The sequence below is a fragment of the Chroicocephalus ridibundus genome, chromosome 4, assembly GCF_963924245.1.
Source record: "Chroicocephalus ridibundus chromosome 4, bChrRid1.1, whole genome shotgun sequence".
In the NCBI taxonomy this organism is placed as follows: domain Eukaryota; kingdom Metazoa; phylum Chordata; class Aves; order Charadriiformes; family Laridae; genus Chroicocephalus; species Chroicocephalus ridibundus.
In genome coordinates, this window is record NC_086287.1 from 4,547,092 (window position 1) to 4,665,542 (window position 118,451).

The 118,451-nt window shown below is 39.9% G+C and overlaps 4 protein-coding genes and 1 long non-coding RNA gene across 10 annotated transcripts; 2 read left to right on the forward strand and 3 right to left on the reverse strand.

The window, feature by feature from the left end:
• Positions 1-7,511: 7,511 nt before the first annotated feature.
• SMIM38 (small integral membrane protein 38) lies at positions 7,512-31,540 on the reverse strand. Of its 2 annotated transcripts, none has more exons than XM_063333838.1 (4): positions 31,392-31,540; positions 31,042-31,187; positions 19,062-19,164; positions 7,512-8,652 (listed from the first exon to the last, which is right to left on the reverse strand). In XM_063333838.1, the coding sequence occupies exon 4, from the start codon at positions 8,079-8,081 to the stop codon at positions 7,950-7,952; it is 132 nt and encodes a 43-aa protein (XP_063189908.1). In that variant the 5' UTR covers positions 8,082-8,652; positions 19,062-19,164; positions 31,042-31,187; positions 31,392-31,540; the 3' UTR covers positions 7,512-7,949. The 2 variants fall into 2 exon arrangements, 1 of the variants encoding a protein (XP_063189908.1); XR_010070897.1 differs by lacking the exon at positions 7,512-8,652 and adding an exon at positions 17,668-18,386.
• Positions 31,541-49,468: 17,928 nt separating this feature from the next.
• On the reverse strand, positions 49,469-80,419 carry TPCN2 (two pore segment channel 2). Of its 3 annotated transcripts, XR_010070854.1 has the most exons (27): positions 80,258-80,419; positions 78,059-78,123; positions 76,597-76,673; positions 75,757-75,934; positions 74,942-75,058; positions 73,046-73,152; positions 72,036-72,108; positions 71,321-71,389; positions 69,010-69,109; positions 68,640-68,705; positions 68,153-68,217; positions 65,059-65,156; positions 64,664-64,745; positions 63,177-63,263; positions 62,408-62,527; positions 62,043-62,102; positions 61,826-61,954; positions 61,252-61,301; positions 59,538-59,637; positions 58,487-58,558; positions 56,293-56,366; positions 55,848-55,938; positions 55,654-55,736; positions 54,468-54,549; positions 53,932-54,002; positions 52,850-52,935; positions 52,082-52,133 (listed from the first exon to the last, which is right to left on the reverse strand). XR_010070854.1 is itself a non-coding variant. In XM_063333557.1 (26 exons), the coding sequence occupies exons 1-26, from the start codon at positions 80,361-80,363 to the stop codon at positions 52,055-52,057; spliced, it is 2,316 nt and encodes a 771-aa protein (XP_063189627.1). In that variant the 5' UTR covers positions 80,364-80,419; the 3' UTR covers positions 49,469-52,054. The 3 variants fall into 3 exon arrangements, 2 of the variants coding, with proteins under 2 accessions (XP_063189627.1, XP_063189628.1); XM_063333557.1 differs by lacking the exon at positions 53,932-54,002 and having other exon boundaries at positions 49,469-52,133; XM_063333558.1 differs by lacking the exons at positions 53,932-54,002; positions 71,321-71,389 and having other exon boundaries at positions 49,469-52,133.
• Positions 80,420-80,519: 100 nt separating this feature from the next.
• Positions 80,520-99,745, forward strand: LOC134514917 (uncharacterized). Its single transcript, XR_010070836.1, has 3 exons — positions 80,520-80,622; positions 81,803-81,999; positions 99,602-99,745. It is a non-coding gene; the product is annotated as an uncharacterized LOC134514917 (long non-coding RNA).
• NADSYN1 (NAD synthetase 1) lies at positions 82,786-102,650 on the reverse strand. 2 transcript variants are annotated; one of them, XM_063333306.1, is made up of 21 exons: positions 102,357-102,650; positions 102,141-102,201; positions 101,585-101,701; positions 100,662-100,715; positions 100,180-100,269; positions 99,224-99,275; positions 98,416-98,504; positions 96,800-96,917; positions 95,798-95,929; positions 94,950-95,024; positions 94,651-94,775; positions 94,424-94,472; positions 93,659-93,761; positions 92,818-92,986; positions 92,356-92,491; positions 90,759-90,865; positions 89,843-89,974; positions 89,297-89,366; positions 87,399-87,527; positions 86,509-86,685; positions 82,786-83,654 (listed from the first exon to the last, which is right to left on the reverse strand). In XM_063333306.1, exons 1-21 carry the CDS (start codon positions 102,439-102,441, stop codon positions 83,601-83,603), a joined length of 2,124 nt encoding a protein of 707 aa, XP_063189376.1. In that variant the 5' UTR covers positions 102,442-102,650; the 3' UTR covers positions 82,786-83,600. The 2 variants fall into 2 exon arrangements, 1 of the variants encoding a protein (XP_063189376.1); XR_010070835.1 differs by lacking the exon at positions 82,786-83,654 and having other exon boundaries at positions 86,550-86,685; positions 89,286-89,366.
• Positions 102,651-102,806: 156 nt separating this feature from the next.
• On the forward strand, positions 102,807-114,039 carry DHCR7 (7-dehydrocholesterol reductase). 2 transcript variants are annotated; one of them, XM_063333865.1, is made up of 8 exons: positions 102,807-103,018; positions 106,533-106,636; positions 107,505-107,727; positions 108,444-108,534; positions 109,100-109,313; positions 109,801-110,005; positions 112,059-112,190; positions 112,810-114,039. In XM_063333865.1, exons 2-8 carry the CDS (start codon positions 106,539-106,541, stop codon positions 113,272-113,274), a joined length of 1,428 nt encoding a protein of 475 aa, XP_063189935.1. In that variant the 5' UTR covers positions 102,807-103,018; positions 106,533-106,538; the 3' UTR covers positions 113,275-114,039. The 2 variants fall into 2 exon arrangements, with proteins under 2 accessions (XP_063189935.1, XP_063189934.1); XM_063333864.1 differs by having other exon boundaries at positions 102,807-102,963.
• The last annotated feature ends 4,412 nt before the right edge of the window (positions 114,040-118,451 follow it).

The window sequence follows — 118,451 nt, forward strand, 5'->3', positions numbered from 1 at the left end:
GCGGTGTAAGACCGTATCATAATACTCGGGGAGCAGAACAAAAATCGCACATAAAGTCTTATTTCTATCACTGTCTTAATCTCAGCGCTCGGTTTTGCTGCATCCTATTGGGGCAGAGTGGCTTGAAAGCAGCTCGACAGAAAAGGACTTGGGAGTGTTGGTTGACAGCCGGCTGAATATGAGCCAGCAGTGTGCCCAGGTGGCCAAGAAGGCCAACAGCATCCTAGCCTGTATCAGGAATAGTGTGGTGAGCCGGACTAGGGAAGTGATCATCCCCCTGTACTCGGCACTGGTGAGGCCCCACCTCGAGTACTGCGTTCAGTTTTGGGCCCCTCGCTACAAGAGGGACATTGAGGTGTTGGAGCGTGTCCAGAGAAGGGCTACAAAGCTGGTGAGGGGTCTGGAGGACAAACCTTATGAAGAACGACTGAGGGAGCTGGGGTTGTTTAGCCTGGAGAAGAGGAGGCTGAGGGGAGACCTCATGGCCCTCTACAACCACCTGAAAGGAGGTTGTAGAGAGATGGGGGCTGACCTCTTCTCCCTGGTGACAAGTGATAGGACAAGGGGAAACGGGTTCAAGTTACGTCAGGGGAGGTTTAGATTAGATATTAGGAGACATTTTTTCACTGAAAGGGTTATGAAACATTGGAATAGGCTGCCCAGGGCGGTGATGGATTCACCATCCCTGGAGGTGTTTAAAAAAAGGGTAGATGGGGCACTGAGGGACGTGGTTTAGAAGTGGCTCTTGTCAGGGTAGGCTAAAGGTTGGACTCGATGATCTTAAAGGTCCCTTCCAACCTCAACAATTCTATGATTCTATGATTCTATGATTCTATTAATATGGCCCCGCAGATGCTCAGGATACAATGCTGCACTGACACTTCTGTGTTTCACCAACAAAACCGGAGCATGCAGATCCGGAGCACTTTATGCTGGAGGATGAGTGGTAGATGGAACAGAGGAATTTTTGACACTAAGTTTCACAGAAATTTGCTGATAAACAAAAAACAGTGAAGGTTGAGTCCCAGGATTTGTATGAATATTTTAAAGGGAGGGTGACCCAGCAGACATTTTATCCAGCTCATTCCTTTGAGAGTTCCCTGGACTTCTTGTTTCAGGTCAAATCACTTTGCTCAATAAGTCTTAGCCTCCCAATTTCAGCCTTAGCATGTATTTCAGACCCCCCTTTTGTCCTGTCTGCTAGCCCTAACTATCCTAATTTCATCCAGTCTGTCTCCTACCTCAGCCTGGTGTTCAGTCAACCACTTGCCCAGTTCTACACAGGTTTTGCTTTCAGTCCCTATATCCAGCCACAGTGTCCATGTCTTCACTAGCTGTTCTTGTTTCAGCATCATTCTCTGCCTCTTTCCAGCTCTCCCTACTATACTCTTCCTTATCCGATCTCTACACACAGCCTTCCTCAGTTCCATCCTAGTATCCCATTATTTTTCTGCCCCAGTCCCTTTGGCCGAACAGTCCTGGGTACTCACCACCAACCCAGCAGCTCCTGTCCACCCTCTTTACTTCCTTCCACTGCTCACTCAGAGTGCCAGTCTTCCCACACGGTGCAGTCCCACTTGCCTTTCATCAACTATGCACAGTCCACTTTTCCTCTCTACCTAAAACCTCATTATAGTTTCTTTTTTTCCTGCCAATTTCCTTATCCTCCCTTCCACACATCAGATCTGGTCCTGTCCCCCTTGAATTTGAAGTCAGTAGATACGTAATTTCCTTCATGTGAACAAGAATTACATATTCCTGACGGGAGGAGGGGGAAGGCACGGAAATCATCTCCCAGAATAGGACAACTACATCTTTTCAGAGAAAAACATGGCCAATATTTTTTTCAGCATGGGTAAAAACAATGTATTTTGCACTAATCTTGTTCTTGGAAGACGTTAAACTGTTCTGGCTGAAACTTTCTGAAGAGAATTCAGCCTGAGGCAGACACCCAATGCAACATGGAAAAATTTAGTTTGAAAAGCTACTTTGACAAAGTTGTGAACAGCTAAAAATAGGCCTTTAGGACTGGAAGTGCCTGGCAGCCTTAGTAATAGATGCTGTTACTAGCCCTGCCTGTGGTGAGAGTCAAAAGGCCACCCTATAAAGGTCACCCACTTTGGTGACAATCAAGCATAAACCAACTGCATTTTATGCAGTAACTCTGGGTTCCTGCTAACATAACCAGGACAAGACTTCTGCCACTTAAGTGTCCAACAATATGATGCCTACATGAGTCCCGATAGAGAGATTGTAATGATACTTTTCTGTTCCCTGGGGCTGTGCCATGGAACACGAATGCGGGCAGCAGCGCTGGTTACAAGATTTCCCCCGAGCCTCGGTTTATGATGTGGCAGGTCATCGTAAACAGTTGGCGGACGAGCCACGGGGCCCCCAGCTGTTCAGATTCCTTCTGCGAGAGTCAATATAACCGTAGCCCTACTTGTGTCTTCAGCTTCTCCACTCTGAATTTTGCTGTAATGGACCTACCTAAAGTAATTAGACCACCTGTTGCATCGCCAGATCCATTTAAGGGAGTCCTTCTGCAGTTTGGTTTACATGGTTTGACAGTAATTGTTTAAGTGGATGCCATTGTAATGGCACTGCAAAATAAAATTGTGTAATTATATTTATCGATTAAAATAATTCTATGCGCATCAGACCATGAGCTTATCTGTAATTAGTTCTCCATACCATAATGCAGTCCGTAATGCCAACTTTTTGCACGTTACAGGATGTCAGACAGAAATGACATTTGCAGAGGACAGGATATTTATAACCAACTGAGCTTTTACGGCTCAGAAAGATTTTGAGCCCTGGCAAAAAAAAAGAAAAAAGTATCAATTGTGGCACTTGAAAAATGGCTATCTGGTTTGGGAGCAGATTTGGTTATACTGGTACCAGGAAAACAGTCACCCTAAATTAACACAATCCTAACATGCACCAAAGCAAATGACATTTTGCAACGTCAGTTACTTCTGCAGCTAAATCTGTAATTTTTCTTTCAGAACTACACATGATTGAGTAGCTTGAAGTGGGAAGGGCTGTTACTATAAGATATTCAAATATTAACATTTCTATATGAAAATATATGTGCACACACATGGCTATACACACATCCACACACACATCTGTACGCGCTTACTGCCAAGTGTGTATAGCCGGAGCTCATAAACTCTCTACAACATTTACCAACTGGCCCTAATATCACAAATCTTCTTTATAACCCTGATCTTACGGAGGAGGAAATTGAGACATGGGAGTTACGATAACCTTCCTAAGGTAGTCACAAAATAAGAGATAGTACTTTTACATACTGACTTCTATACTTTTGTTCAAATCTCTGGCTAAAACCAACACAAAGCATAATCCTATAAAAGTAAGAAGCATTCAGTTCCAATATCACAGTAACATTTCTACATCCGTACATCACACAGTTCAATTTTTGTTCGATATATAATACATTTCTATTTATACATATATATATACACACTACTAGATAAGAAAAAAGAAAAGTCTCAAGAAATCATTTCACACAAAGCAAAAATTTTATGAGTAACAGTAGAATATTAGAGATTTTTTTTTTTTTAACTGCATTACAAGTGGCTTATAAACTTCTGTAATTACACCTGCTTTTAGGAGTGCCTCAATAGGTCAATGTTAGATGTTGGTTACAGTGGTACTGTGGTACCAAACTCAGTGCGAGACAAAATCTGTAGTTAAGACTGTTGGCAGAGTTTCCAAAAATAAACCAGAACAGCATCTAACCACATCTTCGAGGTTCTTCAGGATAATGTCTAAAAACAAGAAGTGGGTTTTCTTCCCAATAGATTTCATGCTTACTTTAGTCACTGTTTTCATTTTAATGATGTAAAATAATAAATACATACAGAATATAATTATATGTAGTGCATTTTAATCTATGCATATAAAGTAAAATTAATTTTACATCAATAAGGATTTTAATATCATCACAGTATTTAGCTATTATTTTTCTATTTTTTTACATATACCTTTGTTTCACGTCTTGAAAGGGGGCTCCACACTGCAATCTTCACCTGTCCAAAGCTCAAAATTGCCATTAAACACATATTTATTTTTAAATGCATCCTTAAACACAAACAAAATCGGTGGAGCGTAGGTATCTTAAATACCTAATGAAATTGAATCAATTTTAAAAGACTCTAAAGTTATTTCCAGTCAAGCCCACTCAAATCCCATCAAAATACGAACTTCAAGATGGATCTTAAATAAACTACCACTATTTGACTTCAAGCAGTTATTCTCCAAAATTCTTTCTTCTGCTGCCCTCCGTCCAGTAAAAAGAAAGTAACTCATAAGCACAGGCACAATTTAACTTTTACATTTGAAAAAAAAATATTTGCAATTTAAAAATATTATCTTTATATTATACTTTCCTGAAGGAAAAATAAATATGGTTAAATCAGAGTTTAACAGAATTAAACCAACCCATCTGTGACAAAATTTCTAATAAGCATAAAGACACCATAAGCTTTCGGATGCCAGAAGAGTTCCTTGAGGATACTTCAGGAAGCACAAAGCAGGGCCAAATGCACCATTTGTTGTGAAAAATAACTTCAGCCTTCATTGTGGCTCCTTCAGGCAGAAGGTGGGTCAGAAGCTGGCTCCAGGTGAGCTCCCTCCAAGTCAACAGAACAATTCTGGTTTGAATTCTGACTTCCCACACCAACTCCTGGGAATAACAGGATGCTGCCTATCAGCGCCAGAGGATTCCCACACTCCATATGAGTTGGCCTAAAGTTTTTAGGGGGCAGAGAGAAGCCCCCTCCAACTGGTACAGAGCCTCAAGGAATGCTCCCCAAACCACCTCTAGTCTTTGCTACGTGAGAGCGGGGCCAGGCGTACCCCAGGGATGTGGTTGCTCAGTGCAGCAGCCGCATACACAACCTACAATGACTAGAGGGCAATGCCAACCAAACCATGGCCAGCCCAGCTGGTTTATCGCCATGGCACAGACCAGCAGAGACACGGCTTTGGGCCCAAGACTAGTCAAGACACATTAACGCAGACTACAGCGAGCGGAGCCATATTTCTTTCAGCTCTAGAGCTAGCTTTCTCTCTCTTTGTTCAGGCACCTTGGCACAGTGCTCCATAGGATCACACCAAGAAATATTAATAGACACTTTCACATCATACCAGACCGACATTCAGAGGGACTAGATTTTTATTATCTCTATGAAAAGAGAAAGGGAAAATGCCTATGGGAATAAACAGGAAGATCCTCCTTTCCTTTATACTTCACACTCTTCAAAGTGTGACAGCCCTAAATCTGTAATGACAGCATAAACAGGGCGTCCTCCCATGTTGAGAAGGTCCTGCAGCAGTGCATAAAACCAACATGAATCCACAGGAATTAACCAAGATGCTATTAAAATTACTTCGAATGCATAAGAAGTTTAATACGTAACAAGATCCCAGTGAATTCTTTAGTCAAAACATATTTTTTATTTAAATTGGCTGCAAAACTTCGACATTCTAATAAACACCTTAGGGTTCCAGCCACTTCTACCTGTAGAGGATGCAGAGCACTATTACGCCAAACCATTCTTATGATCAGAGTGAGGTGCAAATCAAATGATCTAAATAGACAAATACCAGCCCACCGACAGACTGTTCCCTGTATCTGGCCAGTGCCCAGTTTTGGGACAGGGGCTGTCTACAGGATAGTTACCCACCATTCACTGAGTCTACCAAACAGTAAGTTCACCCAGTACCAGCCCTCTTTTTCCCCATAGTCAATAAGGGGAATGGCAATGACAGCTCAGGTATAACAACGTTCTGATGATTCCCTCCCACCAGCCTTACCAACCATTGCCATGGTGGGCAATGAAAATTAGGCCTGTGTAAGAGTGTGTTCCATAACAAGACCATGCTCTCTGGTTTACATGGAAAATTTAAGGTGCTGCTCTGCAGGGATAAAGGAATCAAAGCGTAAGTTCCATATATCACCAACTGTTAAAGGCATTAACACACAACTTCACCCGTACCCGTTCTCATTACATCCATATTTTTAAACACTAATTTGAATATGACACTGTCAAACACGATTTCACTATAAAGGATCAGATGACTCGTTTCTTAAAGGCACTACCAATTTATCTACAAGCTTTGTTTTGCATACAACAGCTAAGAATAGCAATGATTAACTAAAAGAAGAAAAATGGATCACTGCGCCTATTTTTCCAGTTACTTATTATCAAAGTTATGTCTGCACATCAAGTAGACAATATTTCACTTTCCCTTTGTGGTCTACTAGTGTCGGGAACAAAAAAAAAGAGCACAGAATCATCATTAAAGTTAAGAACCACAGAAATGGACAAGGAGGTTAGTTACATCTACATTTAATTTATTGTCATCTGGCTAGATTTCAAGTCAATGACATGCATCTTCAGGCGTTGCAAGCGGTTTTGTAGCTTGGTCATCCACCATAAATAAAATCTGAGGCTGAAATCAATTGACCTGACATTTACCCTGTTCCACAGCATAAACACATACCAGCTCTCATGTCTGAACTTTAGGAGGCTTCAAAAGACAAAGTGATAAGGGCTGATTAACAGCTACTAATGAGACAAGCCTGTAGGAGTGTGTAAGTCAGGAATGGTCCAGAAACTCTTTATGGGAACGCTGTGGGGCTTTACCTAGGTTGAACTCTGATATCATCATGTGAGCTACCAAGAGGTATAGAAGACAGTTTATAAAGTGGCAACCTTCACTTTTACGTGACATAGAAATTTATCAATCCAAAAAGGATGCGGTTTGGGGTTTTTGTTTGTTTGATTGATTGTTTTTTTGGTGTTTGTTTGGTTTTTGTTTGTTTTGTTTTTTAAAAGGTGACAGGGCCAAGGATATGGCATTTCCAGTCAAGGCAATACAATTTTCCTACTTTTACTGTAGAAAGATTCAGTTCTGAAGAGCAGATGTTAAACTGAGTTGTATATGCAGCAAGATTTTGGGATGTTTGTCTTAGTAAAACATTGACTTGAATCAGACAGTTCACTTGGAACAACATTTCAATTTGCAAGATGAGTTAACCAAGAAATCCTAAATCTCTGTGGCCTTCGGCAAGTAGCCAAATCCTTCGGTGTCCACACAAGCTCCTTATTAAAGGCTAGAAATTAAGGTACCTTGTAGGGCTTTGCAGCCAAAACTCAACTGCATACCATGCTGTCGTGTGTCCCCCATCCCTCCTTCCTGCTGAAGCACAGCTAGAGTCAGATCACCTCTGCAGCAACGATCTGTTTTTCATGGAACAGATTATTCCAGTGGTATCCAGCTCATTCTGGTACTCAGATACAGCACTTGCTAAGAAATGTGAATATTCAGCAGGTTATAGTCATTCAAAAACATTCAATCAGTTTCAGATCTGAATGACCAGGAAGAACCACGAGGAATTTGGTAACAAACCAGCCAATCCGGTAAAAATCCACTCCTGCAAGTCCACAGCAGGACACGTGGATACTGAACTCAGCTTCATTCAGGCACCGTCAGTTGTTGCGTCCAGGCAGGCTGTGCAGCTGACATCTTAACGTACAGACCAGCAGTTAGTCCAGCAGGCAGCACGCCATCACATTTCACATATCGAGACTGGGTCGCTGGCAGTCTTGGACTGCCCAGCAATAGGATTCCTTCCAGCTTGTCCAGATCATTTAATTGGCACAAGTCCAAAAGTCTGTTCCCAACAACAAATTAATGCCTGCGTTTGACAGGAAGTCATTTGACTCAATCAGTTGTCATTTTTTTTCCCCCTCTGTCAGCATGAGGCTTTCTGAAGAATCTTCACTCGGTTGCAGTCTCAACAGGTCATTTCTCTCTCATCAGATCCCAAGGTAAAATCTGCTCTAGCTCCATTTACCTTATCCAGTTCTCTCCATTGTCATTTCAAACCTGAACAAGCCTTTTGAAGTCTCTTAGTCTTCTTTTCTTGTGTCAGGAAACCTTCGGGACAGTTTATAATCTATATAAGCACTAAGACAGGACCACAAAATGAATCGTATTAATATAATTACAACTAGTAAAATCATCAAAAGGACTGATTCCATATTTAAGCTAGAATAATGAGGTAATGCGAAAAAAATACTCTGGGAGATCTAATTATATAATGCAGTATTCAGTTCTGCGCGGCCAGCCCAGCAATTCCTGTAACATTCCAATCAAAGTGATCTCACTAGCATGTGAGAGAAGAGTCCAGCTGACAGATTTGGGACATGTAACGTACTATTTAGTCAAGAGGCCCCATGTGCTATTCATAAAGAATTAACAACTCTTATATCGACAATGACAGTATTGTCAGAAGACCTTTGGAAAGGGGAAAAAAACCTCCATAAACTCCGTCTCTGTGAAGTTGGACTTTTTTTTTTTTTTGCCCCTTTTTTCCAATGCTGATGTAATCTCCAAACATCTCCAGCAGCAGCTGCTCAGCGAAACCAGGCACCTTCTCCCTAGTCCCTTTCAGCAGCACACGCAGCACTTTCCAGCTCCCTCAAGACAATCAGGGCCTTTCTTTCACCAATTAGCTATCACTTCAAGAGCCCTGCGCTGTCCAACGAGCTCTTAAGAATGGTCTTTGCAGGAAACAACACTGGAGAAGCTTTTTGTTTTTTTCTTTTCCCCCTAGACAAATTAAAAGGGGAAGAAAGGAGGGAGGGGGAGAGAAAAAAAAAGCACAACAAAGCAAATCAGAACACAGAAGCTGTCCAAAATGCATCGCTCATTTAGTACATCGACAAATGCAGAAATGTCCTCAAGAGCCAATGCTAGAGCAAGACACACACAAAAAATGCTCCTACTTTCTTTAGGAGATAGTTTGTTTAGTTGAATATGTTAAACAGGTTTCATAGAAAGAAGGGCTCTTGTTACAGCAAGTCTCTGAGTTATACGAACTAAAAGGAAAAGAAACTCCTGGACGATTATGTTGTATTTCCTCAATTGGCTCTCCAAATGTAAAGCAGCATTATTTGAAGTAGACATTATAGGAAAGAACTCGGTTTAGCTCACTTTAAATATAGATGGATTGATGAAATGAGTAATTACTGGAACTGCTAAGATCTTTTTGAACTTACTCAACTAGCAAGCTCCTTTCCCCAGAAACCACACGTTCCATCTAAAAAGAAAATAAAGCCCGATTCAGAGACATAAAGCTCTCTGAATTTTACATTCTTTTTCCTTTAAAATCAGGCAATAGGTACAGTAATACCTTGAGGTCCCTGTTAGTGCCAAGTACCCATTAGAACAAGTACAAACTCTAGGACCTAGTTCAAGAAGAAAACAAGAAACTTTTATAGATGTTTGAGTAATACCTTGTCTGGGCCTAGACTTCAGTGATTGGACCTGGACAACTGGAGTTGTGAAGGCAAAAACATGAAGGATCAGCAGTAAGTGAAATGACTTGGACAAGGTCTAAGCAATAGGCACAGCATCAGGATTGCTTCCCTGATTTTCAAATCTCTGCATCAAACCAAATGGCATACCAAAATCCTGAGTGTCATTACTCTCTTACAGACCATTTCATGGTCAAATTTGTCCTGATTGGGGTAACCTCGTGAGAGTCAACACATTGCCTTCTACAAGGACAACACAAATACATTTACATTATAATACATATAAAAAAATAGTCTATTCCCTTTTATTGACTGTGTATCATGAGCAAAGCTCCAGTCTTTGTAAATGATCAAATGGCATGGCAAAGCAAATACTTTCAGGGGTTTCAGGAGTTTGTTCCCATTAATGGGTGCTCTTAACTACTACAGGGATTTTTTAATGGAGTTGGAAAGTGTCAGAACTGATCAGATTGCTTAAAAGGAAAGGAAGTCTGATGCATTACTTTATGTGCATTTATGAAGGAATGTGAATCAACTCAAATTCCTCTGCACAGGAAGGCTCAGCCAAGGGATGAGTACACACAATCAGGATTAAGAAGGAATCTTTGTGGAGGTGCTCCAAACAATGAGTGTCTTTTTATACCTACAGACTTCAAAAGATGCTGAGTTTAAAGGGACTACTCCTTTCAACTAGCAAAGATTTTGCTGAAAAAATGCAGCAGGCTGAAGTGAACAAATATATGTACAGGTATATGTTACTAGGGTGATCTCCAGTTATAGGAAAAAGGATGAAAGGGCCCCAAAAGGTCTATCAGCTTGCCCTAAAGCAAGATCAACTATGCCATTCCTGACAGCTGTCTCTCTAACCTGGTTTTTTTAAGAGACCTACATCCACACAGATGAGGAGAAAGGAAATCTTCATCTCATCTGAAAGGGATTTAAGCAGGAAAAACAGTATGACAAATTGTTCAGTGGCCCTATCTGCTACAATATGACCACTGTAAGCCCACAACCAAGGGCTCTACGTTACATACTCGCTTGGGCAACTCGCTTATTTTGTAGCTGTAAAGTAATGTATTGGTCAAGGCAATGATATCTGCCCTTTTTTCAGAAAAGCACATATTTGTCTCCTCTGGATGGATGTGATTGCCGTACCTGAAAGATTACCTTTTGTGACAACTATCTTCCTTTACCCTGGTGCAATCCTGCAGTCCATACTCTAGCAGGATCGCTGAAAACCACCAGCAGGATTTTACCAATTTCAATATTAGCTAATGGGACTGTCATGTAATACCGCACATGCTACGCCTTGGCCATCAACCCCAGTTCAATCTGTTAGCAGCGAGAAGCCCACTGGTTATTTAAGGGCACACGAGGAACGAATTGGTGGTTTATTCCAGTGCCAAGTGAACAGGTGCCTCCTCCCCGGGCTCACAAGTGGTTCTCAGCTATGCCGTCTCCAGAGCTCCCCAAGAGGTGTCAAAGCCAGAACAGAACCCGCACAACCCTCACGCCTGGCGCTGGGATCTGCTTGGGACAGGCTGACACAAAGCCGGGTAAGCTTCCACGACGGCTGCCTGGTCAATAGCAGTTCTATGGCTCCACATGCCACGGCTGTCAACTTGGCAGCCTTCACAGGTACTATGTTTATTCACACAAAGGAATGCTGCATTTCAGTTGCTGAAGATGGAAGGATAGTGCCTTCCTGCTTAGATTTCACTTCTTAGGACAGATTTCCTCCCACAGAAAATTCACGGCACAGCATAAGCAAGGCGAATCTACGTGCCAGATGAAAACACTGTGTGGCTACATTTTAGGAAATGCAGTTTAATAAGGATAGCTGTTCTTCCCTCCTTTGTAAAGTATTTTGAGACTGAGTGAGGAAAAGCACTATGCAAAGCCTATCTATTGATAATTATTATTTGGATTTTCACAAATGTACTTTCTCACACAACAGATGTTCCTAATGCCTGGCACCATTTTTAATGATTTGCCCTTCCAAAGAATGTGTGCTGTATCACACATAAAAGCATCCTCTCCGTTCAGAGTTTATTTTGTTAAAATCATTTTTCAACTAATCATCTCTCTAGAGAACAATGGCATGATGGAACAGTATTCCTGATGGGTGATATTTTATTACTAACATATGTTCTCATCACATAACCAACATTATTACCCTATTCTCCTTTAAATATTTATTAAGATACTCTACTTTGAAATTATTTCCAAGACAAATTCCATATTTTGCTTTTAAATTATCACGATTAGTTGTCCTGGTAATCAGTACCCATTGAAGGGTAGTTTAGCAAAAAAACCCAGAAGTATGTATTACGCATTCTTGTTGACCTTTAACTCGTAAGGCAACAGATTTCCCATCTAACTTTCCAGTTCCAACTACAAAGCAGTCTATCCCCTAAAATACCACTACATTTCTAAAATTTTAAAATACCAAGTGAATTTAGAAGCAACAAAGCAGACAATACAACAGTAATAATAAAAATCCACTGTTATTATCAGTTTGAAATATATACCAAAACATAATAAATTAGAAATAAAAAATAGGATATTAGACTTACTGTATTTACCACACATTCAAAGTCAGGATATTTACAAAAGAAAACAGCAGAGTTGCATGTGTCGGCACAGCTAACGAGAAGTTCCCAGCTCATTGTTAAGAAAAAAAGAAAAACTCAAGACCAGAACTTATGTCTCAGAATCACGTGCCTTCTGTAGTTATCAGAGTCAAAAAGGCACCTTGCTCCAGTTTACATACGGGAAATCTCCTGAACAGGCATTCTACACAGCACTGAAAACAAAATGCCACTTACAAAGGGGCAGATCAAGGTATTCAAAGCTTTAGAGGACAAAATTTGACATTCAAAGTCAATTCCTGCTTCAAATAACTTGTGATAACAAATGCACATATCAAGATCATTCAATGTTGCATTGAGTCAAAGGAAAGCAAACACCCGCCCCACTGGTTTTCTACTGGAAAATCCCCAGCAAACATACTCCCACTACAATCGGTTCAATATGCCCATTTCCATGATCAAGAAAAACAAGGACAGAAATAAGATACTTTGTTTATTACATATTTCTTCCCTTAAGAATAACTTCAGTGTCCATAAAACCAGAAGTGTTTGTAGAACTCTAGCTCATCCTCAAAGACCCCACAGTCAAAAGGGAGATTTAAAAGCAAAGAAAGAGCACAGATCATAGGAAAAACAATAATAAAAGTGAGGGAAGAGGTTTAGGAGGAAATGAAACAAAAACTTACAAATCAGTCTTAGAAGTGATTACCTGAAGAGGTCTGTATTTTAAAAAAAAAGACTCGATGAGACCTTTGCAGTTACGGAGCTGTCACTCCATTGTCACCTCCGTACGCTGCTGTGTGCTGCAATGCCCAGCAGTAGACATTTCCCTTTCATTTACAGGAACTTCTTGTTAGGAGTGGGATCAGAACATGATCTAGAAGTAGCAAGTAGTGCCATGATATTTAATCACAACCATCATTTAAAAGATCAGTAATATCCAGAATGGATATGGGTATCACCTAACGGTGAACGAACATAAAAATACAAAAATATTTAGTTACCCAAAGGAAAAAAGCCTCGCATAAATATTTAGAATTTATGTTACAACATTTGGAATAGCTTGTTATCAAGCAATTATGAAGTCCCTTTCTCTCTTTAGTAGTCAGAGACCCTACACAAGTTGCTAAGTCTTCACACTTTGTTAATTGCATGATTTTTTGTTTGGAAAGAACCTCTGGATTTTTGCAGGTGAAATTAAGGAATTATCACTGAATTCAATTGGACATAAGGCATCTATCCCTAAACCACACTTTCTCAGTGCTCTTCTTTCATCAGTGGATTTTTCTTATTTTTTTTTCCACTCCATTCATAGAATTCACATCAATCTAGTAGAAAATTTTATTACGATTATTTTTGACAAAACAATGTTTCAACTGAAATGCCAGTTTTTCAAAACCAGAAATCTGGCAAAACACGCTGCAGTTTTGACGAAATGTTTGTCAAGAGCTGCTTTTCAGATCCATAAAATTCAAGATCAGAACAAAACAGAAAGACAGATTAAGCTCTTCAAAACATTATACCATCAAGGCGCTCATGCATAAAACCACAATTTGTGTCTTTTGATGAGTGAGGCGGCCACCGATCTTTGGGCTATTCCCAAGTCTCTCGTGACTTAAAAACCTTACTTCCTTCTCGCTGTGTACAAAACCAGACTGGGGCCTTAAGAAATGTCACAGGGTGGAAAACCCAGTTCCCTCTCATCTGTAACTACATGTCTTCAGCAGATGAAGCACATACGGAAGGGGGCTGCTATATGCTATGTTTCCTCTAGGTTCTCTCAGATGATGAGAGAACCTAGAGAGAACTAGAGGGAACCTCCTGTGCTCTACCCAAAAGAAATCAGGTCGAATCCTGCCTTTGGTGTACAATTAAATTTGGGTTTCCCAGCCATCATTTGTTGTCAATGCCAGCATAAACCGGTATTGACAGAAGTGAACAGTGATGCAACTGCAATTTCGAACCAAGGTCCAGCACATGACAAACTTAATTAGCAAATGAAGTGAAAGGATGAAGTTTTTAAAACTTACCATAGGCAAAAATGTGCTTTGGCAAACTACAGAGCGCGGAAAGAACTCGAAGATAGTATCACACCACCCACAAAATACAATTACTGAAAAAACTTATCCTTTATAAGTGATGGAAGGTAAATATTTCACATGCTGCACTGACACAGCTCCCAAGCTTATTTGTATATTTAATAATGAAATTACATTATCTGAAAGGTATATTTGAAAATAGATGATCAAAAATATGATTGCATTCAATAAAGTTGTTATTAAATAATAATAACTAGAAAAAGACTTCCTAAGCTTAGTTAAAGCCACATGAGTAATAACAAATTATCAGACCTACCATTATCATACTAAATTAAAAAAAAATAAAAATGGTGTGGGATTGAATGGCTTGGGCTTTATGGTTTGGCTTTGTCTCCTTAATTACTTACTTTCTTAAGTCTCATTTTCAATAGCCACACAACATTAGATTTACAATAAGCACAGGCTGATGTGACTCTCTATGATTTCAGAAGTGTCCATATTCCAGTCTCAACTTTGCATCAGAGGCTTTGTAGCCAGACCCGAGTCAGGCATTCAGCAAACTATATTGGATTTTGAACAAGTTTTTCATTCTACTAACAGGTTATCTTGCTTATTTTTAAAGTCTCAAGTCTCTTTGCACACAAAAAGAAAGGGAGCTAGGACAAAGAAGGAAAGAAAAGAGTCCATTTGAAAAAATTACACTGCTAGATTACAAGAGTTGAAAGCTGGTATGTAACTTTGCTCCGGGTGATCAAACTGCTAATCAGGAATGCTGTCGGGAACAGAATGGAATTCCAAATAAATTAGCCATGTCCAAGAAGCCAATACAACACAGGATTAAGGCTCACAAAGAAAACAAATTTATTCAGCCTACTTTATCGGAATTCTTAATAACGTGTACTAGTTTTTCTCATCGCAGTCTGAGCTCTTCCACTGGAACAGTGTGGAGAAGGAAAAATGAGTCACACTTCATAAATCTCCTACTTGTACAGACACCTAAAAATGTTATATAGAGCAAGACACACAATACCATTATATATAAATACATATGCACATCACAGTTACAGTGGAAATGTGCATATTTATTTCTCTAAATTTGTTTCCAAGACACCTGACCAAAGAAAAGACACTACACACTTCTCTGAAAATGTACAAAGCTGAAGAAAAAGGTTAGAACTGCACTGATATCCACGCCAAAACGGGATCAGTACCACAGTATATAAACCACTGAATTAAATAACCAACTATGAAAATAAATGTCTCCTGTATGACCATGCCATACACCACACTTTTTATCAAGTAGAAAAATTCTCACGTCCACACACCGCAACAAGGAATACTGCGGCTGAGGTACTGTCTGCAACTCAAACCCATGTTCTAGTTTTGCTTCTGACAGCAGCCCAGAGAAACTTCTCAGAATAATTGATGTCAAAATCATAGGAACATTAAAATACATGCTTAAGTTTTTGCGTTTCCTTGAAATGGGATTTTCATCTTTATCAGACGGTTCTTCTCCATCTGTGAAACAGAGATGATAACAGGCTCTTACCTACACAGTCAATTGAAGACAGGACAAGGGTTTTTGAAGCATTTTGTAAAAATAATTTTTTTTAAAAAAAAGAACATAAAGTACTCATGAAGAGTACTTCAAGCAGAATCTAGACATGTATAGCAAAATTATCCTGCAAGGGAAGTGCATATATCGTCTTGGCTTCTGAAAAAAATATATGACAAGCATACTCTAACTTCAAGCCATATGTTGTCTAGTACAATTATTCACTGGAAAATAAGAGACTGAATGCAGTATCACTTGCATTTACACGACTCTGCCATATTACCTTGAGAATCCATGTGCATGCATGGATTTCCTGTAATAAAATTCATCCAGCAAACCACAAGTTGAGTGCGAGTGTCAGGGATTCATTTGTCTGGTGGTTCCCAGACGTGGCATTGCCCTGCTTTCCAGATAGAATCATAGAATCATAGAATTGTTGAGGTTGGAAGGGACCTTTAAGATCATCGAGTCCAACCTTTAGCCTACCCTGACAAGAGCCACTTCTAAACCATGTCCCTCAGTGCCCCATCTACCCTTTTTTTAAACACCTCCAGGGATGGTGAATCCACCACCTCCCTGGGCAGCCTATTCCAATGTTTAATAACCCTTTCAGTGAAAAAATGTCTCCTAATATCTAATCTAAACCTCCCCTGACGTAACTTGAACCCGTTTCCCCTCGTCCTATCGCTTGTCACCAGGGAGAAGAGGTCAGCCCCCATCTCTCTACAACCTCCTTTCAGGTAGTTGTAGAGGGTGATAAGGTCTCCCCTCAGCCTCCTCTTCTCCAGGCTAAACAACCCCAGCTCCCTCAGTCGTTCTTCATAAGGTTTGTCCTCCAGACCCCTCACCAGCTTTGTAGCCCTTCTCTGGACACGCTCCAACACCTCGATGACCAAGCTGCACCAGCAATTTGATATATGTGTCTAGTGTTAGGTATTTTCTAAGGACTTTTTGACCTAGATATGGGTGATTCTCTGTAAGACACCATTTGTGCCCCCTCCCCTTCCCATAAAGAAACAAATTAAATGCTATTTATTATTATCACTGTATTTAGGATCTTATTCAAGCTCAAAAGCACGCATTTCTACCACCTGTGGCTTAGCTTAAGGATTTTCGTCGAGCAGGTTTTCCTCCCTGTAAGAAGATATTTGCACAAATATGGAAAGAAAAGCTTATTTTCCCCAAATCACCTTCCCTGGAAATGCATCTCCAGACGGTGAGGGTCAAATGACAAAAGCCATTGCTGCACCATCGAGACACGTGACTAGAAGGGTTCTGTCTACACCCCGATGCATCCATTAGAGGCACGTAAATAACCATTTGATTTGAGCAAAATATTTTAGGAGAAATATAAACTATGTAGTTTTCTCAGGAAAATAAACCAAGAAAGCAACAAGCAAAACTTTTCACAAAGTGCAAGGAAAAGAGTTGCTTTTAATTTTTGAAAAGGTCTCTTTAAATAGCAAACAGATTTGTATTGTTAACTACTGAAAGAAGTGTTTTGATTCAGCAGAAGAGACATTTTTCCAGCTAAAACAATTTGCCAGCGCTTTGGTACACATTCATAAATAGCTTCAAATGATTTGAGACAACAATTGTTTTAGATGAACTACTGGTCTAAAAAACGTTACCCTGTTCTACCTTGATCTGCCAACGAGTGCTGTATATACTCTATATTAACAGACGATTCATGCGCTCGAGCTAAGCACACGTGCAAGTGCTTGAAGAACTGGGGGGGATTTCTACATTTCCAGAATACAGACACTGGATTTCTGAGTGAAGAAAGGAGGATGATCGCTGGCAACGAGCGGTGCCGCTCCGCTTACTCACTCTTGGCTGATCGTAGGCCAATGAGATGTATTCTGGGTTACCACATTAAATATTTGGCTTTACAAAATAAGTGTCATAAATTATAGTGTGATCAGCAAGCGCACTCCTCTTGTACCCTAAAAACAGTATGCTTGAATTACATTTGAGATTTTTTTCTTTTAAAAACACAGAAAAAAAGCAAGTAGGTGAAAGGTAACTGTATCACTTTACAGACACAAGCTACCCTCTGATTACAACTAATTAAGATATTCAGCAGCCTTAAAACAATACCTTTTTTAATCAATGAACCCAGACGGCATTCACAGCTTTTTGCGATGACAAATGCCCTTTGAAAGAGTTAATAGGCAAAGGTTTGTACTGGCAATGAATAGGGCTACCTTTAATTGATCCAAGAGCCTTAGAGAGCCGTCTTATAGCATGATGATGTATTTGGGTTGCAAATAGGCCAAAATAAGCATAAAGAAAATCTGTAAGACCATGAGACCTTTCATTTTTTCATTGCGGGGAGAGGAGGGGGGGAACTGCTGGGGAAAATGAGAGAACTATGATGGGCTTATCTTTGTGCTCCAGCACTTAAAATAGATAAAACGACAGAATTTTTGAGGAAAAGAGAGGAAGTGATCAGGCCATAATTCTGAGAATAAACGTCAGGATGCATGAAAATGTACAAAACAAGGCTTCTTCAGGGAAAAAAAAAAAACCAAACACGAAAAAAAGAAAAAGAGGAGATGACCTAATGGTATAAAGAAACATTGATTAAAGAAATACCCTGAGGGAGAAAGATATTCCATCAGCTTTAACAAACACTGCATGGCCGTGCATTCCCTCTAAACTTCTTAAATGAGGAAAAAAAAAATGTCTAGAGAAGAGGCAGTCACATGGATCCATTTATAATTTTCTCCTCGTTCTTTGTTCATCTTTTACATGGTTTTATTCAAGATTTACAGGAAATCCGCACACAAGAAGTGGCTCACAAAATTAAACACGATGGGTTAGCAATGAGCCTCCTTTCCTGAGCAAAGAAACAAAAATTCATTTTTATAAGCAATATGAAACTCATTTAATCTTATTTTTCCTTAGGAAAGTGATTATACACTCATGCTACCTAGTAATTATGAAGAAACTAGTCTCTCCATACTTTAACTAGCCTTTTATTATAAGCTAAATTTTGGCAGAATCCCTTCCTCATTTAGCAAAAGCTAAACTGATTTCCTTGAACTTTCACAGGTGCAAAATTTATGCCAAGGTAGAACTTTTCTGGAAAGTCTGAGGGAAATCAGACAAGGAAATTCCTAGACTAAAAGACTATTTTAAAATGGAATTACTGTGTAAGCATATTATCACCAACTCAAGGGAAAAAATAAACCAAATAGAAAGTTGCTGGGGTCTGAGATGTTCTTAAAGGCCATGAGAGGAGCACGAAAAGAAATTGACATTGCTCCTTGAATTTAAAAAAGCAGAACAATAAAATATCCTGCTCCTGTATATACATCCAGATGTGTTAGGAAAAATCAGTCAAGTCCACTTTCAATTTGGAGCAGTGAATCCATAAGCTGTTCTCAAATGCTGCTCATCCTGTTCATGCTACAACCATGAACGAGTCGTCTTCTAGCAGGAAGTAAACAGAAAAAAAATACGAAGCCTTCATTGCAGGTCTGGGTAGAAATGAAGAAAAGACTCAACTTACCTCTCTAAGACAAGAGAGCTGAGATAGGATGCTTCAAACAACAATACACTCTCATTAAGGATATTTGCCTCCTGCAAGGAGTTTTCCCCTATGGTACAAAGTTCTGAGGAAAAGAACAGACAAAAACTTCCTGTCATAACTTCAAGACGTTTTTCTAATTGATTATTCAAAGCCCACATCACCAAGCACCACAGAATTACAAACATACCAAGGTGAGCACCAGCTGCATCCCTCAAACCAAACCTCACTTCGAGGCACAAACATCAGTAGATGAGCAGGAGAACCAGGACACGTGGACAGTGGCAACGTACTAAGGGAATTATATGCTGGGCTGTGCACAGCCTTGCTTACTTCTGCGTAAAGAGAGTTAAAATACTGTGCTGTGTTTCAAGATGTTTTCATTTGTTAAAAAAATAATAATAATTTTGAGAAAGTCTTCTTGTTCTATTCATTTTCAGTTCACGCTGTTAGAATCTTCCTTTGTAATTCAAAGCCAAGATATTTCCTTCCACTGTATCAGGTTGCATATAAGTTCAAGCTACCATGAATTTAATAAAATAAATAAATAAAAATTAGGATGTACAAAATACTGGTTCTCTAAAGGACATCAAGTTCTTGAGGAACACCTCAAAATCAGCTGCTTTTTGTGCAGATGACAATGGATAAATTACCCACGCACACACACCCCCAAGCATGGTGGAGCATCACTGCTTTATAAAATAGAAGACAATCACATCACAAAATAACCATGTCCAGTAACTTACTATTTGACAGAAAACAAACGGGCCAAACTCTGCTATTACGCTTCTAGCTTGAAGGGGTCAGGGAACACAACCAGGATTTCCTCCAAAGGATATAGCCATGAAAACCGCAGGCGAAGTCACTCCATCAAGGCTGACAGGATAGACGAGACTTAGAGGTACAGAGGAAGCACAGGTGGTTGACTGGGTAGAAGGTTTCCTTTCACGTCAAGAGCCACGAGAGCCAAACTAAGAAACTCCACCACCATAACAGTCCCACCGTAGCCATTGAAAGCTCGGAGAGAGTGAGGGAAAAACGTGACTAAAGGATGAGAGGTAAAACCCTGGGACACACAGGAATTCACTGAGAACAGTCACACAAGAGCAAGTAAATCAGAAGAAAAAGGGTTATCTTTAAGATGTTTACCTGGGGCCTATCAGGATGTTATTGTATCCTCTATCTTAGGTTTCACCAAGCCAACTCAAACCAGCACCTTCAGCAGTGAAGCTCCCCCCAACGAATGGTACAATCAGACCGTTTGTGGGACACTCCATATTTCTACTATCTCTACAAGTTCATATTTCTACGAGATCATATTTCTACTGCTGCCCTTGTAGACGGGCCACAGAAAAAGGGCCAATATTCAAATCCTGTTCATGTACGTTCAATTTCACTGGAGAACACACCGAGACAGAAGGGCGCTTCTGTGGCAAATACTAGCAAAATCTGAGCTAATTTCCCAAATCAAGCCTAAAACATGTTTGTTTACAGGTCTGGTTACACAGTGACAAAACACATCCCACCTGGAAGGGTGTTCGAGAGCTGCTTACAAAGGGCGCACCAACCGAGCACTACCAGGACACGGGTACGTGCCCAGGGTTGTTAGACTCAAATTGTGAGCTCGGTGAATAAGCAGTGCCACGTGTTACCTGTGGATTACTGGACATGCGTGCGTAATACAGCCCAATGGCAACCTTCCTCTGCACAACAAATTGGCTGTCATTGTCATTAAATTTACTCTTTACAGGCTCAAACTGACCACCAATGCCAAAAATGTAAGTATCCTTTATATATGAGCTTATCTTTAATCAAGCAAATACTACACTGATGAGGAACTGGGGCATAGAAAGTCTGAATAGAAATGAACGCAGATTTTCCAAGCAGCATCTATTTTACAACTGCCTCACAAAATTAATAGCAACAACGTATTTTTAAAGACAGTGCATGTTTTACTCTTAAAGGAATATTTCTATATTTGGTTATTGTATTTGGTGTGCACGCACACACACTTGGAACAGCTGAAACGTAAGGACTGAAAGGTGGGGAAAGCTGATGCAGAAAGATGCCCAAGATGGACTCAGCTTCAGAGACAAGATCAAAAAACATTACTTTTTGGTCCTCACATCAATGTTCAGACAAGAGCTTCCCAGGTTCCTTATAAACTGAAATAGCGCTCACTATCCTGGTTTTTTTTATTCATTTTTTAAAGTAATCTTCAGTAAGCTTTACTTAAAAGCTAGTTGAGTGTCTGCAAAATGAGCTGTTTAACTGAGCTTTAATTACACTCTCTGTCATCTGCAATCCAAGGCCCAAATACAGCACACAGGGAAATAAAACCCAGAACATTTTGCCAAAGGAGGCAGGAGGAGTTTTCATGCTGTAGCAGAAGCAGTAACAGGCACAGATAAAGTTGTGCTTTCAGTTCCACAAGTATAAATCCTCAGCAACTCCACGTTGACGGAAACCTCACCCTAAAAGCTCCGTGGACTCTCCTCAACTCAGCTGGGACACTAAGAAAGCAAACTTTGATCCTTTTTTTCTAAAAAATCTGCTTCACAATTCCACATCTTTGATGTAAATCTTTTAAAAGACTGAGATGGCATCAAGTCAGGGACAGGATGGAGGGAAATGTGTTTCCGTCCGTGGGGGGAACCATTAGGAGGAAGGTTAATAGCCCTGGGCATGCGATCAAATTAAGGTTTGTGCCAGTTTCCCCAGGGTTTCCCTTGCCATCACCAGCTTCCCTAGGCTGGGCAGCTCACCCTCTTCTTCCCACCAAAGACAGCTCTTACACAGAAGCACAACAGCCTGCTGGGAAGAAACAGAAAGATAATCTCATAATTAACTTATATGAAGAAAGTATGAAATAGGCAGAGGGAGGGAGCCTTTGAGCATCTTCACCTTTGGAGAGTTACAAACTTGATGTACGTTCAGCTTAAAAGATGGGGAGGGAGCAGGAATTCGGACCTTCCCAACATGTGGATTGCGGCACCAAGGCAGCCCGGAGTCTAAAGAAGGCTGGAGTTAGCATTCAGAGCACACAGCCCAGCAGAGTATGGGAAAGGGATAGAGCAGCCCAAAGGCCTGGCGCCACTAACTGACGAGCAGAGCGCAAGTGATAAAGATTTACTGCGAGAGAGGAGGAAACAGTCCGCTGGCCCGATTAGAGCTGTGAATACCGAGTTGTTCAGGGAGGATTTTGCAGCTGACTGATCACAGGCTGTCGGAGCAGGCCTCGGACAACAGCTGCAAGGCTTGCTGGGCTGCAGAAACAAAGGGCGCCTAGCACGGTGCAAAGAAAGAGTTGACAGGTTGTTGTTAGCAGTGGCAAATGTGTGAGGTATGTCACTGTGTGTGAGACGGGGTGGGTTGGGTTGGTGGGGAAGAAGGAGGGCAAGAAGCACAGGCAGCGCTCAGAAAAAGGGAGGGGGGGGCTCGCGGGGGAGGGAGCAGGGACACAGGCTTGGTCAAAGCATTTTCCTAAAATCAGGCCGGTGTTTGTAAGGAGGACAATCACAAGGTCTGTTTACTGCTGCCAAGATGAATTAGCCCATCGTCTCATTTATAGGACGAATCCGGTGGCACAGACTATAAGGTGCATGGCATTAAAGGGACTAATTAGACAATTCCGGCAAATCTGAATTAAGACCCTTTCTTTCTTTGAAAGCTGGAAAGCATTTCTCAGGACTCTAGTCAGATGGCTTAGGTTTTGTTGGCCTTTTTCTTTCTGTTCTGAGAAGGGATGTCTTGTGCAATTCCCTAACTCACAAGGGTCTGCTCTAAATTCTGCTCTGAGCTTCAAGAACAGTTGTTAGGAAGCTGCTGGCATTTACATCATATCTAAAAATGTCCAAACCAAAATTCCGGATTCTGCAGGAATTCAGCTCCCAGTCCAGGGACAAACTTTGCAGCTGGTTCCTCCTGTTAGAGCGGGCGAAACCAGAAGCCCACATGTGAACATACCTGAGGTAAGAGCCTACAGCTGAATTCTCACTCACACATAGAAAACAATCTAGGTTTTTCAAAAGCTGGCTTCTAATCTGACACCCACCCCCCTCTCCAAATACAGCGTCTGTAGCCAAATGCTTTTCCCAAGCAACTCCGTGCTTTCTGGAGCCATGGTTCACTAAGCTTGTGAATGCTGGGAAGGAATGTATCAATGAAACTCCAGAGATGATCAAAGACAGAAGCTGGAGAAGAGGAGAACTTACTTTCAGCTCCCTCTTTGGCAAGTTTAGGATTCAGTTCTATGAAATCTGGCAACATTTTGCTCCGATTGTGACAAAAACAAAATGTTACAAACACCTCTGAAGCAATGGTGCGTGCTGTTTGCACACAACCACCATATTACAGTGGTCACTATTAAAGTGTTTTACAAGCAGTTAAGGTTACCATGGTATTCAGAGTATACTAAGAGAAGGGAAGACCATGAAAATCACAGAAACTTCCAGCACTGCAAGCATCAGATGTTTCATACTAATTAGTGACATTTTGTAATGCTTCTTGCTTTTTGACATACGCATCTATCGCTAACCAACGTATAAGAGACCTTAAGAAATTGCAGCATATATAGTATCCGATCAATTATACAAACAACGCCTATTTTGATTTTTCTCTTCTAAATGGTCTCTGGGACCCAGTTAGTCTAGTCCCAATGGGCAGCACTTGATACACTGTAAAGGGAATTCAGAACAAGAGGCATTTCAAGGCTTCTAACACAGCTCCATTCTCCCAAAATACAAAAAATACCAGTGTGCAGAATACTCCATCTAGGGGCAGAAATGTAACACAAAATTTCCTTAGCCTCTGCTTTGACATGTGTTAACCTCATTCTACCAGGACTGAGCGCATGAGAAATAATCAGACATTTCACAGAGGTTCCAAACAGTTCTTCCTCAGTATGAGTCCATAGATTTTTACTTTTTATTATTTTAAATACAGAGCTTCCAGCTTGAGTTTCCGCTTAACAGTGATGAAGAACCCAGGCACTACTTTTATGCGTCTACTAGCAACTGGATTATACTTTAAACTACAAATGTTACCGCAGGAACAATTTATAATCCATCATATCCATATGCTTAAAGTTTTCAGCTGAACAAGGGTGGCCAGTGAGCTCAACTGCAAGGAATAATTAAATGCCTGAAGGACTATTCAGGTAACTATATTTTTGGATACAATTAGGCTTCTACTGAAGTCAAAGCAAGGTCTGAATTAGACTTCAGGAGGAGCAGAAATGGCTTGTGGCAGAGGCATACTTCCAAATGAGAAATTCTCTCTGCAGCTAGATAATTCAATATCATTTACACTTAATATTAGCACACAGGATTTGTTCATCAAGTGTATTTGAGAGCAATGTAGACAGAAGCGACAAATTTGCAGGCTCAGAAAAAAAACTGAAAAGATACAATAATGCCCATTAACAGGTTTTTCTCTTTAGGAAAAATAAAATAAAATAATTACAGCAAGTATATCAAGCCCTTCCCTCTAATTATACGTTTTCTTTATACAAATGGCTTTCAGCTGATAAGTCCTCACTAATTTTCCTTAGTAAGCAATGGGTTACAGCTTGTCTATAATGCTACGGCTCCGCGCTGCACTGCGTCTTGCTCTTTGTCTCTCCGATACAGAGCGGCTGCGTCTGAGGCTGGTGTAACACTTTGGAAAGTAATCGGATTACTTCCTACATTTGCTCTCCTTAAACACCTACATTTGATCACCTCCATTCTTCCTGCTCAGCCTCTCAGCTGCAAACTTCATACTTCATAAATGCGAAGGTTAGAATTTTCTAGACACCGCTTTAATTTTTCAAATAGCAATCCAATTACTGAGCAAATTGGCACATGTGCCTAGTTACATAGTGACTTGGCACTGCCTCCTCTCATTGCTGGCAGTGATGAATGTGTTCCCCCTCAGCCCTCCTCGTCTATCTGCTCCAGCCCCCGAGCCAACACCAGTGACCACATAAGGAGAGTGCCTGGCAGCTGCAAGCCCGAGGTGCCAAGAGGCAGATTGTATTCTGTAGCAGCAGGATCTGGGTCTGTGACTGGCTTCCTGGCTAGTCTTTTGTAAGACCTTTTCCATGGCCTCTAGGTTGGCTCTAATGAAGCCTGTAGAAATGCCTGCAGGGAGCTGGTATAGAAGTGAGTTAAGTCAAAGGTTTAATTTAGTTTCTAAAGTGAAGTGAATGTATATTGGCCTTCTTTTTCCACCCTGCAATTATACTCCTGCCACATTTATGAGAAAATACAGTATTCATTCAACAATAGGAGTGCATTCCTGGGTATGTCTGCACCGCACATTGGGGCAAAGATCCCCAAGCCAGCCTCAATTAACTTAGCTGCAGAACCAGAAGCAATATAGCTGTGTTTGCTCGGTGTGACACCCGAGCTAATTAACTATGTATGGCAGTAACAGAGCTTTACTGTTTCTGGCACTGAAGCCTGTATCCCTGTGTGGTAATCTGCTACAGACATGCCAGCTCACTTGGAGGCAACCTGAGGGCTCCCTAAGCTGATGTTGCCTTGCACTGCAGAGATACATTCAGGAATACTCCAGGAACTGGCAGGAATTTGTTGACCTCTTTACATCATGTGAGAGCGATGAGGCTACAGATGTGGTTACAGTAAATCTGGACTGTTCTTCTTCCATCCATTCACATTCTTTTATTACTCACAACATCACGGTTACAGAGCATCTTTAAGTAATGTGTTAAGCATCTTGAGCAGCATCTGTCACATGTGGTGCTTTCTAAATTTCTCACTTCCTCCTCCAGGGGCAAAAAAGCTGGACAAAGATATTTTAAAGTATTCCTCGAACTTGTGTTTTCTGTCTACAGAAAATCTACAAAAAAGGAAATTTGGGTCTTGGCCCATAAGTTAACTTCTTTGGGCTACTTAGAAAGCCATTTTCAATTATTTCAATGCAGCAGATAAGAACTTTCTAACAACAGAATATTCTTTCCCCATCTGTATTTTTTTTGTTATGATCTCCAAGAAATTAACTTTCTTAAAATAAATGAGTACAGGTACCAAAGACCAGAGAGGCACTATGATCCCTGTAATACAAACAGGCCTTGGTGAAAGTAAAAAACAAAACACAACAACCTGCCAACTATTCCTGTTTTGGAATCCCACTTCAGGCATACCAAGAAGCTACCGGAGAGAATCAGAGTTATTTGTCCAGCAACTTTCTGATGCAGATGGTAGTCTGGAAAAATATCCGAGTGGACTCTGAACTGCACACACCGGAATATCTTGACGAGTTTGCTTGCTTGGACTTTACTTATGAGTACAGTTGTTTGTTACTGATGGAATTTTTCCTTTTTTTTTTTTTCTCTAAACAAGGTATGTTGACAGAGGTACTTAATGAGATCTCAGAGCTTTGATAATTACATTATATTTAATTAAATTGCCCTTATTTATCATTTTAGAGCTTTAACAGCCGAGCTGCCTTTACGGATGTTCATATTGCTTGATATCCATAGGTAGATAGGAAGCCTAAGATCTTACATTGACTTTCTAGATAACAAAGGTGAGTTGCAATTCAAAGAACCACCATAAGGACCTGAGGACTTTCTCTTCAAATCTAATCACCCCAACTCTCAAGACTGACTTTTGCACAAGGCAGCAAACACAATGATAAATTTTAAACACACATAACTCTCAGACTATCCATCAGTACAAGGACATATGACTGAGATGCAGCAACGGGGATTTTAAGAGTGATATGAGAGCGCCATTTTCCCATTATCCTCCCTGCCTCTGCCACAATTTTGCATGGGTTACTTGAGGAGTTGTTTTCAACAAACACTAAATTCTACACAGACTGTATTGGTAATATATTTAGAATAGTGATTTAAAACAACAGGGACTTTTATGGACAAATCTCATAGTAAACCTACTAATCTGTTTTGTAAGAATGGGTCTGTCCATCAGAACCTAATGAAGTGCTCTGGTGACTGCAGTGGCTTACAGACAGACACTTTCAGAAACACAAACACATTTGATTAACAGTCTTCAGATTATGTTCAAGAGACCCCTGGGAGTCCTTGGACTGATTCTAAGGCACCAGGAAAGGTAAAGTGCATGCAGTATCGCTAGGCTTCGTAACATTATTGAGGGGTTTGTACCTCTGTATTTCAGTGATGTTCAAACGAAAGGTAAAAACCTCAGAGCTATAGAAGATGTGCTGTCCTATTGTCACCTTCAATACCTTCTACAGGAGCAGGAAACTGAGGTGGAAACTGGACTTGTACTCCTGGCTAAAAACCTGTAGGACACAAGGAAGAGTTAGTTATCCAGAAGGGCACATAAGCATGTGCTTAACACTGGGCACATGAATGCCTCAAACGTATAAAAGCTCACATGCCAAAGTTAGCAACATTGCTGTAGCCAAGTTGTGCTGAGAGTTAAACATGCACTTAAGAGCTTTGCTGGATGGCAGCCATTTACAGATGTACAATCGGTACAGAGACATGTAGGCAGAGATGTCCTTTATTGGGTCCACTGAATTCTCTCCTTGAAGATACACACTTGGTTATTTTGATTAACGTATTCATAAACCCAAATACTCCTGATTACATCTCAGACACTAGCACATGTATCATTTTGCCTGGAGTCCTTTATTTACCACACTTATTAAAAATTCAGGGCCAGACAAACAATTCAAAGTCAAATGCAAAAAGCGGCTGGAATCTGATAATACAGGACTCTCCCAGTTCCTGTTGTCTTCCTTCATTCTTGATTTGTTTGCTTTGAAGATGCTCATAGATCCTTGTCTGCATGTAATAACTCCTAACAGCAGCTTGATGAATAAGAGAAGAGAAAGTAGAAGAAAAACAATAGGAAAGGCACTAAGAGCACTAAGTTGTTCTTTCTGGGATGGGCATCAGACATATGCTCCCTACTCCAGTCACAGTGCAATCAAAGCTGGCCTGTGCCACTGCCAAAAACTGCAACAGGTGCCAAAAGATTACAGCATTGGTTAAATCCACTCCTAAGGCACCAGCTCAGGGACTGATCCAAATCTCAGAAGCCAATGAACATCTTTCCCTAGACGTCAATTGTTTTCAACTAGTTCCCTCTTATTTCCAGCGTGATGCTGGGGGTGGGGGACACAAATAAATTCAACTGCCAGGAGGCAATCCTCTAATTTCGCCACTTGCAAGGCTGGACAGACGCCAAAGCCACGCACAGCCTCCCAAACGCATTTGTAAGGTAATTAATATTTTATATTCACAACAATAAGAGAGCTTCATTCACGAGGCACTATTAACACAGTTTCTGGTTCCATTCTCCCCAGCACATTACAATGACAACTCCATGCCAGCAGCAGCCACATGGCCTAAAGGTGCCAAGCTGGCAAGGATAGTCTCTCACAGAATTTGGCATCCAACCCCTTGGCAAACCCCTCGGCAGTTGTGCTTGGCTGCTTTCAGATCCGTCATGTGGTTAGGCTGCTGATAGCATAGGAGGGTGCTGCGTCCTCTGGGCACCATTTCACTTTAACACCTGTCTGATTCGGAGGAATGCGCGCACATGGAGAGCAAGATTCCCGCACAAATCCTCCCCGGGACCCAGAGCACATGCTCCATTTGTTCCTGAAAGGGGTCGTTTCCTCAGACCCACAAGTGCGCTTTTTTTTCCCCCCTCCTCCTCTTCCCCTTCACATATCTGTATGCAGCCCTTAGAGGGTCCTACATCCTGCCATGCATTCCACATGTGTTGGAGGTTTGCTCTGTGAACCAGGAATACAAAACATAGCCTTTTTGTGTATAATGAAATCTCATATTTTACTGTGCTCATATAAAGCCATTTCTTTGTGAATAAGACTTTTTTATTTGTGACATTTTAACGATCTACAAATGTTTGGTATAGATGAAAGGAAATGATTATTTCCAGGTCACCTTGCAGTAATACTCTTTGATATGCACCATAATTCCAATTAAATTGAGTAATAAGGGAGGGGGGGAAACCCTTCAAACATTTAGAGTGCCACTGAAGCAGAAATATTTTAAAAGAAAAACACTAAAACAAGCATACATCATTTGCCACAAGCCACAGAATATCAGAGAGGGGAATAGATAAGAAAATTCAAAGCCCTTTTTCCACTAGGGACTACTCAAAAATACGTGGCTCTTACAACACGCAGACTGTGAGAATAGAACTCTGTGCCCCACAAACACCATGTATCATTGTAGTGAATGCAAAGAGTTTCCATGTCACAGGATTGGGTCTGACCTGGGCTCCAAATTTAGTGAAATAATCCCAGATCTGCTGCCTCAGAGGTGCTTGTGAAAAACCCCAACTACCACCCCACGCTTGGCAGAGGCAGCTCTCCGGGAGCGCTAGGGCAGAGGTACGGTAGGTGTGCAGAGAAGCGTGTTGAGACTTTGCATAGCACCTCTCGAAAGCTGTGCCTGTCCGAAAGCACTCCCATCCACCTCTGGTTTGCACGAACGGCCTGCACTGATTCATCCAGTACATTCTGACACTTTTGAGCACGGTTATCTTTGGATCAGACACTCTCTAAAGCCTGTGAAATAAATGCAAGTCTTTGGTTGCTAAGCTCATGGTCACAAAATAACTGCTATCGCTCACTCTAGCGGGAAGGCTCTGTGTACCCATTTCACCCCAACTGGAACGTACAAATAAAAGCCAGAACTCCTGTGTTCTACTTCAAGCCATACCGTTTCCCTGTCACGCTGTTACCGTGATTTTTGTTTTGCATCAAGGTTATGGCCCACAGACACCAGCCAAGGCCTCCCCGTGCCAGGCAGAGCACTAGCACAGAACACAAACCCTGCTCACTGCACGTAATTCTGCATCTATCAGTATCCCTGTGTTTAGCCATCTGAGGTGGTTTGTTTTTTTTTTTTTAACTAAAGGTTGGGTTGGGTTTTTTTAAAAAAAAAAAAAAAAAAAAAAAAAAGCAAACAAAACCCAACCAAATAACTACTGTTTTGAGACCCTCATACTAAAAGTAAAACAAGCTTAAATCCGACATCACAATCAGAAGGTCACTGGGACTGTCCACGTATAAAAATTTTAAAGTGATTTGAACACAAGATAGGATAAAGCATTTACAAAGTTACTCTTCTCGTGCCCTACTCTAGCATCATGTAAGCAACTTATTTTGTTTTAAGGGAGCTGGCTTGGGTTTTGTTTTGTTGGGTTTTTTTTCCTTCTTGAACAGCTCTTCACTATCTATTGGGGAAAAAAAAAAACAAACCCAAAACATTCTCTCCCCCCTCCTCTGAAACACATGCTTTCTTCAGAACACTTGGGTGACACACAGGATGGACACTGGGACCATGACAAATTGAAGATCCAGCATCTTGGAGGCTTTGCTGGCCACAAGCCAAACCTTTCTGGAATGGAAAAAGCTTTTCAATAAGGCATTTTCAGTAACAAATTCAGTATTTAACCCTTGGGAGGTAACAAAATATCCCAACTTAAAATTGTTATTCAGTTACATGTGAAATGTTGTTATTTCAGATAATTTTTAGGAGTTTCTGTAATTACATTATTTTCCATTCCTTTTTCTTTGTGACCTGAGCAATTGATTTCCATTGTGATTAAAGCACCTGGCTTTTGGAGCAAGGGAGACGAAAAGTAAGTACCAAATAAACATATAAAACTCTCTAGCAACATTCCTGGAATAGTTTTTCTGTAAAGTACATGGCATGTTCAGAACACATGATTTTGTAGTACAAAGATCTTATTGGCTTCACCGCTCAGTGTGGTCATCTGAGATTCATGCCAAAAAAACCTACCACACTGTATCGTCATTTATTTTCCATCTCTGTGTACACATATACTCTTTCTAAAAAGAAAGATCCTAATTCCTGCACAAATTCACAAGCTGAATGCATGTTATATTATCTTCCCTTGAAAATGATAACCTAAGAACAGGGTGCTGTATGTTACTCTTGGCAACTAAAACAGGAACAAGTACGTACAGGACTTCAGAAGAGCCAAGAAAAGAACAGCAGCCAGGGAGGAGGATTTGCCTCTGACAGGTTCCTTGCACCTCCTTTCCGCAGCAAGCTGGTGTTTGGTACCAAGAGCAGACTTGTTCTCATATGAGTCTCAGTTGGACTGAGCCCTGGAACGAACACACCATACAGCATGGCTTATATACGAGTTATATGGAAGAGCAAGGAAAGAAAAAAAAAAATTTAGCATCAAAGTCAGAAAAGCCTCCAGTTTCAATTACATAGATGTAAACCTACACAAATAGACCTTGCCAGATGTTTCCTTATCATAATACACTTCCCCTTATTAACATGACTAAATAAATAAAACTTACCCGAATCAAATCCTGACCATTTCCCCATTTTAAACTTAATGAATTTTCTCAGGTTTATGCACTTTTTCAGCATGCAATCTTAAGTCAAGAGCTTCTTCATGAGAACATGCCTGATTGGGGACTTTATTTTTTTTTAAAAAACAGTTATTGTGCCATGACACAAGGGTAGAACATGGTTTTAAAGGGCTGCTGACTCTGGACAATTTATATGCTAATTTCAGAAATGATTCCTCCTACATTAAATAAGGAGCTAAGGAATGTTCCAAAGGTCTAGACAGACACCATTAACAGATTGGGTAAATCAACGCTAATACTGCCCACAGCGCATTACACCGTGTGAACTTTCTTCTCTGCACACACTTTACTAATTTTAGTTCCACGTGGTTCCTCAGCTGACTGGCCAAAATATAAACTACACCAACTACCTAAAGCCTCCCCGTGCCCATCTTGACCTTGGACTTGCCTTTAATATTAAACTTGAGGGAAAAAACGGAATGGTCACGCTTTTTTTATCCATGGTACATTTATAAATGGTTTATAAAGGGTTAACAAATAATTAATAGATTATGAAAATGTTAAAAAAGTATGGACAGCTATCAACAATAAGGATAGCTGTTACACACCTAATGATCAGCATTTTAGGAAAGTACAATGCAGACCCATAGCCCGAACTCCATCAGTGTAAAGGCTAAGTCTGGCAAACAATTCAAATATCTTCAAACTTGTTTGAGCACTAACAAATCCCCCAACATTTATTAGCAGCGTTCTGAGGCTATTATTATTTTAAAGGACAAGTCACATCTGACTCCAAATTTAGACTTTGTACAAACAAGCTGTTATAAAGCCTTAGAATAACAGAGAGATTTCCAGGTTTTATTTTACTTCCAATAAAAATGATCTTTAAACAAATTCTCATATGGTATATGTAATCCTAACAATGCAGAACTGAAAAACTCAAAATGAAACAAGCATCACTAAATCATAATAGAAGGATCATAAAATACTAAGATCCATTGAATTTTTGAAATTCCTTCTGGTTTTATATCTTAGCTTACTAGCTACACTGCCAAAACAAGGCAGTGATGCAAAGTGTGATGCTGACTCTAAGTGCTTAGCTGTCACAGAGTGTGGGGGGAAAATAATTAAAATAAAAAAAAATCTCACTTCTGATGAAATTTTGGTTTTAGAAGTTAACTGAAATCAGCATCCAGAGCATTTACAGCATCTTGTGCTTTATCATGATGTGACAAGTCTTGCAATCTCACTTACTGGTAAACTTTAAGGTACTAAATACTATGAGATACCTTCACATGACAAAAATCTGATTTCTCTTCAAACGAAGTAAGAGCTTCCGATAGATTTTCTGTCCTTTTTTTCTTTCTACTTAACTGTCTGAGGATTATACTAAACTCAAGTCACACAACATTCTAATACCTTCCGTAAGGGATAGTGTAACATTTTGGGGACAGAGAATTGAATATTAAGTCAAAAGAGCACGGGGCATGCGCCTCCTCTCATTGAATTCAATAGCTGAACTTCCACTGAGTGCCAAGGAATTGGATTAGGTATTCTGTTTATAGTGTGGGTGCCAGCAAACTCGTCCCCCCCTAGTCACACACACACATACCAGCTAATCAGTGCACTACAACTTAATTATATCATAGGACCTATCTCTCAGCAAACTACAATCAGGTATGAAGTGCAGCCTTCCACAAACCAGTACAAGCAGGACCCCAAAACCTGAAACAGCTACTATATCGCACACAGCCAAGAACACGCTTTGTTATACATCAGACACCTCAGTCAAATGACTCCTGATAATGATCAATGATGGTAAATTGGCAGCTGGGCTACTGGAAAAATTCCAAACTTCACCTTGCAGCTACAGGAATGAGGAGGATATATGTGAATGTGATCTTTGGCAGGGAAAGGTACATTGTTTCACTGCTGTGGGAAAATGCTCAATGCTCAAACTTTTCCTTAAATTAAGATTACAATGAAACATTAGAGGTAGGATTATTAACAATAATCAACTTCCCTGGCTAAATGAAAAAATAACTCCAAACCCATCTACGATCTGCAGAATAAAAATAATACAATAATCTAGCATTTCATACCTGCACTTTTTTTCTGAGCTCTTCAGCAGAGAGGCTTACTGCAAAGAGAATAGGCCCTTGTGTGCTTTGGTTTTTGAAACTCAAGGAAGTTCCCAACTTACATGTTCCTTTTCTCCATCAATGAATGAAAAGAAGATTAATCAAAGTTTTGAGGTTACACTATAACACCTTTGAGATACTGAAAACAAGAAGCCTTGGACCCCAAATTTATGTCTAAATTGTGAACCTGGCCCAGGAAATAACGTGTTTCTGAAGAGAGACATAGAATGTATACAGCTTTAAAAAGGATTTGGGGATCTCAGAAACAAGAGTTGTTGCTGAACTCCATGACATACAGAAAAACTGAGCTGGCTTTATAATCTTCGTGTCAGAACCATTGCCATAAAACATTCCACTGCCTTACACCAAGTCAGGACTTTCCCTCCAACCACGAGACATTCCACCACTGACCATGCTGGAGTTCTGCCATTGCTACTGTTGGGGCAGTATCTCACCTTGCGCCCACAGCACAGGAAGCACTAAGGAGACACTGTATGCTATGGGAAGCCAGGTTCACAAAAAAAAAAAAAAAAAAAAAAAGTATGTTTCTTGGATATTGTCTTTCAGCTTTTCCTAAGACAAGAATAAAAACCTAGTACAATGATAAGTATTCATACAGATACGCTTCCCAAGAAGCCACTAGTAAAGCACAAGCGGATAGATGTCTGCTATTGAGTACGCATGTGCAAACATACACATAAATATATATGTAAAAACACCCTACACTTCTCAACAGAAAGAAGAGTGATCCCCAGTCAGAGATCATCCAGAGGCTCTGACTCAGCACTGTCCACCCAGTTTAGAGCCACCTTTCTCCTGACCTTTCTCAGTTTTTTTACCTCAGCTTCATTCCATCATCATTTTCCTCCTGTGCAGGTTCAGCCAGATCCTTTCCTTCATCAATCCATTTCGTTTCCCCTAGAAGATACCTTATCTCAAAAAGAAAAGAAAAAAAAACAACCTACTGAAATGAATGGTATTTTATTATATCATTACTTCTCTGTATGTCCCTTTCCTCATGCTGCCTTTTTAGATTACAGTTTCTTTAGGACAGGGATTATTTACTGTTCTGTATACTAATACAAACACAACCCCGATCTTACCCAGACTCCAGTCATGACCATAAGAAGTTGAGAATAAAAACAAACTGCCTTTGCCCTAGGTAAATGCTCTCCAGAGTGACATCAATTATGTTTATCCATCTCTGCAAAAGGAACCCCAGAAAGCACATGCCAAACATTATAGAACTTAAATCACTATTGCTTTTGAAAAACATTTATTCCAAACAAATTTTATACCATGAAATGTAATCACACTTTTATTCTAGGCATCCCTGAAACATTAAATCATGGTGGCAAATTTGTTTTTATTCAAGTCTTGCTCATTTATCTTTTCAGGGTACTTAGGAGTAATTCATACCTGTTCACAATCACTCTTTTCACTGAGCTGCCTGAATACAATTAGGAAAACGTTCAATTCATAAAAGTAGTTCTATGAGAGACCATATTTCGATATAGAAGAATTTCAAAAGACTCAGGAAGACACCTTGAAAACCATTTAAAAAACAAAACAAAACATTTCTGAACATGTTCAGCATCTAAATATTTTTTACTGATACTTTTATAGCAACGATTTGCTTCACGTTCTTAGTGGCAAAGCACTTGGAAAATCTGAAAAGCTAGGCTACAGGTATGTCACCCATCTGCTCTTAGGGTCAAAAAAAACCCCACAGTGACATTCTCTGCTATTTTCATAACACACCACATGTCTGACTAAAGGCCACTGAAAATCTTTCAGACTCTTCAGTGGACTTAGAATCAAGAAATAATTCCCTCTTCTGCAGAACAGCTCAAAAGCAACTTAACCACAAATTCTGCAGAGTAGCAGATGAATCTCTATCACTCTTCAGAAAGCAGGAACTCAGAATCACAGCCTTCTAGTCAGGAAAAACGTATTGGGTTATTGCAAGGACTAACGCATTCTGAGATGCCAAAGGATCTGTTTTCTTTCCCATGAAGCTCAAGTTTCCACCTTTGGCTACGTTCTCAGAATACAAAGTCCTGTTTTCAACCCAACTCAGCAGGGCATGAAACAAGGAGAGTGGAAGAACTTCCCTGAGCGTGCGCTGAGCAGTCAGCCAAGGCTGCTGTAGAAAGAGACATCAGTTTCAGATCAAGATGGACCATTACAGCCACCTTATCTAATCACCTCCCTCATGCAGACCAGAAACTATCAGGCAGATCTAAAAAGCTTAAAACTGCACATTCCAGAAAGGCATCCACTTGGCAGCTCTGAAGTAAAACAATAATGCTTCAGAATGCCATACTGCTTGAAAAGGGACATCTGAAGTTTTTGCTGTGAACATTACTCAGATATGGAGAGGATGTACCTCTCCATATGCTTAATATGCTCCATGGTGCTTAATATGCACCATACCGCATGCATTCAGAAAGAACAGAGCGGATTAGATCTATGGTCAAAACCTGGCAGGAACAGTTCTTTCAGGAAGGGAGTTTTAGTAGTTTATCCATGAATTTAAGCTAAATTAAGTAGGTGACAAATCCTTCAGCCCTCTGCTGGTGAAGTGAGGGAGAGGAAACAGACAAAATGATGGAAACATTATTTTATGAATGATACATAATCATTAATTTCTTTTTATATAAGACCACATGAAATTCCAGAGGTCTGTGGTATACTGAAAAAAGAGGCATAACACCCAGATTTGTAATTGGGCCACCATTTTACCACTGAATGAGGGTAATGAGTCAGGACTTAAACAAGAACACGCAAAATGCTGAAGAAAAAGAAGCACACATGCTTTTTTTGGCATCTATGGTCAGAATGTCTCTGAAATGCCCTAGACCATATTACAGAAGAAATCATGGTATTAATGCAACCACATGGGTTATTGACAGCTATTTACCATGTGCAAAGATAGCTCTACCACTACCTGTCAACATTATAGCTCATACTCAGCGTAGATTCAAGCGAACTACTCTACAGTTTTTACATTTCAATATTCCTGGGAAATCACTACCACCATGAGGACAGTACACATACTAGGACACCAAGGCACCTCAAACTGCCAGATGCCACTAGTGTTTATATGGACATATGTACATTGCTTTCCTGTCCACAGACTTGTCACTTCAGAGTAACTGCGTTTCACCTCAAAGTGCCCCAAAAATACATTGATACTCTGATGACTTCGGTTGCCCTTCTTCAAAATGCCTTCTTTCCTCTTTGTTTGCTCAAAAATTTGTGTAGCATCTTTCCTAATTACACAGCCTGAAGCTTTCTAGCTCAAACGAACTTGCATTGAAACAGGAAAGTCACTGAGCCTAAAAATCACCCTTTTAAACATGTGAGGTTTGGATGCACTTTTGCTGAATCCAAGGCAGATCCAAGGAAACCCTCAGGAATTCCTGCTAGCGTTAGTAGCAGATCTGACCTTTGGTTGCAGTCACCGAGGCTGTAGGGACTTGACACACCAGCAAGTGCCTATCTTACAGATCCTCATGCTATTTTGTTAACATGATGTTTTTATGTCTCTTAGAGATTTGCCCTAAGATAGCATCCTTCGCAACAGCCTGCAGAGGTACACATGCAATTATCAGCCTGCGAAATGCCCTTTTCCACCCGCTGGAAACGATCAAATATCTTTGACACAGGGAAGCTTAACTGAGAGGAAATGGTGGTTATCCTCTTGAAGTAACCCCTAGAGAAGACGAGAATGTCATTGCAAACTTGTGGGAAAAAAAGTTTTTCCATTGTCAGCATGTAAAATAGGCACAGGACAATAGGCACTGTGTTTTTTCTGCAGTCAGGTTGACAAATCCCTGAATAGGAAGAAAATGAAAGTCAGAGGCAATTTGTTCCAAAAAACTATTAATTAACTAAGGGTTACAAAGTTGAGGTTTAGAGAGCTGACTTCTCAAAGAGACAGAAGCAGCACACAGTCTTGAAAAGGACATGAAACATCAGTACTAGAACGGTTATAATGGACTTATAATAAATAGCCTTATAAGTTTTTCAAATATCAGCCTCTTTCCTCAACCAGTGTCTGTGTCCAAGAGAAGATAAGAAATTTCTGCTATGCATACTACAAACAAAAAATTGACAGTACTCCCATTAGTCGCCTTCATTTTCTACCACCAACTCTCTTCATCACCACAGGCTGACATAATCCCGAAGTGCCTTCAAATAAATTCTCTACAGATAAAAAGCTCAGTGTTGTTTCTACCGTCACATTCCCACTGATGACTGCACTCCTAGTATGCACATTAGTGCCAACGAGAGGTATCATAAGAGTTTGTACGCTTGACCTTCAGTACCATAATTCCTGTCACTGCCAGTCTACACCTTAACATTCTGCAAAAACTAACGCAAAGCATGGAAGCAAATAATGAAGCACTGCACGAGGGGACATCTTCCCCCTGTACAGGCAAATACAAATAAATGCTGAGCTGTGTGGATGCAGCAACTAACACGGGAATTACTTAAGCCAATAAGAGAAAATGGCAGGGATGAACTGAATTCCCTATACTTAAACTGCTGCAGATACAATGAACAAGATCATCTAATGTAATAACTTCATGACATCTGGTCCAAATATAAGGAACAAAGTCTCACTACTGTCATAGCATCGTTGCCATCTTTTCCCGTTCTGTTTTGTGCCTTCCACTAGGCAGCTCCCTTGGCTGTAACATCTACCTCCTAACTGCTCCCTAAGTGATGCGGTAGACTACATTTCTCACAGAAAGCACGTTACTTCATTACTGAGAGAGACGCGCTCATTTTGTCCTACCAAATCAGTGCTGATACCTCTAAGACTTACCCTTACGCTCTGTGTTACCATGACAGTTGAGATCACCTGAAACTTCTACGCTTACTCTGATGCCCTGCCCTCTCGGCTTCCCAAACAGAGGCACAAACACACAGAGGCAGGGTTTCATCACAAAGAATCAAGTCCGGGTGCACTCAGTGAAGGCTGAAATTGTGGAATTTGTTTCCTGCTTTGGGTTTTCTAGAGTTCATCTCCATGCAATGTCTTCTTGCTTGGAATGGGTGAGTAAAACTAAAGAAAACAATAACCAGACCTTCCTTTAACTGAACAGCTTTCCTTTCACACTGTTTCTTGTCTTATTTTGTAAGCTTTTCAGAGCAGGGGACATCTGATGTCTTTGTCAACTGATGTGTTAACTTCTAATAACTATCTCTAGCAGTAATACAACTAAAATAGTAATATAATTTTAGCAACATCTTTCTTCAAAGAGTTCCCAACAGTATTCAAAATAGGGTGTAAAAATAGGTTTATTAAGCTCTGCAGGAGCCAAAAGCCCTTATTCTTTGAAGAGGCTATATGCCACCAGTGAACAAGGGTTTAAGGCTCCTAAGGAGCTAGGATTCTGGAAATGCTGACTCTTACTGGTACAAGATAACAACTTTTAGAATGCAGGAGCAAGCACTGAATTCTGAGCTCAGTGAGAGCTTGGAAAGAGGGCAGCTCTTCTTCACAGGCAATATCTTGTTTCTATAGGTTGCAGGCCTTGGCATCAGCAGGGACTCCCAAATCCAGTCGAGTCTTGAATGAAACAGAAGTCAGTGTAGTTCAGAAAAACTCAGCATTACCAAGGCAAGATCTTGAGTCCAAACTGTTAAGGATTTGGTAGCTCACATTCAGCTCAGCAATCTGTAGGAGCTGTGAGCCAGAGGTCCCTCCCTGTCGAAGGGAAATACAATTCTCAGACCAGCCTGTCCATGATACCTGTAGGAAGTCCATGGGGGCGGCCACTTATGCTTCCTTCAAATACCCTAAGTGGGGGCACTTGCCCAAAAACTGCTTATCTTCAAAATAAAATATGGCCATGTAGCATAGCATTGCACACATTGTCATTCAACCTATGGAGGATTGCTCCCAGCATGAATTGTTAGTGGGACCTTCCAAACATAGTAGAAATTAAAACCTGGTGGTGGAATACTTCTCTCCAGTTGCCCATTTTTAAACTTTCCTATTCCTAGGCAAAGCAGCAAAAGAAAGATGTTAAATTCCTTTCAATCACTGAGTTTCCATGTCTGCAGTGATACTGCCCATAAAGTATTAGATTGATTTCCACAGTAACGATAGCAGAATGGGCAATTAGAAGGTAAGATATTTACTTACGATAGCAACAACTCACAAACAACTTAGCAAAAGCTAGCAGACAAAGTTGTAACTTCATAATGTGTATGATGAAAAGGAAATATGCATGTTTGTATGTATGTGTGCTACAGTTTGTGTCTTCAAGGACGTAACACGTTCCACTGTATGAGCTACATTGTGAAGCATACAGCATCAGCCCTCTCCAGGCCCGATGTTAAAGGAAAACACAAAACACATAAAAATACATTCTCTATCTCTTCACTGAGACGAACACATACAAAATACACTTAGCTTCTAGTTGTAAAAAAAGAAGAGTATTTTCCAAGTCCTTCAGGCTCCATCCACATCATTCAGCAAAAAGACTCAATATTTATATTGTAGAATAAATACAGAGAGGTCAATTCCTTCCTAAAAGATTCGTAAATACTAACTGTCCTGCTTTTCATACTTTTGCTACAAAGACCCAGACAGACTAACAAAAATTATCAATTTTGGTGAAGGTGGATATTGCAGGCCACATTCACAGACCCACTTGATTCCTTCCAGCAGAAAAGTAATTTAGAACTATTACATGGCTTTAATCACAGCGGCACCAAGCTATATATCTTCGGCACAAGCTTGAACTATCAGGGATATGGGATCTAATTTGGGAGCTGGTAGTCGTAGTAATCACATTAAAGCTTCTCACTATTCTATCCCAGAGCTAAAGCCTGCAGACACCACACAGAGACATAGTTTTTAATGTGTACATATGTTTATATACAAATATGTGTTTTTTATATATATGCACACCAATACACACACACACGGAAACACACTTTTGGAGAGAAATCTGCTGTCTCAGAGCCCTCTCTCACCATAGATACCATTCCGAGATCTCATTTTCAGCTACCTATATCAAAATTACTACAGTCTTGCCTGCCTTTATTCTGTTGAGATGCCAGGGTAAGTGGCAAGTGCTCTGCTGCCACCCAATGACTTTTCCTGGTATTGCCCGTTTTCTAAGACCATTTCCTCCCACTTGGTAACTAACCAGGTAAAAAAAAAAAAAAAAGAAAAAGAAAGAAGTGAAATTAAAGGCAGCATTTAGAGCTGAAGTACTTCGTATACCTGTGGTGGCTTGGCCTCTCTGGAACATGGGACACCACGGCCTCTCTTCACCTGTATGCAAATGGCCCCACTTCTTTTTATCATTCTGCCAACAGAAGCAAAACTTTATCTGAATTCCCAGTCACAAAAACATCATTGTGCTCTGGCAGTTAATTTTTACTGGTTTACAATGTACTTTCCTTTACACAAGAGATAATGCCAGCTAACCACAGCAAACCTTTCACACAGCTGTTATGCTTTATAGTTGATCAAAGCATTGATTTCGCAGTATTATGTCAATGCCAGACACGCTGATTCCCCTCACTGTTTTCACTCAAGGACTGCTCAGTTCCTTTCTTTGGTCTCTTCACAAAGCACAACTTGTTTTAGTCCTTACTACTACATCTAAATTAAGTTTGCAATGGTATACAAACACAAGACTCATCAGGTCTAAGTGAAAGAGAAATGCTGTTACTTCTATCTTGAGATTCACCCCACCTACAATTAAGTCTTCAATCATTTAAACACTTCAGCTTTCCTTGCAGTAAAAATATACATTTGTAGAGTGCAGATTTAAATAAATGCAAGAAACTAGCAAAGACTTTTTTGTCAATACGTATTTGCACACAAGAACAAGCTGCTCAGTTCTGAAAAATTTGTCCAGATTGCTAGGGCAGCACCACACGCATCTGCTCAAATTAGTATAATTTAACATTTGCAAGGCCAATTTATACAATGAATTACTTTAAAATGTGGTTTACATTTTCAGTTATCAGCTTGAGATGGTATAAGAGACCCTGACTGCTAAATGGATAAATTCTCACTTGGGAGCTTATTGTCACAGAGAAACCACAATTACAGGTTTAAAGGAAGCCCAGCAGTGCTCGATTTATTTTCACGTTTCATTATTATTCTTGTTTTGGCACATAAGAGGTAGTGGGATGTCCCTGCCACCAGAACATACAGGTCCTAGAATATACACTAAAACCCTAAAGAAAGGAAGCATTAACTTCTTTGCCAAGAACAATCTACAAGAACATTTGGTCATTGTCTTAAAATTTGAGGTTGTTTTCAAAACATTTTGTCCACTGCTCCTCTCTGGGGCTCTCAAAGATCAGAGATTGTCTGGAGGCTCATTTGCAGTTAATGGTATTTAACTATATTTCATTCAGATAGGACAATGAAACCACATTTGCCACTTTGTGAGAAGTTTCACTTTCTTACTCTTATATTTTCATACGTCAAACACAATGCAGAAGTGCTCCAGATACAAACATTTTGGTACAAACAGGTGCATATTACTGATAATTCACTTCCTCAAAACATACCTTCTTACATTTTGCCATAAAAAACAAAACCCCATTGTATTCCAACCCCTTGATTCAGGCCCCAGCACTTAACTATGCTGAGAATGTTCCATTAACTGCATCCAGAAGTGCTGATCATAGAGCCCTCATGGTTGGAGCCTATAACGGGGTCTTGAACACCCTCTGCTGGCTAAAATCACAAGTAGAGAATTTAAAGAGAAACCTGTCACACTCGAAAAAAAAATTAAAAAGTAGTATGTAATTTTTTTTTTTTTCAAGTAAAATAAAGACAATCTTTATATCTTCTTTCAGGATTTTTTTTTCATTGGTTCTTTTTTTTTTTAATGTCTTTTTTCTCCTTGCTTCCTCCTTTTCTGTAATAGTTAGGGTTGAAATTCAGCATACACATACACACTGAGTACAGACTCGCAAAGGGAAGCCTTAGGTCCTCTGTACGCATGTGCTCTCCAACTTCTATAAACTCAGACCCCCCTTCACACCCTCCCACCTTCGCGTTCTCCTGCCCACTGCTGGCCTCTCCTCTCCACCTCACTGGAGGTGATGGACACCTTCGGTGCTGCTGGTGCCAGGGGAAAGACTGTTCTGGGCTCCTGCCTCTCCCCTGGGCAGGGGAAAGAGACAAGGCTGCCCATCTGCGTGGCTGCACTTGCCCCTAGGCTTTCCAGCATTAGACACACCCACACCAGTGTCTTGCTACCCAAAGCCTACCGAGCTCTGCAAGTTGGTGTCTCAAAGTGAGATTACAGCACCTGGAAGGAAAACTCCTGATCTCCCTGTTTACTGCTCCCATGAAGCACCGGTCTGCGACTGGAAAGCTCTGCAGATGACTCCTGCACAAACAACTTCCTTCTTAAGCATTGTCAACAGATCACAGAGAGCACGGTATCTGTGACAAGACAGCCAAACAATACAATGAGAGGACCTTTACAGGAAAAGGCAGAAGTGCTGGAAAGAAATCTACCACCATAGCAGCAAATTAAGATGTGTTTGCCAAGGACCACAATTAGAACTTTAGGTCAAATTTACTGAGGAGAATGGTCTACTGTGGTAATGAACTGGAAAATGTAGGATTTGTGTTCAGTCCCCACTCCTGAAAAAAATTCTTGTGTCCAAAGTCATTTTGCCTCGGTTCCTTCACTGGAAGGTATTCTTTCCCTGTCTTCTTCCCTTCATCTATTTTGACTGCAAGAGATAGGATTTCTGCCACAAGAAGCTTACAGAGCAGACTTGGTGTCCGCCCTGTGCCTTCCATGATAGGTCACATAACTCAGCTTTTTAGAGCTTATTCTACAAGTACTTTTAGAGCACTGTGTATGACCCACCACGATCTTCCAGCTAAGATGATACAGTACAGTTAGAAAGATTGTGTATAGTGCTGTGACCATAATCCTGTAAAATTACTTAAAGCACACATGTCAAAGCAGATCATGTTAGTCAGAGGGCTCCAGTCCCATTATCGCCACCGCTAAGCACACCTCTGCAGTAAGATACTTCCAAATTCAAGTGGCAACATTTTACACATAACTTACTTGAGCCCAAACACCATCACAAGGTACAATACAATCAGATCTAATGATAAAATAGTCATTAAAGCATGGGAAGGTTTTTACCTCAACAGTGGAACCATCACCAAAGGCCATGGAAAGGCAGCCTCAAGGAAGGTCATGGGGTACCATAACACCCCTTAATAGTCTGACATAAGGGCACAAGCCAGTGTAAATTTGCTAGGGGAGAAAGCAACCATAGCAATGAAATAGCAGAGCTAGATCCTCGCAAATGTTCCACCAAGAGTTTGTTCTGTAAAACAATACAGTACAACGGTCTGTGTAACATTAGTTCTGTTTTCTGTGAAGTCTGTTAGCACACTAACGCACGGGTGGCCACAGAAAGGTAGCTGTAATGTAATGCAGTTGGCACAAATCTTGTGAAATTCCTTCTTACGCAGAGAAATTGCCTCCCTCGCAGTGGGATTCTCACATACATTGATGGGTCACAACCCTTTTTATCTGAATCACCATCTTATCTATATGGGACTCAATTCAACTCTTCCTCCTTTAGTAAATTATGTGTGTTCCTCCCCAGATACCTGCTCATGAGAGTCTGGTGAAAAGCCAGGTAACACCTCCCTCTGTGCAAATCAGAAATAACACACGTGAAACTTTGGGGCAGAACTGAATATAAGGTGCTCCAGATCTAAATTTCACAGGGGCCACCTATAGAAAATTCAAGCCTGAACCCAAACCTTCAGCCCACACTTTCACTTCTCAATATCTGCACAATTAGAAAGTAAAGGAGCCTGCTTTACAGATCTCCAGAGGACTATAGCAGGGTCACTCAGGAGATGAGAACAGAACCAAGGACTTCGGAAAATGTCAGAGACAAAAAGCTTAATAGTCACCGTGGAGGGTCTCAATCGAGCAGATGTTTCAAGCACGTGCCTAATTTTAAAGTGCTGAGTTTGATGGCAGTCAATATTACGGTGGGCACCATCCCAAGACAGAGTTAAGGAGAAAAGGTCAGTGGACAAAACAGGAAGAAAAGCAGAGCATAAAAAAAAAAAAAAACATTTTTTCATGTGCTCAATCAGTCCATGTAATCTACCCTAGAGAGGCCCCAGCAAGCAAGTTAACCTCAGACCTCAATTACAACATGTGGGCAACTTCATTGCCCAACAAAAAGTACATTAGACATTTATGATCTCATTTTATTAAATTCTCCTACTTATGATGATCACTATTGGGTGTGTATATGTGTGAAGTTAATACAAAAAATCTATACTATATTTGTGTATTAACAAGACTAAAAGCTCACCTGCATGGCAGGTGTTGCTGTGGCCACATGATTGGGTTATGGATTAACCAACTCCTATCAAAAACTGGGGTCTATCAACCAAATGCAAAGCAAGAAAGACAGGTGCTTTTCCTGCTGATCTAGCTGAGGGCTCCGATTGAATTACATCAGGAAAGAAGAGCTTTGCTTTCTTCATGAAATCTGATTAGAGAAAGAGAGAGGCAACACCTTACACAACACAGTGAAGCTTAAAGGACAATCTGCTCCTCTTATGGCCCCTTCTGCTGGCTACTTAGATCTAAGTTTTATTGTCCAGGTTTAACACCTTCACCTTTGATTTTTACAGAGAACTTCTGTAGAGCCGCTTTTCTATACCAAGTAATCGTTTAAGTCTTTTCAGAGAAACCACCAATTATCCACAACACTGGAAACTAAACACTTGTAGTTTTGGTGAAATACAAGATTATTCTCACTGGCATTAAACAGATAAGGGAAGACACACTAAAGACTTAGAAAGTAAAACTTAAGATCATTAGTCAATAAAAAACAGCACTGGCAACAGCTCAGCACATCGTGTGTGGAACCAATTCATTCCTAAATGCAAGAAGGAGACCTAATATAATAAAATAATACAGGCTAGAGTGGTCTTCCAGCTCACCTCAGTAGGATGGAGACCTCATTGCCCTCTACAACTCCCTGAAAGGAGGCTGGAGAGAGGTGGGTGTTGGCCTCTTCTCCCAGGTGAGTAATGACAGGACCAGAGGAAATGGTCTGAAGCTGCGGCAGGGGAGATTCAGGTTAGATATTAGGAAGAATTACTTTACCGAAAGAGTGGTCAGGCACTGGGACAGTCTGCCCAGGGAGGGGGTTGAGTCACCATCTCTAAAGGTGTTTAAGGAACAAGTAGATGTGGCACTTCAGGGCATGCTCTAGTGGCAGAGATTGTAGGGTTTTTTTTGTGTGTGTATGCTTGGACTCAATGATCTCAAAGGTCCCTTCCAACCATGAAGATTCTATGATTCTGTGATGCTCGTTGTACAAGGTCATTGTTATGCTACCACTACCCAGTTCAGTGGTACAGTGTTACAGTTCTGTATCACACACAAAACACTAATTCTTTTCTGCAAGCTAACAGAAACCAGTCCGATTTTAGCCAGAATCCTACACAACCACCTTAACTTTAAACATAAAGATCGAAATCCCTTCTGGTCTTAACTGCTGCGACAGGCTCTGTAACATAATCTTCACAATTTGACTCAGTAATTTCTGCATCCAACCTGGCAACCTGTAGTCATATTAGAGATTGTATTTCACATTACACAGACAAACACCTGCTACACAATAGAACTTGGTTTTAAAAATGCACTCCATTTTCGATTTTGACATGAATTTCCATTCTCTCAAGCGCTGATGATCCTTTGTCAGCAAGACCACGTGGGGCAATTGGCCTCTTGGACAGTTTTCCAAATTCAATGTGACACTGCAAGCACTCACCAGCTCTGAGAAGTCGGACCATTCACTCACCTCGAAGAGCAAAATACAAGCAGTACAAAGGTAGATGAGGCTAAAGAAAAACTCAAGCTTTCTTGAAGTGAGTTTCAGGTCTGACAGAAATGAAAGTTGGAGGTGTCAAATAACTGCTGTTTAGGATGGTCATCCTGTATTTTTTCCTGTATTTTTGTACAGCTACGGTAGCACCTTAATTACTGGAATCTAGCAGTTAACTTACATTTACTAAACTTCCAGCACATGTACCAGCCTCAGATCATCCCTATTAAATATTTATAAATCAGATGGCAAATCAGTAATAGTCCTTCCTCCTCTTTTGATAAGGTGGGAAATAAGTAGAGTTAGAAGTTTAGAGGTTCCTGGATTTTTCCTGCAATTTTAAACAAGATAAACAAAAAAGTTACACACAAGAATAGGCAGTAGCAAAATTATAAAGCAATTGATGTGGAAATATCAACATGGTCTTATAAACATACAACTGAAGTTCACAGCTGTTGCAAAAAAAGAAAGCAGTATTGTCTGTTAGCAAAGGCAGTGAGCAGGGACTGCAGGTTTTATTCTTAACTCTCCCACGGATTTCAAGCTCAGCTGTGGGCAGATCACCAAATATCTCAGCTGATCATCTACAAAATAAGAATAGTAATATTTTCCTATCCCAGCAGGATGTTTTCAGGAAAGTACTTGGGAGGCACTCAAATAATGCAATGATGGGGGCCATGAAAGTATCTGTACAGAACAAAGGCAACACCTGCTCAAGAGGCTTAATGGAAAAAAGATGACTGAGACTGTTATAAGGAATTTCTAGCATTAAAGAAAAGGACAAGCTGCAATTGTCTTCAACTTACAGTTTGAAGTTTAAAAAAAAAGTCAGCAACAGTAAACCTTTTTTAATACAATTACTATGGAAAAATTTGAAGTATAGGTCTAGATATGAAAATGAATGCAGATAAACTACATAAATGGCTGGAATTATAAAAGTCAGAGAAAACATTTAAGTTTTCCCTTACAATAGGTAAAATGGGTAATTCATGATAAAACATCATTTTGTTACCTTTGGCAAAACAAGTGTATATACGATGGAGGTAACTATACCACAGTTTTTCCTCCAGAATTGCCACAATTTTAGTCGAATACGACACTTTTGAAAAACACACATACTTATTATGCCTTATGACTCCATTTTATACACAGTCTTGAATTTCTTCTCATATTCTTTATGGAAGCAAACAATAGGTGGCACCCCCAGTAGTTTGCTGTACACATCACTATGTACTTAGTATTTGAATATGCCATCTCAGCCTTGAGGATTTTTCCTGAACATTTTCTCTCACTTTATGCTGGGAAAATAGTAGCTCTACAAATATAGAAAAATATCTAAGTACAGAATGAAATATGAAGTTTAAGATTAAGGAAGTCTGAGATTCTGCTGTTTATTCCTGAATTAGCAATAGATTTCCCATGAACGTAACTTCTTCATTTAGATACTCGATGATCTGTTTTATCTTTAAAAAAAGTGATGGTATCGCTGGAGGATTCAGGAAAGCCCAGTTCACAGTTCCCAAACACATGAGCCCACACTTCTATGAACTGACTAATGATGCTGAGCATGCTTTAGTCTCTGGACCATCCCTTTTTCCTCCTTTTCAGAGTCTAAGTGCTCAATTCTCATTAAAAGGCTTCAGATCCTAAGGTGACTTGGATCCAGTGAAACATCAGACCAATTTCAATTAACATAATTCCCAACATTACCTTTTTGTACCCTACAGCATTACCTTTTTGTAATATTTTCTAGCTGCTTCTAGGAATTACGCAGCATCCGTCCCCTGATAATAACTTTTTAAATTCATTCACGAAACCAAGTTTGAAAGAAAAGCTAAAGTGTCAAAGGCATAAGTGTCATGCGTTTTGTAAGAATTGGCAGCAAGTAGAGCAGAGCGCTCAAATTAAGTGTTCTCACCACGGGAAAGATCAAGTTATCTGATCTGCTTGGCTTGCCAGTGAGCAAACACAAACTGGGAGAAGGGCAGCACATTCTTCCTCCTGCCTAAAAAGGTAAGGGATGTAGAAATGAGATTAAAGGGAACCCAGCAGAGAGAACTGCACAGAGAACTATGGGGAGACAGAACAGGGACCAAGGGACACTGGTCAAGTATTAACAACAGAGAACACACAACTAAACCTCATCTTCTGTTTACAATGGGAAGCTGAAGGAGTGTTTTTTGGTTTTTTTTTTTTTGCTATCCCTACTTGTAAAATACTTGCATGCTGAAACATTTGTAAGCCATTAGTAAAACCAACAGCACATGCTGCAACAACAAAAGCTAGGTTTGTTACAGCCATGGGAATTCTTCCCAGTGAAGCTGCAGAGAGGTAGGCGGGACAGGATCTGAGGGACCATCTGAGGCACCACCAAGCAGGAGCAGGTTCACAAACATCCAGACAAAGCTACAGCAGGTGACTGTCAAACCCTTCCTGAAAGTGCACTCAAGTGAAGGGGAGCCTGTGACCTCCCAGAGTACAGTGCTCAGAGTTAGGAAGCATCCCTCATAACTAGCAACCCTTTTTGCTGAAATCCAAACTGCATCCAAACTACTAAGCATCTGCAACAGCCATTGTCAGAGACATCAAGCTTAAGCCTTTACCTTGACCCAGAATTGACACTGTCCTGTTCTAAAAACAAACACCTCCTAAACCAAAACCTGTTTCAAAATAATGCCATGGACTCTGCTACATTATGTGCAAAATCTGTCCCAGTTGAAAAGCTATGAGAGTGCTTATTGCACTAATATTTTCAAGAAAAAGAGATGAGGAAATACGTAGTTTGCAGACGCGGACTGAAAAGCAAATGAAAATCAAGCTGCTCAACACCCTCAGTGCTCAGTTCAATGAAATTTCACCTTAAAAATTAAGCATATCCAGTACCTGCAGATGATGTTATGTGGCTCTAGAACTGGAAAATAACAGTGCAGCACACATTCTGCATTTTGAAACCAGGCAGTTATGTCCCATCTGCATATAACCTCTTCCATGGGCCCAGCCTTCAACTAGTAAAGACAATGGGAGCATAGATGCTAAGCACAACAGAAATCAGTTGCAGGGGGAAGGGAAAAAACAAACCACAAGAATTATTTCAACACCCCAATTTTTTTCATATTTTAAGAAGGAGAAGGAATTGTTTTTTAATAATGCAAACCTCAAAATTTACCCAGTTACATACATTCATTTTCCTGATTTATACAATTATTGCATAAGACTTCTGGTCATTTACATCTTCCAGCACAAGTGACATTAGGTACCACATTTTTGTATTAAGTTCTAGTTACACTTTCAGTCAATTACACAAATGTGAAACAAGAATAAGACTAAGACTATTCCCTTCCAAAAACCTTCTTCACGTTTGTCCAAATGCAAAGACCGCACAATGGAGACATTTGTGATTTTTATGATAATCCCACACCAATTTGTGTTGCTTTGGTAGATTGTAGTGGAATGTAATGGCAAAAACACCAATGCCAAACAACTTTAAGAGACAAAAAAAAAATTAAACTTGTAGACAGATAAGAACCAGTTACTTCCTTTTTGGCAAGGCAAAGCTACTTCTCCAAGTATTCAGAAAAGTGGAAAAAAAATTTCAAGTAAAAAGGTAAAATAGATAATTGAACCTCTGTTAATAAGGTCCAATAAACTGGTAGCAGTGATTACATCATGCTTGAAGAAGCAGAAACCATCCTAACATAAAACAATACTGAAAAAAATAAACTCAAATCTCAAATAACTGTGGGCTGATGCCTTTATGCCATGATGTGTGGTCTAAGCGCTTAACTGAAAACGAGCATAGTAATACCACTGAAGCCAGTGCAAGTGAGTTACTGGGTGTATTTTTCCAGAATGGAGACAAGTGCCAGAACAGAGACAAGATCGTGACTTAAGAGGCAAGATTGCAAAAGCAAGGAAAGATGGCTGGAGTGGCTCAGAGTTCAGTTCAGATTTCTTACACACACACCCACAAGCTACAACATATATTTTGTTCCACAGCACAAGAAAAACATTAAGCAGAAGATAAAGAAATAGACAAGAATCGCTACACAACTTCTAAACAGTAAGACAACAGTGCAGAAATATGCTTTTGAGCTCAACAGATATTTCTTTTCCCTTATGCAGAAAAGAAAGAAAAGACAGATGACAAAAAAAGAGGAAAAGTAAACAGGATGACTGCTTGGCACTTTTCAAAAATGTTTTGTTTTCTAAAAAGGATCAAAAAACTTAAATAGTAGCAGTGTTTTATAGTCGATTACCTTCCCCAAGTCCTTGTCGATGCAGAGATGATCACAATAATGTCTATTTTGGTGATAAGTATCTCAATGACAAGGCAGCACCCCAAAGGGTAGTTTCATTTTTACATATAAAAATAGTAGCTGGGATTGATTCTATTCTTCATAGTGAATACTAGTTATATGACAGAGATTCAAACAAAACCACCTTTTTTAGAGGAACACTAAGGAATAATGAAAAACACGTGGACATGGCTTACTGGTAATTCTCCACTTTAGATTTGTTGACAAAATTATTTACCCAAAAAGTATTACCCAGGTGAAAGTTAGTGGTATACAGCATGTGGTCATTAAGCTCTAAAAGAATGTGATCTTGCAATACTGGTTGAGCACTTTCAATTCCACACAGACTCAAACAAAAATTTGAACTGCTAAGCACTTTGATTATCCCATTCAACATTTTTTTCCTCCCCCTGCCTTCAAGTGAGAGACCCACAGTGATCATGGTGCTACATTCTGGCCAAAGTTCACTCCCTTCATCTCTTTCATGGAACATGATACAGTGTAGAACAGGACTTGGGAGAAAGTAAAAGAAAGAAGTTCACTAAAACAAAAATATTTACTCTAAAAGAGAGCTCGATTTTACCACATTGAAAACCACGAGTGCAATTGCTCCTTTCAAAGTAATAACTGCTCTCAAAGTTACCAGCATGATGCAATCAGCAACGAATTCTAGATCAAAAACAATGAAAGAGAGAGGATGTGCAAAGTAGGCACCCCCTGTTACTAAGCTGAAATTGATTGTGTTCCGACATGATTAATCCTGAAAATTTGGTAAAATATGCTGGTGTCACATATCAATAGAAATAGTGTTTCAACTCTCACTACAAAAAGATTAAGGATTTTGTTCTGGTCCTGCCTAATCCATTCCTGAATTGCAGGGCACAGCCCTTGCCACACCTGCCTACCAGCAAAGACAATTCCATTTTCTTGTGCTGAAAAAAGTAGCAGGCTGAGTGGTTACAAAGTTCATGTTTTAAAGTGCTCTGTCATTTTAAACACACTTTCCCTTCTTAAAAAAAAAAATCAGAAAATAAAACATTCCTCTACCAACAGTTTATAAAAATAACAGCTGCAATATTCCTCTAAAATTGCAACTTAAAAATCAAGTCAAACTAGCAGGATTCAAATCTTTTTCAAAAAAAGATATGAACCAAAAATAAAAAAACCTCTTTCTGCAGAGAATTGCCAAGCAAAACCTCACACGCTGTCCTACAATTCTCCCTCCTAACAGCACCTCACAGAAAATCCATTCAGTCTCTTCCAGCTGACAACCTCAAGAAAACAGAGGTCTAAATAAATCAGTCCTTCCCACCAGTCACCTACATAACTGCAGGTGTGGGTGCTGGTGCAGTTTTTCCATCAACTCTTCCTCTGTAGGTTCTTCCAAAACATCTCTACAAAGAAAAAGCATGAGTTGTTAGCGGCAGCAAAGGGAACTTTCAGCATTTGTTTTTGCAATGCACACACTGAGATGTAACACGTGCTTGTTTCAAGAATGAAACAAGGAATTAAAGTTACAATAAGTTGATGCTCCCTAAAGATGCATCTACTTGCAAGTGATCCATCCTTTACAGATGTGTCTTGGAAACCAGCAGCTGTTTTCCCATAAGAAGCAGGGAAGCAATTTCCTGCACACAGTACAATACAACTGAAGGTCAGTAGACTTGTTTTCCTGAAAAAACTCCCAAATGAGAACATGTTCCCAATGCTACTATTGAATATCCAATGTGCACCAGAAGTTCCACTTGTGCATGATCATCAAATATCAACTCACCACCCACAATTTCATAATAAGCCAAGAACATACATCACTTTCCTCATCTTCCTTTTTCTTCTCCCTCTCAGCACAGTCCCCCTCCCCCCAGGCTCCCAACACCTCTTCTCCCATCATGCTATGGGCAGAAAGCATATAAAGGTTAGGCCACCAAATCAGCTTAAAGCAGGCCTAACTAATGTATTTACTGAATTTCTTCAAGCTAACAGATGAAACAGTTTGCTTCAGAGGGAGGAAATAAAAGTCAAGCCTTTTATCCTCTTGAAGCCAGCACACTTTCTTTAAGACAGATGAACATAAAAAACTAGATTGATTATCAAGCCTAGGTCAACTCACCTGAACATTAGTTCGACTGTCCTTTGGTATTCAATATCTGAAAGAGGCTCTCGATGACAGCGACGGTCCCACTTGTGAATAAAGTTCTGGAAAGTAAAAGGAACAGGAAAAAATTAAAGGCCACTTCTAGTGACATCAAAAAAAAAGATGTTGTATAAGCTCAACATGCTTGGGGGTAAGGTTTGGGAGGGGGGTTAAGTTTGTTTTTAACAGAGTGACAAAACAGTGACTTATTTAGGCATTAGCATATTTATTGGCTGCGGGTCACCACTTTATTCAAGCTTGTTGTTCAGGAATGAAATAACTTTTTCATCACACACTGAAAGAACAGTAGAACAGAAGACAGCCCTGCTGCCTTCTCCTCCTAGCCAGGATTGACTCCCCAAGATAACTGTGTGAACTACCCACAAGAGTTCACCCGCTTTGAATTTTTTCCTCTTTAAAAACCCTACAGTATATAAACACACTCTGACTCCAGGCATCACAACTTAAACAGCTTCTGGTTTTGTTATGTTTCCGTGTCATTTTAAATTACTCTGACAAATCAATACCTAGGGAGTAGACCGATGGCTCAGGAAAAAAAAAAAAGGGGTGGGGGCGGAAGAGAAAAATAGTGTCATCCTACTCTCCTGCTACAGAACGCTACATCTTGGCTCTTAGGGCAAACTTCAGCCACAGTCCTGCAGAGGTAGGCAGGTAGAAGACTTTGTAGGATTAGCCTCCAGCTAGAACAGAAAGACTTTTCTAAAACGGTCATAGGCAAGACTGAGGCTCAGCATGAGACTCACACCTAAGTTTCTGTCTAAAAGTTCACTATTCTGACTAAAGTAGTAAACTTTCGTTCTCAATAGAGTCAACAACAAGAGCATCTCCAAAAGACGTTTTCATAGGTTTTAATATGGGGTGAAGTGCCCTCTACAGGTACTCAGTTTTTTCCATTACCTAGAAGTCTACAATGATTAACCTGGAGTAGATGGCTATGACGAACATTCCCTTCACCATCAAAAATTCAAAAGGTACTTGGATTTGCAGAGAAGTATGCGTACACGGGAAACGTGTTCTTCGTGACATTGCTTACGTACCTGCAATTCCACAGCTTCTTTTAAAACTCTAGAGGATGGTATCTTCAAAATAAGCAATCTGTTTCACTCTTCTAGTGTAATAATTCAAGTTGGGGTAGGAAGAAATGCAGGACAGCCAAATGAAATAAAAATCTACGTTTTAAAGAGCTAACTTCATTTACTGAAAAGTCAAAATGCAAAAAGCCTGCAGCTTGAATAAATAATGCTGAAGTTAAATGCTAATCTACAAGAGACAAGCAATCTTGTAATACTTAAAATATCTTTCATCTTTACAGAGAGTAAGCTATAATGACAAATATACAGACCCAATTAAATGCAATCAGATTTATGACAAAGTTGCAAATAAAATACACAACTGTCCAGGAAAAAGAAAGTGTTCCTCAACATCTCAAGGGAAGACGGGCAAAAAGAAAGATTAAGTACACACACACAAAGCCAACATAATTTTCCCAAAAAGTTGCTTGGGTTCTTTTCATTCCCCACCCAAATCGGAACGTGTGTCCAAGATCTAATACAAAATAAACACACTTCCTTACCTCTAGAAGTAAAGCTACGAATAGATTAACCCAGATGACCGAGGAGATCAACCACCAGGCTACAAAATAGATCTTTGCCCACCTGCAGATCAGATTAAGAGACAATAAGTAAAGTAGGCAGTAAATAACCTCAGCCTGAAAGTAACCAAACAGACCCATGAAACCACATTTTTCCTTGAAAGATAAAACTACTACTTTCTTAATGTAAATGGAGATCTGGAACACAAAAATAAAAATAAAAGTCTTAGCCTTTCATTAAGTTAGCCAAACAAGACTTGCTCCCCCCACTTAATATACCTAACCAAACTCTGAAGGGACAGAAAAGCAGCCTAGTAGAAGCTGTACTGAATCATGGCAAAAGATCCATCTAGGCTAATACCCTCTAAAAGCGGACAAAAGCAGAAGCACAGCAAAGAGTGCAAAAACACAGCAAAGTACCTACGATGCTACCCCCTAAGTGCTCTCCCTATCTCCAACCATTTGCAGTTCAGAGATTTCTTGAGCTAGAAGCGGCTTCCATTCATTGCAGATCCCAATGGATTTCTCTTTCACAACTTGTCCAGTCTTCACCAGACCACGTTAAACTTTTATCACACACAACAGCCTGTAGAAAATCATTCCACAACTTAACTACACGCTGGGTTAACCAGCCAAGGATCACCAGAACAGCTCAAACCAGAGACTATCCAGTTTATTCAAACATTCCCATAAAGTAATTAAATACAAATGAAAGATATGTCTAAGGTTTTAAGTCTACAAAAAATTTTTTACCCACTGGGAAAATAGAGAAGCAGCTCAAAATGGACTACAGCAATTCGCTAATATCTCACTTCTGTGAGATTGGCTCTATAGCAAGAGCCACCCACCTAAGACGCGTTGCAAGCCTGTTTACAATCCATTCACTCTTTTTTGAAACAAAATGAATACGAAGCCAGTTCCCAATCCTTACCAAATGTGACCATAGATTTCACGGCATCCACCATGCGCTAGAGCAATCATCAAGTTACACAAGTTAAAGAATGGACATGAAGTATTAAGTTTGTTTCCTATATACCTGAATGGACCCAAAAATAAGGTAAGTGGCACCCCTCCTAGCAGATGATAGTGCAGTGTGTATAATTCCTGTTCAGTTACCTTATAAACTACATTTATATAGGACTTTTTCAGTATTATTATTGCTACTTACGGACTTGAATATCTTGAAAATGCTTCCAAGAAGACTTGCCAGTTGTTTACCACCATCACATCCCAGAGGGTCACCACTGCTGCCTAAATAACATGAGTAAAACAGAAGTTGGGTGGCTATATCACACACTTAAGCCCCAGAAAATGAGGGAAGAGACAAGCAGAGAGGGAAAGAGGGACAGTGATCAGACTCACAGCGAAGTCATCAAAGTTGTTTGGCCAATATTCCAGCTGTTCATAGGTCCCACACTGCAGAGTGCCATTATCATATGTTGTATTGACAGCACTAAAAGAATTACAGGCTGATGTGAGGATAGCTTTCTACACACTTTACCTTAAAAACAAGATTCTTCCGAGCGCCTTGTAGAAAGTTGTCTCATATGGACAGGAAACAAGAGAAGTCATTAAAAAAAAAAAGTATTTAAGCCACAGCAGGGTAAAATTGCAAGTTACAGATAAGCGTTCCTGCAGCTTCAATACAGCAAGAAGAAGCAGGAGTAACAGATGAAAAAAGCCTGTGTGACTTAACATTAAAAGAAGGGTGGCTCCAAGAATAACCCACCAAACAACTCAGAGGTACCGAGTTGCAGATGCTTTTGAAAAACAGATTCTTTCTGAATAATGATGTTTAGAATATTACCTGATATTTCCCATGGGAACAACAGCACCTTCAAACAGCATTATGCCAGTTATAGCAAATGCATAGAAAACAACCTGGAAGGAATATAAGCAAGTATTACTTTTGAATATTTCTGTCCCTAAATAAGAAAATAAGGCAATTAACATGGAATTCATAATAGTACCACAGTTAAAGGAATTTGGTCAAGAACAATGCCTGAAGCTATTAAAGTGAACATACTTCTCAACATCTGTATTACTTGACTGTTTTCTCTTACTCTTTAATATTTTATTTAACTTTCACTTGTTAAAATGCATTAAATCACTTTACTTTATGATCTACTTTATTTTTCTGTGTCTCAGAATGCTGATGTTTAACTATTAACACTGCAGAACAGTGACTTAAACAAAATGAAAAAACAGTAGTTTTATTTACAAGGAATTACCTAAATATCCAGGTGCCTTTCTGCTAGATTCAGGGAAAATAAGCTTTTACTAAACTTAACTGAAGGACAAAACTAAGTCAATATTTTATATTACATCAGCAACTTCTTTTAAAATGTTATGTTAGTTTAAAAACAAAGGTTTTGATAACCAAAGGATTTGGGAACTTCTGCCTTTTAGTCGTTAGAAACGCAAGCCTCTCTTTAAAGAGATACCTTTCACAGTCTTCAGCAGCTGCCTAGGTGATTTGGCAATTATTTCTAGAACTATCTTTATAGGATAAAAACCTACAACTTCACTCCTCTGAGTCATTTGTCCTAGGATGGCTCGCAACAAGCTGAGTCTTCAAATGAAAGTGTCGTTAGTCATATTTCTGTATTTTGCTACAACACACACCCAGGAGGGAAGTCTGGGAGGAGTACAAGAGAGATCGCTCCTATGAGCCACAGCACCTTGAACACTACTGGATTAAGTTGAAGCTGACATTCCACAGCCTGCCAGAAGATGGGGTATCTGGTTTGACAATAAGAAAGTTAAATATATCTTTTTCAAAGAATAAAATTAAAACACGCACCGCCTGAGAAATTAGCTAATCAGTTACATTACTTCAGCAGCATGTGTTCCAGGCTAACGTCAGGAAAGACATTTTGAATCAGCTGGTAATGGAGTCAGACTTCATTATGGTAGAAGCTCCCTGACAGCTTCCATGTAGCCTCAAGTAAAGGAAATTAATTTAACGGAAGTGGCAAACACCATGGCAAACTTGCCTCACAATTGGTGAAAAACTACAATTCACACACCCAGCATCAAGGACAGTTTGTGCACTCCCAAGGTATTTCTCAGTTTCAAGAGCAGTTTCCAGTGGCAAGGGCGACTTGTACAGCACAACAAAGTGGATACTAAGTCAGCTTTGTCCAAACCAAGACCCTTATTTCAAATTGCAACATAAACCTTTCCAGACTGCAACTTAATGCCCCTCCCCTACAGATAAAAGCAGAGATTAATAATGACAAAACCAGATATTCTGAGTAAATTGCATGCTAAGTATATAGTCTAGAACAACTTTTTAGACAATACCTAAAACACAGCAAATCCTTGGTCTCTAACCATTATTTCAAATTAAGGTATCCTAAAATAAAACACAAACAACACGAAAAAAGCCACCCAGGCACTCATTTTCTGCACCAGGAAGACCTCGTTGCAAAGCGAGAAACTCAAGAGTTGGGAAACGCGGAATTTATGTAGTAGACATCACGTATTGTGATCTATCCCTTAATCACATGTTTACAGAGTACATGCTCTACAAAGACACACCTAAAACCGGATGGCAGAGGCTTTTAAAAATCCTGTCCAAACGTGCCATCTCAAGACCTTCTCAACTGAAAAAATATAATTAAAGTTGTTTGGTATTTAACATAAGAAAGCCAGGGTAAGGAAAATGAGGCTACTTTCAACATCGGATGATTTTTTTTTATTTGAAACTACAGTCTCCAGCTTGAGCCAAGCACTCTGAGGAAGTTTTAAATCATCTTTTAAAGGCACTCCTGAAGGAAACTGATAAATGAGGCGGTGTCACTGTGCGCAGCCCAAAACAAAACAGTAGTTTGCTGCAGCTTGGCAAGACATGTCCTGGAGAAGAACTGACTGATTGAGGTGAACTGTTACTGTAAGTGGTGATTGTCATTCAAAGAACCTAGTTTACTTTGTTGAAGACATACCCTTATTATACTGCTAACTAAGAAAGGAAATTACAGTCTTGCATCATGACTTACCACAAGGATTCCTGCAAAGGCTCTCAAGTTTTTCACCAGATCCAGCAGTGTAGTAACAACTAAAGCCATGAACTAAAACAAAGCAGAATTTCATATACATAACATTCAACATGCTTCCAATCCATACCAAATTATTTTTACTAAAAGGACAAAGAAATACTAGCCAGGAAAGTGACATATATCTAAATGCAGGTCATCTTTTATACAGTGATTATTTCCATGAGGTACTTAAAATGAATGAACAATGCTGTAGTCCTTCTCATACACAGACATTGTAAGTTTTAAACATACACTGGCACTGTGACTTAAAGGGCTAAAAGCCTATCAAGACTAGAATAGGGGAATAAATAAATAAATAAATAAAATCGCAAGCGCCCCACAGCTCCAGAGGGACTGCTTCATATTTGATCCACATAATTTCTAGTTTATACTTTCCACTGATATTATGACCTCTGATTACATCAGATATTTACAGCTTACTGAACTAAGATACAAGTCCTACACCTGACAACAGTTTGGGCTTAGCTTTCAAGCAAGTCTAAATGCAGGATTATAATAAGCAATCAAACAACTCAAAGTGATTTCAGATTCAAGCACATGTAGTCTGGTGGGAATACCCATACCGGAAAAGTGGAAAGAGGGATTCGTCCCAAATAACCCTCTGCATAACCAAAATGTCTGGCAGTATCTAGTCAAAGCAAGTCTATCACCTCCTGAGTACAAAGTTCTTCAAGAATATCATATCCACTCATCTAATTAAGATTGAAGCACTACGCAAGTTGCAAAAGTGTTTCTGCATGCATTTGCCCACTTCAGAATACCAGCATCAATCGCAGCGACATCAACAGAACTTCCCTACCACCTCAACAGAGAAAGCCAGCCAAAGAGAGAATGAGTCTGTGAGGTGCTGTGCAATAGTGGGGACAGTTAGAGATGAGTTATAATCTCACTCAGATGCAAGAGAATTGCAGTCTACTACACATTATTCTAAAAAGCTTTAATGAAATTTATACTCCGACCAAAAAAGAAGTGTGGAGGGATAAATAAACACCTTCATATTAGGAATAATCCGCAGGAACCTGAACACAATTAACATGTTCACCAGTCGCACCATATCCCACAAGGATAACAAGCCTATGAACTCGGGTCTCCTAGGAGAGATGGAAGAAAATAACAAATAAGAGACACAGCCCATGACAGACACAGTTAAATCTACTGGGCTGCAGGTAACTGTAAAATACCCATAACTTTTGATTAACATCTATGGCATATTAAAAAATTTGGGGAGAAAAAAACCCCACCACCTTATATGCGTATTCCACAGATGGTACCCACACACTCCAAATGTCCACCTGAGTTTTAGCTGACTTTTACATTGGCATGCTGGATGCTTCTTTGCTGGAAAGGTGGGCAGGTTTTGGGGGACAACAGATGTTAATGGAAAAATTCCTTGGTAACACAGATGCTAAATCATGGTTTGCATCACTAATATATTCAAATCTAATAATAAAACAAATCATTTAAGACAATACTGCATAGAACACATATTCTAGAATAACAGTCATGACTTAGACCTGTCCTGAAGATGTTACATGTACAGACCTAGCATTTACCAACAGCACACACCATAAGCAGCGTCAGGACTCAGAATGACTCATCCCGGTTATAATCCGTTTGCAGTGACTGACACAATAAAGATCTAGCAAGTATTACTGGTGCTTCAAGATACTATTATAGTAAAAATAATCGTCTACATTCAAGAATCAAAGGTCAAAAATCAAACCCAAATATAGTCAATTATAAAGTTAGATCAATAATTAATGCCATTAAATTATTAGCAATTAATATCCTTATGGCAACCCTCACTTTTGAGTGATAGGAATGCAAGAAGGGTTCAAAAATGAATCAATTTCTAGCTGTAACATCTATCAGGTCTCTTTACAGATACTGGTGTAAATTTAGATAACTTCTTGGTTGCAACATAACAAATATCCTGAAAAATTAGGGAGAGCAAATGTCTTAAGAATGAGGTTGTGTAAAGAAACAAAGTATTAGAATGTGTTATAAATCACTCCTGAAAGTAAGAGGCAGGAAATCTTCCAGAAGTCCTCTTTTGTTGTGGTGGCAGTTTTCAAATATTAAGAGACGAAACAATGGTTTTTATGCTCTTGATAAAGAAACTAGATCAAGGAAGTGATCCAAGAACTGCTTGAATTTAGGGAAAATCAAAATACAACTTCTTGCTATTCCAGTATAGATAAATAGTTTAAGTCCATGGGAATATTTCTATTAAATTTTACAGCTCAAAACAAAACTTGGACTTCAATCTAGACATAGGAGTGAAGGGGCTTCGCCAGCTGTTTAGGAATTCATGTAGTTGGGTTTATGCACAATCTGATGCTAAAGCATGCTAGGTTAGTAGCTGGTTGTTTATGTTGCACCAAATTCCTTCCTGCACCCTGAGTAAGCATAGGTCTGCTAAGATTTTATTTAAAATCAGATTACACGTAATAAAAATGCATCTTTCTCAGAATAGCTAAACAAAACTCTAAATTTTATGAAAAAAATAGTAATTTTCTTTCACTTGTCCATATTGCATGGCCTCTAGTGACTAAATGGGTAAGAAATTTTACTAGATTCAGTAAATTATGGACTAGGCTGACAATCGTAGTATAATGACATAAGTGTGTATGGACATGTATGAACATTCCCCTGACCCATCCCAGACACAGAGCAAAGTGCAAAAGTTCACAGAGATTACACACCAGCCAGGATGAGGAAATCCGTACACAGCAAAAGTTGCAATCTCCAAGACCTTCAGTTAGGGAAGAAAAAAAAAAAAAAGAAAAAAAGAAAAAAGAAAAGAGGTCAAAACCTTACTTTGTAATTCTGAGTTTCAAAAATTATGTAAGTTTCTTGACAGGAAAAAAGCCATAAATTTGACCTCATTCGTCATATGGGTTTCAGGCTTTCATCAAATAATGGCAATAATCTTCTGCCACTTTTTAATTTATCCAATAAGCAAAGTGATTTTTAGCTACATAACAGACTTCCTTATGTAAGGACTCCAAGTGCTGAATGCTTCCAAATAACATTAGAAAGTCTGCTTATAAGAAAGCTCACCTTTTCCATGAATTTAAAGAAGCCTGACACCAGAAAGTAGACACTAAGAGTACTATGCACGACCAAAACGTACAAGCCACTGAAAACCATAACACTAGCTCATGCTGTTTAACTGTGCATGTAAGTGTTGAATAAAAAGCAATTCCACTAGGTCTTGCAGTTCCCAACCATCCTAGTCAAAAAATCTAGGAATACAAAAGTTAACAAAAAGCTTACCAGCAAAATTACAGTCAGAAGTCCATCAAATCTATTGCTTGGGTACGACAAGTATCTTTTCAAGCCCATTGCTAAGATTTTCAGTAACATTTCCAGCAGATAGTACAGGATGAAGAAGCAGTTGATAGCCTTTACCCCCCCCCCAAAAAAAATAATAATTAGAATTATTGACAACTCAGGGAACAGCAATAACTGTAGGAATACTGTTGGATCTTACCCCCAGAAAGAAGTCATCTCTTTCAGAAGGCTGCTTATCTGCATCCATCACCAAAACCACCTTAAACAACAAGAAATATTTTATGAATCCACTGCTTTACTGATGAACAAAACAGATTTTTATGCTTTGCACAGACCTTTTCAAGCATTCCCAGCACATAATTTTTAATTGCAGGTATTCTCTAAGACTTAGTATGACTAAAGCACACCAATCACAGACATCTGCTGCAAAAAGTGGTTAACAGAACAGAGACTAAAAAAAAACAAAAAACAGAACTGAAGTTTGTAGCAAGGGAAAAAAACCCGACAAACACAAAAACGCAACACACACAAAAAACACCAAACCAAAAAAGCCTTTTTACTTACACAGATAGAAACAATGTTTGCAAGGGCTACAACATTCCCCAAATAGCCAAAGTAGGGATGGCCAAAGGCAAACTGCATTTTCTGCATAAAACGGGATTGGTAGTCTGGGCTGGGAGGATGCTGAAAAGAACACAAAGGATTTGCTGATATAAAGTATAAACATTTTAATAATGATGCAGGAAAAAACACCAAGCCTCATATTTAAGAGATAGACCTTTTCAAAGCAAAAAATCTTTTCAAGGCCACATGCTAAATTTTGACATTTCAGTAGGAAGGTGCTTTCAGGCTCTGGCTATTAGCAGCAAGAGATCATTTCTGATTAGCAAATGGGTTGGCAACTGTGGCACAATACAAGATAATGGCAAAGAAGGGAGAGAATCCAACCCTCCTCTAAACTCCTGTTGCTCATTTCCTTGTAATGAATCTTCCTATTAAACAAAATACACACGCAGAGCCCTCATCTATTTTGCCTGGCCAAGTCACTTAAAAATGCTGACAGAACAACCAACCTTGCATTTTGTATATTTAACACTGCCTAGCACCCCCAAACTAATGCTGTAAAAGTCCCCAAAGCAATGCCATGTGTGACTATAAGAGCAATTCATGAACAACTTAAAAAAAAAATAAGTATCAGTGACATGGGATCATGCCCCACATTCAACAAGTTGTGAAGTTTGTTTATACACTTCATAGCAGAACACCATCATTTGTTTTCGTGCAGGACCACACTCAACTTAAGACATTTTATAAGTGATTGTCAGATACATACTTGTCTAATGGCATCTTTGTCTAGTTCTTCAAAGAGCTTCTGAAACTGGGCGGCTGACAGCTGGTCACAGGAGCACACTTTGAGTGACTTCACATGAAAGAGAAAAATTCAGATCAACACCTGCAATAGATGCATCTTCAAGGAGTGGCAACACCTTCAGGCTATCCTAAAAGTCTAGCAACAGAGATGTAATACAACCTACACCAAGGTATTAGAGTGAGCTTCAATATTGCTTTGCTTTAACACAAAACTGCTACATGACTATGGGATTTGTCTCGTCTTTTCTATTTTCCCTACTCTGGGATCACATGCAGCTTTAGAAGGAGCACGCTCTTTTGACATTCTTGAATTTTTAGTGTCATCTAGTATTGCCATTACTATGTTATGATGCAAGGAATTAAGACACTATGTCAGTTATCACTGTTCTGCAGAAGTTACAACCTGAAAGGATGGAATTATTTCACAAATTGTGACATGAAGACAACAATTCCATAGCATGCTAAACACTAACTGCAACTGTAGCATGCACAGGAACAAAAGAAATGGAAAGAACCCACCAGAAACCAGAACAAAAAATAAAACTTGGATTTGTGTACTTAACTAACAATGCAATGGACATCTCAGCACGATTACAGAGCAGAGTGTTTCTTTTCAGGCAACTTTTTACACATCCCTTATCCCAGACAACAACAACTGGCAGCAACACATGGATACCTCTTCATTCCACTTCCAACCTTCACATTGGAGCCAGGCAACTCCTGATACTATAACCATCAGCTCTGAACTGTCACTTCCTTTTGGCTGAAGACCTTACAATATGGACTTCCAAAACCTGCTGCAATGCTTTTCTCAAAAAGCAACATTACTTTTATATATTTTTTCTGAAATCACACCAATAATCTCCACATCTCCTACTTGAGCTAAATAATTTCTCTAATTTCTGAAAATCATGGCATGAACTGCAACATTAATTAAGTCTTTAGTTAAGCAAAACCACTCTCCCTGTAGCCTGATACAAGTATTAATACCTAGAGGGAGCAGCACAGCTAAAATACAACAGAAAAAAAAAAGATATTTCCAAATGGCAGAGGGAAGTTGCTATAGACAGCAGCTCTAGACCACAGTGAGAAATGCTTTACTTCAGAGAGAAAGTAAAGCAAATGAAGAAATTAGCTCTGCAAAACAAATTTTCATTACTCTACATCTCTCTGTAGGTGAATGCATTCCTTATCACACCAACCAAAGAAACAGCAATCTTAAGGTGAAATCACTGCCTAGAGACAGGGTTTTTTCTGAAGACCAGAAATGAACAGACACTGAGAGCTGGGCCTCTGTTCATACTTAAAGGAAGCATCATAAAGAAAGCTGAGCTGAAAGTTACTGCTCCTAGATCAATGGTGTGATTAAGGAAACTTCAGTTTCCACAGCTGTTCCATCAGAGGGTTCAACAGTCACCAATATAATGGCTAAGAAAATCCAGTTCTTACCCTCATTATGGCTTGCTTGCAGCGAGAATCCATTTCAACTTTCTGTAGCACTTGTTGTAAGGCCCCAACATTGACATACGACCTATTTAAAAGAAAACAGGACAGGCCCTGAAACAGGTAAGTGTCTTGATGGCAAAAATAGCTGTTCCAAATGCATTCCTGCCTCTTTCTTTTTTTTGAAAAGCAGATAAAATTAGAAGTAGAAATAAAAAGGAAACTGACCCCATAAGAGTCCCAGTGTGTTATAAACATCCAGTTAAAGAAAAAAAATAAAATAAAAGACATGAGCAACAAACTGACATTTTTCAAGAAGTAAATATACTAAACAAAACAAGATGAGCAAAAATCTGCTCTTTGCTCCTAAATAATCTACTGTTTCAAGATTCTTCACTTACTGCTGTGCATTAGCAGGAGCTTCTTTCAGTGAAGAAAGCACTTCAAACGCAGCCCGGATTCCCAATCGTCTCCTGAAGAGGGAGGACTGAACCGATTTCTGGATAGTAAAAACACCACAGAGGAGACAGTTTACTTACACTTGTTTAAAGGAAATCCAACTAGATGATAAAAATAAGACTTGTAAATTATTCACCGAGCCCTTAGAGAGAACTTACTGCAAGCCTAAGAAATGGCCATATCTGTTCAACTAAAATGATTTTTCAGGAAGGCAAAATATTGTTTTCTTTCTCCCACCATCAAAGTTCCCATCATTCGCTACTAGATCTAGTTGTCCACCAGGCCCAGATAGACAGACACTCTGCAGTTTAACAGGAATACCATGAAGAGTCATAGGCTGAAGTCAGTGAAGCCCATTCCTACCAGAAGGGCTTGGAGAAGATCAGGGCTACCCAGCTCCTCATACAGTACTGTGTCCTATGGTCAGACAATATACTGATCCTCTGGCACACACCCCACATTTGTGATTAGAGATCAGAATAAGACACTCCCCTAAGCCTTGCTCCCCTCAAGAACACCATGTACGAGAAGGAAGGAAGCAAACAAACAAGTCTCTGGAGTTTAAGTAAACATCCAGCTCATGGGTTATTTTTAATTCTGGATTGCATAGGCACACGCCACTTCTGGAGACAATGGCAACCGCTAAGCTCGAATGTTCACAGAAATTCATACTACTGTGCAAAGAGAAGAGTTAGACAGCCCGACCAACTTCAGCTTCTTGCCAAAAAGAAGAAAGCCAGAGCCACAGTTTTTCATGCCTTTTTTTTTTTCCTGTTGTTTTTCATAGTAATCACTTTCAAACTCAGATACTTTATTGGGAGTCAGATTACGGCATGCTCTCCCGTGGGAAAGAGGAAAATTGAGAAAGAAGGGAAGAAAGAGAGCAGGAGGAAAAGATTACAAAAATCCCTCTTAGCACATACTAGGTTTAAACACCGCTCTCCCACAAGAGGGTGGGGGCCATTCCTTCTGTGTAGTATTGCCTAAGGCTTACTATCCAACAAACTTTATCTTCTCTCTGGAGCTCTACTAGAGCAGCTATTATTTCCCTTTAACACCCAAGCCCTCAACTCCCCTCCCATGAAAGGCTCAATGAACTGTAAGACTATGTAAGTAAAGGGAAGGAACAATAAAACTATATATAAATAAAGGGGGAAGTAAGTAGTGAAGGAACTATAAGACCATATGTAGGTAAGGGGGAAATCACACCCAAAGTCAGAGTCACCAAGTTTCCCCTGCCACTAAACCTGAAGGAAACCATAGGCATGAGAAAAGACCAGTTGGAATGTACACAACTGGGAACTGCTGTTAATTCCAAGCTAGAGAGACCATCATCATACAAGCACAAAGTGGAAAAAAAAAAAAACCCCTTAATGTACAGCCCAGATGTTTAGCTGTCAGACTCCAGTGCTTTTGCATAGCACTACCCTGACTCAGCTTTACCAAAACCATTGTTTTGGTACAAAAACATTGTTCACAGCTGTTGAGCTGTGAAGTCTTCTAAAATATGCAAGAGGAAATTAAAACACACCTGTGGAAGTGAAACTGTTGAAGAACTAACTCAAGACTCAAGAGAAAAATTTCACCATGGAAACTACAAAGCTCAAAGAAAAATCCCAAACAGTTTGAAGATGGCACCTCAGCAAGATCAAGACTCAGCCTGTTGTGAGGAGCAAGAGACTGACAGCTGCCCTTTTGACCGATGACTGCCTGACCAAAGATTCAGTTGCGTGCCATCAGTGTGATGGCCATTAATACCTACCCTAGCACTGTGTTATTTCTACTAATCTACTATGTGTGTAAACTGCTAAGTGGCTGTAGTGCACCTTGGATGTTCTGTCTCCCTTCCACCATCTATCCAGTCAGTTACGTCTTTTTGGAATACCAATAGGAAAGTGACAAATTTAACCTCTTGGATGAAGTACATTTTATTGAAAGTAACCAAGATGATCTTTCATTTGACTTACTTTGTTTCTGTTTACTAAAATACTCTTGCCTCAGCTTATTACTATTCGTCACAGATTGTTCAACTGCACTATCTCATACAGAAAACAAAAGCACTTACACTATTTCCTGCTAAAGGAATCCAGACTACATTCACAGTTGAAGACTAAACAACTGGTGTATGTAATGCAACAAAGCACATCACACAGCTTGTTAATAAAGGGAAAAGAACTTTAGTGATGATTGCGAGATTGCAGGCTTCTTGAACAACATGCAAAAGTACACTTACTTTGTCAGCCTCTATTTCTCTCATATAGAAACCTGAGTCAAAAAAGGTCATTACACTACACATCAGATTCACATTCCACAAAAAGAAGAGAACCACATATGATCAGGCATCTTCTAGAAGCACATTAAAGTATTACACTGATGACTAGCATTTCATGGAGAGTAAGCACAGGTTCCTTTTATTTGAGACTGAATACTACCAAGAATAACTACTATACCTATTGGCAACTGCTTCTGGTACAAGTCAATCACAAGGCCCAAGTCCATCTTTTAGAGGCAGCAGACTGCCCTAATCATTCTAACATCACATTCACCCACCATGGCAAGGGTAAAATAAAAAAATGCCAAATGTGAAGATGTTTTAGTCAGTGATTCTTTTTTATTGAAAGCTTCTAATGTTGCATTACTCGGAGAAATTAAGTGCTAGGATCTACAACAATAGTTATTTAAATAGTACAGCAGGTTTTCTTCACAGACACCAAGTTTAAGTTACTTGTTCACTTGTCCTTGTTCAGTTTTATAATAGTTTGATTTAATTTTTTTTCCTCCCCTATAATAGTCAAAGTTGCAGATCCACCACGTACATGGAAGTATACAACCAGGTAATTTTTTCATGGAAGGGGATGAACCTACAACAGCATATAAGGGGAAAAGTATATATATCAAAGAACCTTTAGTCTCTTAAAACTGTATCTACAACCAGGAGGGGCATATTGCTTTAATACACAGTTGAAATTTTAATACTCAGGGCTTCAAAGTTTTCAGGTTATGGTAGAACACAGAAATTAGGAATGCTTTACTCACCAGAAGGTATCCTCGAAACTGGTTGTATATTATTGCTGTAAGCAAGTTCATCAGAAACAAGTTGCCTATTGGAATAAAAAGAGGCAGTAAGAATTATTGAAATACATATCTGTTTCTCAAAGAAGCTTCAACGTATACAGTAAGTCAGATGTAGAACATAAAAAGGATAAGTTTTCTTGGGTTTGATTTCCAAAACGTTTTTGATGTTTGAACACAATGTAACATAGCCATCCCCCTGTGATATGTTACTATTATGTTTTGAAAAAAAAAAAAAACAAAAACCACAAAACCAACAACAAACCAAACCGTAAGTACCTTCCATGAAAATTATCTTACAAGACACTACACAGTAATTGGAGGAAACAGAAAAAAAAAGGAGAAATTTATGATTAAACTTCCTAGAAAAATAAAACACACTGTAGCTGGTATGTATAAGTATCAAAGTTAAAAACTGCCTTTAAATTACTGAAGACAAGCAGTAACTTACCTAATACAGTGAAGAGTATGAAGAAGATTGAATACGCTCGATTCTTAGAATATGCAGGAATCATCACTATATCAGATTTAACCAAAAAGGAAATAAGAAATTAATGCTTAAGATGAAAGCGGGAGACCCCTATCAGTTTTTGGCAACTGCTAAAAGCTCTTTTATAGCTCAGCTTTAGAGCTGCACATACAATTACACCAAAGGAAAGGCAAAAATCAAGTTACTAAAGGCATGAAAAAATCTTTACGTAACCTTCCTCTGGCTGTATTAAGAACTATCAGCTGAAAGAATGGTTATAGTAGACTGAAGTAATCTTACTCTATTATTCTTTGAAAAGAAAGACAAGAGTTATTTCTGAAACATTGCTCACCATCAGGATTGTTTGCAGTAGTTAGCAGGACCAGCAGTGACGTCAGCGAATCTGGCAAATTCCGGAAATACACCATCCACTCCTTATCCTGCTGGCCATCCTAGTCAAAGAGATGTTCATTGTTAGGGAAACACTGAAGAATCACTAAGACTGTCTTACCAAAGAATAGGAAAAAAAAATCAAAATAAAATGTATCAGTCAACTAATCAATTTCTTACACACACAATGAGATCTACCCCGTGAAAAAAGCACGAGACAAGCATAAAAATTAGGACAATGTTTAGGAATACAGTGCAATCACTTCACTTATTAACAGACATTAAAAAAAAACATAGGAAGAACAGCAAGCTAAGACAGACACAAAAGCTCAATACAGAAGTTATGTCTAGCTAGCACCTCAGATCCAGGAAGAACAATAATGTCACAAACAGACAATATAGGAATCTGAAGCCACCCTTGACTGACACAAAAAGCATAACCTCTTAACCTGCAAGAGATACTAGTGTACTGGAGATAAAGGGATTCCCTAAGCATGATTTTAAAAAATTATTAAAAAAAAAATCACAGACTAATACCATCTTCTCAACTTGCATTATAAAAATTAACATCTAGTAAAAGCAGCTTTCTTTGTTATTCCAGCTACAGCATGCTGTACCTCAGCATAGATGAAAACCTAATCACCCTGAATTGTATACTCCAGGACTACACTCCAGCTTCCTCAATAATGAACAGCTGCCTCAATGACTACCATATTACAAAAGATCCTTGCTGATAGATTATGAGCTCCTCTCAAACACCTACAGCTCTACTAGCATACTTACTGTGAAAGGTCTCTCTCACTTCCCCTTTGACTTCCGAATAGAAAACTTAACATCCTCCGAAACAGTTATTTGCACAAAAGTTACTACCACTACTCAGAACAAAGGTATTCCCCTTTCTCCTGTTATCCCCTTAAATACTCAGAGTGGGAGGTTCTGTTTAGTCACAGTAAGGTCTACACAGAACACAGTCAGACAAGTTTTAGGTCTCTTTTCAATAACGTATGTAAAGATGTACTTAAAGTACAAGTGCAAGGATACTCATCTTATTCTAGAGGAAATAAATATTTACACAGATAAGAGCACTATGCTATAACCAGTGCTAGTGCACATTACAGGAGCTGTTGGGCAGGTGGAAAACAGGCAACTGTTCTGTTTTGAAAAGAATGAAGATTCAAAATGCTATGTAAGGTATCAATGCAAATATCACATAGAGCTTAAATATCCTGGGGGGGATGGGGGACAGAGATCAGCGTTACAGCACCCAAAAAATATTTGCAAATACTTCGGCGACTAAGGTCATCAAAATTATTTTGTGGCTCAGTGTAAACATCCAAAGCTCTGGCGGTATCAGAATTCTCATCAAAAATGCACTGAGAGGCTGATCTGGGATCATCCACATAGTTATTTTTTTTCCCCAAGCTCAACTAGAGACAGCTAAAAAAGATGCAGAGTGCAAACATTACAAACATGAATCATGTAGCACAGAACAAACAGGCCTTGCATCTGCTGCAAAGACTGGAAAAATGTACCTCTAGAGGACATACACAAGACAATGCAAAAATCTAGAGGCAGGAATTCCATTACTAAATGTATTTTTAGAACCTGCTTTCAGTATTTTTTTTTTGTTAGATACAATTAGTTTGTAGGGGTATTAGACTAGCAAATCAGAAAAGGAAAGAAAGACTGCTCTCTAATTTGTTATTTTTCACCTAAACATACAAAAAATTGATTGATTCAGGTGTACAAGTTATATTCCCATCTGCTGGGAAAGCTCATAACTGGAATTAGATGCAACATACAGAGATAATACAAAGATCTAGCATGCAACTACACAAAGAGGGGGGGGAATAGAGCTCTGCTTCTAATTTCAGAAATTCTGTAACACAGGGATTAGAGGAATTTGCCAATCATGAGGAAGACTAGAGGCAGGCTCAAGTGCAAATTGCAGTAGGAACGAAGCTGCAAAACTGAGATTAAGGAGAAGGCTAAAATTACTGGGAGAAGTATGCAACAAATCTTTGTGCTCATAGGAACACATTTATGAAAGATCTTAAAAAGTAAGGACAAAAAAAAATAAAAATCTGAGTATGATCCATTAAGATACAGGAAGTTTAGGAGAGAGGGAACATAGCAAGAGTACTGGAACACAAAAGTGATTTTAACCACAAAATTTCAAATTTGCTTTTCGGAAGCACAAAGAGAAAAAAAAACAGAGGAAAAAAACAAAGATCAGAAATCAAAACATCCGAATAATGCAGGCAAAAACCTACCAAGGCATGGCCAGGGATACCAGTATTGGAAGATAAGAAAACACAGAAGAAACTAAACTTAGCAAAAAGCTAGATAAGGAAAAGAGAAAAGAAATGAGTGATAATATAAACAAAAAAGTGACAAGATTAAGAGCTCTGGACACAGAACAGTGTAGGTTTCAACAAGAGCAGAGAAAGTAAGCAAAGGATTAAATTGGAGAATTGTGTAAGAAAGCCGCTTGTATAAACAGACTTTCAGTTTCAAACCTGTGATAATGGTATCAATACCAGTAACATGCAGGACCATAAACAAAGATGTCGACCACATTTTAGCATAGAACTAACTTTGCTCTGAGAAGCAGAGTTACACTAAGAAAATAATAAGCTACAGCTTATAGCAAGAGAGAAAGATTTCAGTTATGAAGCAGGAAGGAGTGTTATCACTTAAGAAGCAAAGCACAGTCCAGAAAAAATTCTTCACTAAAAGATGAAGGGATTCTAACACTATTCTGAGGGGCATTCTAATGCACGCTTACAGAAATAGCACTATACACGGGTACTATGCACACGTTACATCTCTCTAAATGGACTTTAAACTCATCCCAGTGAGTCTGACAAGGTAAGATGACCTCTTCAGGGGAAATAAGTTTCACCAGTTTGATTATAAAACTAGCAGCTATGGAAGTAAAGAAAAAAGAACACCAAGATGTACCAAAGCATAACTATAATTGGTTACCTTTGTTCGAGCAAACAGCAGCATGGCAAACATGGTAAAAAGAGACAGATGAACAGCTAATAGTAGAACAACACTGTTGGAAAGAAAACATAAGCATTAATACCAACTTTATCTTATTCTTAATATCCTTTGCTAAAAATACAAAAGGATGCCATATAAAGAAAACCAGGGGTATTTTTAAGAAGCAATATGGAATTAACAAAAGATGATCTAAGTTTTGATTCAAAATAAGAATCACACTTGTTCAGGACTCCTCAGCATGAGCTTAGACAGTTGTGAGGTCAATGAGATTCTAACACTTGTTTTTCTAAAGTTAGGACCCTATTTATACCCTCCAATCAAAATACAACATCTTGGCTTCCATACACCTTTAATTCTCCTGGGACTTGGTAGTTAAAAAGTAACAGGCAAGGCCAGCGAGTTCTATAAGCTGTGCACATACACGACCCATGTGACAGGAAGAGATCTCTTTCAAAAAGTGTCATGCTGTCTGGTTACGATTTCACCAGTAGGGTTTCCACTTCAAATTTCTAACGGTGGCAAAATTTAACACACATATTGCCAAAGCCATTTAGAAGTGAAAAAGCTGGAGTAAAGCACTCTGAAGATGTAAAGACAGAGGTATCTTCTTGCGTGGCTCTCATGATTGGAAGACAAGTACACGTGTGTCCACCCATACCTCTGAGAGGCTACCTTGGAGAAACACGGCATAGACCTTTGCCCAGATGATAATTCAGTTCTTCCCTTACAAAGGGGCCATATGTAACATATACAGAATTAAAAAACACCACTCAACAAGTATCAAAAAGCTAGAGTCACATCACATGCATTCTGAGAAATTTTACAGGCAAAAGGAATCAAAAAGTTAACACAACCTCCATCTGTTACTGCCCGACCTCATCAACCACTCTAGCTAGGCCATCAAGAAGGAAGCTACTCAGATGTCACACACCAGAATACTAAGAGTATTATTCTTGCTACAAAAGGATGTTTTCTATGCTATGACCTACCTTGCCATTTCAGGCAATGTGCTGTTGATGCTTTTTAATGTTTTCTTCATCATAGAAGAGTTCTGAAGGAGAAAGAAAGGACGAAGAATTCTTCTTATTCTCACATCCTGCAAAAAGTAACAGATCAGATGCTGAGTTCACATAAGATTAAGGCCACAGATATTTTTAATACAAATTTATCAAAAAGCAGTGATACACCTATCAACAGTATAACATAAAAAGGTTGTGCTCAGAAGCTAAATCCATCCCACTGAAGTCACAAAACACACAAAGATTTTATACTTATGAGTGAGTGCCTCATTAAAAGAATGAGGGATTGCTTTAAAAATGCACACTGACATTTCAATAGCCTCATCAGGCCGCTAATTATAAATAATCTAACTTCACTTCTTGGTAGACATAACAAGCAGGTCAAGAGATGGCATTTGCATATTTTCTGCCAAGGTCCATTTCAAGAAAGGAATTAATAGCAAGCTACTGTCAATAAAAACAGATACACATTTTGAAAATAAGTGCTTGCTTTCAAGTTTCAGCCCCTTTTTTTTTTTCTTTTTATAATTAAAGGGCCTGCTTATTTCTCAGCAATTTCTGCCTCTAGCAGGACTCAAAAAGGTGATTGCCTGTATTTTCCTTAGCATACATTAAAGCAATTAAGCTGTTTGATTCTTGCATTCAAGACGCCAGCCTTCAAGTTATTTCTGTGACTTATCAGCTACTTCAAGTAATTCAGCATCCTGCATTTTACAACCAGCCTTCTCAGGGCCACACGTAACAGGAAAAAAAAAAAAAAAGAAAAAAAATAATCACTTGCTCCCTCGCTATTTCCTTGTTCATACATCCCGGCAGTTAAACTGCTCCTTCTGCTGCTGCTTTGTATGGGAGGCTCCTGTTCAAACTACTCGTCCACTATCACACCTAAAGGTTTTACAATCACTTCTTTCCAAGACACAGTCCCCATGTTGCAAGCACAATCCTTCTTTCAGCTGCATTATATTCATTTGACTTGAATACAAAAAGGACATATGCATTTTTCTTATAGTTAGATACTTACAAGCTTAAGCAACATGTTCTTTCAACATTTTAAGATCATCTCTTCGATACTACATCACATCCTGGTCAGCAGTGACCAGTGGTCAACTATAACCACTGGAGCCTGAACAGCTCAACAGTGGGTTACTAATAGTAGCAACTGCATCCAACTTAATCCTAATACAGACAATAATTTGAAATAGGTTTGAAAGTTATCTGAAGGCAACAGATAATGGCTTTGATATAAGAAGCAAAATTCAAGATTTCTGCCTCATTCACTTCCTAGCTTTTTTACCATATTTGTATTTTCTTAATGATAAGTGAACAAAACTAATTTCATGCAGATTTATGTTATGACAGAGAAAACCAATTGGGAGATTGCATTATTATATAAACTTTTAGGACTGTTTCACAAAACTGACATTCCTCTCAGGACACCTTTATCCAAGAAAGCAGTTGTTAAACTATACAATTATCTTTTACACTACATAGACTCTGCCATTGAATCAAGTTAAGAATGTAATTCTCTAACTGTATGACAAAACTGGTGCTATATAACCAGAGTTTTCTCCGTACTGTTTGACTGTTGACAGACTATAGCAACAAAGCTTTATCTAATTTTACTAATGACCTCACATCTTATAGTAATAATCAAACAGAATCCCTTGAGAAGCTACGTTACACCACGTATTTTCTGTGTTTTACTGAATTATCCAGCTATCAAAGACCAAACATGAACTGTCTCACCCTCCTCCCTTAATTCTCCAATAGGCCACCACCCTGCTGACTATCCTTTTGCAGGTTCTGCTCCTCTGCCACTCTCCACAACTAGAGCCGCTAATTGTTTCTGCAGAAAGCAGTTCTTACCTCCGTGCAGAGGAAACTCAGCGATACAATCCAATCAGTAAGGGAAACAATCAACGTCAGTATATAAGCCATTAGCCATCTATTTTTCCAAAACTCTTCCCATCCAACTAAGTAACTCTGGGGAAAAACAAAGAAACAACCTATTTTAATAATAAATTCCAATATCCTAATAAGTAAGCCAGCACCAACTGTTTTCCAAGTATTTGTAATTTTACAGCAGTGCTCATAAAGAGCTCTGTGACATCCAAACAAAAGTACACTGATCAGAGAATTTTTCTACAAGAACTAAATAAAGGTCAGTAAAAGTGAGTGGTGCACACAGGCCATGTGAGAGGAATCCTTTGAATGCAAGAAAAATGTCCATTTAATAAGCATATAAGGAGATTTTCCAGAAAGAAGCATCCAAAGAAAAGTTCAGTTTCTGACTATTTTTATTTTGTTTAAATGAACTGGCATGTATTTGATCATTATATACCCCAATTTTTATAGCTTAATACAAGCAGCTAAGCCAAAATCATTGTATTCTTCGCAAAATTTATTTCACTTCTTTCACACAAGCTGGAGTTTATATTTCTTAGGTTAAAAAAAAAACAAAACAATTTTTTTTAATTTAGAAAATACGCATTTTTCTCATTTCTCCTGAAAGTAAGCCTTTAGTATAGCAAAGCAATCTCATCATGCAAATCCAAGATTTGAGTAACAGTTCTAAGGCATTTCCCAAAACATAAAATGGAGGAAAGCCACACTGGCTATACCTACTGAGCTGCCCAACACACCTAGCATCTCATTCAGTATCAGATGAACGTGATGCTCACCTTCACGGATACATCAACCATGAACACGAGAAAGCAAAGCAGCTCAATGCTTTCTGTTAGGCCACAAGGAGGATTCCATGCAGGAAGGCGGTATCGTACATCTGACGTGACAGTAAGCGAAGAAGGCTTTTCAATGAAAGCCAAAGCCAGAATTATAGTAATGGTTAAGCTCAAAATCCTGTTTGGACAGAGATGAAATTAAAAAAAAAAAAAAAAAAACCAAGAAAACAAACAACCCACCACCAACAAAAAAAAACAGCCCACAAAAAAACATGAAACAAAAAAACACCAAAAAAAACACTAAGCCCACAAAATGAGTCAAAAAAGCAATAAAATACTTACAGTAAAGCAATTTTCTTAGAAGTAAACCAAGCTTTATAAGATCATATTTAAGACAAATGGGTTAGACCGCAATGCAGCACTTAATTAGCATGCCGTTACCCACATTAGAATAACGTAACTGCTGACCACCAAATAACCTTAGGTGGTGTTCTTCTGAAACTAACATTACAATCTCGCTACTATTTAACATGTTTAGAAATAGACACTTGGAAAACTCTAACACACCGTGCTGTAAATCATGCCAATAGTCTATTCATGCAACAGTCCTATGGCTGTTTCAAAGAGCCATCTACATGATCACGCTTTTGTATATCTTGTTGCTTTCCACTTCTATCACGTTCACTTGTAATCAACCCACTTGCTTCGTACAGTAAATTCTTATAAGGATAAAAGTACAATTATTTAATTATTTATCACAAAAGAAAGATTTTTTTTTTTTTCTTTTTTAATAAAGCCTTACTCCAAAATGAAAAAGCAAAATGAATACCAAGTTCTTACCACTGGCAGGTTCTTGAATAGTACCATCGATAAAGCCACAGGGATTTGGAGTCCACACGGTGATTTATAGATCGATACTGAAGGCAGAAAGCAAGAAGGATAATTCAAACCTTACATTCAGTCTGTCTCAAAGACAAAGATCAAGTTACCAAAATAAACCAAATTCTAATCAACAAAGCTCAAGTCTTGAGACAATTCCAGTTTCACAATAAGCTAAAGAAATTGTTTTACAAGTTATTAAAGTGTCAGTCACCCATGACCATAGCTGTAGCCTACATGCATGCAATGGGAAAGATTTTAATGAAGTCTTCCTAGTCTAAGGACCACACAGTTGCTCAGATAATCAAACTGCGTGGCAGTCATCTGAAGGAAGGGTTATCATCATTAAAAATAAGAGCACCTGTACTAATTCAGCGCCTATTCTATCTACTCACCAAAACGGTCCACCCATTTCGTTTACCTTTCTAGCATTCATTCCGTTCATGAATCTTCTTTTGTCTTTCTCTTCCAAAAAGCCATAAGATTCAAACAGTTTAATTCTGAATATAAGAGACCTCTAATGTCCTTAAACAAAACATGCTTTACGTTCAAGGAACTACCCAGTACTCAGAATTGTCCCACTTTTGCTGAAATCTGCTAAGGCCCTCCTCAGCAGCTGCTCCTGGGCCGCTGTTCCTCTGCCGAGAAGTATCCGCACCTTTAATATACCTGATCCTCAGATATCTCCCAACCAAACACTATCTGAATGCAGCAAGAGAGCTCAAGAATTGCCCTACAGCATTCCCGCTGCCTGTGACTAATAACTGGGAGATAATAGGTTCTGAGAATATGCAGTAATGGCCAGTAAAGGAGAGACAAAGACAGAATGAAGACTTCCAAAGTTCAGCTGAAGCGAGAGTTCCAGCTTCTTGTTTGAAATTAGCCTTAAACTCTACCAGCTTTTAAAATATGCAAGTAGTCAGATTTAGAGGCAAATTACAAGGTTTGCTCAGATAGTTTCTCTTAGCGGTAAGGCCAGCCACTTTCAAAAAAAAAAAAACCAAACAAAAAAAAAACCAGAAAAACCAAACCAAAACAAAAAAAAACCCCGACAACCCACAAAAAAGAAACCCAAAAACCCACCACAAACCCCAAACCAAAAACCACCCCACAAATCATCATCTCTTTTGACAACCTTGAAGAGAATCATAACATAGTTTGGGTTGGAAGGGACCTTTAAAGGTCATCTAGTTCAACCCCCCAAAGACAACTCTATTTCATTGTACGAAGAAACTTGTTTCTCCTAGGCAGAACTTCACTGAAACTAGCATACCACAGGAATTTGGAATTCTGATTTTGCTTTGTAAATCAAGGTGATGTTATGTGGAGGTTGCCTTGAACACATAAAAATGTAAAAGCTAGCAGAATGCACAACAAATATCCAGCATGGGAGGCACAATAGCTAACAAACAATTATATTTACCTGTATTGCATCTTCAATAAATACTATGGCTTGGTTTATATAAAGGTCATTATCAGCTCCAGCACCTGTAAAGTTAAAAAGAAGTAAGACTCATTCTCTGTACTTCAGATAAAGCCTACAGCTTGCTAATTAGTTAACAGAAGCTCCACAACCGTGATTCTCATGGTAAAGAACACTGTACACACACAAAAAGTAGAGACAGCTCCTGCCACATTTGCTCCATCAGCAGTACTGTGCATTAAATTAAATAAATAACAATCATCTCAAACGGATCATGCATCTTCTTGTATTTTGTGAAAAGGTTCTCTCTTACATTTAGCTTAAGTATATGGATTACACCAGTAGTTAAATAGCTACCACAAGACTGCAATATTTCTATACAGAGACAAGTCCTAAGTAACGTGCATTGCAATAGAGCTTCAATCAAATTATTGTTTGACAAAGTGTACAGTCAAGTGAAGCTGGAAAAATCAGACACTAGAATACTACACATTTTTACTTTTGCTTAACAAAGGTACTGAGGTTTAGATTGATCTCATTCTCTCCAAAATCAACAGAAACCTCCACTCAGATGAGAAGAGAATCAAGTCCTTTTTTTAAATTTGTCCCAAGTTATTATCACTATATCAAACAGATCAGCATTCAAGACAGAAAGGGGTGAAAGTATACAAAGTGAAATAAAATATCAACAAATTAGTTACTATGCAACACTTCAAAACAGTTCATATGAAGATACATAGACAAAGAATAAGTGGCAAGCACTTGAGTTCACTTGAATTAGGACCCTTGAGTAAACAACCTGGTAATTAAGCCAATAAGAGACACAAAAGCAGTTAATGCCCAAATGAGGAAGGAAAAAAAAAATAAAAGGAAGAGGGGAAAAAAAGAAAAAAAAAGAAAGCTGACAGGGGCTAGAGATATGAAAATATGTGCTAGCGTAACGTTCCCACAGAGGGGAAGAAGCCCAAGGAGCACTTCATGTTGTCTCCTCCCAGGAGACAGCAATCCCAGCACGGGATACGATGAGATTGAGTCACTCCTAGCACTGGCACAATGTTCTCCAGGCTCCAAGAAATGCCAGAAGCACCACTGATCTGAGCCCCAAACAATGTTATGTTCCACATGATTCAGCAGCATCAATTTTCTACAAAAACTGCAAACAGTTTTTAAATGTCACCATTTATCTGAGCAAAAGCAACAACACAGTTTTGTACTGATTCAGATATGAATCAAGAAAGACTGAGCATAAACAGGAGACAAGCTAGGCTCACACAATGCAGATCTTATCTCTTCCAAGACACGACACACCAGTAAGACAAAAATAAAGTTGTTTAAAGGAGCAGTATTAGTCAAAAGGATAGCAAGGACAGCAAAAGCTTTAGATTTCTTGGAGCACAAGCCTAGTGTTAATTTTGTAAGGGCAGAATCTAAGCAACTGCTCTTAATATAAAAATAAAACAGGGAAATTAGCAAGAAATGTTTGCTTTAGCAATTAGAGTTTTAGTTTGTTTTTAAAGAAAGAAAATCCACGCATTTTCCATGCATGCTACCGAGGATACCCAATTTCTTCTGAAACTCTTAGTCACAGCAAGTGACGCTTAGTCACAAGCAATGAGTGAAATACTGCTCGGTTCGGGTGTGCAGGATCTCTCTCAGACCCCACTGCACTTTTGACACTCAACAAACAGGCAACAAAAAGAGAAGATTCGCTTAAGTGATGTGATCCCCTGATAATAGAGAACCTGAGGTCTCCAAAGGAACCTTTTCCTGGGGGGAACTGAGAAGTCGGACCTCGAATAGGCAGTGAGTTAAGAGGGGAAAAAAAAAAAATTGTCAGCACCTTAAAAAATAAAAATTAAAAAAGAAAATAAGCCACGTCTCAGGCTGCAGCAGTGCAAGGTTTGCACCCAAGGTCAGCGATAGCGGCTCGGTGCGTTCAGCCAGGCAGGGCGGCCGCAGGCGGCCCCGCCGAGCCGCCTCAGGCGGAGCTGCCGGGACCAGCCGCCGCCGAAACACCGGCAGACCCCCAAGGCAGGCCCGGGGGGGCTCCTCCTCCGGCGCCCGGCCCGCCCGCCCCGCTCCCGGGAGAGAGCAAGCTCTGAGGGAAAGGGGAGAGCGCCGCCGCCCCCCTCAGGCACCGGCTCCCTCAGCGCCGAGCCCGGGGGACGCCGCCGTCACCTCCCGCCTCACCGCACTCACCGTCCTCAGCAGCGGAGCGGGCACCGGCCCGCCAGAAAACCCGCCTCGCTCGCCAGCTCCGCGGGGGCAACAGCGGCTCCGCCTCAGCGCCGGCTGCCGCCTCCATAGGCAGCGACCACCGCGCTCCCTACCTCCTTGCTGTTGCCGCCGCCGGCGGGATGGGCTGGGGCTGAGGCCGGGGCGGCACCACCCGCCGCACGTCACCGGCGGCCGGGGGAGGGCGGGAACCGGGCTCCTCCCGCCGCCCCGGCCCGTCCCCCCGGCCGGGTTCGCCGCCGGGAGCTGGGCCGGGTCACGGAGTTGTCCCCTGACAGACTTCTCCCTCTGGGCAGCGAGCAGGGCACCGTCCGCCACCTCAGGAACCGGTATTTGTAAGCGGTTGTGGGGTGGTGAAAGACGTGACTAAGTTTGTGGTAAAAAGTGTTAGTTCTTCACCCGAACTTACGAGAGCAGATGCCAGGGGTTGTTACGATTCTTAAAAAAGTATCCCTCACGAGGAATTGCAGCTTTTTTACCTCACGGCAGCCCTAAACTCGGTATCCTCGGCTGAGGGCGCCTCTAGGCCAGTCCCTGCCTCGGGGAGAGCTGCGGGGGCCAGGTTTAGGATTTATTGAGGCTATTTATTTATTTAGCAGGGATAGAAATTACTGCTTCCTGCTTGTATTCACCTTCTTAAATAATCATTAACATCCCTAGTCACAGACCGTATTTAAATTCATATTTAGTCACCTAGGCATACACTACTTTGACAGTTAAAAGATGCTTCGCTGTTGCTACTCTCCCCTTTCCTCATGGTCCCCTTCATACATCCCTTTCTCTGTTCAATTTTATAAAGCTGCAATTCCAAAAGGGTAGATATAGGATTAATTTGACTATATACTATTTTCTGAAACATAGCAGGAGCTATGGCAGCATAATGATAAAAAGGAAAGTCATTTGCTTTGGTATTCCAGCCTGTAGGTCCATCCTGTACTGCTTAATTAGCAACGGGGTAGTTTTTGCCTCCAGCTGCATAACTGATGGGTCAAAAAAATCCCTGTTTTTACACTGACCTCTAAATACGTCAGGGTAAGATCCAGCCTTTTGGGGGAGCGTAAGATAAAAAGGAAAAGTCCATGACAATGCATTTAGTGTAATAGTCATCACTAGTAAAAACTGAAGATCAGCAGCTGCGTGTTACAGTTATTTCCCATTCTCAGTAGACAGCAGAGCACTGATAAAATTGGAGTTATTGCTGATAACAGCTGAACTAGAGGCATCAGAGGGAACAGGCACAGTAAAAATTTCAGGACGGTAAAGGGAAAGTAGGGGTGGGGTGGTATAATCTGTATTCAGCATTAGCAGATAAGAAATAAAATGCAATTTGCACATACGCTCTAAGTGCTATTGCTAAGAAACATGAGTGTCCTTTCACTAAGTGTCTGAAATATTCACGGTAACCACAGTTACAGTGAGCACAGGTAAACATTGTATTACCTTTGCGATTATTTTTTATTTGAATGAAAGCAAATGTTTCCTTCTCCTTTCCTCTTCTGTGATTGTTAGGAAAGAGAATCAATAACTTCAGGAAGAAAAAGAGAAATATACAATGGATGCCTGAACTTCTGTTCAAAATTCATCCACGCCCTCTGGCTGGAATGGGAAATGGAAGTGCGCAACGGACAGTGAAGGAAGGTGAATCTCAGCTGGGATTTTCCATCAGACAAACATAAACATCCTTAGTACCAGCAACATCCACTAAGGTAAGTTAACTATGTACTTAAATGAATAACATACAATAAACCCACCAAGAACAATGCAGCATCTTTAACTCCATGTGAATCAACATTGTCTTTCTGGATGGTGGAAAACATGCCCTTTAGCAGACATTTTCCATTAGCACAATGCATGACCATTTTAACAGAAGTCTCGCTTGGCCTTAAGCTCCCCTGCTATCGTAGTTATAGTACTGTTTGCCCAAAACCTCACAAATGCATTCTTAGTTTCCTCTATTAAAAGTGCACCTTTCAAATCAAATAAAAAAAATAAGCAACAGAAACGGCCAAACATTAAATGAACAAGCAGAAAGGGGATGCAAGTGAAGGAACAAGCCCATCCTTGTACCTTTTTTATTGTTCCACAGCGCTGGACACATTTAAAAGATCAATGAAGTCATGAAGTTAAAATAACTTCTTGCTAACAGTAGGTGGAAGGTGGGTTGCAAACAGCAGGCGGAAAGCTCACACTAACTGAGCTCAAGGAAGCTGGCTTTATACTTCATTTTGCACTATTCACTCCATTTCCAGATGTTTTGCACCCAATGAGCTTGATTCTAACAGTAAAGGGATTATGTGGGAAAGTCCAACCACTCACTGATGGCATGGTCAGTGATAACAGATCACACAGTTCCTGGACAAGCAGCGCCAGAGCATATAGGAATACCAACAGTGACATGGATACCAAACTTGTGTCCTCTCTATTCAAGATACTGTGCACCAGAAGACATTTCTTATTTCAGGTACACCAAGTTACCCTTACACATCAAAAATGCTAGGAGGGAAAAGGCACCATGCCAACTTTATTCAAAATCCTTAAAATACAGCTGAGGATCTTGGAAAGCAATAATTAAACAATCCCTGAACATCCTGAGGAAGTAGGTATTACTCCTCTCTGAGAAAATTAAGTGAGAGATTTTAAAGTTAATTGTCGCAAGTTACACAGCAAGTAGATGCAAAACAAAAAGCTGAACTCTAATTTGGATCCTGCTAACAAGGAGATTACCCATCTGCTTCAAGTTAGAAGTGCTTCCTTGCTGAATTAGACCCTATGTGGCTATTCAAAACACTGGACCAGTCTACACAGCCAATGCTAAATAAATAAAAAACACGCAAAATAACTGAGTCAATTAGCATTATAAAATTACAAGTTTATTGCAAAGTAAAGTGAGGTTTTCCCCTCAACATGCACATGCCAGAACTGTTAAAATTTTATACTTTCAGCTGAATGTTACTCAAAAATCATACCCAAATTAGTAGAACCAAACTTCATACTTGTATGTGCATACACTTTTAAAAAAGACTACCCTGCATTTATTTATGGTTGATGGGCTTATACAAATATTTTCAATGAAAGGCAGTTAACTCAAGTACTTGAAGAAAATCCTTAAATGATTCCATAGCCAAACTAGGGTCTAAGTATATTGTGAACAGTGAGTCAATCAAAAAAAAAAAAAAAGTCTTGATAACACATATTGTTTACCATGGTCAACAATTGTTTGGGTCATCTCTTCTCATCATCACAGTAAATTCCAGTTATGAACATTCTGCTTAGCAAATTAATTACCACAGTTAAACAAGACAGCAAATCAGTCCACGTCTTCAACTAGAGAAATTCCTTCCTTTTTTTCTAGCTTGGATACCTGCAAGTTAAAAGGAAAACGATTCAACAGTAAAAGTAAGTTTGCACTTAATGTCCCCTGTCTTTTCAGGCTTCCATACAAAACAGCATAGAGCCCAGATTTACCACAAACTGACAGCGGGATATGCTCTAGGGAACAACCGAGCTGAACAGGCTGTTAGTTGCAGTCAAAAGAGAAGGTCAAACTTTCTTCCCACCCATCCCCTTAAGCTCCCCCCTGCTGCATGCTCCCATCAGTTCCGAGTTTTTTGTCAGTTTGGTGACTTCATTTGGCTGACCAGGGAGTGAGCCAAGCACCACAGCCATCTCAGAAGCCAGGAGAGACAGGAAGGGAAGCAACACTGCCCCTTTCCGTGACAGCTGTCAGATCAGATCAGGCCATAACATGGAACCCTGCCCATAACAGAGAGCCTAGAATAATTAAAATGAACACAAGAAATGCTTTCCATGCACACACACGCAATTTTATAAAACTGACCTTCACTGTTCTTAAAACTTCAGAAAAGGAATTACCTTATATCAAGCTAAGCTGTTGGCAAGACTAATACAGATTGTTTCAGAAAGGATTCTACAAACTCACAGAGGATAGACCAAGAGCATAAACTAAACATGATGTTCCGCGCATTATCTCTAACTTTGGAAAATTCAATTCTACGTTGCCCAAATCTGTGAAGTTACATAGGGAAGAGTTGTATAAATTCTCCTGTCTTACATTCTTCCTTCAACATCTGCTACTGGTCGTGAAAGAGACGCACAAAGATACTCAGGTTGATAAATCTTCTGGTTTGACCAAACACACCTAATCTTGTGGTATGACCAGTAAGCACTAGAAAATGCAGAAGACAGACCGCAGATACCTAATCCTTGGGGGTAGGTGTGCCAGCTTTCTTCTGAACTATGTTACAGGTCCTTCAAATTATGCCAGCTATTAAAATCCCAATTAACATTTTGGCACCTAGAAATTGTTAAAGTGCATGCTCTGACCACACACCCTTTACCTCAGTCGTAACTCTTATGGCAGAAGCTACAGACACTGCTACTGGAGTTACTAGGGTTGCTCTAAACCACTAGAAATTTCATCACCCAGCTGAAACCTTCAGCTACATAGAGCTGAATAACATTAAGACTCCAAGGGCAAATCTGGCAATTCCCAGCAAACACTATGATCTCAACCTCCTCTTACCTCTGTTACTTCTGCAGCAAATACAGAGGGAATTTTGCACTTAGAAGAGTGGATAACTAAACTGCCTTAACTACACTACAAACATCCAAAGTAGAAAAGTACTTTCCACAAATGCAACAGATTCCTCTATCATTAGCACTCAAACCTGCTTCCCTTCACTAGGCAGCTCAGGCTGTAACATGACTCTTCTACCAGAAAACCTGGCATTACCTAACTAAAGGTGTTTTCTGCCAAAACTATATCATTTAGAGTTTATGCCTTATTTTCACAGTCCTTTTACTATGCCAGAAAAGCCTTAAATGCAGATTAAGTCCCCGGAGTATAATTATCAGTAAGACATTGTCCTAGAGAGTGAGTCTCTTCAGAATTACAATTGTGCTGAATAGGCACAATAAGCGGGAACTCTTACAGGATTCCCTTTCTTGTATAGGGCAGATTTGACTCACGTTATTGCAAGTCATTTTTTTCCAGTCTTGCAAAAAGCTATCCATAACAATGAGTTATCAGTTCAGGTTACTGTTGCCTACATAAGATTCTTCCCCAAACTTGACTCCCAGTTTTCAGAAATAAGTTGCAATGGCTAGTACCCTTGCATAGCACAACTGCTATTACATACAAATCTAGTTAAAAAGTGTAACAATATCATGGATCATTAAAATATCTTAATCATACTTACTGTAAGCATAAAATAATTATATTTTGGTCCAGACCCTATAAAAATATTTTACCCAACTTCCACTCAGGCCAAAAGAATATTTGTCCTGGACTTCAGTGGGAAAAAGTCCAAAACAATGAAAAAACCCCCACCATACAGACCTACAAAAAAACGCTGCACATGGTAGCTTTTATCCTAGTTTTCAAGGCAATAAAAAACTATTACAGCATGTCTGGCATTTCACAGATGAGGGAATTAATATTTTATTACATATATAAACATATTCTTAAAAGCAACTGATGTGTAAAAATCTCTGGCAGAAAAAACTTCAAGGTGCCAAAATTCTTCAGCCCGGCACTTTTGCCATAAAAAATGCATTAAAATAACGCTGAAGGTGTGACTAAAAACTACAAAAAGCTAAGCATGGTTCTGATAGTTGCTTGAGCCCCTCCACACCTCACAGTGCTCAAACTAAGCACTGTACCATTACTGTTGCTGTATTTGAGCAAACACATATTGGTGAGTCAACTGCCTTGAAGTTCAAAAAAGGTATTGTTGTAGAAGCAGGTGGGAGAAGCATTCACAATTAATTGCTGCCTCTTACTGGCTTTTCCCACACAGATGTAGGTCAAGTCTTAATCTTGCAATTAAACAGATCCCTTCAGACAGGTCCTGAACTGAAACCGAAACACATAAGCTTGTTCTCCGCATTAGCGCTAGACTTGGGTACACCTATTAGTTTCCGGCCTTAGTACATATATTCTGTTTTTTTCTTCTGGCTTTCCTAGCAATACGACAAGCTGTATTTGAAAATGAAAAAAAAAAAACCCAACAGCCTACACTGAAACCAGATAATTCTTACCCTTGTAGTTATGTGAAAAGAACAGTCACGGTTATTTCTACAGTAACTATTATCCTAAGTTCCAGCTGTCTTTTGCTGGATATTCACTGAAACCGGGCTTGTCCCATTGCGAGGACTTTAAATGTAAAACTGTACAAGAAGTCAAGGGCATTTACCTGTTTGTCTATACACCTAAATTGCCAGGACCATGTGGTGTTATAAAGGAAAGGCCTCAGGTCAAACCGGTTGTCATCTGGACTGTAGTTTTCAGCATGGTAGGAAGGAGTGAGGGTGGTCATTTTATGTCTGTTAATGGAATACATCCTGAAGAAATGCTTAACCTTTGATGCCACCTGGTGTACAAAGAATATAGCTGTTAATCAGATGAAGATTCTTAGTACTTAAAAATTTAGCTGAGAATGTGTTCTAGCTTCACACATTCATTTTCTTCCATTAACATTTACATAAATTATCTATCACTAGTAGCATGGATCACTGTGGATGACCCTACCTATAAGAGGCATTTAAGACCATTTGCAGACACCACCTCGGTGTCCGCACCTAACATTTACAAATAAGAAAGTGCCTTGTAAGAAATGGAACGCTAAACACTAGCCTCTGCAACTCAGGTGATAAGCTCAACTTCTTCCTTTATGCAGAAGAAAGAACTGACCCGCAGCAAAGCAGATACCTCTTCAGTGCAGATAGTCTTTCAAAGCAAGAGCTATCTTCTGTTTCAGAGTACATAACCAAAGGCTTCAAGAGGAGTTAGCCATGTATATTTCAGAGAATAATTTTCCCCTGAAGGTATAGTTCTGAAGTAATTGTTTTCAAACTACCCAATTACCATTTAAACAATTTGCAACACAGATAACAAGCTCCATTAATTTGAGAGATGCATACCAGTTTTTCCAGCATATTCTGCTACAGCTGTAGAATAATCTCTAAACACAGAATAATTAAACTATCCTTTTCAGTTAAAAGGACCTCTACTCAACCTTTCTCCAAACATACTCTATTTTGGGAAAGACATTACATGATTTTTTTTTTCTTTTTGGTGTATTACCTCTCTTGGAGTACAAATTTCCTTCCACGTATTAACCAGCTTACAGAACATACTGTATGGACCAGCCTTTGCAATTTTTCTTAATTTGCCATAGATCGAGAGCTCTGCGTATGTCATCCCCATATCAGCCTGAAATCACACACAGAGAAAGTCACTGAAAACCTTAATTATGCAATTTATAATTAATAGCTTTTATGGAGCAATTACAATAACCCAGTTTAATCAAAGAAACACCAAAATGGAATTGACAATGACCAAAAAGACAAACAAATAGTAATATTATGAGCAGAAGGAAAAAAAAACCAACCACACAAAAAACAAAAAACTGGAGTCTTTCTGAAATGGGAGATTTGAAATCATTCCATGAATGCATTTTATTTGGCCAGTGAAAACATTTATTTCCTGCAAAAGATCTGTTAATTATCCCTTCTAGGTAGCTCAAACGTAGTATATATCAGTAATGTGAGGCCGGGTAGACGTAGTGCTTAGAGACATAGTTTGGTGATGGTTTTTGTCTGAGTTACGTTAATGGTTGGATTAGATGATCTGAAAGGTCCCTTCCAACCTAGGCAATTCTATGATTCTATGACTCGAAATGAAGAAAACCAGTAATTTTAATTCAGCAACCCTTTGCTTTATCATAAAGAGTTTTACAATATCCTACAGTTAAATATCTGAGAGCCCTTAGTGGTATCATAGAATCATAGAATCATAGGGTTGGAAGGGACCTCTGGAGATCATCTAGTCCAACCCCCTGCCAGAGCAGGGTCACCTAGAGCAGGTTACACAGGAAGACGTCCAGGTGGGTTTTGAATGTTTCCAGAGTTGGAGACTCCACCACCTCTCTGGGCAGACTGTTCCAGTGCTCTGCCACCCTCAGGGTAAAGAAGTTCCTCCTCATGTTTAGGTGGAACTTCCTATGTTCCAGTTTGTGCCCATTGCCTCTTGTCCTGTCCCCGGGCACCACTGAAAAGAGCCTGGCCCCATCGTCCTGACACCCACCCTTTAAGTATTTATAAGGGTTGATAAGATCCCCCCTCAGACGTCTTTTTTCCAGACTGAAGAGACCCAAATCCCTCAGCCTTTCCTCATAAGAGAGGTGTTCCAGTCCCCTAATCATCTTTGTAGCCCTCCGCTGCACCCTTTCCAGCAGTTCCCCGTCCCTCTTGAACCGGGGAGCCCAGAACTGGACACAGTACTCCAGGTGCGGCCTCACCAAGGCAGAGTAGAGGGGGAGGATGACCTCCCTTGACCTGCTGGCCACGCTCTTCTTGATGCACCCCAGGATGCCATTGGCCTTCTTGGCCACAAGGGCACATTGCTGGCTCATGGTCATCCTGTTGTCCACCAGGACTCCCAGGTCTCTTTCCACAGAGCTGCTCTCCAGCAGGTCAGCACCCAACCTGTACTGGTGCATGGGGTTGTTCCTCCCCAGGTGCAGCACCCTACACTTGCCCTTGTTGAACTTCATAAGGTTTCTCTCTGCCCAGATCTCCAACCTGTCCAGGTAGTTGTCAGGCTTACCAGTCCTCTCTTATCCATGTGGATAGCAAAAAGAAGGGTGGGGGTACAAGATGAAGGGCTTTGCCACAGGTCATTTCACTAGCAGTAAGGCCCTGGCTGATGCTCTTTTGATATTAAGAAACTTTAAAACAAACTGAATTTCAGAACACCCATCCTTCTATGTGCCCAAAATATAAAATCATTCAAAAAAAGTTAATTTGCTGTTTTGGAAACTATTGTCAACATAGATAAGGCTGGTGTGGGATACTAATGCCTTGTCAGCAGCTTTAAGGTTGTTTACAACATGCTTGTCAATAAGCATGGATACATACAAGAGCAAACAATAGTTATTGGGCAAAAACCAAATTTTGGGATAAGGCTTACCAGAGCATTACCTCATCAGTTTGAGCCACTTGTCCTTCCACCAGGGGCTCTAACTCTGCAGTGGGTGGAGCTGACATGATACTGTAAGAAAAAGGTAAAAAGAAAAACATGAATTCTATCCAGTCTCATGAGTACTAGTTAACAAACAGCCTGGTTTGTTAAAAATCAAAAGCTTTATTCAAAACTTTTTAAGAGCATAAGCTGCTAAAGGATTAGATAACTCTAAAGAAGCGGTACTTGCAAGCCGTTCCAGGTTTAAAAAGCAATGCTTTATGCCAAAAACATACAAGCGTCTGGTTCAAGCAGGTCCTTCAGTGGAATTAACAACACAAATGCTTGCATACAGTAATTTGTAAGACTGGCGGCATTTTCAGCACCCAGCAATTTACATTGTGTAAGCATACACAATCATTTAAAAACAGAGGGATGTGCAGAATACTTTTCTTTCTTAGCCTTGCAATATTACTGCAACTTAGCTCTGTTAGTAGAGAAAACCAAGCCGTGAGGTCCACGATATGCTGCATACAGTCACCAAATATCACTGCTTCACTACTCACCTTCTGAGGGCCGTGAGCTGAAAATTTTCAATGCAATATTGTATGAAGTTCTTCAAATCGGTCTTGCTGATTCCACCAATGGGATTGATATCAGCACTTGAGCAATCATACTTCGTCAAGTAACCTCGGAGGCTGAGCAAGAGAGGAAATTTTATCCAGTAATAGTAAATAATAAGTAACTTTAGTATAATATATAATCGTTTATACTATAGAGAATATATATATGTAGTATAAAGACAGGGAGAAATAGACTGCGTATTGTTATTGTATTTATACATAAGGGGCAAATGTGTTCAGCTGCAACAAGGCTATCCTAAAGCGATGAAATTTCAAACAGTTATGAAGCACTGCAAAACTGCCCATGCTAAGGTAATATATTTGATGCAAAACAACTAAAATACTGTCCTGACCAATTAAAAAAAACCTCAAACCCATACACCTATAGAATCAGCACACACCACTCCCCCAGTGTTTGAGGTTGTGAGTCTCACAATGGGGATTGCTTTAACCTTCAAATAGTTAGCTCTAATAACCATACTTCAGATTTTTAGAAATCTATTTTTCAATTCCAAGTTCACAACTTTATTCCTATTACAGTAATTGAAAATACAACAAATAACAGATTGGAAAGTTAACCTGGTAACTGCACAGGCGAGCTCTACTGAAAACACCTAAGGAAGGAACAGTATTTTATTGGAAAACTATGATGACACTTTGGATAAGCTTCTGAAAACTAGACAATTTTCCATGCAGGCTAATTCAACTGTTTTCATTAATTTCACTGCTATCAGTGTATTCTTAGCTTGTTACCTCTTCTGAGGAATAATCTACACTGGGATTTGGTAGAGTTGCAAGGAAATGCAGTGACCTGTTCCCGGTTCACCTGGTTTTAAATTTCTAACTAACTTTCACCAACCTTTCATCCACGTTGGCTGATCCTAGCACCAGAAGTCCCCCTGGCATCCCACGCGTCCAAAGTGTCAGCTGTGCAAACAGGTAGGCGAGGACCATTCTTATTCTAGCCTGTAAAGCAAAATGAAAAATAAAGCAAATTTACAGATTTTTATCAATCAATTCCCTAAAGAAACCCATAAAGAACTAAATCTGAGAGGAGTAAATATTAATGCCAGAAGGATGGTCTTGTGTAGAAGATGCCAAACTCATCTAGAAAAGCCACGTTCAGTATCCGCTACTGCCACAGACTTGGCAAATTTATTCTACTCTGAATTGCAGATTAGGCAATAGTTGCCATTTTCTACCTCCTACAAGCACTAATAAGAATCCAGGAGGGATGAAGTATGCAGATAAACCATCTGTCTAACACACCCTTTTATAGAGTATTAGGCTAAAGGGATTTATTTACATACAATTTGAAAAAGAGTTCTCTTTGCTTTTGTCCCCATTCCTAAACTCTACTTTTTCTAAGGATGGGAATAACGCCAAACAGACCTGAGATTCAACCTCCAGCTCTTGCCACAATTGTGGGTGATGTTAAGCAAATCGTCACACTCCTCTGTGACTAAAGCCTATCCCTTTGCCAAAAAGCTGATGAAGGATGCAATGTTTGCTTCCAAAGGAGACAGCTGGAAGTAATAGCAAGGGAAGAAAGATCAACTGCTCAGCTAACAAAAGCTATCAAACATGATAATCAACATTTAGCCAGAATTAAAACAGAGTTGCTTGTTAGCTTGGAAGCTTGTAAGAACAGACCAAAAAGAAAGCTATCAAGACAGGAAAGGTACAACTGGAGCCAGGGGCCAGAAGTCACTAGGCAGCTGTTTTCTGTGATGCTATAGGATATGTATACCAGCACTACCCAGGCACAGCACCAATCTGTTCCAACACAACAAAAATGCGTAGCTGGAAATGCGTATTTGAGCTGCATTCTATAAGCCTACAGATGATTAAATACCTTCTGATGTAAAAAAAAAAAAAAAATTCTCTTCTAGCTTCTAAAACTGAGGATGTCTAGGAATTGGAATGGGTAAGCTTGACATCTCACATAGAGCCTTTTAAAGGCTGCTAACATCTACCAAAGGAAAGCCTAGTATGTATCAGCAATATTTTTGAGTCTTGACCTGCCACGCTCCTGCTGGACTCAGACCAGTCTCATTTTCCTGACCTGGCAACTTTCTGTTGGGATGCTTTTCTAAACAGCATCTAGACCGATGCTATTGATGGGATACAGGCATGTGCTATTTCTTCCTGACCAGCATATAAAAGTCACAAATGATAATTATCTTGGTTTTTCTCCTGAGTTATGTGGGATTGTAGATTTCTGCTGCTGCCAAGCATTTACTGGAAGCCCATAAATCTTCAGGGACACACCACAAGTTCAGGTTTTCACAGCAAAGCAAATGAAATGTTACTTTACCATTTTGTACTCTTTCAAAAGAAAACAAAAAAAAACAAACAAAAAAAACCCAAAAAAACCAAACACAAAAAAAAAAAAACCAAAAAAAAAACAAAAAACAAAAAACAGTTTGACCTGATTCAGCCTACATGAAACACACCTGCACATTCTGGAGTGCCAGGTTTTCTCTGCTGCTCCCTCCGTAGACAGAAAAACGGGGCATTCGACCTGTCACCATGCTGAAAATCCCCACAATAGCTTTGACAGCCGCATCTATGTTCAGATTGATGTGATAGCTGAGAAGAATTCAAGCAGAAGTGACTCAACTAGCACAATCTGACTACATAAAATAGCACTAAACAAAAAAAAAAGGCGAAACCCCCCCATCTCAGATCTGACACGAAGAATAACACTTTCCAGAGTCTGTTTCCAAGTTTCCATGTCCTTCACCAAATGCTGCTAAGTTTGCCTCACATTTACACACTTAATAATGTCTGTAACACTCCTACTTAACACACCTACTACTCCTCTCCCATTTTTTCCTATTTTAGAGTTTGAAAGCTTGAGATTACAGTCTTTGCCAGAACATGATTTTTTTTATCCAGACCTTCTCAACTTGTACCTGCCTATTTGCTCAGCCAGAAGCTTAGCCCTATTGCAAGTATCCTGGGAGGAGTTCTCACTAGCCATATAGCAAGTGGTAAAGATACGCTTGCAAAATTCTCGAGGATCCTCAGGGACATAGGTCTCATCATTCACAATCTTGCGTGCATCAGCCAGCACATCTGCATCTGAGGACAAAGCAGAAGAAATAGAACAAGAGTGGAAATTGTTGCACTCCTGTCATCCAGGATATGCAAATATCTTGTATGTTTCTTCTATTCCAATTAAGCTTTACACTGCCTCTAAAAATGACTCCATCGTCTAACTCCCCAAATGTATTTTCATATATCAAATAAAAGAATTACTGATTTTGCTACTAATTTTGAACATGGAAATATTAAATCCATTTGTTCTATGCCTTAAAGAAACTTCATAGAAAATATGATCCAATATGTACAAAAACTTAGCTAAATGCATATCATCTACTTAAAGCCAGTTTAAGAGCTTAATCGTGTCTAACCATGTTTTGTAGTGCTGAATAGGAGAAGAAAATTCTTATGATAACCTGAAATCCCAAAACTACATCAGCCAACACTTTGAATGACTCTCTAGACAGAAACTAGTCTGAGTTCCACATCCAATTCCTAAACCCAAAATGAAAACTATTAAGCCAATTCAAAGAACCTGAAATCTGGATGCCCATTTTTGCTGGAATTTCTGAAGAGATACAAAGGATTCCATTAGAACAACTGGGCAAGAGTCTACTATTAATGACCTCTTGCATCTAGTGCACTGAGTTAACATTGACTTGTTGATAACCATCAGTAAGCATGGCTAGCCAGACATGCGTATCCACTTACTTCCATTCTTGACTGCCAGGCAAACCTGGTGACACATAGAGTATACTATGCAAGCTGTAGCAGAGCTGTCAATTCCACCACTAAGAGGTAGGAGAAATCCTGCCTTGAAAATAGAGCATGGAAGACATTTCAAATACCAAAATTAGAAAAATATATATTGTATCATTCAGAAACACACTCTTGTAAAAGCACTGTTCAAGTCTGCTTACATTCTACTGGGGAAAAACAAACAAACCAGACCTAGCAAACCCTCTTAAACTCTCATCAACTAGATAATCAAACAAGTAGCCACTGTAAACCCTTTGGCTAGAAATACTTCCAATAGGTCTTTACCCTCTAGTAAGACAGAAGAGCTAATAAAAAGGATTCAATTTTTCATATATATTCATTATTGAACTGAATTACTAGCTCATGTCACTGCTTATTTTAAACATCTCCATTATGCCATTAAAATATTTTCTTCACTGAAAAAACAGTGTTTCAAAAAAACCCAAAAACAAACCAACAATCCCCTTTATTAGGCAAGCTTGACTGTTGCTTTCAAAGAAGGCATGATTCCTAAGAAAAAGGTCTGAGGAGCATACTGAAGTCACACTTTGCATATGGGTTTTAAGTCTGAATGAGCCTCCCAGTGAAAAACTCAAACCTTGCACCTTGGACTAACATCACTTTGCATTAACAGCAGCATAGGATAGCAATCTGTACTGTCCCTGTGACAAACAAGATGTGTATGCCAAGGCAAAGAACAAAAACAGTTGTTCTTACCTGTTTGCTGCGCCTTAAATAGTCCCAAAGCCAACATGCAGGACCAAGGCTGAAATTACAGAATATGCTCATTCCAAGAGGCTTACGGAATAAGACTTAAGCAAGCCAACATATTTACTGTGCTCTTCCAATGAGATACTTTACTTAATTATAAATAAAATCTTATGTTTTGTTTTGTTTTTTTCAATCAAGATAATTTTCAAGCAACAGATTCAGTATGTGCTTACCTGATCTCCTCTTCAGGACTATGATGTCTCCACTGGATTGGCATACACGTAGGTACAGCTACATCATCAGAACATGACAGAGCAAAATTCACTTTGACCCTGGGATAAGGATTCACTTTACTTGCCTAAGCAATAGTACAGAAGAATTGGGAAGACATCAATTTTAATGTAGCATATACCTTTAAAACATCAGATCTATAGAATACTGTGAAAATCAAAACATGAAAAAACTTTTAAAATTCAGTAACAATTCAAACTTGACTGAGTTTACAAACATAACCTCTGTAAAGAATTCTTACCGCTAAATTACGAGATGAAATCTCTGCTCTGTAACTTCGAATATCCTCCAAGTCCAGAGTGGCAACCAGCACCTCCTACGGAAAGGCTTTCAACATTAGATTGAGTCTACACAGACAGATAAACAATGTTTGACAGGCCTGGACTACAAAAAATGTTGGGGAAGAGGAATGCATGCAACTTTTTTCAATACAGATTTTTATGCTGAATTCACAAGTCACTTGTGACTCAGTAGAATCGCTTACATTAGAGAGCACAGCTGACTCACTTCACTGAGTACACCAGGATGCTCATAAACCAAACAGATTTATAGCGCTTCTCAGATGGCTGAACAATAGGTTCACCAGCAGTTGCAGCAAAGGACAAGTGGAAAAGGCAAGAAGCATACTGGGGAAAGGGACAAATTTGGCACATGAAGTGAGGAAGCCTACAGCTTTGATGACAAACCTACTGAGAAAGAGCTTATTGAAGTAAAGCTCAACCTATCAAACCTTTTGTCTACCAAACCAGGTCATAATTACAACACTGCAGTCTTTGTCCTTTTTTTCTTAGATAAGGGAATACAAATTAACAGTGTCTCTCCTAAACACGGTGATTGCGTATGCAAACATTTTCATAAAGTTCCTCCACTGTGACAGCTCTTCCTCGCTCACAAAAGCAGGAGAGCTACTGAAGATCAGGTCTGGCTAATTTGACTAGGAAAAACCTTGGATCTAGTTGAATAGCATAGCAAAAATGTATCTCTTTTAGCCTACAGACATGGAGGTCTGGAATGTCTGGGAAGTGTTGAGCATAAATGTAGCTGTACTAATTTCAGCTGTAACCAGCAGCTATAGGTTGAACATATTACCACATCATCCAGTGAAAACTGGGATCCTTGTGCAACTGTTTCTCCATTCATTGAAATCATGGCACAGCCATCATAATACAGGCGATCACCATCACAGCCCTTCTGGTTAGCTAAAATGTATATTCCACCATTCTGGGAGGAAAACAAACATGCAGACAAAAAAACGCTCTTCAGAATACAGCACCTGACAGAATGTTTAAAGACAAAATGGTATTTCTCTGTTCCTATCCTTATAATCTTCCTCTTTCTTTACTTTATGCATGATTTACAGCTTGGACTCTCTCTTGTCATGTGAAAAGTACTTTGCATGTGATACACATGACAGAAACAAGTAACTACATGAGTAAGTGTAGTAAGTGAGCTCTAGCCCTGTCACACTGTTGGAAGACAGGAGTCTTCTGTTATTAGCAAGTCATTCCCTTAGCCCAAATTGAGAGGGCTGCACTTCTAAATTGAAATTCTAAGTTCAAATTGAGACTGAGAAAAGCAGGAAGATGATGACAGAAGCTGTGTTTGGATATCTGAGGACAGAGCAGATGCTATTAAATATAACCAAAGCATGTTAAATTACAGTGACAAAGCAGTTGTACAAATTAAACATTTTTCACAGTGTAATGTACATTCATTACTTTGCTTTTGTCCCCATCACTGTTAGACAGAATTACAGTCTAGTAACTAAACGTCTTATATTCTTTAAAATAAACAGAATTTTCAAAGTAGAAAAATATTATATATTTTAAGTAAGAAGATGATGGGGAAAAACAAAAAAAGAAGTCGAGGTTTAAACACTGATTTCTATTTCCCCTTCCTGATATAGATATCAATATTTCTCCCACCACAATGTTGCTATGTGAATGAAAATCTGGAGAGAAACTAACAACAAGGACTGTGAAGGCCCCCGTGCTCATCCTATGTTGTGTCACAGAAGAGGAGACTGTTCTGAAAAAAAAAAATAGAAATGAGATGCATAACCAAAACAATTTATTTTTTTTAAGTGTATACCTTCGCTGTGGCAGAATTCACCAAATCCACCCGGGTGTGAGCCTTCCGCAGCACATGGTGACTCCCTGAAGAGTTAGTGAAAATTTCCACGCCGTCAAGTCCCATTTCAATATGAGGGCTGTCAAAGCAAAAGGCAGAAAAAAAAATTCAGTGGCAATACTATACTTTGAATACTACAGGTATCATTTATAACCCCTACAAATAAAAACATCTATGTCATTTTCAGTTTTCTGCGTGTCTTAGCTCAAACAAGGATAGGACTCTCAAAAACATCTGTTTTCTTGCATTGCCTGACTCTTCTGTTAAAGATAAGTACTGGTTGCAGAGGGCAGAAAGGCTTTTGCTCCTTCTGTTCTAAATGCAATGCCTTCTACTTTACCTGGGTCTCAAAGAAAGAGAGAATAAGACAATCTTATTGCCTTATTTGAGGGCAACATGGAGACACTCTTGCAAGGTCAGTTGTCCCATTTTCCTTCTCTCTTAGTAAATCCAAAAGCTTAAGCAAACAGAACCATGAGAAGGAGATGACTTTCACTGCTTCTTTTTCTTTTTCTGATGTCGAAAGAAAGAAATACTAAAAAAAAAATAAATTATCACATCTTTGTAACATACCACACTTTCTGCAGTTACAAGGAAATCAATGTTTGTAACTGGGAGATTTGGAAAAACATCAGGAAGATTTTGTTTATTTTGTGTTAACTACAACAGCTTTCATGCTATTCATATCTCCACTCCCATCCCACATCACACCTTTGTGAGTGGGATCTTCTTTGTCATTGGGAAGAACTTTAAATTGTGACAGGAGCTAAAATAATAACAGGAAATATTACTTAAGGGCACTAGGCTTTGCTTGCCCTTAGTGACTTTTTTGTTCTTTCCTTCTGCATTGTCTTTATGCATCATCTGAGACTGGTTAAAAAATACAGCAGAAGGATTAAGCTAACAGCTAAATAGGAAAAAAAAAAAGGGACCCATCTCAAAGTGATGTTGCCTAGAAGCCTCTGCTCTACCTTGGCAAATACAAGAGAGCTCAATTTGTCCGTCAAACAGAAAGCATTGGAGGAGTTGGTCAAAGCCCAAGATAAAAAGAATACAGTAATTAAAAGACCTACTAGCAGTCTCAAATTTTTGAGACTAGGTGTGTTAAGTGGGAATAACAGAGCATTATGATTAGTAGACAAAATTGATGCTACAAATTGAAACAAAATAACTTTGTCACTTTGACCCTGGATCAAGCTACAGAGATGGATCCAGAAGGACACTTCAACCTCAGGTTGAACTAAAAGCTGAAGAGTACCTGGAATGCAAGATCTATAGTTATCTGCCATTTTTTTCTCCAGGTCACCTTTTTTATTCTGCTTCTTTTTGGCATTTCTCTCCTGCCTTCTGTTTCAAATGAATTTAGCTTAACCACCTAAAACTTCTTCTGCCATCCTGCATCTAGCCTAGTGAAATCTTTCCCATCATGTATTTGTTGCTCCTAATTATATTTTAGCTTCCTGTCACTTTCTGGAAGATACACTACATAGAAGAATAAGTAGATTTTTTTCAAACATTTATTTCAGTTAGGTCCAGGGTATGTCTTTGTTTACTTTTCATTTCTTCTTCTCCTTTACCTGTTTGGTGCCCAGAGTTCTTCACATATTTCTGTCCCAAGGCAGGTATCTTTGGTTGCTAGCACTGCATCCCCAAAAGGAACGGTTTCCTGAGAAAAAACAAGAACATCCTTATACACATGTAATAGAAGAACCTATTCAATTTAAAAAGCTAACTACAAATCTTAAAAAAAAAAATTCAAAAACTGAATACTCACGTGAAATGAGTGATATATCAATCACATTACGCTTTCCTTCATTTATAGGAATTAAAAAAAAAAAAAGCTCTAAACTGCAAATTTCTGGATTGTCCTGAAATTTTGTGTTGAAATTTCAGTAGTATTCAGATCCAGTGCTTTGCTTCAGAATAGGACAACTACTTTTGAATTAAACAAGCTACAAAACAGAGAGTGTTTGCTAGGAATCGCGCTTATGCTTTAGCAGGAAATAAACTAAGTTTTAGGCCCTTCTGAAGAAAAAGGTTCATTTTTTTTTTTTTTACCTCAAAACACATACTCAATTCTAGTCTCAGGCACAGATAAACTCAGTACCAAATTGTGCAAAATAAGACAATTAAGGACCTGTAGATACAAATAACGGAGGCAAATTTAAAATTTTCTTGCTTTGCTGCCAAATATGAACATAAACAAGGTTAAATTATGCTCTCATTTAATGTAACTGAGAACTACCACTGAAAGCTATGAATTTGCAACATGACTGACAGCAGAATTTGGTGTACAACAGTTTTATGCCACAAATTCTATTCATTTAAATTGCTGAATCTGGAAGACGCTGAAGTTAAAAAGAAAAAAATACTTTGAAAACTTACCTGGCCAGTCACTTCCTGAATTATCCTGGGTAGAAAATATTCCTCCACATGCCTAGAGCAGATTTATAGGTTGTGAATACATCGTTATATAAATCACAGCATAAAAACTGATTCTCATCTCTACATTCTGCCACTTTCTAACACTGATTAAAGAAATTGTACTTCAGTTGTACAGGGCTGTGTATGATTAAAAAATAAAAAGGAGGATCTTCATACTTGCTGTGAAATTAATCAGAAATGTTAAGATTATAAATTAGCGACATCCCACTTTGCTTCAGAAACACACAGTAAACAGTGCTCCATCCTAGCTATGAACTAGGCCTAACAAAGAACACACCACGCAAGTCAAATACCAAATAAAAGTTTCTCTTTTTGCAGCATTACTACACGAGTAACTCAGAACTCATCTGGAATTGACTGGGGTTAAGAGGACAGATGCTCAGGGGCTCTCTCAGAAGTACTTTACTGAGACAATCAAGTTAGAACCATTCTCTGACTACAGGATGAGTGCGTGGCATCAGAAATGAGCACCAAGCATATTCTGCAGCATCATAAGGTATGTAGCTTTCATCCTCTGCAGTTGTTAAAATTCTCTCATCCATTTCACATTGTTTTCCAGTTTAATATTGACCAGGAAGCAGCAACCAAGCCGATAAACACACGCTCTTCCAATCCGAAACTGCACATACTTAGAAAGTAGACACAAGGAAAATGACACTACTACACTGGTTGAAGGATCATTCAGCCACTCCTTTCCTTCCAGCTCAGCAATTCAGAGTTTGATTGTATCTAATAAGCTTTCTAACTGAGCTTCAATTACGTAGCTTAGCTGACTCTCTCTTGCTGCTCACTCTGTAGCAGCACTGACAGACTGCTATGGAAATTTCAATCCTTCTGCTGTGGCTGCAAACAGCAAGCTGTGTTTCTAAACACAATTTTAACAGTAACCAGCCTACCTTGCTTTGTTCCATGGGGTAAACCATCTAAGTTCCCTGTAGTTTCCTGCATTTGCCAATGATATTTTCGGTCTGATCAGAAGAATTTTCCTTAAAACATGTAACAAAACAGAAAGAGCGAATTAAGACCTGATGTACAGCCAAACAAGACTAAATAAGAACATTGGTTAATACCAACTCATTTTTTTCTATTATGATGTACATTAAACAACCACTACATACAATAATTTTTAAAACTTCTGTTTGGAGACCTGAGGGTTTTCCTCTGGAGTCTTTCACAAAGCAGTGGAAATTTAGTTTCTACAAATTCAGAAAGGAAAAAGAGATGATAGACAATATTAGTTGTCGCTCTAAAATTTAGTGGATAGGAAGACAAGTCCATCACTCTACATAGCACTGAAGAATCTTTCTTGAAGGCCACACAGGTCTCTGAAAGGATACACTAATGTATTGTTTCATAAAACACACGAACAACTACTTACTTATTTAAAAAGATCACTCGACAATTGTAGCGGACATTTCTGTGCAGAACAGGCCTGTGAAAATAAGAAGCACAGTTACCAGTTTCATCAAACGAAACAAAAAAAAGCTACAGAATCTGCTCCACTGCACAAAAACTATTTTTAAGGCAACACTTCTACACTTTATCACTAAAGGGAATTAAACAAAACAATATATCAAGTTTTAGCTTCTGATTTTTTAACTCAAGTAGTTGTTCGCAAAAAATCAGCATTACTGACCAATCTGTCAGTCTCAGATACATCAGCTACTGCCAGATCACTGGCATGCCTGAGAAACACAAGCAGACCAGGTTTCCCCTGGATGGGCTAACTTATTTAATCAAACCTGACTCCCTGCGGTACCAGGCAAGTTCAAAATAAAGCTAGCTCCACGCATTTATATCAATACTAAAACAAGTAGGTGCACATATGTTAATTTTACAGTTGTAATCTATCACTGTCAGCACGTGACTTACAGTGGTTTCAGTGATTTTGACATACATATATGTTGCTTATAAGGATGTCTGCCAGCCAAAGCAAGTTACATTACCCAACGCTCCTCAAAGAGAGCCAATTTTTAACACCCTTTGCATTACATATAATACAAAGTCTTACCCAAAAGCTCACCGAGGGTAACAGGGCCCAGTCATTAAGGTTCCCGATACATAACTATAATTATCCCGTTCCTCTCCTGAAGGGCTCAACCACCAGAAATCTTTGAAAGGATTACCTTTCAGGAAGCGTTTTGCATGCATGTCCTAGTTATGGTAATTAAAAGGGAACGTAGAGCAGTTCCAAAGATGTGTTTACAAGTTTGGTGCAGAGCCCTCACTATCCAGAAACACAGCAGAGGCAGCACTCCTGAAGACCTACCCCTTTGTCATATTTACACAAAAAAAACTTACATTCCCACATCACAGATAATATCTTGAGTAGCTGGAGACTCCAACAGCTTTGCCAGAACTTGAAACGAATGCAGGAGCGTGTCAGACTCATAATAGTGATCCGAGCAGCCATAACCACTGCATGTAAAAACATAAGAAATAAAAAATTCAGCCAACATCCACAACAGAGCCAAGGGACCAGAACTGCTTCCGACAAGGAACATCTCATCAATTTCTACAGAACGCACAGAAGCAGCACCCGCATCATCCCTGCTAACAGCACCCAAAATGCCGCGGCATTGCTGGGATGTTCCCTCCAGGAGCAGCAGCTGGGGCTTGGGCGGAATTTGGTTTCTGCAGAGGAAGACTCGCTGAAATAGGTCAACAAATTACTGGTACTGGTCACGTTTTGAAGACAGGAGACCCAACCTTGTGCTTGCAACGGCAACGTTTTGATTTGCACTGACGGCAGCACGCTTTGGGCATTTGAGTGGTACGTGGCTCATTTTCTCACTGGCCGTTCTCTGGTTAATTAACTGGGACTGTGTCACAGCCGGCACCCACACAGCGCTCTTACCAGATTTCGAGCTCAGGACCAAGCCGGTACCGGGCTCCTCGGCTCTTCGCGATGTCAATACCTGGAAGAGGGTGGGATCAAACACCGCTCGGGCCCGGCCCGCCCTGACCAGGCGCCCCCAGGGCCCGCCGAACCGGACAGCCCAAACCCGGCACGGCCGGGCGAAAAACGCCCGGAGGGACGGGGGAAGGAGGGCGGTACCTCCGCCTCACTCACTTCGGAAAATCCTCTCCAGATTGCCCTCAAAATCCAGGGCCCACTGGTTGAGGGCGCAAGTGGCCACGGTCACCGCCCGGCCCATGGCGGCCCCACCACCGCCGCTTCCGGGGCGGGCCGGGTCGTTCCTCTCGGCGGGAACTACATCTTCCCCTCGCGGTTAAAATCACCCTGTGCAAAACGTCCGTGACTGTTACCTTACGGCCTCACGCCGACCTGCCTTAAAGGGCAGCGCCCGCCGTTCCCCCGCGGAGGCGCGGCCAAAGGAGAGGCCACCACCGCTCCCGCCCCGCTCCCGCCGGGGACTCCGCACCCGCCCACCCTGCGGCTGAGCCCTCAACCCATCCTCAGCCCATGGGTTGAGCGCGCTCCGCCAATGGGGTGGTGCGGAGGGGCGGGGAGCGCAGCGGGGATTGGTGAGGACCGCGGGCGGGGGCGGGGCCGGGGGCGGGGCCTGCCTGAGGAGAGCGGCGGCTGCCTGAGGAGAGCGGCGCTGCCGCCGGTACCGGCTGAGGGGTGTGGTGCTGGTCGGGGTTGTGTCTCCGTGAGAGGAGCGCTGCTGTGGGACCAGCGGCGCCGGGCGGGCGGTGCTGACTAGGTGCCCTTGGTAAGTTGCCTGTGCGCCGCCTCCGGCTACCAGGCAGCATCCGACGGGACCGACGGTGTGTGGGGGGCTCGTGGGTGCGTACCTCGGTGGGAGCCATGTTGGGCCTTGGCGAGGAGCCGGGTGGCGGAGGGGCGAAGCGGGGCTGGAAGGGAGTGTCTGTGGCGCTCTCGGCCCAGTAAGAGCCCCCTGAGTCCGGAGCTTGTTTCTCATTTGCGGGGCTCCCCCGCCTCCGGTGATGTCCCCCAGGGTCCCCGTGTCTCGCATGAGGGGCCTGGCCTGCGGGAAGGCGCTGCCCTCCCTGCCGACATGGGTCTGCTGATCCCCTCCTGGGCAGCCCTGTTCCTCTCCTGAGCAAAACACAGGGTTCTGTGGAATACCGCACGTTAGCGAGGGGTTTTTCTTTAAAATATGTATCTGTGAACAGGAGGCTGCCTTATTTTTGTAGGACAAAATCTAAAAAAGCGGGGGGGGGGGGTTGCAGCATTCGGTCACAGATTTTCTTTGCTGAGTCCAGAGCATGCTGATGAAAAGCATCAAACACATGTCAGTATTGCTTGAAAGGACTTTATGTGAACTTTTCTTTGTGAACTGTATGTTAGATATGTGGCTTAGGCACTAAATGGGGAGAGCTTCCAAGTGAATTGTGTGGTTGGCATGATTATCCCTTTTAACACAGTGTGAGCAGTAATGCAGTACTTCAACGTTAAGCCCTGAAGTTTGGACTCAGAGGAAAAGTGCATCTCTGGAGTTCTCTGTGCAGGTGATATTTGAATTGTGAATTTTGCTTCAGGTTCTTGTTAAGAAGCTGACTAAGGGTTTAGGAAATCAATATTTGGGGTGTGTTTAATGGGGTAACAGGAAACTTGCACTTATAGAAATTTAAGTAGTTTCTAATAGGAATGTGATTTCAATGGGAGTCTTGATCCAGAAATGTTAGTGTGTCTAAAATGACCTGGGGATTGTTCTGAACATGAGAGGTTGTTCCTGCAGCATAGCTGTCTGTCGGGCTGGGGTGTATCTGTATAGGCGAATAGTGCTAAGCAGGCACTTGTTTAAATTGCTCTGTAGAGAGGCAAAACGTGGTGGCAATTGTTGGCCTTTAAATAGGGGGGAAGCATGCATCCAATATGCAATGTATTGAATGCCAACCTTCCTCATCTAGCCAGTGCCTGCTTTTAGTAATTGGATGATTATTCTATTTCTGCGCTGTCTGGTAGGATTAATGGTAAACTGTGTGTGTGTGTGTGGGTCTTGCACAAATCCCAGGTGCTGCCAGCTGCAGGCAGACTTTTATGAGTGCTCAGCAGACCGAGCAGAGTTTTCAAATCTAGTACACTGAGCTCTGCAAAATTAGCTGGTTTATTTGGTTACTTAAGAGCCTGAAACAAAACTAAACACTGTGAAAATTCTCAACCTAGGATTCCTTTTCTGGGTCTCTTAGAAGAGACATGCTTTCTCAGTAGGACTGACAAATCCTGTGGAATCCTTGGAAATACTCAAAATTTAACTGATCAAGGTGCTGTGCAACCTGTTCTAAGGTGTCCTTGCTCTCAGCAGGGGCAAGTGGGGTTGGACTAAATGACATTAAAGGTTTCATCTGACCTAAATACTTACAATTCCTGAATAAGAGCCTTTCTATTACCTTGATACAGTAAATCTCCTGTCCTCCTGTGATCAATAACCTCCTCTTGAGGTTGTTTCATTACTTACTTTAGAAACCATTGTGAAAGTATTGATACTTGGACAGATTCAAATCTGGCTGAAATCTAAGCCAGAAGTCTGACCATAGTTTAAAATGTCTCTGATAAAAGATAAGGTGGTAGTTAGCACTTATCATAATTGACATCGTAAATAACACAGGCTTCCTGACACCCATGTATCTTCTTGCATTCTTTTCTTAGGATTTCTGCCTAACCAGTTTGGCAAAGGGGGGTGATTAGACTTCTTTTCAGATTACTTCTGAAAATAAACACTTTTATTTAAATGTATTGTGTGGAGGACACTTCTGCAGAGTAACATAGTATGTATTTTGAATCTGAGGGTGGCGTGTTATCCCTGTGGCTGGCCTGATCCTGTTTGAGGTGTCCTTACTTTGGCACTTAGGCATCTTCCTTTTAATATGTTGCGGAGCTGTGAGACCTGCTGGTCCCTAAGGGGCCAAGAGCTATGGGGGGTAGCATGGCTCTGGGCAGGGGCTTGCCTGTCAGTCCCGTAGTGGCTCCATGAGGTGAGCAGGGCAGATGCAGAGTTTACGGCCAGGTTCAACCAGGGGTCCAGATAATTTGCAGGCTCATGGTGATGAGGCAGGTCAAGCTGGGAAGTTGGCCCATAGGTCAGGGTCAGGTGCCCAGGCAGGCCTGTGGTGATAGGGCCAGGCCAAGACCAGGCAGGGCCTGGTGTGGGGGTCAGGGTCAGCCCTGGTGAGGGGAGCCAGAGTCAGACACAGACCTGGGACAGCCAGGCAGGGCCATGGGGATGAGGACAGGCTGAGGCCGGGCCAGGACATCAGGCTGTGGGTCAGGTCTGTGTCAGCAGGACCCATCGCCTGGCAGGGCAGGGCTGTACTGGAGCTGGAGACGAGCATTTCTATGGCATCACGGGGGCAGGGACTGATGGCCCTAGGATTGGCTGAAATGGGTCTCAGGTAAGAGACGTCCTGGGCTGGTCCGGGCAGGAACAGTAAGGCCTGGTCGTGTCCTCAGGGCCCTGACAACGTGTTGTATTGTCATTTCTGTTTCAGTGGAAATAACTCCTAGTTTCTGGTTTGAGTTAAAACATCAAAGCCTGAAAAGATACAAAACTAACAACTATTAGCAAATTCCCCCCTGAATGGCAAACTACAACGCTCCATGTGTTGTTCCATGAGATAAAGGTCGTGAAAAACACTCTTCTTTTTTTTTTTTTTTTTTTTTTTTTTTTTTTTTGGATGGGGGATTACCAAATGTTCAGATTATAGGGTGATGATCTTTAACAAAAGAAGTATTTGGGCAAGGCGAAAGCAAGCTATAATGCATGTTCCACAGGAGAATTAGGTGTTGCCTAGTAAATTGTTCTCCGTTCCCCCTGATTCACATGGGATTATAAACTGTCATCTTGGTTTTTTTTGATGTTTGGAGCAAGTCTGGGGAAAAGCACATAATTTGCCAAGGTCCAGTAAAGGTATTGTTACAACAGTGGCAATTTCTGTAATTAAGAAAGGCAATTAGTTACAGAACCTCTTTTTCAGAGGTTTAGAAGAACGTGGCAAAAAAGTTTTTTCCCTTTGCATCTCAAATGTAAGTAATAATCTGTATACTATACAATATATGTTTAAAGAAAGTTCTAGTTAGCAAGAGGTTTAATGGATTACTTTGACATCAGTGTTTTGGTTATGTTTTACTGAATGTAAGATCATAAGGAATTAGAGAAAGATTTTTATTTTTTTCCTTCCTAACCTCCCCCAAATTTCTTGTAATCAGAAGTCTACATAATAGTTTTTAATAACTTTTATTTGTGTTTCTCTTCTGTAGAGCCATAAGAATTACTGAGAACCAGCTGGAGTAATACCATGAGTGTTTTCTTTCATACAGGACATCATGGCAGCCCATCAGGAGAAAAAACCTACTGAAGAAAGAAACCGCAAAAGCACACAAAATGGTACTCGAACATCTCAAGTCCAGTGGGGAAGAGCATGGTGAGAGAAGCTGCTGACCCTAATTAGTCATTGTATTTCAGATTGGTTCATAGTTACTCTTATAGGTGCTACATTCCTTTTAAACTTCACTCTATTAATAACAGATTGTTGAATTGCCCTTCTGTTGAAAGCTCATGGATAATGAGCTATAGTAGCAGATGCCAAAGAAGAGTTCTTCAAGATTTTTTTAAGACAGAGCTTGCCAGATGGCTTAGATTAAAACACAGTCTTCCTTTCAAAAAAGGAAAACAATAAAAATGAGTAAAATTTGCATTTCCTTCAAGGGCTGAACCAAAATATTTCCTGAGATTTGGAAAACAGGCATCCATGCCTGGTATTGCCGGGTGACATCTCCTGCTGTAGCAAGATTTATGACTCATCTCCCTGTTCTCAAGGAGTTGCGCAAATATTAGTGGAGTATTGTATTGCAGCTGGAAACAGCCACAGGTGTTTATATGGCTTCTCACTACAGACAGTGTGTGGTAAAGCAAGTTCAACTTCTGGCTGTCCAGGGTCTGTCTTTTCTGTGTTTCCAAGCTTTGCATAATATTCTTGTGATTCTCTTACCACTTCCAACCAGTTATACCCATGATTGCCATCAAAAACATGAAGGCTGTAATAATAATCTGCTTTTTGGAGGGGAAGTAATCTGTTCTGTTGCTCTGGTCAACTAGCATGGTTTTATAACAGTTCATGGTGAAGTACATTTTTTTTTTATAGCTGTTTGACCCAAAGAAATGTATGTGCCCTGAAAACACTTTCAGTTTTCATCCAGTTAGTTTAGAAGGTCCACTGAAAAAATTGCCTGACTTAAGCAAACCACTGAAAACTGTTGGGGGGAAAAAAAATGCTCTGTTTTGGATTACAGGGAGGTGGACTGGTTTTCCTTGGCGAGCATCCTTTTCCTGCTGGTGTTTGCACCACTTATCGTATATTACTTCATAATGTCCTGTGACCAATACCAGTGCTCTCTGATCGATCCAGTCATTGACTTGCTCACGGGGAATAAATATCTGTCTGACATCTGGAACAAGACTCCTACACTGACCTATAGGGCTGCTGGCATCTATACCCTTTGGGTTGCTTTCCAGGTACGTTATTGAGTTATCATCTAGAAGCAGATGGCTTTTAAAACAGCTGTTTGAGTAATCCTTTTACACAAAGGACAATGGAATGTCACACTGGCATTTACACTTCGGTGTTTCTTACTTTCCGTGGCGTTTTGGAATCCAAACGAAGCTTATGCACTTGCAAAAGAAACATGTAGGGAATATACACAAATATTCCTTGTGTGATATACTCTTTTATGTGGTTTTAAAGAAAAATCAACTATGTACCAACAATACCCATTTGTTTTAAATTAATACACAATAAATATACCATAAACTAACACTGCAGAAGGGGTGATATTTCTATAGACAGACCGTAAAAGAACATTGATGTGTGAAATATAACTTACATTTGTAAAATGTTTCCGAATTTACCAAACGACTTCAATTTTTTTTCCAAATCGGAAAACAACTTGCATATAACATAGCTTAAGTTCAAAATAGAAGGACTTGAATCTAATTGCCAGCTGTCCTGCCTCCCCACCAAAAAAGGATGACAACCATACATCTTTAGAATTGTTTAGTAGCTTGGACGTATTACTACTGCAAAATCACAACAGCTAAATCTTGCCATATTTGCTTATCCAATACTTAATTGAAACTGTTGTTTGTTACATTTGGTATGTGTATGAAAGGGATAGTGGTTTGGGGAGTTTGTCTTGTCTGTTTTCACTGTTAATACGTTCCCTCTTTTCTAGGTGGTTTTGTACATGTGCATTCCTGACTTCTGCCATAAATTTCTTCCTGGATATGTAGGCGGTGTACAAGAAGGTGCTGTCACCCCTGCTGGTAAGTTCTTCCTTGGACTATATGCACGCCATACAATCTTTTAAAATTATAGTATTTCTGTACTTACAGTCTTTAATAGCCCATAGGTATCTGTCTCTTACTGCTAGTAAAACTATTGATATGGCAGGCACCACACTGGTAATGAAGAAATACAGGTGATAATTTTGGCACTTAAAATCAGCAGTGGACTATTGCTAGTATTTGACAATGCAGTTGCACTTGCTGAAGCTAAGTTAATGCATGAGACTTGAACAAAATGCAGGATGTGAATTTAGTGTGAGAAAGGGTAACTTGTTACTTTAGTCAATATTAGGGGAGATTCTAAATTCACCATTTAGAGAAGCTAGAGTGAAGAGAAAAACTCAGCCTAACAAAGCCTGATGGTTACAGCAGAGTCTGATGAAACTTTCAGAAAAGTGCCACTGGATATTTAAGGGGGAGGGTGATGAGAGTGACATCATTTCGTGAGCACTTGGAGCATCTATATATTGTATGCATATCCATGTTAATAAAAAGCTGTATTAATTCATTTTCACTAACATTCAATTTTTTCTTCATGTTTTAGGTGTGGTGAATAAGTATGAAATCAATGGACTTCAGGCTTGGATTGTTACCCATGTGCTTTGGTTTGCAAATGCCTATTACTTCCACTGCTTCTCACCTACCATCATTTTTGACAACTGGATTCCTCTGCTGTGGTGTGCCAACATCCTGGGATATGCAGTTTCCACATTTGCAATGATTAAAGGCTACTTTTTCCCTACTAATGCCAAAGACTGGTATGTGATTTTTAATAATGAGACAATACTAGGTAATCGGACATATAAATTCAATGCTACACAGAATAGTAATAACGATGACAGAATATATTTTACTGGCACAAATAGGTAGGGCAATATATGACTATGATTCTTTGCTTCATTAGCACCATCCTCTGTGTTCCATACTATATGCCATGTGACTGGCAGCCTCAGTGTCACAGATACATCCATCCTGTTTGTGACAAATAAGTAAGGTTATAGTTAGACTGTTCAAAAGTGTTACCGAGAATAAACTAGGGTACCTCTAAAGCTAAAAATTATCTCCACTAATGTAATGCTTTGGTTGGATCCATTATTGTTATCTTGCACAACATCATATGGTTTTATGATTTTTATTATCGTTACATCAAGTGCCTTGAGAAATCATCTAAAATGTGTAGTTGGAATAGTAATTACCTGTATTTGTGTATAGTTGCGTAAACTTCTAATTTTTTATGCTTTCTAGCAAATTCACTGGCAACTTCTTTTACGACTACATGATGGGGATTGAATTTAACCCTCGAATAGGAAAGTGGTTTGATTTCAAGCTTTTCTTCAATGGGCGCCCTGGTATTGTAGCCTGGACTCTAATTAACCTTTCCTATGCTGCTAAACAACAGGAGCTGTATGGTCAAGTAACCAACTCCATGATTCTTGTCAATGTCCTTCAGGTAAATTCAGAGGAGGGAAATAAGAAACCAATTTGGAAATACACTAATGTTAAAGTAGAAAAAACTCCTTCTGTTGAAATTGAACTTAAACAGTTTTTCCTGGCTTGAACAACCTCATTCAGTGACAATGCACTGGACTTGCTTCTTTGGGCGCTTGTATTCATAAAGAGTGCCACTGTAAATACTCTACTGTACTCTCAAGAAAGGCATTCGACACGGTCTCCCACAGCATCCTCATAGGGAAGCTTAGGAAGAGTGGGCTTGACGAATGGACAGGAAGGTGGATAGAGAACTGGTTGAAAGACAGAGCTCAGAGGGTAGTGATTAGGGGCACAGGGTCTAGTTGGAGGTCAGTGATGAGTGGTGTTCCCCAGGGGTCAGTACGGGGTCCAGTCCTCTTCAATATACTCATCAATGACCTGGACGAGGGGATGGAGTGCACCCTCAGCAAGTTTGCTGATGACACCAAGCTGGGGGGGGGTGGCTGACACACCGGAAGGCTGTGCCGCCATACAGAGAGACCTGGACAGGCTGGAGATCTGGGCAGAGAGGAACCTTCTGAAATTCAATAACAGCAAGTGCAGGGTGCTGCACCTGGGGAGGAATAACCCCATGCACCAGGACAAGTTGGGGGCTGACCTGCTGGAGAGCAGCTCAGCTGAGAGACGACCTGGGAGTCCTGGTGGACAACAGGATGACCATGAGCCAGCAATGTGCCCTTGTGGCCAAGAAGGCCAATGGCATCCTGGGCTGCATCAAGAAGAGTGTGGCCAGCAGGTGGAGGGAGGTCATCCTCCCCCTCTACTCTGCCTTGGTGAGGCCGCCCCTGGAGTACTGTGTCCAGTTCTGGGCTCCCCGGTTCAAGAAGGCCAGGGAACTGCTGGAGAGGGTGCAGCAAAGGGCTACCAAGATGATTAGGGGACTGGAACACCTCTCTTATGAAGAAAGGCTGAGGGATTTGGGTCTCTTCAGTCTGGAAAAAAGACAGCTGAGGGGGGATCTTATCAACACTTATAAATACTTAAAGGGTGGGTGTCAGGAGGATGGGGCCAGGCTCTTTTCAGTGGTGCCCGGGGACAGGACAAGAGGTGTAATGGGCACAAACTTGAGCATAGGAAGTTCCGTCTCAACATGAGGAGGAACTTCTTTCCTGTGAGGGTGCAGAGCCCTGGCACAGGCTGCCCAGAGAGGTGGGGGAGTCTCCATCTCTGGAGACATTCAAAACCTGCCTGGACGCGTTCCTGTGCCAGCTGCTCTGGGTGACCCTGCTCTGGCAGGGGGTTGGACTAGATGATCTCCAGAGGTCCCTTCCAACCCTATGATTCTATGCATTAAATCAGAGTGCCACCAGTGGCATGGTCATGTCTGCATCAGCAGATTTCAGCATAAACTTAAATTAAGAAACACTTTCCTGAGCCTGTGTTCTGGAAACAGGCATAGCCTGATTTTGAATCCAAAGAGAACAATGACGAATTCTGTGGCTTTAGCTGGAGCAAGATAAGGCACAATTTTTTCCTGAGGGCAGCACTGCACCTAACTTCTTATTTTTACTTGGTGTGTGAGACATGCAGAACTACAGATGTCTTCACACCTGAAAATAGCCAGTCAGGTGCTGTGCTTTCTACAGAAGGGACCGCAAAGTACTAAGTACCGACAATAGTTTGGATTTGTTCATTGATATGTGTAAATGGCAGCCTGCTCAATAGAAGCTCTATTCCCACTCTGCATAAGCATACAACTCATTAAGCTGAAGAGAGGTAGGGGTGGGCAAATGCGAGTATACTTCCGAAGTGTATGTCCTTAGAGGAGCATGCTTGCCATAGTTGTCTTCGTTAATATTGCTTTGCATTACTTATTATTGCTTTATCTATCTAGATGGAATATATTTGTGCGATATGTTCCTCTTAATGCCCTATTTTTGAGGTGTTAATATAAAAACACAAGTCCATTTTGAGATCATATCACAAGACAGCACAGAAAGATTGGGCTGATGCTACTAACAGGATGACTGGTGACAAAGCTATGTTACTAATGTCAAACTATTCTGTTTCAGGGTATTTATGTTTTGGACTTCTTCTGGAATGAAGCTTGGTATTTGAAAACCATTGACATCTGCCACGATCATTTTGGATGGTATTTGGGCTGGGGAGATTGTGTTTGGTTGCCTTACCTCTATACTTTGCAGGTAAAAATGTGGTACAATACGTGTTCGGGCTAAAAGGAAAGAAACTTTCCAGAAACGTTCTCCCTGGCAGTTTGATTTGTATCTCGAATAGTTTCTAGACAGTTTGAATGTTGAGTAACCATTACAACATCCTTTATAACAATTCACTTGTAGGAAGACTTACTGTCCCCATATAGAATGGACATCTTTTCCTCTCCTCCCCTTCTTTTGTGCCCTTTTCTGTCACTGTCTATTGTGTCTGTATATTTTTTCTAAATCCTTTCAGTCCATTTCTGTACTCCTCCGTGTTGAGGGTTTTTTGGTGGGTGGTGGTTTGTTTGCGTTTTTTGTTGTGGTTTGTTTTTTTTCCCACCTTCTGTCCTGGTTTGTTTGCATCTTTGCAGCTTTTCTCTTCTTGTTCCACCTAAGAAATGCAATTTTGTAGAGAGAGAGAAAGAAAATGCAGGATGCAGAGTTTTCTGAAAACTTTCCACATTTTTACTGGTAGAGTAGACTTTCCTATTTTTTTTCTGTTTATCTCTTCTAGGTCACTGTAGGTCAAGGAATTAGTCTGTCATCCTGAGCATATATTTAAAGTAAATCACTGATTGTCTCTTGGGTTTTTTTCCCCATTCCCCAGGGTTTGTATTTGGTTTACCACCCTGTCCAGCTGGGCACAGCTAACGCCGTAGGGGTCTTGATGTTGGGCTTGATCGGCTATTACATCTTCAGGATGACCAACCACCAGAAGGACCTCTTCCGTCGTACAAATGGCAACTGCAAGATATGGGGGAAGAAACCAGAGTATATTGAGTGCTCCTACATGTCTGTGGATGGGACCAAGTACCACAGCAAACTGATGACCTCAGGGTTCTGGGGGTGGGCACGCCATTTTAACTACACAGGAGATTTGATGGGCTCCCTGGCCTACTGCCTGACTTGTGGGTTTGACCACATCTTGCCTTACTTCTACATTGTTTATATGACTATTCTGCTAACCCACCGCTGCATTAGGGATGAACACCGTTGCTTCAGCAAATACGGGAAGGACTGGAAGCGCTACACTTCTGCAGTGCCTTACCGGCTCATACCAGGATTATTTTAAGGCTAACACAGAATCCAGGGGAAAGAAAAAAGAAATTTTTTTGGAGATGAAGAGAGTTTGTCCACACAGTTATACTAACACTTTGTGAAGGACACTCATGCTGTTCTGAAGGAGAAAAGGTAGCTGGACGCCAATCCCTGCTGTACTGAAGGAACATGCAGGCAGACTGTGTTTAAAGTAAATGAAATGAAGCACTGAAATGGCCTGGTTTTTTAGAAGACTCTTACCTGGGAACTTCCCCCCCCCCCCCCTCAAAATTAACTTGGAATTGAAGAAAATTTGCATGTATTGAAACTCCTGAAATCTCCCAAAGCTGGGAGGAGCCCTCACCCTTCAGAGTAGCAGGGTTCTGGAACCAGTTTCCAGTGACTTAGGAGAGGAGGAAAATAGTTGTGTGACCTGCTTATGAAAGAAGTTGTATGATGTGGTGGCTTGTGACAGTCATAATCTACAGTCAGTAACTCCCCAAAGGAGGCTTTATTGTTTGTTGCTTTTCAAGAGGTTAACTGAGGAAATACTGAACTGGGGAACCCAATCCTAAACTGGTGTGTGGGAAGATTGTTATAATAAATACAAATGTTTGTGAAAGCTGGTAGAAATTGATAGAGCTTAAAAGTTACATTAGTTCAAAGCACCTGAGACTATGGTGCATGACCAACTGAGTAGTATTTTGATACTGAAACCAAACTTGCTTTGTGAAGATACTGAGCATACGTTGATTTCTTTAGTGTGGATAGAAAACTTTGTTCTCTATAATTTGTATAAAATCATGTTTGTAAAAATTTAAGAAATAAATTCTTGTTTTCAAGACAAGTGAAAAATACTGCTAATTTTCTCTTCAGCTGTTTCTTTTTTTGTTACATAGTTGTCCAAGTTACCGGTTTCAAAAGGAGCTTTTCAAAGAGTATAATTCCAAGAGCTGGTTCAAGAATGTATAAAGGAGAAACAAAAAGAAAGAGGGACCATGGAGTTATGTTAAAGCTAAAAGACACTTTTATTTATTTTTACACATAAATATACTGTTAGTTTTTACAGTAAGTAGGTAACTGTGTAAATTGGTTCTTTGTAGGAGCTGCTGAATGCACTGATCTTCGTGGCAGATTTGAGTGAGGTGTGGTGGTGAGTATGTGTTTTGGTTTTGTTACAGTACTCCCTGAAAGGATGGGTTGAGAAAAAGGGTCTCCCCAAACCTAGAAAACAAATGTTTCTTGTAGCTCTGCTTTGTTTCAGAGCTGGATGCTCAAGCACGTATAGAGATGCCTTCTTAGAGAAAGTTCTTATAAACCTAACTGTAGCACCAGCACTATCTGTAGACCTCATAACTGGTTTATCACCATTTTGCAGATAACAATTTCAATACATTACAGTGTTGTTAATAACAGAGGAGGAATGATGGCCTTAATAATAGCGTGCTCAATGGCAACAGATGTATTGCTGTGATGGAACATTTGAACTTGGCACAAAGAGGACTTTTAATATAAATGCTGAAACGGGAGGTGGGGGGAAATTAATGCCCATTGCCTTTACTGAAAATACATAGCCTAATACCTTAACAGTTCACCAAGGGGCAATGCTTAAAAAATGACTGACCTGAGAGAACTTGGTTCAGAGGAAGGGAAAACAGGTGTGGGCTCGTAGGGCTGTTGGACCCCATCAGTCCCTGGCACTGCATTGCTTTAGGCTGCCCCTGACTTTGCTGGAGTAATTGGATCGTGTCTTTTCTCGGCTTCCCCAAGGCCTCATACTTGCACCCTTTTCTTATGTAGCCTTGGAAATTGTACTGACAGTTTGCTGTTAATGCCAAGGCTATTTACATATTGCAAGGTAATCTGGACTCTAAATCATGGTAGCCTTGCACGGCACAGTACACTCCCTTCTTTTCACTGATAAATCCTGGATGATTAGTGGAAGAAATTGCGCATTTAGGACCAATAAAGATATCAGCACTTTAAAAATAAAATCAGGGAAATGTGAAGCGAAAGGGCAGTGTTGTGAGTAACGACAGCATTATGCATTCAAATACTTCTTTTAGGCAATTTCTGTTACATCTAATATTGCTCAAAGGATTTTATGTACTGTCTGACATCGGAGCATGGAAGCACTTTTATCTGTTTCTTTGATGCAGGCTGCTGCTCCTGCTGAGAATACTTTACCCTGCAGATAGCCTAGCTGCTGCAAGTGAGAACTCTTCATCAGCTAAATTGTTAAACTCATGGTAGGAAGCAATTAGTCGCAAGGTTTTTCAAGCAAGAGGCCATCACTGGGCTAAATTCATATCCTATTTGTTGTAAGGATGACAGTTTCTGCCTCTTTGGGCTCGTCTGCTGTCCATACCTATCTTTTTTGTTCCATCTCTGTGGCGTACAGACTAAGTATATACTGTATGTATATAAGGGTCTGCATCTGGCTGGAAAAGAGTGCTATTTCCATTCAGGTTTGTATTTTTTATAAATAAATGAGTTTTGGAGAAGCATGAAAAACACTTTTATCTATTCTGTAAGCTTCACCCTAACATAAGCAATGTGTAAGCAGTACTCTAAGGGGTGTCCAACTAATGTCGCCCTTTAAAACTGAATCATTCGAATGACTGTCTACTTGCTTATCTTCAGATAGGGTGATGCCTATGTCGCGTTTTGTTGTATGCATGGCAGTGCTGTTAAATTTGTTTCCTCCAGAATGGAAAAAAAAAAAATCCTAAAAAAATCAATATATATTTTTTTTGAAGGATTTGTAGGGGGGTGTCTTAGACGAACGTTTGTCCTGATGTTTCGTATTTATTGATACTATGTTGTCAATATCACCTATCAAGTTTTGAGAGCATATGGCTCTGTAGTATGCTGGGAATTTCAAATATAGAATTGTCAATATTTGTAAAATGGTACTTACTTAACTTGGGTTATAACTAATGGGAAAATACAGCAAAAGCTACTTGGAGCAGTAATGAAGTAGTTTAGTTGGATTATTGTGGGAAGAAAAGTAACAAATGCCTGTTTGAGCGGGGCACAACAGGCTCAGCGAGTTCCAGATTGCCATAGATCTACCCAAAGAAAAAAAATAAATCACAATCTTCTAGGGTATAACCATTGTAGATTTGTCAGTATTCAATCTGAAGATGGAGAGTGGGGATCTCCCAATACCTTATAGGGAGGGAGGATGCCTTCCCACATTTAAAACCCCTGTCACTAGATGGCATCGCGATACGATAGCACTTCTGAGATCAGGGCTCCACCTTTCTGCGGAAGGTCGGTTAAGCATTTATAGCCCTTGATGCAAAGCTACGGTTCAGCTTGTTCCCATCCAGCCTGCAAGAACGCTGACACAATTCAATGGTGGACTATCGCATACATAATGCATTTAGACTTTAAACATATTCATAAATATGTAAACTCTCTTTTTAAAAATCTATATCTCTGAGCAAGTTGGTGACTAGTCCAAAGAGCTGTGCTTAGGGTATAATGAAACGTGATTCCTCAGTTCCAGTTTTATTCAGACAATGTGAATGACAACAGGAGTACATGCTGTTGCCGCATGGTGGCAGCCACAAATTATTTTCTGCTCTAAATTATCAGGCCAAACTCTCATCATGGGCTAACCTTAACCTAGAACTGCACTGTGTTATGTGGTTATTTTAAATAATGCACTACCTTCATTGAAGGTTAAGTCATGTGCAGTTGAAAATAAAACTGGAATAGTTTTTCTGCTTCAATTCGTACAGGGGAAAAAAAAAGAAAAAGATTGTGTGTGTCAAATCAAAAGGAGAAAAATAAATATATGTCTTTTTTTTTAGATTACAGATATGGATCTACTTTATGGCAACTGGACAGGTAATGAAATGACTTTTATATATATATATATCTTACATGTATTAATGGAAAATTGAACAGTCATTTTAATCTTTGCCCTGGCTTTCTTTTTAATGCCAAACAGATATATGTCTCCTGAAATATGAAAGGCTTAAGGTAGCAGCTGAAGAAAGCTTGTCAATTCTGACTATAATTGGGAGTCAGGAGTGCTTGGGGAAATGTTTAAGGCAGGCGTAGTGGCTAGTGAGAAAAGAGTGGTTGTGATTGTTTTGCTTCTGTTGCAGTGGAGAGAGATAAGTGCTTTCAGTACAACCGAGAGTCCTTCCTAATTAGCACTCTTAAACTTCCCTTTTGGATTATCAGCCATCAACTACAAATTCAGAGAGACTCCCTACATGAAATGAATTCATGCTACTGTGATTACAATGAACATAAAACTCTAGGATATACTTTTGACATTGGTATGAACTGAAATTTGTGACTCCTGAATTTAATCTTATGCCATATGGTAACGTTATTAATACAAATTTCTCTAGTATGAAAAGGGCTTCAGTTCTCTGACTATTGAAATACTGAGAGAATCCTAGAATCAAAATAATTTCTTCCTTCATGACTTGTCTTAAGCTTTGTACTTATATTAGCTAGTTTTTCTGTTAATAATCTTTGGAAGGTTATGTTTTAAGGATGATAAGTCAAAAATATTTACGGCTTAGTTATGTGAGTGAGCTCATGTAGTAAGTACATTTATTAGGCTTGAATGTGTCCTTCTGTGACATACAGGCAAACTTAGCATGCCAGGAAGCAGGACAGAAACCATCCAAGAGGACAAGGAAATGTTTTTGCACACTACGTAAGTACTGGGATAGAGAATAACTAACTGCTATGACATGGTTATGATTTTCTTGGTGTGATACGCTTCACGCTGCAGTAGTACTTGCCCCAGTTCAGTAGTGTCTATAACCGTGTGTCCATGTTCATCTCTCTTCATTGAAAAATAAAGTTTACTGTCAATTTTAACATATTTAGAATGAGGCTCTTAAAGAGGTGACCCAAGTAAATATTAAGTAGTTTGTTAATTCAAGTCAGAGTTTATCACCCTATAACGTGTGTAAAATTAACCACTCTCAAGAGAGAGAAACCTCTCCACTGACAGAAAAAAATGTACTGGTAAAGGGGAACACATTTAACTATTTAACTGTTCACTATCTACACTGGATGGTGCTGCAAGAATGATCACTTGCGAGGAAAAATGGGATATCACTGCCAGAATTTCAGTTGTGCTGAAAAATGGATAAATGGCTATCATAAACTCCCAAAACATCTTGAAATGTGACCGTTCTTTTTTCTTAAGGTGGTATAGAAGTAACCATCTCA

What these genes read in the sequence shown, in the direction of transcription:
- SMIM38 (XM_063333838.1), bottom strand. Translation starts at nt 8,081, where the DNA reads ATGGAATCAGTCCTTTTGATGATTTTACTAGTTGTAATTATATTAATA.
- TPCN2 (XM_063333557.1), bottom strand. Translation starts at nt 80,363, where the DNA reads ATGGAGGCGGCAGCCGGCGCTGAGGCGGAGCCGCTGTTGCCCCCGCGG. An exon ending in CATACTCTTCACTGTATTAG is followed by an intron (nt 68,218 to 68,639) that starts GTAAGTTACTGC and finishes TTATTCCAATAG; the next exon opens with GCAACTTGTTTCTGATGAAC. An exon ending in AGTTTCGAGGATACCTTCTG is followed by an intron (nt 65,157 to 68,152) that starts GTGAGTAAAGCA and finishes TTTACTATCCAG; the next exon opens with AAATCGGTTCAGTCCTCCCT.
- NADSYN1 (XM_063333306.1), bottom strand. Translation starts at nt 102,441, where the DNA reads ATGGGCCGGGCGGTGACCGTGGCCACTTGCGCCCTCAACCAGTGGGCC. An exon ending in GAACTCTGGGCACCAAACAG is followed by an intron (nt 96,918 to 98,415) that starts GTAAAGGAGAAG and finishes TTGCTTTGACAG; the next exon opens with CCCTCATATTGAAATGGGAC. An exon ending in TTTCATCTCGTAATTTAGCG is followed by an intron (nt 94,776 to 94,949) that starts GTAAGAATTCTT and finishes ACTATTGCTTAG; the next exon opens with GCAAGTAAAGTGAATCCTTA.
- DHCR7 (XM_063333865.1), top strand. Translation starts at nt 106,539, where the DNA reads ATGGCAGCCCATCAGGAGAAAAAACCTACTGAAGAAAGAAACCGCAAA. An exon ending in CCCTTTGGGTTGCTTTCCAG is followed by an intron (nt 107,728 to 108,443) that starts GTACGTTATTGA and finishes CCTCTTTTCTAG; the next exon opens with GTGGTTTTGTACATGTGCAT. An exon ending in CCTACTAATGCCAAAGACTG is followed by an intron (nt 109,314 to 109,800) that starts GTATGTGATTTT and finishes TATGCTTTCTAG; the next exon opens with CAAATTCACTGGCAACTTCT.